Raw genomic sequence first — 135,135 nt, forward strand, 5'->3', positions numbered from 1 at the left:
GCTACAGGGACAGTTGTCACACAAAAGAAACTTTATTTGCAGCAAATAAAGAAACCACGGAGGATAACTGCCAAAGCTGTGACTCTCCAAGCAAGGGTGGATGTTGTTGTTTTTTTTAATTTAGGGTGAGGATGAATATTTAGAAAGGGGAGACTTGTCGTCGGATGTAGAGGCGGGCGGGCATAAGGTCACACATGTGCCTTAAGGAAACACGCCTACACATACACTGTATGTTCTGTCAATGAGGCTCGTGCTCCCCCGTGGCCGGAGATTTTAGTATCATAATCAGGTAAAGTTGACTTTTGGTCACTGCACGGGTTGCAGCATGGTCCATCTGTCGCAGGTGGGAGTCCAAACTGGCGTAAGCTCTCCCTCAGGGCGGCCTTTATTGCTTGGGGGGTAATTTCAGTTTCTAGCGGGGATGCTATGGCTGCAAGTCTCTTGCCTGCGTTAAAAGATAAGCCAGGAAGAGCTTTAAGAAAACCTGTAGGACAAAGGTTGGTGAGTGCAAGCAGCTGAGTAACAAAGGTCAGGTCGTGGGGTCTAGCTGGTGACATTGCCAGGTAACTGGGGGGAATGGAACGAGAATGTTAACCCGAGGCCAAATTCCAATGCAGAAGGGAGAAGGGTTCTTTTTTCTCACCTATTATCTCCCTCATTTTGCAGACACGGAAACTCATGCTTCAGTAAGTGGCAGAGCAAGGATTCGAACCTGGGTCCCAGGCCACACTGCTGCTTTAACTGTTAGCTTATCTAGCATAATTAGGGGAACATCTTTTTGTAGAAACAAAGTTAAATCATACATTATAAAGCAAAATGTATATTATCTTTACGTTGCCTTTTGCTTTGGCCTGTGTCAGCCATTGGGTTGTAATTGGCAGAGGTTGATGGAGGCTGTGACCTCCTGTCAGTGTCTGTGTTGGAAATTCATAAAGGAGCTGGGGACAAAACCAAAAAGGTTTGACACTCTCAGCCAGGGCTCTCCACATCTTCTCGGTCATGTGCTCTCTCCATAAAATATTTTTGCAGACGCATTCCCCAATACATGTATTTTAGTTATTTGGGGATTTATGCATTTCTGATTCCATGCATGTGAAATATCCAGAACAGGCAAATCCATAGAGAAAGAAAGTAGACGAGCTGTTGTTGGGAGGGAGGGGAGGGAGGGTGGATAGAGTGAGAAGTGACTGCTGATGGATGCAAGGTTTCTTTTTGGGGTGATGGAAATGTTCTGGAATTAGATAGTGGTGATTGCACAACCTTATGAATATACTAAAACCCACTGAATTATATATATTTTTTAAGGGGGTGAATATTTTGGCATATGAATTTTATCTCAATTAAAAAAAAATCATGTCCTGAAATAATATGTACAATACAAAGAATAGCCTAAAAAAATCATACGGTGAAATTTAAAAAGTCATAAATAAAAGTTCTGTTGTCTTCTGTCACCCCAACAAATTGTCTTATGCTCTCCGTATGGACTCACTGCTTTACAGTTTATGTATTTATATTGAGAGAGAGAGAGAGTTCACATGAGCAGGGGAAGGGCAGAGAGAGAGAATCCCAAGCAGGCTCTGTGCTGTCAGTACAAAGCCTGATTTAGGGCTCAATCTCACAAACCATGAGATCATGACCTTCGCCTAAATCAAGAGTTGGACGTTTAACCGACTGAGTCACCCAGTCACCTCTGGACTCACTGCTTTAAACCAACCCCCTCCCCCCACCCCCATAATTGAGACAGGCTGTGTCTCAATTATGTTAGAAATAAGCCCATCAACCCAATCAAAGGAGGGACGTAGAGACTCGGAGCACAGTGAAGCGAGGCTTTAATCAACCTTCTTGCAAGAACTGGTGTCTGAGGACAGGCATACTCCGGTTAGTTACAGTGGTTAGTTACGGCAATTTATCTCCTAGCGTGCATGCAAGTCCCTCCCCTGGTTCCTCATTGGCCGAGCACTACAGAGGTTACAGCCTTGCCTGGACATCGTTTATGCCCCTGTAAGACAAAAAGTAGTCTGGAACAATCAGACATTCCCTGAGGTGATGCAGAGACTTTCAGCCCCTCCTCCCTTTGTGCCCTGGCCCCTGCTCATTGCAAAGCCCGTGAAAATAAGCTGTGAAGAACAACAAGGAAAGGAAGGGTCTGAGGGTTTGGGACTCCACTGTGTGTGTGTTGGGGGGGGGGGGGGCGGGGAGAGTTCATACATATTTCCTATGAGTTGTAAACCTATTGTTAACTAGACAGCACAGCTCTTATTTGGTATTGCTGAAAATGAATCATCTCCCTTCTCACAAATTATAAGCCATTTATGGCCCCTAGTAAAAGACGTTTTTGCTTTCACAACTGTTTTGAATTTCAAAAACACTGCTAATCGATCAACAACAATAATCGTTAACAGGTATATATTGAATACTTGCTAGATGCAAAACACTATCCTAAGTGCTCTGTTTACATACGCATACCTCACGTTCCTATATATTAATGCAGCTATATTAATGTCTGTTAATGTCACCATTTTACAGCTGAGAAAACTGAGGGTCAGTTAGGTTAAGTAACTTTTCCAGAGTCAAAGCTATTACATGGCTGAGTGGGGCTTCAAACCAAACAGCCTGACCTCAATGCCGTGTCCCACACTGTGTGCTGAGCACTGAGGGACACACAAAGTGTGTGCACCCTGGGGGCTTATCCTGTAATGGGAGAGGCGGGTAATTATCGAGTAAATATAAGACAAGTACGGATATTTCCAGGCTCTTGGAAGAACATATTATAGCCAAGTTCTGTGTGCCTTCTGCCCCAGAAACATGCAGGGATGAAGGAATTAAGAGCTTTAAGTGTAACTTTGTTTATGTAAACAAATAACAAAGAAACCTGACACATTTTGTTTATGCCTCTGACCTGGGCCAGGGAGGGTTTGGGATGTCACGGGTACCAGTTGTCCCACCGAGACCAACTCGGGCACAATTCAACCGTGAGCCATCGGGATTCAGTGGCTGGAGGCCCAGTGTTACGCCAATGGTTAGAAGTCCGGACTCTTGGCTTCCCCTCTTAGAACTAAAAAGGCCCCAAATAGGGAACTTTTTGGATTTGCTGCAGCACGCTAATTGTTAGGCAAATCACATAATATTTCTAAGCTGTTCGGGGTATGGTAGAGACTTAATAAAATTGTTATGAATTTTGACTGAGGTTATCTGACACTGATTGAATTATTACTATATCATTCCTGAGTAAGCCTTTCTGAATATGAACTATAAGATCTCTACCCAGCGTAACCAATAAAAAAGTAATGCGGTCTTTATTAATTGACATGAAAAGGTTTCATAATATTTTCTTCCATGGAAAAAAGAAGATTTAAAAAGAGTATAAGAGCATGATTCCATTTTTATGTTGTTTCTGGCCTGCGGTTATCTGGGCCAAAATATAAGGAAGGATATGGGCCAGAATGTTAACCGAATTCATTTCTGGGGCACTTGGGTGGCTCTGTCAGTTAAGAGTCTGACTCTTGGTTTTGGCTCAGGTCATGATCTCATGGTTCATGGGATCGAGCCCAATGTTGGGCTCTGTGCTGACCGCACAGAGCCTGCTTGGGATTCTGTCCCTCTCTCTCTGCCCCTCCCCCGTTTGTGTGTGCATTCTCTCGCAACATAAACTTAAAAAATAAATGAATAAAAATAAATATTTTTATTTTTTTTTAATTTTTTTTTAAACTATTTTTTTTAAGATTTTTTTTTTCAATGTTTATTTATTTTTGGGACAGAGAGAGACAGAGCATGAACAGGGGAGGGGCAGAGAGAGAGGGAGACACAGAATCGGAAACAGGCTCCAGGCTCCGAGCCATCAGCCCAGAGCCCGACACGGGGCTCGAACTCCCAGACCGCGAGATCGTGACCTGGCTGAAGTCGGACGCTTAACCGACTGCGCCACCCAGGCGCCCCAAAAATAAATATTTTTAAAAAGAACTTATTTCTATAGGAGTGAAGGTGATTTTAATTTTTAAACTACTTGCCTGTATTTTGTGACTTTCTTGGTATGATGAGTGTGCATTGCTTTTATAATTAGAGAAGTGATTTTTTACCCAGAGCTATACCCTACCCTGTTTAAATTAGGGGAAAAGAATGACACTGTGGTGAATATTGCACTTCTGAAATTTGGGCTTTGGAGTTGCCTTGGCTAGTGTCCATTTCTATTGGATTTCCGCCCTAAAGCAAGACCCTACTTTCAGATCTCTTTGTTTTTTAATTTTTAATTTTTAAAATTTTTAAATCTTTATTCACTTTTGAGAGAGAGAAAGAGAGAGACAGAGAGAGACAGAGTGCAAGTGAGGGAGGAACAGAGAGAGAGGGAGACACAGAATCCGAAGCAGGCTCCAGGCTCCGAGCTGTCAGCACAGAGCCCGACGCGGGGTTGGAACTCACAACCGCAAGTTCATGACCTGAGCCGAAGTCGGACGCTCGACCGACTGAGCCACCCAAGAACCCCTCAGATCTCTTTGAGAGTAGACAAGGCTGTAGTTGGTGAGGAGACACCACCTCCAGACAGGGCTCCAGTGAATTTCTTCTAGAACAGTATCCTGACATTTTACTTCGGATTACGGATCCTTCTGGAAACAGGGGCCTGAACCTGCCCCCGGTCCTCAGTAGCGGCGTGTTTAGCCTCCCGGCTGGTGAGGAGAGGAATGAGACTGACGAACCCTTGACTCTTCCTCCTTTGGGTTTGCTTTTCTCCAGGCCTCCTAGCCCGGGCTGCTGAGAGCAGAAGAGAAGAAAGAACCAGAAGAGAAGGAAGAACCCGGGCATAGCAGGTGCCCACCATGGGGCAGAGCTGCCAGCAAGGATGCGTAAGCTCTCCCCTTGCTTTTCTCTAACTTCACGTGGCCACTTGCACCGCGCAGGCCGGCCCACCCTCCCGCAGGCTGTTAGGTCGGGGTCCACTTTATAGGATGGAAACCCAGACCAGGAGCACAGCAGAGACATGTTATGGGATGAGGCAGGAGGCCCTCAGATCCAGCCTCTGACTCTCTGTGCAGTTTAATTTTTACCTGGGCCAGATAGGTCCTGACCAAGGGGAGCCCAGGGGGTCATTCACGTAACCCCTCGGTTAATCACTTCTTAGATCATTACGCTGCAAAGTCATGAATGTGTGTCGAGAACAGGAGTGCGGCCTTTTCTAAGAGAAGCCTTCCATGGCCCTGTAAAAGCAGAAACCCATCCTTGCCTCTTACAGAGAGCCCAGCTCCTCCCCTGGATGTTGAAACAAACCTTGGAAAATGTTTATGGGACAAATGATGTTCTGAGTAGCTGGCTCATTTTCAGTTAACCTGTGCTGCAGAGGGTCCCTCTGGGGCAAGGACCACCGATGCTCCCCCTTTTACAGTCTGGGAAATCGAGGTACAGTGTGGTTTAAGCCCAGCGACAAACACACAGCTGGGCCTTAAGGAATGCCCCGGGGACAGAATTCCCCCAGAGCAGCATGTCGGTCACTGCTGAGAAGACTTCCCTGGTCAGTGCGTGGGTGACAAATTAGCTCCCAGATAGCAGGTGAGAGTGGGGAGGAGGGACCACAAACTCAAGCAGCTGCTGTTCCCCTCCATGTGAGGTGAGGGGGGGGGAGGCAACTTTCCCTCAGTCCTCCGGGCCCGGCTTGAAAAGGCCCCCTTCATCACCTCTGAGGAGGGCTTTGCAATGTCCAGCCCCACATCCTTCCTACCTCGCAGGGCTTTGAGAGAACTGAATTTGACCCCGCTTCTCACACCCAAGTGGAAACTCAGTGTCACCTTTGAACCCTGACCGGTTACAGTGAGCAGGGGCGGCCACTAAATACATAAACCTGAAAACTCCTTGGGTCCCCATCCCGCAATACCTGTTCCTTCTCTCCTTCTCTCCTCTCTACTCCACAATCAGGGTGAACAAAGCTTTGCCTGCTCTGGGAAAGGAGTACCTCCAGCCCAGGAGATTGTCTGGGATGTCATCGCCACCTCTCGTGGTCCCCACTGTCCCCTTCCTGTGCCCCCACCTGGCCTCGCAAGCCTCAGGCAGGATGCCACTGAGGGTTTAAAGGAGGCCAGGCCTGCTTAGGAGAGGTGGCACAAAGCAGCCGGTGTCACAGGCTCCACATGGCGGTCAGCAGGCTTGGGCACTGGCACTTGGAGTTCAGTGTCAATCTGTGGACTGTCCGGCGGGTCCTCTGTGGTCCTTGGGGGTCCAGAGAGGGGAGCGCAGGCTCGGGGATCTCAGACACGAGTAGAAACCCAGCAGTTGGAAATCGGTTTGAGTCTCAAGTGGCGCGTGTGAGTTGTAGTTACTGCCCCGTGTCTCTAGGAGTCTGTGGTCTTTACTGTAACTTTCTACGAGCAACGGCTCTGTGCCAGCCCCTTCTCACGGTCTCCTTAAATGTTGACAAAGTTCCAATGAAGTAGGCAGCATCCTCATCTCTCAGATGGGAACCCAGAGGCTTAGGAAAGGGAAATTCCTTGCCTAATTTTACACAGCTCATCAGTGACAGATCTAGAACTTCAACTCCGGTCCCTCTGGCTCCAAGTCCGTGCTCTTTCTGCCTCCACGACAAACTCAAGGCTGCAGGTGAGGTGTGTGATGCCAACCGTAACTGCCGAAGGACATTCCTATTTCCTATTTTGAGTTGGTCCAGGTTTAGAAGTGTTGTGCTCTGGATATTGAATTCCCACTCTTTTAAAAAAAAATTTTTTTTTTAACGTTTATTTATTTTTGAGACAGAGAGAGACAGAGCATGAGCGGGGGAGGGTCAGAGAGAGAGGGAGACACAGAATCTGAAACAGGTTCCAGGCTCTGAGCCGTCAGCACAGAGCCCGACGCGGGGCTCGAACTCACGGACCGCGAGATCATAACCTGAGCCGAAGTCGGACGCTTAACCGACTGAGCCACCCAGGCGCCCCTGAATTCCCACTCTTAATCTAAGGAAGGGCCAAAAATGATACGGTTCATTCAGTTCCTTTCTCCTTGACTCCTTGGTTGTTCCAAGCTACAGAGAGTATTTTGCGTTGTTTCCTTACGCTCAATTCTCACGACAGCCTGTACATATCTGCAAGGCTTCTTTCGAGCCCTTTCAGTAGCTAGTCTGCTCTCATGGGTATCAGTGTAAAGCCTAGACTGTTCGGTTTTCAGCCAAGTGGAAAACTTGCCTAGATTGTCCTGGTCACTTGGGTTGCCTCTGGGATGCCTTTTCTTGCTTCCCTAGGACCATGATTTCTACAGAGCTTCTCCGATGAGCAGCCTACTCAGAAGAGGGCACGTTTTTTTCAGTTCATGAACAATAATCACTTACCGAGCACCTGCTCTAGGTGAGGCAGGGCAGGAAGTGCTGAAAAGATGGTCTCTGCCCTTCAGGGAGGATCCATGGGTTACCCCCCCGCCTCTACGACCCAGATTCTTACGGGGACTGGCTGCATGTCTGTGGGCCGCTGCGCAACCTTCTAGAACCCCCAGGCCCCTTCCTTACAAAGTGGGGCTGCCTCTTGTGCTCTGTCACTTAGCATTCCTTGCCTTCTCACCACCCCACCCCCCAGAGTGGTGGTTGCAAGAGTCCCAAGAGCAGCAAGAGAGGGCCGGCCTGAGCACAAGCGTGGCTGAAGCTACTGCTTGTGTCGTGCTGTTACCGTCCTACTGGCTAAAGCCAGTCACACAGCCGAACCCAGAGTCGCCGTGGGAGGAGACTACAGAGAATAGTACGGGTACAGGGAGGAGAACCATTATGGCTGTTTTCCGCAAACAATTTCCTACATCTTCCTTATCCCTTCGGCCGCCATCATGAAGAAATCTACATGGGCCTCTCTCTTACTGGCAGCAGCTTCCAAAACCTGTGAGGCATGGGAAGTTGTAAGAGGGGTATGAAACGGCAGGATGCTAACTCATCCAGCTGGCTGCTACTTGATGGCCACATTCTCACCGTGTTCTTCTGGCAAGTATTGCATCCTGCAATCTTGGGGACACGGTGTGGCCAATGGTTCAGCAGGGACAGACCCCTGTGTTCCCATAGCTCCCCCACACACCTCTCCAGCAGCTCAGCACTGCGCCTTCACTGTTGATTGACTCATCCGTCTTCCCTGGTGGATTGTGGGCTCCCTGCAGGCGGAGCCACCATTGTTTTTCATCTTTGAACCCCCCCACTTCCTAGCACAGAACCTGCACATTTGTAAGCACCTAACCCATGCTGATGTGAATAAATTCACGAATAAGACATTTCTGAGCTCTGCTGTGCTTCATCCAGATTAGGGCTAATCATCTTAGAATTTACTCAGCGATTTCGGGGTTACTTACAGTTACCGTCACTTTCTGAGCACGACTGATAAGTTGTGAGCATCAATATGTTTTGAGTGCAAGTTGCTAAGATGCCTTTGTAACACGTTGTTTTGTCCTGTGTTTCTTTAAGAGTGAAGAAGCATCTGAAAAGCCCATCAAGCCCCCACTTACTGAAGTTAAGGTAAGAAGCTTAAATGTTCTTTCCATTTCCTGTAACATTTTCTGTAAAAGAGAGAGAGTCTGTGGCAATTCCCTTTGGGCATTGTGACCCCGGTTCCAGTGAGCCAAGCAGCCCTATAATGGATTCCCCCGGGGGCTGTGCTGGGGGTGGGGAGAGCATCTACCTCTAACCTGTTCCTCCCCGGGCCCAGCCCACCCCACAGGACAGGTGCTTTGTGAGGGGGGCTTTGCTACTAGGTTGTTCTCCTAGCCCTTTCTTGGGAGCAAAATACTGAGTGTCAGAGCTAAACACAGGACCTTCCTGCACTTGGAGCTACATGGCATACCGACTGTGGGAGAGGCTCCGGAGAGAGAGAATACAAGGGTCTCTCCCCTCTCTTGTCTTTTCCCAGTGTGTAGAATCAGGCACGCCAGGAACTTGGTACCCATCCCCTCTGCACTTGAACACGGACAAGTTTCAGTTCTTTCCTATTGACATAGCCCAGATGGTTCCAAGTCAGAGAATTTTCTGTGCTATTTGTGATGGCCTACCGCCTGCCCTCTCATTCCCCACGCGCGCACTTGGCTGTGCCTTTAGAGCTGCAGTAGAGTGAATCTGAGGGGCGTTGCTTCATGGGAAGGTGGGGAGGTGGAGTATTGAAAGAGTCAGTTTGCTGGGAGAAAAAGGCAGTAACTTTTGATTTCTCCTGCACCTGGGTCCTCCTGCATCTAGTCCAAGGTGAGGTCCGAGGCTGGGCCTGGAATCACAGTCCCCTCTGCCTGGCTTCTTATTCCACCATCAAGCAGCCATATTCTTGTTCTTTCAAAAATGAAGAAGAGACTCCAGCCTTTGAGGACTTATGGCTGAGAAGCGAAGGTCAACATGCAAGAAAGGAAAAAGTTGCAGTGTGTGTCTTAGGAGCAGATGAGGGAGGGATCTGCCCTGTCTTGGGGAGAGAAAGAAGGTTGGAGAGAGGAGGTGAGATTTACAGACAGTCTTGAAGCAGAAGAAGCAATCTGTGGGTCAGGAAGGACATTCCAGGGGCAAACAGCAGCAAGGGCAAACGCAGAGCCTGTGAAAGATGGAAAGAAGCCTGGAGGCTGCCTGGTGTGGTGCTGGTAGGGAAGGCAGGAAGGGAGGCTAATGACATTGGGTGGGGCTGGCACTGGATGTCCGGGTAAGGAGCTCTATGGAGGAGGCCCAAAAGATCTTTAGGCTGAGGAATCATGTGATTAAGTTGTGTTCTGTCTGGGGCGCCTGGGTGGCTCAGTCACTTAAGTGGCCGACTTCGGCTCAGGTCGTGATCTCGCGGTTCGTGGGTTCGAGCCCTGCATCGGGCTCTGTGCTGACGGCTCGGAGCCTGGAGCCTGCTTCGGATTCTGTGTCTCCCTCTCTCTCTGCCCCTTGCCTGCTCACACTCTGTCTCCCTGTCTCTCAAACATAAATAAACATAAAAAAAAATTGTGTTCTGTCTGGAAGCAGCAAGGAGCATGAGCCTTGAGCCTCCAGGAAACCAGACGGGGGGTTAGCGGGGCTGAGAGTAGAGACATCTCGAGAGGTGGTGTGTGTGCAAAATGGTGCACCTCAGAGTGGAAAGAACAAAGTACTACCAGTTCCATTGTTACCAATTTTTAAAGACCAATCAGCATGGTAGCCTTGCTTGGTGAACCTTCTAGATGTCTACTTGTATCATCTTGTACTCAGGGTCTCTCACAATGAGGAGAGCCTGATAGGGGTCCCTACCTTTGTTTCCAGGGCTATTTTTAGCGTATTATGAGGCATCACCGTCTTATAACCCCCTGGTTGAGGAAGTTTTATATATCATATTATCTGGATATATGATAGATATATGATATCTATAATACATATCATATTAACTAGGATGACCCTCACAAAATAAGCAAGTGGCTTAGAGAGGTTTCTGCACAGAAACTATGGATTAAAGCTAATGAACAATGGAGCTCCTGGTTGGATCAGTCGGAAGAGAGAGCGAGAGAACAACTCTTGATCTCAGGGTCATGAGTTTGAGCCTCATGCTGGGTATAGAGATTACTAAAAATAAATAAACTTAAAAACAAAACAATCTAATGAACAACGAGAACATAAGAGCACTGATTCATTTCCTATCCCTGGTACAAGCTCCTCATCAGCCACATCTTGGGGTTAAAAGAAATAAAAGATCTGATCAGATACAATAAGTAGTCAGAAAAAGAAAATGGGCCAGGCTATTTGAATTCTGGCTTTATTCTGTATATCACTAATGATAAACTAATCTCTATGTATACAAAGGGCTTGAGATAATTAGGTAATGATACTATTAGGCCACTACATTTTAAAATAGTTAATTTCATCCTTGTGTCTTTTTTTAAAATTGAAGTATAATTTGCTAGCAGTCAAATGCATAAAGCCTAAGTGTTGGCTCAAGAAGTTTGAACACATGTATATACCTATATAACTACTACCCAGTTCAAGATATAGAATATTTTCATCACCCCCCAAAATCTCATGTCCCTTTCCAGCCACTACTTTCCCATCCCCTGTCCTGAGGATATCATTGTTCTGACTTCTATCACCATAGGTTAGTTTTCCTGTTCTTGAACCTCATTTAAATGTAATCATACATGTGTGCTCTTTTGTACCTGGCTTTCTATATTTTTATTTGCTGCATGTATTGAATTCATTCCTACACGATCTTGTATATAGAAAATCCTAAGGTATACTCACACGCACACACACACACACACACACACACACATCCGTGCACACATGCACATGTAGAATAAACACATTCAGCAAGGTTGCTGAATACAAAATCGATATATGAAAATCAATTGTTCTTCCATACATTTGCAAGGAACAATCAAAAAATGAAACTAAGAAAACAGTTTCATTTATAATAGCATCAGAAAGAACACAATACTTAGGAATAAACTTAAAAGAAGTCCAAGACTTACACTCTGAAAACTACAAAACATTGTTGAAGAAAATTGAAGAAATCTAAATAAATGGAAAGACATTCGTGTTCTTGAATTGGAAGACTTAATATTAAGTTAGCAATACTCCCCAAATTGATCTACAGATTCAACACAATCCCTATCAAAAACACAGCTGGCGGGCACCTAGGTGGCTCAGTCAGTTAAGTGTCTGACTTTGTCTCAGGTCATGATCTCACAGTTCATGAGTTCGAGCCCCGCATCGGGCTCTGTGCTGATAGCTCAGAGCGTGGAACCTACTTCAGATTCTGTCTCTCCCTCTCTCTCTGCCCCTCCCCTGCTCTCACTCTCTCTCTCTCTCTCTCTGAAAAATGAATAAACACTAAAAAAAAATTAAAAAAAACTGGGTGGCTTCTTTGCAGAAATTGGTAAATTAATCCTAAAATCCATATGGAAATGGAAGGTACTCAAGTTAGCCAAAACATCTTGAATAAGAAGAAAGTCAAGGAATTCACGTTTCCTGTTTGCAAAACTTATAAAGCTACAGTAATCAAGACAGCATTGCACCAGCATAAGGATAGACCTATAGATCAATGGAATAGAATTGAGAGTCCAGAGATAAACCTTTACATTTACAGTCATTTGGTTTTCACAGGGGTATGAAAAAAATTCAATGGTGTAAGGGTAATCTCTTCAACAAATGGTGCTATGACAATTGGATACCCACATGCGAAAGAATGACGTTGAATCCCTACCTCATACCATATACAAAAATTAATTCACAATGGATCAAAGACCTAAATGCAATAGCTAAAATTATAAAACTCTTAGGAGAACACATCGATATGAATCTTTCTGACTTTGGATTTGGCAATGGTTTCTTAATATGATACCTGTTATGGGCTGGATTGTGTCCCTCCACTCCCTAGTTTCTATGTTGAAGTTTTAACTCTTAGGACTTCAGAATGTAGTCATATTTGGAGATATTTAAAGAGGTAATTTAAAAAGAGGTCTTTAGAATGGGCCCTATTCCAATCTGACTGGCATATTTTCAAGATGAGGAAATTTGGACACATGAAGAGACATCACAGATGTGTGCACATAGGGAGAAGACCATGTGAGGATGGGGGCTATCTGCAAGCTGAGGAAAGAGTCCTTAGAAGAAACCAAACCTGGGGCGCCTGGGTGGCTCAGTCGGTTAAGCGGCCGACTTCAGCTCAGGTCACAATCTCGCGGTCTGTGAGTTCGAGCCCCGCGTCGGGCTCTGGGCTGATGGCTCAGAGCCTGGAGCCTGTTTCCGATTCTGTGTGTCCCTCTCTCTCTGCCCCTCCCCTGTTCATGCTCTGTCTCTGTCTCAAAAATAAATAAAACGTTAAAAAAAAATTAGTTATTAGAAGAAACCAAACCTTCCCACATCTTGATCTTGGACTTCTAGTAGCCTCCAGAACTGTGAGAAGATACATTTCTGTTGTTTAAGGCACCTAGTCTGTGGTATTTTACGACAATGCTAGTAAATTAATGCAACACCAAAAGAACCCCAAAAGTGGAAACAACCAAAGACCCATCAATTGTTGAATGAATAAACAAATGGTGGTATATCCACACAATAGAATATTATTCAGAAATAAAAAGGACTGAAGTTCAGATATGTACTACAATGTGAATGAACTTTAAACACTTGCTGAATGAAAGAAGCCAGTCACCAAAGTCCACATACTGTGTGATTCCATGTCTATGAAATGTCCAGAATAGGCAAATCTGTAGAGATGGGAAGTAGATTGGTAGTTGCCTAGGGCCAGGGAGCATGGGAGCTTGGAGGATGACAGCTAATGGGTACAATGTTTCATTTTGGGATCATAAAAATGTTCTAAAAATGATTGTGGTGAGGATGTCACAACTCTGCAATTATGTTAAAAATCATTGAACTGTACACTTTAAATGGGTGAATTATATGGTATGTGAATTATATCTCAGTAAAACTGTTACCAAAGAGGGAGAAGGCGTTCCATTTTTTTACCTGAGAAGTATGAGTTATGTAGAGATCTAATATGATTTTTTTATCCTCTCACTTTCTCATAGACATTTGGGTTGTTTCTAGTTTGGGCTATTATTAATAAAGTGCTGTGAACATTTGTGTGCAAATCCTTCTATGGACATATGCTTTAATTTCTCTTGGGTAAATACCCAGGAATGGAATCTCCAGATCATGGGGTAGGTATATATTAAACTTTTTAAGGAAGAGCCAAGAGCACCTGGGTGGCTCAGTCAGTTAAGCATCTGACTTGGGCTGAGCTCATGATCTCATAGTTTGTGAGTTCTAGCCCCACATTGGGCTCTGTACTGATAGCTCAGAGCCTGGAGCCTGCTTTGGATTCTGTGTCTCCCTCTCCTTCTGCACTCTGTCTCTCTTTCTCTCTCACTCTCTCTCAAAAATAAGTAAACATTAAAAAAAAAATTAAGAACAACCAAACAGTTCCAAAGTAGTGTCATTTTACACTCTCATCTGTCCCATTTATTTTCATGTCTGTTGCAGGTATTTTTTTTTTTTTTTGAGAGAGAGAGAGAGAATGAGAGAGAGCACAAGAGGGGAGGGGCAGTGGGAGAGGGAGAGAGAGAATCTTAACCAGGCTCCACACCTAGTGCAGAGCCCTATGTGGGGCTCAATCTCACAACCCTGAGATCATGACCTGAACCGAAATCAAGAGTTGGATGCTTAACCGACTGAGCCACCTAGGCACCCCTAGGTATGTTTTATAACATAAATAATACATTAGTGCAGTCGTACGCATTGATAGTTGTAAATAAATATACAGGGGCGCCGGGGTGGCTCAGCCCTTTGAGCAACCAACTTTTGATTTTGGCTCAGGTCCTGATCTACAGTTCATGAGATCGAGCCCTATGTCAGGCTCTGTGCTGAGACTGTTTGGGATTCTCTCTCCCCCTCTGACCCTCCCCTGCTCATTCTCTCTCTCAAAATAAATAAATAAACATAAAAAAAAGTAAATATACAGATTGCTCAGATACATGATCAAAACATTTTTACTACAGAGGGTTCTGAGTAGACCAGTTCTGTGGCCTGGGACTAGGAGAGACTTGATATAGCTAAAGGTTTTGCATTAGTTTTATAAGAGTGCAATAGCAAATTGCCACAAACTGGTGGTTTAATTTTTTTTTTACTATTTTAATTTTTTTTATTTTTTATTTTTGAAAGAGAGAGAGACAGAGACAGAGCATGAGCAGGGGAGGGGCAGAGAGAGAGGGAGACACAGAATCTGAAGCAGGTTCCAGGCTCTGAGCCATCAGCACAGAGTCCGATGCGGGGCTCGAACTTACGGACCCTGAGACCATGACCTGAGCTGAAGTTGGACGCTCAACCGACTGAGCCACCCAGGCGCCCTTAATTTTTTTTAATGTTATTTTAATGTTTAATTTTTAATGTTATTTTAATTTTAATTAATTAAACAACTTTAATTTTTAATGAATAAAATTTTTAAATTTTAATTAATTGAAAATTTAAAAATTTTAATGTTATTTTATTTTTGAGCAAGAGAAAGCAAGAGAGAGGGAGAGAGAGAGAGAACGAGCAGGGGAGGGGCAGAGAGAGAGGGAGACACGGAATCCAAAGCGGGCTCCAGGCCCCCAGCTGTCAGCATAGAGCCCGACGGGAAGCTCAAACCCACGAACCCGTGAGTTCATGACCTGAGCTGAAGTCGAACGCTGAACCGACTGAGCCACGAGGTGCCTCGTTGGTGGTTTAAAATAACAGGAATTTATTATCTCACAGTTCTGTAGGCCAGAAGTCTGAAATCAGGGTGTCAGCAGGGCGGGGCTCCCTCCCCAGGCTCTAGGCGAGGATCCTTCCTGGCCTCTTTCACTTCTGGTGGCTCCAGGCGCTCCTTGGTTTGTGGCTGCAGAACCCCCTCTCTTCTCTGCCTCCGCCTTCACGTGGCATTCTCCCCCCCTGTCTTCTCTTCTGCCTCTTATCAGGAAGGTCATTGGATTTAGGGACCACCGGTCATCCAGGAAGATCTTGAGATCCTCAACTGAATTAGGTATGCAAAGACCCTTTTGGGCAAATACGGTCACGTGCACAGGTTATGGGGATTAGGGCATATCTTTTAGGGGGCACCATTCAGTCCTCTACAGCCCTGTTCTAGCAGAAGGAATGGGGAGGAGAGGGTGGATTCAGGAGAGTTCTTAGGTTGGACGTGTTTTGTTTTTGTTCTTGAGGCACGGACATAGGTAGACTCAATAGGGTTTAGTGGCAGATTAGAGGCAAGGCATTTGGGAGGGGAAAGCCTCAAGGGTAACGGTCAGGTTTCCAGCTGATGGGAAGATGGTTCCTACCTGGGACATTCTTTTCCCAAGAAGGAAGAGGAAGCTTAGGCGTGCATAAGCAGACCACAGCCTACGCTCCATTTTGTTCTGGTGTCTGCTCACGTGTCGTATCGTGAGAGAGGTCTCCCCAGTGGTTCTCTTACTCTCTGCTGTTCAACCTGGGCATCAGTTAGGGTTAGATTTGGCTGGTAGTAACGGAAAACCCTCCAACAGCAGTTGTGTTAACCCATTGGAATTTTCTTTCTCTCTCGGGTTCTAGAAATCTATGAGGCAGTCCGTAGGGGGCTGATGTGGGGCATCTTGGTGACAGGGATGCAAGCTTGGTTTTTGTTGTTGTTGCTTGGTTTTGTGGGACTGCCATTCCCAAGGTTCTCTCATAACCCAAAACATCCCGGTTCTCTAGCCAGTCTGTCTCTATTTCAGCCAGTAGGAAGGAAGAATGACCATAATCACTGTGTCTTAAGGAAGGCTCCAGGAAGCTAGAATGAGACGCCCTCATCTTCACCTCTTTGGCCAGAACTTGCTCCCATGGCCACATCTAGCTGCACGGTAGATGGAGTCTTTACTCGGGGGCGGGAGGTGAGGGCTGGAGTCAGCTGAAAATTGGAGCATTCATTAGTTAAGACAAAGGGGAAATGGAAATTGTAGGATGTGTCACCTACATTCTGCTTTGTTTTTCCTCCTAGCCCCTGAGCTGATGTATATTTAATTTGTGACTTGTTTACTGCCTGTTCCTCCCCACCGGAACGTGTGGGCAGGGACTCTGTCCTGCTCACCTGCATATTTCCAGTGACTAGGAAGGACAAGCAGACTAGGTGCTTCACAAATGTTTGTTGAGGGAATAAATGACAGGCTGGGGAAGTGAGAAGAGAGAGTAAGTTTAAGAAGAAGAAAGGACTGGGATGTGAGACATACCAACTTTCAGGCGCCCAGGGGGTCTCAGAGCTGACCTTCATGGGCAGTAGTTGGAAAATGAACTGGGGTTCAGGAGAGAAGTGGGGGCTGGACTCTTGACACATGTGATTCTTTGGGGGAGGTGTCTGGGTGGCTCAGTCGGTTGGGAGGCTGACTCTTGATTTCGGGTCAGGTCATGGTGTCAAGGTTCGTGAGATCGAGCCCCGCGTTGGGCTTTGTGCTGACAGCACAGAGACCTGATGGGGATTCTCTCCACACCCCCCTCTGTCTCTGCCCCTCCTTCCCCAAATAAATAAACATTAAAAAAAAAAAAGAAATTTACAAAAAAATACAAAGAGCAATTCTTTGGGTAGGGCACAGTGGGATGGACCCACAGGAGACAGCGAGGGAGGAGGGCATACTCAGCCAGCTCAGGCGAATCTACCAAGCCACACGCCCCCGTCCCCACCGCACTGGGAAGGGCAACTGCTTCCATACCTCCCTTACGGCCCCTCTGGTCGGGTCAGTCTGCCTCACCTTGTGGTCTGAGGATGCCCTTTATAAGAGAGGGCCCTGCAGAGCCAGGATCCACGTGCCCACCTTACAAATCTAACCAAGCATGACTCGGTACCCCAGGGGAGCAGCTCCCCAACACAGGTTTCTGGACCCCTCTGTGACTGAGGCATCGCTGGGCCTGAATAGAATAAGAGAGATATAGACAATATGATAAGACGAATATTTCACCGTTAGAGCAGTCTTGAGCCAGACTGTCTGGGCACACATTCCAGCTCTTTGCAGTAGCTGTGTGACCTTGGAGACAAGTCACTTAACCTCTCTGTGACTCAAGAGTCTCATCTATAAAGTGGGGGATGTAACTAGTATTTATCTCATTAGTTTGTTCTGAGGGTCAAAAAAATGAATCTAAGTAAAGAATTTAGAACGATAACCCGGTCCACAGTAAGTTCGACCTGAGAACTAGCTATTATTATAATGCCAGAGGTATTTCGTTTAAAAAGCAGCCCTTATTTTTCTTTCCCTGGCTTAAAACCTCTTTCCCTTTGGGAAATTATGGTGATGGGAGATGGGAATTGTAACTAAGAAATTGTCTTTTCTTAGCAAAATGAAAAGTCAGTACCTGGTTTTTATTTATGTGTGTGCTTAATTTGCTGGCCTGTGAAACCCCGCAGCCTAGGAACCCTGCCTAGACGCTGAGATGGCCTCTCCTACGTGAACATTTCCTTCTATCTTTTGGAGTTAATTCTAACAGGGCAGGATTGAAGACTTTTTGTTGGCCCTGTCATGCTGCTTGTGTGTGGGCGTTGGAGAGAACGATCCCAGGAAACTCAGACTAACCAGCAAGGCGACTTTTGAGATGGCTCTGTTCCAATAAGATAGGGGCTTCCTTTGGAAAAGGAGCTGGCTTGAAGGAAGGAGCAGGGCTGGAGACAGGCCGGCCTCAGCAGTCTGGGTAACCCTTCCTCCAGGCCACCATTCTTTATGCATAGCAGGCCTACTGGGCTCACAATGGTATATGAGGATGGGATGTCCAACAAGCCACAGGGCCAGACTGGGCTTTCCTCCCTCCCCTGAGGGACTATCATCCCCACAGGGAAGTAGAAACCTTCTTGGGACAGAAGTTGAGATGGGTATCTCTGGGCATCAGGTCCTTTCTGAGCCAGGTAAACAGCTCAGGGTTGAGCAAGGGGCAGCCAGACGGAGACCTTTATGATCCTGAAAGGGGTGGGACTTGGGTGAAGCAAGAGAGGTGCCTACGTGTGCAAGATTTAAATCTTGCATTCAAATCTTGCATCCAAGGTGCCTCTCTTGCCTCATCTTAACCCCAGCCCTAACACCTGAGGCCTTGTGCCTGTAAATTCCAGCTATCAAGGGCCAAAAACTTGAAGGCCTAAGTGGGGGCAGACATTAGCGTGTATCAGTGAAGGGGCAGACTGGGTGGGGCCTGGGGCCAGCTGCAGTACCCCTGCACTGTCTGAAGGGGGCAGTGGCTGCTCAGTTCTAGCTGAGCATTGCCACGTGATAACCTGGGCCCTGTGTGAGCAGACCTAAGATGCTGGGGAATCTGGATTGTATTGTATTGTATTATTTTATTTGTTTAAGTTTCTTTTGAGAGAGAGAGAGAGACGGACAGAACAGAGCACACAAGCGGGGGAGGGGCAGAGAGAGAGCGAAAGAGAGAATCCCAAGGAGGCTCCACACTGCCAGCGCAGAGCCTGATGTGGGGCTCCAACCCACAAACTGAGAGATCATGACCTGAGCCGAAGTCAAGAGCCAGATGCTTATCCGGCTGAGCTACCCAGGTGCCCCGGGAACGTGGGTTTTAAAGCAAATCTCCTGACTTTTAAGTGCTTCCTCATATTTATAAAATACTAGGCGGGCCAAATAACATACGCTGTAGGCCATGTTTTAGTCTGGCGGTTGCCAACTTATAACCTCTGTTATGATGCCGCCGGAAGGCAGAACTTCGGGCAAATGAAAGAGGCAGGGAGACAGGCCAGGAATGTGGCCTTCCGTCCCCAGCCACTCCAAGGGCTGAGCCCTGGTGCTTCTTCACCAGAATCCTTCTCACAAAGGAGCAAAGCTGTCTGCAGAGTTGATGAGAAAGTCACCGTGAACTTGCATCTCAGTGTGCTCCACGTCCGCAGGGCCACCAGGGCCCCGGAGGAACTGCGCTCGGCGTTGTCCGAGAGAGACTGCAAACGTTAGTGCCGGCAGGCTCATTTCAGAAATTTCCCCCAGATGTTCCCATGGCAAGTCAGCGCTTTTCATTCCAGAAGCTGGGGTTCGGACTCCGCTCCGGGTCAGTTCAGCCATCATCTGGGGCTGAGGCCTGGGCATCAACGTTTGTAAAAGCTCTCCAGGTGATCCTTTTGTGCAGCCAGGTTGAAAACCACAGATCTAACTGATAGAAATGTTGGGTCAGGATCCCTTCCAGGTGCTTCTCCTCAGAACGTGCTTTGTGTGACCACAGCCCCCCTCCCCGGAGCATCCAGGATGCCAACATGCTAGCCTTTTCTTTTTTCCCTTTCGCTGTCTTTCAGACCTTAAACGTGCTCTATAACCTCCATAACCCTCATTGACTGATTGAGTGGGGATAATGATATTTGTTTTGCCCTTCTAACCTCACCAGCGTGTTATCAGGAGAAATGAGGCAATAAATGAAAAAATAAATGCTCTGTAAACCATCAGTATTATGCAAACACTGCTGTTAGAAGTGTACTTCCAGGTGCTGGGGTATGGCTTTGGCCCACTGGAGAGAATTTCTGGAGCAACGTTCCTAGGGCCCTGGGTCAGATGTGAATTGTGACATCCTGACTTAGCTGTGGCCTGCCTTCTTTTACTGGCAGGTGCATTTTGTGGGCGGCAGCCTGGCGTGGCCTGACCACTCCCCTCCACCCCAACTCCTACAGGAGGGAGCATACTAAATGAATAGAGACACCCAGGGGACTTCGGCCAGAGGGTAAGGCCATCTGGAGGGTGAGGGGAGATGTGTGGAACTGGATTTCCAATGCTCAGCGTCCTGTCTGCTCTTCCTTGGAGTCCGGAGAGTAATCAGCAAGGGGCTTAGCTGGGTTCCAACAGCTATAGGACAGCAAAAAGAAGTGGGATAATAAAGAAGTACATGAGGTGACAACTGGCATGATAAAGAGAGGACACAGGCCCAGCTCTGAGCCCAGGAGCAGTCATAGCAGTGTAACATGGGCTCTGGTCTCAGAAAGCTGTCTGATTGGGGCAGATGAGACCGGCCCCCCAGAAGGCAGTCAAAAGTATCAGGCAGACTGTTATGAGTCAGTGTCACTTATCCGAGGCCCTGGCAGTGAGGTTGGGAGGGGGGCGGGGGGAAGGATGGACGGAGCACCGGCTGGGCATCAGAACTGGGTTTAAGTCCCAGCTCCGACCTCTAGCACAGCCTGACACTGGACAAGATGGCTTGCTCGTTGCGTTGCAGGTTCCTAGTCTGTAAAGAAGAGTCTCGGTCTAGATCTAGATGGATTCTGAACATAGTCCGAGTTTCTCCTGTGGAAGTGCTGAGGCCTGGGAGATTGGGGTGAGTAGCCATGCTCAGGAGAGGCTTTTATGGGGAGGGTGGGAGAGCTGGGCCTTCGGTGAGACTGACACTTGGTCAGGTCAGCGGAAGGTGAGCAGAGAAGGCAGGGCAAGCAAGGAAATATGCGCAGGGGCTTAAACGGAGCGGACTCAGGTGGGCCAAGGACAGTGGGAGGTGGCCTTGCTGCAGCCCAGGATGGAGAGTCAGATCACAGAAGGCCTCAGACACCAGGCAGAGAGATTTCAATTGGCTGGGTCAGGAAGGAGGAGGTCATCAAGGGATTTGGGGCAGGGCTATGACGTGATTAGGGTGCTTCTTAGCAGGAATAATGTGGCCTGGACTTCAGAAGGACTTGGATGGTAGGAAGCCAGGAACCAGGGAGGGCAGCTAGAAGACTCTTGTAATATTTCTGGCATGGGACAGTGAGGGCTAGGGGTTGAAGGAAGCAGTGGGGCAGGCCTAGAAATATTTCTCAGCATATACTGATAGACTTTGGGGCCTGAGTGCATTCAAGGGGTGGGGAACGCAGGAGTCACCTTGAGAAGCAGTTTCTCAAAGGCCAGGGAAGAGAACGCATTGGCAGCCTCCCTGCCTGCAAACAGAACATCTCAGGGTAGCCTGGAAAATTGGGAGGCTCCGCTTCTCCCTGGCTCCAGCTCAGACAAGAGATCATGGATGTAACGGGGCCATAGTGATGGCTGGGGCCTAGGTTGAGGCTCTTAACCCTCCTGATCACTGCACTGGGCTCATTCCACCTTCGAGTGCTAGGTGTGGGAGACAGAGCAATTACCCAAGCACAGTTCTTGATCCTCAAGGAGCTTCCAGCCTGTGAGTCTGGCAGCGTCATATTGGCAGGACTCAAACGGCAGCTGAGAACAACCAAATCATTCTCGTTCCCCCTATTTTACTTTATGGCTGTGTGGGCAGTGTAGGTATTTGATGAATGCCAGAAAATCTCTGTTCCTAGTTTATAACGCTACTGCCCTGAGGGCGGATCCAGGTTTTGTGGGGTTTGAAGATGAAATGATTTTGGGGAACCTCTTTGCAAAATGATTCGAAATTACAAATATAAAGTTGCTAGGCCCTCTCAGGGCCTTCCTGGGGATTCGAATGCAAGTGCGAAGCCCTCATCAGCTTCCCAATCGTGTAATAAGACCCACCACTTATTAAGTGTGTGTGATAAGCAGGTATTCCCCAACAAGGAAGGGACGGTGGGTGGGCGGGCTTTAGTATCTCCATGTTATGAATGAGGAAGCTCAGGAAGGTGACTCAGTGTCACAGCCAGAAAGTCAGGAGGTGGGGACTGAGCTCTGGACTGAGGGCTCTGGCTTCAGGGACCACATCTGAGGTCCTCTTCAATTGGGGACGGTAGCTGTCAGGCTCCTGACGTTGCTCATGAGGAACGTACTGGACCGGCCATCTCCCTTTGATACCGCTATACCGTAGACCTGGCCAGGGTTCCCCAGGATCCAGGTCTGTGATGGAGGTTCTGCGGCAGGACCGTGTCCATTTCAGGGCACCCCATGGTGCAGCTTTGGTCCCAGGAGCATGGCCTATTCAGGCAGGGAGGCTACATACAGACAATAGAAAGGACAGTAAATTGCAGGGGTGAACATTGGCTTTGAAAACGCACAGACCTAGTTCTGGGATCTACAACTTCCTGGTTGTATGACGTGTAGCAAGATACGTGGCGTCGCTGAGCCTCTACCTGATTACCTGTTGAATCAGGATAGTAACCACTTCGTTGTGTTTCGAGCTCATTACATGTCATCTGGTAAGGCAGTAAGGCTCCTGCATACAGCCGGCAATGAATCTAAGAACGCAGCTGCATAACCTCCTGATTCCGCATGTCCCCTCCCCCCGTTAAGGCTGAACGTTTTTTCTCAGGATTCCTCCCAGCCCGGCTAACTTCCTTTGGGGAAGTGAAAAAGGTGGCAGCTAGGAGGGGGCGCCTGATGGACCCGCCCGCGACGCCAGCGAGCCGGGGTGCGCGGGAGGAAGAGGACGCCCGGGGGATGCGGCCTGGCGGGGGCGTGGGGGGCCCAAGTCCCGCCCAGCGGGCGTGCGCCCTTCGTTCGGAGAGCCCAGGAGCCAGTGCCTCTGGGGCGGGCGTTGCGGGGAGTCGCTCTCGGTTTAGCAACACAAATCGGCCCAACGGAGATTAGGCCGGGCGGGCCGGGGTGGGGGTGATGCACTGCCGGGAGGACGCAGGTGGGACACGGCACTCGGCATCCCGGGCCCGCGAGAGCCGGCCGGAGCGGGGACCGGGTGCGAGGACCGCGAAGCCCGCGGGCTCTCGCTTACGCCGGCACAGGCCCGGCTCGCTTTGCACGCCCACCTCTGCACCCTCCTTCGGCCTCTCCCCATCCGCGGAGCTCCCGGGGCCGAGCCCTAATTTTCCCGGGAAGGGGGCCACCCTCGCCAGGCCGGCAGCGGACTCTCCGGGGCCGTTCGTCCCGCCCGGCTCGGGCGGTGCCTCTTCCCGCGCCCCGCGCCCCTCCGCCGGGCCGGGCGCCGCCACGCGCGACCATGCGCGCCCGAGAGAGCCTCCCGCCCCAGCGCCGGCTCCCTACGTGGGGGACGTGCCGAGAGAAGCCGGACCGTGGGGGATCTCGCAGCGTCGCCGCCCCCTTTCCGGCGCGCGAGGGAGCGGCCGCCGCGCCCCCCCGCCCGGGCCCGGACGCCGCCGCGCGGCGCTGCAGAGGCGGGCGGCAGCCAATGGGCGCCGAGGAGGTGGGCCGGCCGGTGGCTGTCACCCTGCCGGGGACGGGAGCGCGGAGCCGGGGAGCGCGCGAGCCACCGCCTCCCGGGCCTTGGGGGAGGAGTCGCGGCTGGAGGAGGAGGAGGAGCCGCCGAGCAGCCGCCCGAGGACCACTGCTCGCCCGGGCTGCGGAGCACCCACGCCGGCCCCACGCCTGCCGCCCCGCGTCCCCGATCGCCAGCATGATCGCCGCGCAGCTCCTGGCCTATTACTTCACCGAGCTGAAGGATGACCAAGTCAAAAAGGTGAGCCCCCGCCCGCGCCGCCGCCCGGCGCTCTGCCCGCGCGGCGCTGCATTCCGGCATCCGCTCGCCGCCGCCGCCACCGCCGCCGCCGCCTCGGTCCTCCAGCGCCCAGGCTCCCCCAGGCCGGCACTGCTTGGACTGCAGGGCGGGGAAGGCTTCGCCCCTCGATTCTCCCCGGGATTGTGTGTGTGTGTGTGTGTGTGTGTGTGTGTGTGTGTGTGTTGGGGGGAAGACCCCCGGGGCTGGACTGCTTGCTGCAGTGTCCTTGAGATGGGCTGTGGATGTCAGATGGGCCCCCGGGCCATGCGGGGAGGTGGCTGTGTGGGGACCGGTGGGTCGGTCCGTAGGGCCTGTTCGGAAGGTTCTGAGCGCCGTAGGCGGCGGAGTGATTACAGAGATGATAGGGAGGTGAGCGCGCGGCAGGCGGGGGTGCTGGCTGCAGGCCAGGCATCCCATATTTGGGGTGCCCCGGAGGAGCTCTCACCCCGGCTCTTCCAGCTGTTGCGGCTGCCCCTAAATCTGAGGACAGGGTGACCCGCCCGGCTTCCCGGAACGGGGAGGGGTTCGGAGGCCACCGGAAACTTTGCTCATAGGCCTCAGGTCCGGAGCGGCATGTCTGAATGGAATTTTTTATTCCCCTACGTGACCGCTCTCTTAAACTGTAATTTCCAGCCAGCCCAGGGAGTTTAAGTAAGAGACTGGTCTTTTGAGTCGGTTGGAGGCCTTGACGTGTATGCTCGTGACATGTGTGTACTTGCACAAGAACGCATCTCCCAACCCTGAGGGGTTGCTGCCTTTGACATCTGTCTAGCATAAAATACTGTCCACTGGCAGGTCTTAAAGCTGTATCTGTCCCCGATGCCAGCTTTGCCACCATGTTTTAAAGAAACAGCCTGGGCTGTAGGGAAAAGCGCCCATGTTATCAGTACTAGCTAGGCCTGGCACAGGCTCCTGACCCACCCACGCCCCGCAGGGGTGACATTATTGCTGGAGTAAGCTGGGATGGACAGGCAAAGTCAACCTGACTTTGGAGTTCAAACAAGGGAAGCGCCTACAGGTGACCGGCAGGAGTGTAAAGCCTGGATTTTCTGCCCTGCGAGCCACAGGATGTTCATTCGGTTCTCTTTCTATCTACCTAGGACAACCCCCTCCTCAGGCACAATAGGAAACAGGCCTGCTGAGGGCAGTGACCTCATCAAGGTCACCCGGTGAGTTAGAGGCAGAGCCAGGGCGGGTCCCTCCCTCCCTCCCTCCCTCCGCTGGGAACTTGACCGGGGCTCCTCCTAGAAGTCAGCTGAGGGGGAGGTGCTGAGACAAAGGCCCTGGGGATGCTGCTTGGATCCTGGGCCCTGTGCCCAGCGGGGACCAGAGTAGGGTAATTAGGAGACAGGCCCGGAAATCTGCTGCTGTCCCTCATAGCTCTAAGCAACAGTGACTCTAGACTTGTCAGACTGTAGGGCTCGAGCGTGCTGCTGTGCAGCCCCGTGGACCTTCCTTCTGGCCACCGAGCTCAGGGAGCTGTGCATGCCAACACGTGCATTTCACAAGTTTTCTGCAGTGGTGGTGCCGATCCTGATGTTCTTCCCGTTTCACAGTGGGGATGAGTTCACTGCCCTCCCCCTGCATGTGGGGTGCTCTGTAGCGCAAGACTGCAGACCGCCGGGGTGGGGACCCAGAGGACCCTTGTAAGCTTCCATCATGCATACCCACCACCACCTGCGTGGCCTCCGGGGACTATGCTGGGTTGAGGTTTGGGGTGTACTCAGTAAGGATTGTTTTATCAGGTACTCAGTGCTGAGTGTGGCTCCAGGGCCTTCCACTCGCTGTGGTGACCTGCCTCGAATTCTGTCCACCAGGCTCCTGGAGACGTCTGAGTGTGTGATTTCTGAATCAGTTGGTCCTCAGAAGTCCTTCCTGCTCTGAGATTGCCAAGCTGACATTCCCTGCCTCCCCTCTCTGGCCTCAGAACATTGCTGGAGGAGGGTGTTGAGGCCAGAAACTCCTTCAGATAATATTATTGGCCAAGGAGAGTCTTAAAAACAAGAAGGCTTTCTTGCACCCCACCTAAGACATCTTACACTGCTTTCTAGGGGTGTGTGTGTTTGTGTATATTCCTTTTTTTTTTTTTAAGTTTATTTGTTTTGAGAGAGAGAGAGAGAGGTGGAGAGAGAGGGAGAGAGAATCTCAAGCACATTCTGCACTGTCAGCCTAGAGCCCTATGTAGGGCTTGAACTCATGAACTGTGAGATCATGACCTAAACGGAAACCAAGAGTCAGACACTTAACTACTCTAGCCACCCAGGTGCCCACACCAGGGGTGTGTGTGTGTGTGTGTGTGTGTGTGTGTGTGTGTGTGTCTATTCTTGCCAGAAGATCACCTTGGCCTGCGTGATGGGCTGTGCAGCACAGCCATCCATGGGTGTGGTCCCCAGGAAGCTTCCTGGGCCTCCTGAGAGCCTAGCAGATGCCGGTTCCAGTGGCTTAGTCAGCTTTCCCCGCCCCCACCTGTGCAGATGCTGGGGGAGTGCATCTCCTTTCCCAGGACTCAAGACTCGTTAGAGAGCAGCCCTTCCTACCCACCGCTTACTGTGAAAAGGCTGGGTGGGGGTGCAGGACTTCAGGCCCTGTTCTTTTTGCCCAAACTGGGCCCTACCTGCAACCCCAGTGGGGACCCAGTGAATACAGACCCCCCCCACCCCCACCCCGGCCTAACCTGCCAGCGTGGGTTGCCAGGATGATTCAGCCCTTCAGCCCTAGGCAGCCCCTGGGGCTCTGGAGACAGCCCTGGCATCCCCCACTAACCTTCATTCATTTTCTTGCCTTCTGGCCTGGGGGTAAGAGGAGAGCAGATGAGGATGATGCCAGGGAAGGCTTTTCGGGATTGCTCAGGATACGGAAGTGGTCACGAAGGGGGGTATCGTTGGTCTCTTCGTTGCCTGTGAGACATGCCACTAATTCAGTCTCATAAATACATACTGGGTCGAAACAAGCCAAGTGCCTGGCCTCCCGGTGTGGAGCCCCCCTTGCCAGACTGTACCTGCATGATGTTGGTTAATGGGGTGCTGGGAAAAGTATGTCCTGGTGTTAGGCTGAAATAAGTACAAGACCTAGGTTTGCCTTTCACTCTTCTAGTGCCTTTAGGAGGCAAGGAGGCACGTGTGTGCTCGCGAAAGATTCCATTCATCAGAATCCCAGACATGTGCTGGTTCTTCAGCCAGAGGCTGGGTCCTGCCTGCGTCTTCCACTTGGCTTGGCCATTAGGAGCCTGGAGGAGAGTGAAGGTTTGCGTAGTGCTTTGTTTGGGAGAGGAAGGTGAGTCCAGCAAGGTGGGAACTTGGCCTTTTAAGAAGGACTAGCTTCCAGGGCACCTGGCTGGCTCAGTCGGCAGAGCATGCGAGTCTTGATCTTGGGGTTGTGAGTCTGAGCCCCACATTGCGTGTAAAGATTACTTAAAATCTTAAAAAAAACAAAGGAGTAGCTTCCTTTCCTCCCAGGTTGTCCGAAAGGTGAGCAAACACCAGTGGGTTTTCTCTGAGTGGGATCCCCGTGACCCTAAGTAGTCTCCCTTGAGGTGAATGAACAGGTGCGATTTGTCCAACAGCCGACCCCAGGAGTGCTTGGCCCAGGAAGGTGGGGGAGAGTATGCTTAGCAGTTAAAAGGCTACCCACGGTTTAGTTTCTCAGCTGCAAAAGCAAGCATTAAAAAACAAAACAAAACAAAACAAAACCGCCCTTTCCTTACTGCTCAGGGCTGAGAGAGAGGAGAGTTAGAAAAGTATGAATAATACCTGAGACACCTTTCGACCTGGTGTTATACAAATTTCCAGTAAGAGCCTCATCCTTGGTGCATCTGTATCTCATAATCCTTGTTCCCTCTACATGGAGTGTTCTCTGGAGTTCTCCCCCCCCCCCCCCCAAGAGAAGCCCCAACTCTTCATTTGGTTTGATAATTTGGGACTGTCGTGAGAGAATAAACTGGGAAAGCGGGTGGGTACAAGAACTTTCACATCTGGCCATGCCGTGCCGTCCTCCCACGCTCCTGCTGTTTTTTGGAGATGGCATGGGCAGCTCTCTCCTAAAAAGACCGATTTGGTACTGTCTCCATGTGTGTCTGCAGTCAGGGCTCCCTGCTTGATAGACTCAGCCACTGGAGTCCGCTCTGAGCATGCCCGAGGACCCCGCTGAGGGTCCAGGCAACAATACCCCTCAGAGTCCAGGAAGCAGTGGTGGCCAGACTGTTGGCATCTGCTAATTCATTTGAGGACCCTTAGAATCAAGTCCGATCGTGGGAACTCAGTGATTTCTTTGGAAAATGTTTGAGTCCTTTATTATGTGCAGAGGGCTGTGCTAGGCTAGGGTGACAGCCCTAAACTCGGTAAAATGCTCCCTCTTCTCCTGGAACATAAATAATGATTTGCTGTCTTAACGATAAGTGCAAAGCACAGAATGCTGTGAGAGCATATAGGGGCCGGTGATCAGATCATGGGTGGGAAATCGCCAGCTTAGGAATGGCTTGAAGCCAGGTTGTAGATGTGCAAATGGGAATATTATACTTAGAAACTTTGTGAGGGAGAGTCAAACGGTTCTCAAAACGTAGTTTTGCTTTCTCTCTTTGTAATGGTTTGTTATCTCTGAGCATTCTAGAATACTTTATGGCTGTCATATCAGATATCAGTTGTGTGTGTATGTGTGTGTGTGTGTGTGTATTTGTGTCTATCTGTCTATGTATCTGTCTATCTATCTATCTATCTATCTATCTAATAGTACTAAGGAAATCTGGAATGGAGTCCAGAAGGTTATTCTTTTTTTTTTTTTTTTTTATGAAATTTATTGACAAATTGGTTTCCATACAACACCCAGTGCTCATCCCAAAAGGTGCCCTCCTCAATACCCATCACCCACCCTCTCCTCCCTCCCACCCCCCATCAACCCTCAGTTTGTTCTCAGTTTTTAAGTCTCTTATGCTTTGGCTCTCTCCCATTCTAACCTCTTTTTTTTTTTTTTTTTCCTTCCCCTCCCCCAAAGAAGGTTATTCTTTATAAAATAATCATTCATTCATTCATTCATTCATTTCCAGAGGGCTATTTTTACTCCCTCTGCTTCTTTCTTTTAGGAGAAAAACCCATCTCTGTTGATTTTTTTCTCCCATCTTTGTTGATTTTAATGAATTAACTTGGAATCTATATTTTAATTCTCTCCACCACAAGTCAACATGTATGAGTCAGGTCTTATGAAATATTTGAGGTACATAAAAATGTTGAGAGTAACAACAACCACCTGCGTACCCGCCATTCAGCTTGAGAAGCAACCGACACAGGAAGGAGTACATTAGAGACGGAGCTAAAACCCTGAGCTGGAACCCCTATGTTTCCATCTTTAGTCCCATCTGTTTCTCCTTCCAGAGAGTGCCTGTGTCCTGATTTTGATGTTTATCATTTCCATCCCTGTTTTTATACTTTCATTATATATCTTGTATCTATAAGCAGTATATAGTGTTACTTTATGTGGTTTTAAGCTGTGGTAAATGATGCTATACTGCGTGTATCCTTCTGCAACTTGCCTTTTCTAGCTCAACATTCTATACTTGGGATTTTTCCTTGTTGCCCCATACACCTCTGTTTCATCGACTTAAACTGCTGCACACCCTTACGTTGTGTGTTGTACACACCACAATTTATCATTTAATCTCTTCTTTTGATGGGTGTTTGGGTTTCTAATGTTTCACGTTACAAGTGCCACGGTGAGTCTCCTCCTGCACGCTCCTTCAGTGCACATGCGCGTTTCTCTAGGTTCTAGGCTGGGTATCTGGGACGGAATTGCTGGGCAGAGGAGTGTGTGCGTCTTCCCACTTTCAAGATTTTGTCAAATCGCCATCCCCGGTGGTCCTGTGACTTTGTACTCCCGTCAGAAGTTCGCACGGTTTCCTGGTGTTGCACACCAACCCCCGTACCGTTAAACCTGTAACATTTTTTGGGAGAGTGTTTCATTTTTTAAAGAGTCGGTTTCTTCCCAGTCATTTATTTCCATTCACGTTGCAGCATTCAAGCTTAGTTTAAAATTAGCCGTCTCCCAGTTTACCTTATCATGCAGAGCCCTCGTCGTGGAGTGTCTCCGAGGGAAGCTGAGAGCTCTGGTTGTGAGCGGTGCCAGCCCCACTGACGGCTGCACGGCCCCGAGGAGGGGGGACTGGGTGCGGGGAAAGGCGGGGAGGGCTCTCTGTGGCCCCACGCGTTCCAGCGTGGGAATCCGGTGAACTTTTCCGGGAATTTAAAAGTGCACATGTGCTCCTGCCCGCACACCCTCTCTTCCTGAGGCGGGGCTGGCTTATCAGTCTCCTAAACGCGCTGGCTGCTGGCTCCGCTGGCTGTGCTGGAGAACGCTCGGGCCTGCAGCCTGTCTTGGACTGTCTTCCGTAAAAGGAGAGGGTGGCAGTGCCCCGCGGCAGGAAAACTGAAATGTGTGGTGTGCAGCCCAGCCCTTTGCAAACAGAAGTGCTGGTCCCTGCTCTGAGGCGGAAAATGTCGGATCACGTTGCTCATCTGATTCCGGGCCCGGTCACAGGCCACAGACGTTGAGACCTTGGGGGGACCTTCGAGGGAATTGAATGCCTACTAGGGGCCTGTCTTCCTAACACAGATCTAATTTAATCATCAGTAACAATACTAATGGAAGCCAACGTGGAGTGCCTGTCACGCTTCCTGCCGGGGAGGGTGCTAAAGGCATTACGTCCCCACAGTGCCCCAGTGAGGGGGGTGCTGTTCATGATCTCCACTTCTGGGTAAAGACCCTGAGGCTCAGACAGTGAACAGAAGAGCCAGCCTGCAGACCCATTCAGCCTGATGCCGGGGCCCCGTTATTTTTTAAGTTGAGCTAAATTCTCATCCTGTCGAACTCCCCGTTTTAAAGTGTACAGTGTGGGAGCGCCTGGGAGGCTCGGTCGGTTAAGCGTCCGACTTCGGCTCAGGTCATGATCTCACGGTCCGTGAGTTCGAGCCCCATGTTGGGCTCTGTGTTGTCAGTTCAGAGCCTAGAGCCTGCTTGGGATTCTGTGTCTCCCTTCTCTCTCTGCCCCTCCCCCACTCACGCTCTGTCTCTCTCTGCCTCTCAAAGAATGAATAAATGTTAAAAAAAATTTTTTTAAGTGTACAATGTGGTCTTGAGTATATTCGCAAGGTTGTACAACCATTACCACCATCTAATTCCAGAATATTCTCACCACCCCCCAAAGAAACCCCACACCCATTAAGCAGTCACTCCCCAGCCCTTTGCACCTACTAATCTACTTTCTTTTTTTAAAATGGATTTACCTCTTCTGGACATTTCACATAAATGAAAACATACAGTATGTGGCCTTTGTGTCTGGTTTCTTTCACTGAGCAGTATGTTTTCAAGGTTCATCCATGCGGTAGCATGTATCATTATTTCATGGCTGAATACTGATGTTTAGACATTAGGTATTTGTCAGTTGATGGACATTTGGGTTTCTTCCGCTTTGGAATAATGCTGCTGTGAACATTTGTGTACATGTTTTCCCTGTGTGGACGTAGGCTTTCATTTCTCCTGGGCATATGCATAGGAGCAGCATTGCTGGGAGAGCCCCTGACTTTGTCCACCTTGAGAAAGGCATTGTCTGCATTGAGAAATGAGGAAACCAAGGGGCGCCTGGGTCAGTTAAGCAGTTAAGCATTGGATTTCGGCTCAGGTCGTGATCTCACAGTTTGTGAGTTCAAGCCCTGCATCAGGTTCTCTGCTGTCAGCACAGAGCCTGCTTCAGATCCTGTGTCCCCCCTCTCTCTGTCCCTCCCCCACCTGTGTTTTTTTCCTCTCTCTCTCAAAAACAAACACAAGAAAAATTTGTTTAAAAAAAAAAGAAAGAAATGAGGAACACCAAGACCCCAAGGGGTGAAATGACTTGCTAAAAACCACACAGTTCATTAGTAATAGGGACAGGAACACTACCCGTTCTCCTGTCTCAGAAACCCATGTTCTTCCCACCATACCACACCCAACACTCAATCTTGTTGTTTAGGGAAGCGGATCCAAGGAGGTAGAGAGATGGGTCAGAGCTGTACAGGACCCCCAGGTTCCCCAGACTCCTGTCTCTCTTCCTTCTCCATCCTCTCCAACTGGCTTTGCTTGTCCTTCCCCTTCCCCCGCCTTCCCCAGCTGAGTGTTGACTGATTCCCTCCGCTGGGGAAGGAAATTGGCCCAATAAAGTCATTTTGCAGTGAAATGTTAGGGATTTCCCCTGTTTTCCAAATTTCTCCCTGTACCCTTTGTATTTATCTTCCTCCCCCATCCTTGTTTGCATGGATGTGTAACACAGATCTAATTTAATCATTTTAATTTAGTTAATGTAATTTAATTTATTTTTAAATATTGAATATTTAAATTTAAAAATTAAAATTAAAATTTTAAATTAAATATTTTAAATTTATTAAAATTTATTTAATTTTATTTAATCTGATTTAATTTAATCTAATTTAATCATTTAATCATTAGAGGACCCCCTAATGCTCCTGTAATGCGCACTCCTAAAGATTGTTCTCTCCTTGCCTCTGCCTGGCCCCACTGTGAGCAGCTGGCTTCCTTGACTGGGGTTTGCTTTCAGCCATGTTATTCAATCTGACCTCATTTCTCTGATGTCTCCTGGTGCCTTCTGGGTGGCGGGGTGGGATGAGCGGAGTAGGAGACCCAGGCCACTGCTGTGATAAAGGCACCGCCTCACCTTTGCAAAGTTCTGTTCTATTTACAACATGCTTTCACGTGCTTGATTTAGTTGAGTCCCTCCAGCCAGCTTGGGTGTAGGCATTTCTTCCTGCAATTGCATCCGGGGCAGGAGAACCTCAGGAAGTGGAGTTGACATGCTCTTGGTGGCCAGAAAGCAAGAGGACCAGGATAAGGACACAAGTCTGGCTGACACCGGTGGGCAGATGGTACCACGTACGCATGAACCAGGACTGAGGTCCAGGGCTGTGCGCTTCCAGAACAGTCCGCTGCGGCAGCCCCCTGTAGAAACCATCGGCCAAGGCTCCCGTAACAGGGCTGCTGGAGCTGTGTGGCCCAGAAGAGTAGTCACCAGCCGTGCATGGCTGCCGGGCACTTGACATATGGGGAGCCTGATTTGAGATGTGCGATGAAGTGTAAAATACAAGATTTCAGAGACTTCGTGTGACAAGAAGTTACATAAAATAGCTCACTAGTAATTTTAAAAACATTGTTTACCTTGGGAGTAATATTTTGGAGGTAGTGGGTTAAATAAGATGTTATTAAAATTAATTTCACCTGTTATTTTTTTAAAAATGTGGCCACTAGAAAGCTTAAAATGACGTATATGGATTGTATTTGTGTCGGACAGCGCTCTGCAAAACAGTGAAGTTTATGGCTAAAGTTCGGACAGAGGCACTCTGCATTTAAAGCAGTGGGTTCTCATAGGTCCTTGGGCCTCATCTGTAAGACTAGGAGGCTAGAATCCATTGCCTTTAACAGATTCTTCTAGCTTGAGCAGTGCCGTGGTAGCCATCAAGCTGTCTGGGCCTCAGTGTCCTTATTTGTCAGACGCGGTAAATGACTCCTGCCTTGCTCTCTGCCCGTTTCACCAATTCGAGGGTGGGTGTGGAAACACTCGGGAAGTGTGCAGAACTGTACAGATGCCAACTGTGATCCTCGTCGGTCACACCCCACCCACGTGTGGGCACCTTGGGAGGCATGGTGGGGGGTGGTGCTGCTTTCTGCATAATACAGGATGGGCAGCCGGATCCCTGAGCCGGGGCCAGGATCCTGGGTACCAGGCTGCGTTTGCCAGCAGGGGTTTCTGTGTTCTGAGTAATCCACGGTGCAGTGTGGCTCCTGTGCCTGCCAGGTAGGAGGGCAAGAGGGCAGTTTTCATTATTGCTGCTTTACCGATGGAAAAACACAGAGGTGGAAGTGACTTGCCCAAGGTGATAGAGGGGTCAGGGTAGCTGGAGGAGGCCTGAGGTCTGGCCATTTCTAGCCAGGTCTGCTCACACCACTGCAGTGCCTTGAACCCCACGGCATGAGGGTTTGGTCATCTCGTAGTGAAAGCAAAACTATCTGCACTTTGGATCCTCTCTTCTCTCTGGTCTGGAGGTACCTGGGATGTTGGGGACTGTGAGTCTGGAGGCTGGACCCAGCCCCGAGCCATCAACCAGGAGGCCGAGCGTTAAGCCTGTTGTTCTTGCCCTGCCACATTCCAGGGCTGTTCTGTTCCCCTTGAAGCCACCGGGTACCTCCTTTATTTTTAGCCAGTTCAGTGTGACAGCTTTCTTCTCATCCTGGGCCAGAGCTTGGTTTCTCTTAGCAGCCGGGAGGCGCCTATTACTGGGGATTAGTGGGTACCGAGGTCCCCGGGGAGACCTTGGACGTGACCTCACGGCCTTCCATGATTCTCCTAGCAAGAGGATTCTGGGGAATTCGGGGAGGAGCGTCAAGTTTGGAATCTTGAGCTGGAGCCCAGCTGGGTGCTGGGTGCTTGGGGCCTTTCACTTGACTTCGTGGCCCCCGAGTCCTCCTACGTAAGAGGAGATCCATGCACCCACCCTGCAGATGTGTAGGGTGTCTCGGGGCAGGTTGAAGTGCCCGGCCTGGGCCCTGTCCACGCTTAACATCTCAGCTTCTCGAACCTCAGTTTCCTCATCAAGAATGGGGATCCCATTCTCCTCCTGACTTGCTGTGACTAAACAGAAGTGGTGTGTGAATAATCTGTGGTGTCGGCCCACGGCAGTTGAAAGGGAACCAGCCGTTCAGATGGTAGATAAGGGCCCTGGGCTGCCTGAGGGCATGAACCTTGGAAAAGAGCCTGGGGAAAGTGTCTTCACATCCCGAAGGGGGCCTGTTTGCTTTGGGGTCCTGTTTGCTTTGGTGACGTTTGCACACACTTCTCTCACCCGCATCTCTCCCTGGGGAGCCTCGAAGGTGGAATTTATTTTCCCAGACACACTTCCTCTGGTGACCCTCAGGTATTCAGCGGTCTCTGGGAGGCTTGACTAGTGGAGTGAGAATGTCAATTGTCTGTAGGGCTCTGTGTCCTTCTGGGCCTCAGCCTGGAGAGACAGACGTTGTGGGGAGGGGGTTGAGAACCAGAGGATGCCTGGAACGCGGCATCCCTCATCCCTCGGGGAGAGGCTGTTGGCCCCACGGGGTCCCCATGAGTCTGAAGCGAGGGGCCGGTGCCGGGAGTTAGGGCTGGGCTATTCAGGGGAGAGGAGTCTCGGGCCTTATCTGAGCCAGCAAACCCTTCTGAGACCTCCCCGACTAGGCGTCACCGCAGGCCTTCCCGCCAGGCAGAGCGGGCACCCGGCCCAGCAGAGGAGACACCCGGAGGGCTGTGCAGAGGACGCAGAGGGCCTGGAAGCATGGCCCCCGGACCCCGGGCACCCACAGTCTAGCCAGAGACACAGCGTGCGCACCTGTTGTTGCCGCTCCTGGGGAAGCCTCTCCCACTGCGATGTGTCCGCCAGGGCAGAGGGATTCCTGCGTAGTGGACAGCACCGGCCGAGGGGATGTTGAGCACCTGGTGCAGCTGGTGTTGGGGGGGGCAGACCGTGGCATCCCCCTCGGAGGAGGTGAGTCTGGAGGTGGACTTGGGGAGAAAGAAGGAGCGAGGCACCGAGAGGCCCTTTACGGGCCGAACAAGCAGAGGGGACGGTGGAGGTGTGAGGGAAGGGCCTTTGGGCGAGAGAAGAGAGAAGGGACCACCGCCACCGGGGCCCCGGGCTGCCTGAGGGCAGGCAGGCCGGCGCTGGGACAGGTGGTTCCTGTGGGGAACGCGGAGGGTGAACGCATCTCCTCCTGCGGCCGTGAGGAGCTGAGCCGGAGCCGCCTCCCCAGCTGCCAGGAGCAGGACAGGCACGCGGGTCCCCTGGGCTGCCACCCGCAGCGGTGAGGTGGGGCTGGGCCCTGAGGGGCCGGGACCCTGCCGAGGGCAGGCGCAGGGCTTAGGCTGGCACACAGTGCCGCAGAGGATGACCTGAGGGCTCACCGCGGTTTAGAACTCCCTCCCCCCGATCTTGTGAAGGCGGACGAGAGCAGGTCACACGGCCAGTAGCTGGTGGAGACTGGACGACACGGGCCATGCTGTATGCAAGGCCAGCGAGCCACGCTCCTTCTGAGAGGACGGAGCTGTGGCGTTAATGGCACCCACATTCCCACGTCTCCCTACGGGAAGACCCCGGCTGGGGTTCTCTCTGGGCGGAGCACGAAAGCTTACCGAGGAAGAAGCACAGGACCAGGAACCAGGGAACTTGGTGTCCGCCCCAGTTCTCTTGCTGACCACTGGTCACCCTGGCCATTTGAGGAACCTCTCTGGCCTCTGATTTTTCCTCAGGGTGTTGGAAGTGATGGCACCTGTCCTGCTTCTCTGGACAGGATAGTTTGAGGACCAGTATGTGAAAGTGGGATGCAGAGTAGAGGGGTAGGCCTTGAAAGTTCAGGGCCACGTGAACATACCCACGTTACGGACGGAAAAACCGAGGTGCCTACAGGATATCAAAGCCAGAGGCAGACATGGGTGTCCACGCCGCCTTGGCCGTGCCTCATCACTGAACCAGGCAGGGTCCTGAGAAAATCTAAGTATGGCTGTTAGTACACGTCTTTTTTTTTAATTGCTAATTTTTAAATTTTTATTTGTTTATTTTTTAAAGTTTATTTTTATCGGGGCACCTGGGTGTGGCTCAGTCACTTAAGTTTCTGACTTCAGCTCAGGTCATGATCTCGTGGTTCGTGAGTTTGAGCCCTGCGTTGGGCTCTGTGCTGACAGCTCAGAGCCTGGAGCCTGCTTTACATTCTGTGTCCCTCTCTCTCTCTCTCTCTCTCTCTCTCTCTCTCTCTCTGCCCCTCCCCCACTCACACTGTCTCTCTCACGAAAATAAATATTAAAAAAATTTTTTTTAAAGTTTGTATTTATTTTAAGAGGGAGATAGAGAGCAAGTAGGGGAGGGGCAGAGAGAGAGGGAGACAGAATCCTAAGCAGGCTTTGTGCTGCCAGCACAGAGCCCAATGCAGGGCTCGAACTCATGAACCGTGAGATCATGATCTGAGCCAAAGTCAAGAGTTAGACACTTAACCAACTGAGCCATCCAGGCGCCCCCTTTTTAAAAATTTTTACTGTTTATTTATTTATTTTGAGAGAGAGAGAGAGAGAGAGAGAGCGAGCATGTGAGAAGGGGAGTGGCAGAGAGAGAATCCCTTGTAGGGTCCATCAGCACAGAGCCCAATGCAGGGCTCAAACCCATGAACCCATGAGATCATGACCTGAGCCTAAATCAAGAATTGAACACCAAACCAACTGAGCCACCCAGGTGCCCTGGTTAGTACAAGTCTGAAAGGCAGGTCCTGGAGGAAATAGGAAGGTGGGGTTAAGATTTCAGGGGAGGAAGTGTTTATGATTACATTCCCCACCCCCACTCCACCCCCCAGCTATGATTCCATTTTTGTAAAACGAAATAAAAAAGGCATGCGTTGTATATATGAGTGTCTCGGTAGAAAAACCATTTGGGTCTATAAAGCTCTTAGCAGGGATTTCTCTGGGAAGATTGGGGGAAGATTGATGTGTTTATGTGTTGTGTGAATATTTAAATAAGCGTATATTACTTATTGTTACTATGACTTACTGTTTAATACAACAGTGCGGTGTTTCAGAGGAGTTTTGCCAGAGTCTTTAATTTGTTGTGGTTTCGGGCGGATGGCCACTCTACCTTTATTAGTTCTCTCATCTATAGAGTGGGTCAATAATGTTTGGTAATCAGTGCATTTCTCTAGGTATTCAGGTAAAAGGAGTCAGGGACATGTGGTAATTCGTTAGGGCGTGGAGAGAGACGGCCCCCCTTTTGGTCGTTGGAACGGGAGGGTGGGAAATGTTATTTGATGTTTACCTTGTTCTTGGCACATTATTAAAATGCTCCTGGTAGCTCTCTCAGGTGAAAGCATTATTATCCCCCTTTAAAAGACCCAGCAAGGTTAAGTAACTTGTCCAAAGCCACACAGCTAACAAACGGCAGAGCCCAGGTTCAAATGCAGCTCTCTTCATCCACAGCACACATCCAAGAACACATCCACAGGTGTTCTTTATACCACACGAGAAATAATGGAAATGCATAAAGAGAAGCCCAAAACGAGGGGTGAGAAGACCTGGAATCTAGACCTGGCTGCCACTTACAAACCATGAGACTTTGTGTGAGTCATGGTCTCAGTTTCCTCTACTCTAAAGTGGAGATAATGCCGTCCTTCCTGCCCACTTCCCTGGGCCGTTGTGGCAGAAGGGGAGCTAGTAACATCAAGTGCCTGCCTCATGCCGGGCACCTGGCATCCGTGAGCTCATGTCATTTCTTTCTGGGACATCCAGATGGGATAATGTATGGGAAAGTCCTGTGTATAAAGACAGGGAAACGTCTGACTCCATCTCAGCTCAGGGGTTGATCTCAGGGTTATGAGTTCAAGCCCCGCGCTGGGCTCCATGCTGGGTGTGGATGCCTATGAAAAAAAAAAAAAAGTTCTGTGTATAAATTGCAAAATCCTCTGTGAATGTGAACCATTATCGAAATAACATTAATCACCCGGGCTGGTTCTCTCCTGAGTCAGCCTCCCTAAGAAAGAGAAGTGAATCTGGTGTTGAAATCTCGGCCCTGTCTTTTTTTTTTTTTTTTTTTTAATTTTTTAACGTTTATTTATTTTTGAGACAGAGAGAGACAGAGCATGAACGGGGGAGGGGCAGAGAGAGAGGGAGACACAGAATCGGAAACAGGCTCCAGGCTCTGAGCCATCAGCCCAGAGCCCGCCGCGGGGCTCGAACTCACGGACCGCGAGATCGTGACCTGAGCCGAAGTCGGACGCTCAACCGACTGAGCCACCCAGGCGCCCCTCGGCCCTGTCTTTAAGCAACAATTTTCTTAACCCTCCACCGCCAGCTCCTTTATTTTCTTTGCAAGTGGAGTGTCTCACTTGGAAAGTTTATTTTATTTTATTATTTTATTTTATTTTTTAAGTCTATGCATTTATTTTGAGAGAGAAAGAGAGAGAATGAGCAGGGGAGGAGCAGAGAGAGAGGGAGAAAGAGGGAGAGAGTCTCAAGCAGGCTCTGTACTGTCAGCACGGAACCCATTGTGGGGCTTGAACTCACGAGCCCGTGAGATCATGACCTGAGCTGAAACCAAGAGGTGGACGCTTAACCGACTGAGCCACTGAGGTGCCCTGGAAAGTTCATTTTACGGACCTCTGCTGGGCACCTTCAGTCACACTTGTTATTCTGCCTTGTGCTTGGTTCTTGTGGGAGAGTAGACGAGAGAAGGGGTGAAAAATTTCCATGGCCATACCACCTTCCACAGGGGGTCAGAATACCCGGGTCACCGGGGGTTACCGTGCCTCCTGCTATGAGGGCCTGTTCACTTGGGCATGTCTGGTCTTGAATTGTTTTTATGGGCATGTTCTTTTGGGAGCAGAGGTGGGGCTGAGGTCAGGCACAGAGATGTTTGAGTTTAGCCCAGTGAGGGGCCGCTGGGTTCTTTCCTTAGCCGGACAGCACCGGGCCGGAGGGGCTTGCTAAAGGCCGAATTCTCTCTTCTGGCCTCTGCTCCTGCCTCTGCCGCATTTCCAGCTTCTGGAGCTGCTGAGAGCTTCAGGCTTCTTGGTCTACATGAAGGATAATCCAGGACAAGTATTTGCACCCTATTAGGGCACCTTTCCTTCAGGAGATGGTGGAAGGTGCCTGCAGTCTGGACGGGGGTCCTTGTCAGTGTTGGCCTAACGTCTGCAGGACCCAGCCCACCGCGTGGAGTCTGGGATCCTGGCATTCCCACCCGCCCCCTCCCCCCCCCCCCCCCCCAGTTCCTTCCCAGTTTGACTGGAGTCCTGCATGCGCGCATCAGATACCACGTGTGAGAGTAGCCCCCAGGAGGCCCGAGGGTTCCTGTCACGGATTCCTGGGAGCCTCTGGCCTGTGACACACGTTCTGATGGCTGAGGCTTGCAGCTTGTGGCCTCCAGAAGAGGTTCTGTGCTGTGTCCTCCCGTCACCAAAATGTAGGGGAGGGGGTTGGAGGCACGGGAGGGATTCCTTGGGCCCCTGGATTTGGCCAGAGCAGCAAAGCAACACCACTTTGGAGGCGGCATCCTAAAGGAAGAGGGAGGCTTTGTGGAAGTGGAAGTGAGCAGGAGAGGGGCAAGGAGGAGAGGAAAGATCTGGAGAGGCTGTGTAGAGGGGATGGAAATAGAAAAGTTGAAAAGACCACAGACTCTGGCCAAACCCCCCAGGGCCAGAAGCTGCCCCTTTCCAAGTCCACACGTCTCTGCCCTCTTCTCCTCCTGGGCTTCTGGCCCCGCCTGAGAAAAGCAGCTCTCTTACTGGCTTTTGTGCAGAGCGCGGCCCCACCGAGCTCGTCCTGACACCCTCCCTCCTTCCTTCTCCCCACTACCCATTCTCGGCCTCTTCCCCAGGTGGGCAGGGGCAGCCCAGCCAGCCGCCAGGCAGGGCTGGTCTGAACGAGGGGAACAGGCCCCCTGTTCAGGGAGGTGCTGGGCAATCTGGGCCCCGGGGAGTATCCCGCAGGTGTCTGTTGACCTGAGCTTCCTGGGCTGTGTAAAGGGCCCCAGTCCACGTGGTGTGGCACTGCTGAGTCCTGCCCCCGTGTTCCCCGGCCGGGCCGTGTGGCCGGTGCCTGGCCAGCCTGCCCCCGGCCCCAGGATCTATGCTGGTTCAAAGGCCCCCCTTGAGCTCACGAGGACCAATGGGGACCAAGGGAAAGGGCTTCCCTTGGCATAGTGTCACTCACATGAGACCTGGGAGGCTGCGAGCTCAGTACCAGCTCCACCCTAAATAGTACCTTCTTTTTGACCCAGATTCCACATCTCTTTTGAGAGGGGTTGTCCCACATATGATTCATGAACTTGAACCAGAGGAGAAAAGCCCTCTCTCCTCTGATGCTTGGGAGCTGGCTTGTCTTCCGTGTCCCTAGCCTGCTTCCTCCTTTGAGCTTCTGGGCTCTTTCTGGGTTTGGCGGGACTGTCCTAAAACATCTGGATTCTCAGATCAGTGTCCCTGTGCTGAACTGCACTTGGAGTCCGGAGGCAGGATGGCTGTGGCGTTGCAGAGAGCCCTGCCATTTGTAGAAGCTTCTTCCTGTCCGGCTGGAAAACCTCAGCAACTTCGCTTGGGCTTGCCTTCCACAGACTAGGGGAACTGGTCTTTCCCAAGGGATGGGGGATGATTATAGGGAAGAGTGGTTGACTTGCAGTTAGTTATGAGACCTGACTCTTGGCTGTGTCTTCGAACCAGTCACTTTGCTTTTTGGAGCCTCAGTTTCTTCATCTGTGAAATAGGGCTTAAGAATGTCTCCCTCAAATGGATACAGAAGATGTGGTGGATACACACAATGGAATATTGTACTCAACCATCAAAAAGAATGAAGTCTTGCCATTTGCAACGACATGGATGGAGCTAGTGTATGATGTTAAGTGAAATAAGTCGGAGAAAGACAAATACCATGTGATTTCACTCATCTGAGGAATTTAAGAAACAGAATTTGATGGACATATGGGAGGGGGACAAAAGAGAGGGAAACAGACCATAAGAAACTCTTAATGATGGAGAACTGAGGGTTCATAGAGGGAGGTGGTGGGGGATGGGCTAGACGCGTGATGGGCGTTGAGGAGGGCGCTTGTTGGGATGAGCACTGGGCGTTGCATGTAAGTGATGAATCCCCGAAGTCTACCCCTGAAACCAATATTGTACCGTATGATAACTAAGTAGAATTTAAACTGAAATTTGGGGAAAAGAAAAAAAAAAGAATGTCTCCCTGATAGGGTTGCTTTGAAGGTTAAATGACATTCTTGGATATGAAAGTGCTTGTTATACCGTGGGCCATAATATAAGTCTAAAGCATTATTCTAGCATTTAGCATTCATTACATTCCTGTTTTGTGCCAGGCACCTGGGTGAGTTCCTTTCCCTAGGGAACTCACGTGTTTTATCAGAGGAGGTGGACACATCAGTAAACACCGTGTAGGGTGAGGAATGTGAGAGTTGAAGCGTGTCCCAAATGCTCGAGTAGCAATGTAACGATTCTTGATTATTGCACGGTCTTGCTCCCGCTCACCCATTCTCTCCCCGGCAGGCAGCCTGATCTCTCGGAGACACAAATCTCATTGCTGAATAGTCGTTGAAGTCATCCCAAGGCTCGCCGTGCTGTGGGATCAAGTCTAAGTTTGTTAACGTGCTTTGTAAGATCCTGCACAGTTCAGCTCCTGACAGTTTTTCTAGTTGCCTCACTTTTTACACTGTGCTCGATCCATACTGAATTTATTTCTGTGCCTTGCACGAACCCCCCCCACCTTGCCTTTAGCCTGCACACGTGTCCTTGATTGTGCCTGGGTGCACACTCCGACATCACGCCTCTGGGAAGCCTTCTCAGGAGCCTCCCTCAGTGCTCCTGTGGCCGCTCACACACACTTGTGTCGTGACTGCCTCTCCCCCTCCAGACTGTGGGTGCCGTGACAGCAAGGACTGCCGACCCGGTGCCAGCCTTGAGGCTAGAGCAGAGTGTGTCTCCTCCTAGGGCCGGGATTCTGGCAATTTCTACTTTAGCTCTCTGTGGTTTCTGATTGCTCCGACCTGCATTGCTGTATCACAAAGGGGAAAGGAAGAAAGTGGTTGCTGTAGAAGAGCTTGGGCGTGGGGGTGGGGGCAGGGTTGTCTCTGGCCGCAGAGGACACTGGGGGACTCCTGCCAATGTCCTGATTGTTCGTGAGGCAGGAGACAGGCAGGGCTTGGGGGAGCACAAGGCAGGGAGACCAGAGTGAGAAGAAGGCTGTCCAGGCCCAAAATATGCAGAAATGACCTAGGGCTGGGGACTCCATGTCCTTGAGTCAGGACGTTTCCAGCCACCCTGCAAAGTGAGCACGAGATGCCATTCTCAGAAACAAATAAGCATCAAGGTCTTTTCAGCCTCATTGGGTCATAAATCTTGTCTCTCCACCCACCGGAAGCCTTCTGTGTGCAAGGCTGCGTGCAAGGCACTGGGAGGTCAAGGTGAATGGAGCAGACGCTGTAAAGGTGACAGGTGCAGAAAGCTAGGGTCCAGGCTATGCTCTGCAGAGAGATCAGTGCCGAGGGAGGGGTTCTCGCCAGTCTGAGGAACCCCAACATCTGCAGGAGGAGCTGAGATTTGATCTGCACCTGGAAGGATAGGTGAGATTTAGATAGCTGGGAAGAGAAGAAAGGGCTTTGCAGTGGGAAAGCCCAGGGACCCACCAGGAATGGTGGAGGTGTTTAGGCCAGAGTTGAGAGAGCATGAAGCCACACCTGGAGAGTGTTGGGTGCCTTGGACGTGGGAGGACGTTGCAAAGCTTTGAGCAAGAGGATGAACCAACCAGGGTTGCATTTTAAGAAGGTGGATGTGGCAGTGGCATACAGGATGGGTTGGGAGGGAGGGAGACTGAGGATGGAAAACCATTACGGTGAGTGACTGAGGAATCAGGAATCAGGAATGAGTCCAGACACATGGCTGTCAGGGCTTCGTATTGCCAAAGAGTCACCGAAAGAATGAATGGTGGGATAAGGCGACTTAGAGCTGAGCACATCAGAGGTGCCCGATAAATACTTTTTGAGGGAATAAATGGGAAGATACTATGAAGGAAGAACAACCAGTGACTGACACTTCAAGGAGCGTGAGGTTAGGAGCTTTGTAACTTTGAGGAGAATGGGGAGCCCAGGAAGGGCAGCAGGTTGGGTCAGTACTTGGAAGGACTTGGACATATGGTCACATTGGCCCTGGCCCATGGGCATGGGAGTCTGCGGGTTGTCTCCATACCTTCTGGGGATGGTGGGGTTGAGGTCTCTCTGCTCTGGGCTGGCTGCCCCATGTCCTGAAGGATTCCAGCCCTGTGGCCTCTGTTTCCACCTACCTAGAAATCATGCCCAAGGAAACCCACCAGCACCACTGTGTCCCATAAACACCAACAGCTGATGTTTACTGGGCACCCTCTGTATTCTCAGAACACAGCACCTCCATTTCATCTGATCTTAAAACTCATGTCTGTGAGTGAGGCTCTATTTATCATCTCAGTTTTTCAGTTGAGGAAATGGAAATTCACACAGCCGTTCAGTGATGGTGCTGGGATTTGAACCCTGTGTGGCTGGCTCTGGCACCCTCGTTCTTAATCTCTGTGACACTACTATCCATTTGAGGACGAGCCAGCCACTTTTCACAGAGGGAAGGAGTCATGTGGAGGAAGACCTGGGGCTCAGTGCATTTGCAAGACTGCTCTGAGCAACATGGCTGATGGCGTTTGAATGACTTCCCATCATGTGGTCAGAGTTTGTGGGATCTGGATTGTCTTAGACAGGCGGGTACCTCAGCCTTGACCTCACTCTCCTTCCTTCTCATCCTCCCCCCAGATTGACAAGTATCTCTATGCCATGCGGCTCTCCGATGAAACTCTGATAGATATCATGACTCGGTTCAAGAAGGAGATGAAGAATGGCCTCTCCCGGGATTTTAATCCAACAGCCACAGTGAAGATGTTGCCAACGTTTGTCAGGTCTATTCCTGATGGTTCAGGTGAGTCTCTCACCCAGAGATTGGGCTGTGAGGGCTGAATTCTCTGTGAAGACATCCTTCCTACTTTTATTCATTTGTTCATTCATTTACTCCTTCACTTGGTCATTCATTAATGAATTCATTCGTTCATTCCTCCGTCTGTTCTCCCATCCATCCTCCATCCATCCATCCATCTGTCCATCCATCCATCTAACATATGCCTACCTACCATGTGCCAGGCACTGGGGATACCGTGGTTGGACAAGGCTGGCCTGCCCTCGTTGGACTGACAGTCTAGTGGCTTATGATAGGAAGGCATAGTGTATATGGATCTTACAGATGCTGTGTGGGTTGCTCTTATGTCTCTAGAACATGAAAGGCTCCAGAACAAATGAAGAGTTCGTTTTAGGAAAATCTCTTCCTCAGGGCACCAAGACCTCCCTTCAGAGAAGTAGCAATCCCAGTGGCCAGGTGGGGAGATTCAAGTCCCCATCTAAAAAATTTTTCTAGATGCTAAATCAAGGGAGCCCCTAAAGCAGAGAAGTGTCGAGGGGAGGTAGAATTGAAGGAAAAAATTCCCCTGTGAGTTTGCATCTGTGGGGTTCATGTCCCACAAGGGGGAGTTGGGAGCTCCCTGTGGATTGTCAGTACCCCTTCCCCGGAGCAGTGGCCTTAACTCCTGCGCTTGGCAGAGTGGAGGCTGGGAGGGCACAGCTTGGCATGCTCGGTGGAGGCTGTTCTGTCTGGCAGGGGCGGGTGCTGGGCCTGGCCCAGCTTGGCACACCCATGGGAATCCTGCTCTGAGTGGTGTTCCGTGCTCTAGCCTGGGGCTTACCTCCTGCGTACGAGAGAGGGAGAGGGATTGTGGGGAAGTCAAGTTTCTCTGGGGGTTGTGAGTACACACCCCGAGACCATGGCCCTCACACATGCCTGCTGTTGCTGCCCTGCTCTGGAGGCGAATTTTTTTTTTTAATGTTATTTTTTATTTTTGAAGGAGAGAGAGAGAGAGAGAGAGAGAGAGAGAGAGAGAGAGAGACTGTGAGTGGGGGAGGGGCAGAGAGAAAGGGAGACACAGAATCCGAAGCAGGCTCCAGGCTCCGAGCTGTCAGCACAGAGCCTGACGCGGGGCTCGAACTCACAGACCGCGAGACCATGACCTGAGCCGAAGTCGGACGCTTAACTGACTGAGCCACCCAGGCGCCCCTGGAGGCGAGTTGAAAGCGTCGATTTGGAGCCTCTAGTACGCAGCCTGCAACGTGGATGTCAGGAAGGCTGCTGTTGCTGTTCACAAAGGACGGGCAGGTGCGCAGCTTGTCGGAGCAGACTCGCCACAGTGGGAAAGGCCCCCTGTGCCTGCAGGGCTCTTTAGAAGTCCCGAATGAGATTTGGCTGCTGATGAAGGGCGGGTGCTCTGCTCTGTGGCCACAGGTGGGGCTTGCTTCCTGTACACATTGGCATTCGGATCTCTTGCGTTTCCTATTTGAATCCCATTCCACCTCCATCTTCTTGTTTTCCTTGAGGTATTGGTACCGGCAGTCTTGACCTTTATTTTTTTTTTTTTTTTTTTTTCAACGTTTTTTTTTTATTTATTTTGGGACAGAGAGAGACAGAGCATGAACGGGGGAGGGGCAGAGAGAGAGGGAGACACAGAATCGGAAACGGGCTCCAGGCTCTGAGCCATCAGCCCAGAGCCCGACGCGGGGCTCGAACTCACGGACCGCGAGATCGTGACCTGGCTGAAGTCGGACGCTTAACCGACTGCGCCACCCAGGCGCCCCCAGTCTTGACCTTTAAATAATGACTGAAGAAATTCTGGTCCTCAGTAATGGGACTGTGGTAGGCCCTGGGTTTTGTTCTGATAGCTCTGGCTTTGCGGTTCGCTCCTGCTTTCTCCCAGCTCCGGATGGCATCCACATCTGGGAGCATTGAGCCTTTCCAGGGTTAGTGGAGTTCTGTGGGAGAGGCATGGCTGTGCCTGCTTCCAGCTAAAAGAAGAGGGAGGGGAGGTAACGGGGGTGTGGGCAGTCCCCGAGGGCTGCTGCTCTGACTCTGCTTGGGAGAGCTCAGAAGGATACCTGATGCCCGCGGGGCACCTGATCCCATGTGACTGGCCCAGGGCTAACATATCCAAGGACCATATGTCATTCCAGGACCGAATGTCAGCAGGCAGTGCGCTCCCTCACCCTCTCAGAAACCATTTCCGGACTTGAGGGTCTTTAAAGGGTGATCCAGCTATGCTCGAGATCTAGCCATTTGCCCCCATCAGCGACTTTTCAAAATAAGGCCCAGAATTCAGACTCGGGTGGGAAAAACACTGTGCAGGCCTCTCTCAGACACTCCTAACGGTTGCCAAGACGCTTAAGGCCCTGAGCAGTCCTGCAGGAAAGCAATCTGTTTAACCTGGCTTACCTGCCTTTCCCCCTCACCTTTGATCTTCTCTTCCGTATTTCATCTATCTTGAGACACTTTTTAATTTGAATGTCTCCGAAACCAGCGGTGCGTTGTGCTGTTGTTGCAACTTAGAAAGCCTTATTGGCTGTGTTCGTTCTTTCTTCGTGCTGCGTAAAACAATGATGCGTCTGACGGCAGTGTCCTAAGCGCGATGACACGCGTGGTAGGTAGTACGCCACGCGGGGGGACGCCGTCCTGGGGTTTGTTCCACGGGAACCAGCAGCCTGGGCCCCATACCTCCCTTTGAGTCTCTCTCTTCTCCAGTGTGGACGGGGCCTCTGAGAAGTGCTAACCGAAGGACGAGGAGGTGAAACCAAAGTCCTGAGCGACGAGGCCCCCCTTCCTGTGCGGGGCCTGGGTCTGCCCATTTGCACTCAGCGCCTCTCCCTGCCTCACCCGTCCAGCCCTGCCCCCACCCCTTGTCTTCTGGCTTCTGCTGGTGGCGGGCGGTCCTTCGAGCAGACCTGCAAGTCCTGGGCTGGCAGCCGTGCCTCTCCGGTCCCTGCCTGTGGCACTGCATCATGGCATTTTCCTCTTACAGGGATCCCGGTCAGATTAGGCCCCACACCAAGGACCTCATCTTAACCTGATTACATCTGCAAAGACCTTGTTTCCAAATCAGGTCTCATTTCCGGGTCCCAAGGGTTAGGGCTTCGGTGTATCTTTTTGGAGGACACAGTGCAGCCCTAACACATCCTATAGCCTTTCTCCTTATAACTGTATCTTATATTCATGGTTGGGCTCAGTTCATATGCCCCGGGGCCCACACTGCATTTGGAACGGACCCCACAGCTCCACACAGGCGTTGACATTGATGCCAAGGCCTCGCGTACCTGACCCCAGTCCACTCCTTGCCCCTTTGTGACAGAAATGCTCCGCTGTCACCTCCCTTGCAGTCCTTTATCAACCAAGAACCAGGAGGTCCCCTGGAGTAGCCAGAAAGCGGGTCTCCTGGATAGTAAACCACGGCGCTGTTCCCTTTTTAAATGTTAATCACTGCTTCATCTGTATAATTAGCCAGCGACAGAATTAGCGGTAATCCCAAACCACTGAGGGATAAATTGGACTCAGCGAGGTGGAGAGACACCCCTGCCTGTTCAGGGTGATGTGACTTCCAAGTCAAAGGGAGAAACAAACCTTTCCTTTTCCTGCTGACCTTGACCCTGGGGACTGGACGCAGTGTCTCGAAACTCTGCTGATTTTTTGGAAATGTATCAGTACATTTTTATTATTTGTTTCTCCTTTGGACACTTTTTATGGGCAGTGGTTTTTCTTTAATTGCTCTTCAGTAATCTATACGTTAATTTTTTTTTTTTTTTTTAAACCCTAAAGTGGCTTTCAGCTGCCGCGTATCCTTTCTGGAATAGAAAAGGTATGAATAATAAATAAAAGAAGGAAGATCCTGGGGCGCCTGGGTGGCTCAGTCAGTTGAGCGTCTGACTTCGGCTCAGGTCACGATCTCGCAGTCTGTGAGTTCGAGCCCCGCGTCAGGCTCTGGGCTGATGGCTCAGAGCCTGGAGCCCACTTCCGATTCTGTGTCTCCCTCTCTCTCTGCCCCTCCCCCGTTCATGCTCTGTCTTTCTCTGTCTCAAAAATAAACATAAACATTAAAAAAAATTTTTTTTTTTAAAGAAGGAAGATATTGTTGGAGCCTTTTTACTTTGGTGACTTAGCTAAACAGAAGTCCCTTTTCAGAGCTGCCAGTCCCGGGGATAGCTGGCCCTCTGTGTCTAGCTTCCCTCAGAAGACCTGGCTCACTCTGTGTCTCGTTCATAAAACCTCCCCTTTTTCTCTTCGTATTTATTAGTAAGGATACTGGAAAAATACCAATTTGATTGCAAGGCTTTTGAGGGTAAATTGATTGAATATGTTTCCCTCTTTCTGCCTCCTGGTTCCAAGCAGGCTCTTTACCCAAAGGATAAGTTAGAAAATCTTTGATTTGTGGTGTGTTCACAGTTAATTTTTTGGACCCCCAGGTATACATAGGACTACTCTCTGGTCAAAGGAAAGAAAATACTCTTTCTGTTCCCATGGCCATTTGGGCCATTGCTTAGCTTTCTGTCTCTGTTCCCTTCTCTGGAAAGAGGATTGGATCATCTCAGAAACTCTCTCCCTCTGTGAAATCTGCATGTGTAGCATTCTGGTGGGTTTTTGATAAAGGTGTAGAACTCCCATCAAGTAGCTGGATTGCAGACCAGGAGGGAAAGCCCTTGTATCTCACGTACAGGCTCAATTTGTTCAGCAGGGCAAAGGTGGGCATTTCATGAAGATGGGGTTTCTGTTTGCCCTGTTCTCCATCCAGTGCAGGCCTGGGCTCGAGAGAGACATCTGTCCCCATGTTTGTTTCCCATGATGTGCGGGGAATAGTGGCAGTCATTATAAAGTGGAGAGTTGCCAGGGGACCCTTCAGATGCTTTGTTTAATGAGCCTTCTCTGGAAGAGTGGTTCTCCTGGGTTCAGTGGGAATGGGAAGTGTGGGAAGAAGTTGCAGGTAGGAGGCAGCAGGGGCAGGAAGTAAGGTTGAGGCCAAAGATTTGAAGAGGTAGTTGGAGTGAAGCCCGGTGCTATAAAAAGAAGCTGAACTGGAGCACCTGGGTGGCTCAGTCTGTTAAGCGTCCGACTTCGGCTCAGGTCATGATCTCGCAGTTCCTGGGTTCGAGTCCCGCGTCTGGCTCTGTGCTGACAGCTCAGAGCCTGGAGCCTGCTTCGGATTCTGTGTCTCCCTCTCTCTCGGCCCCTCTCTCACTCATGTGGGTGCGCGCACTCTCTCTCTCTCTCAAAAATAGAAAATAAACATTAAAAAAAAAAAAAGAAAAGAAGCTGAACTTGAAATTAAAGAGGGGGAAAAGTCCAGAGCACTGGATTAATCTCTGGCTCTGCTGCTCACTATCTGTCTGACCTTCGAGGAGTCAACTTCTTTAAGCCTCCTGCTTCCTCATCTGTAAAATGGGCACGATAAGCCTCCTTTCCCTGCCTCACAGGGCTGTGGAGGATCAAGTGGAAATGCTTTGGAAACTGCAAACCACCATGAGCCTTAACAGTGGGTCCTCGTCCTCCTTCACACGGTTGCCATCTCCTAAGTAACTTTGTAAGAGTTCTTTGGGATGGGGCGCCTGGGTGGCGCAGTCGGTTAAGCATCCGACTTCAGCCAGGTCACGATCTCGCGGTCCGTGAGTTCGAGCCCCGCGGCGGGCTCTGGGCTGATGGCTCAGAGCCTGGAGCCAGTTTCCGATTCTGTGTCTCCCTCTCTCTCTGCCCCTCCCCCATTCATGCTCTGTCTCTCTCTGTCCCAAAAATAAATAAACGTTGAAAAAAAAAAAGAGTTCTTTGGGAAGGCCCTTCCCAGCTGATGCCGTCTTTCCGGGGTGTCTTTTGTCTGGCAGAGAATAGGACCAAACAGACATGCATTTGACCCAGGCAGTTCTTTTGAACTAGCAGCAAACGCTGGTGGCCTGCTGTGTGCAAGACTTAGCACTGGGGGAAGGAAGTTAGCCTGTTCAGTATTGCCCTTGGCTTCAAGTTGCTGATCATCCAACTGAGAAAGATAAGACATATACACGTAAAAATAACGGGCGTCAAATATATTTGCAAGTGTATGAGCCGCTGAGGAAAGGGAGGGGCTCTGGCCTTGCCAGAGGGGTAACCGCGAGCAGGTCGTTCAGCTGGATGGGTTGGAGCTTCCTTCTCCATCCACCGAGAAGATGAGTTAATATTTGTCCCGTGTGGCCTGAGCTGCAAATATGATTTACAGAAGGAGGTGCCAGCTGCCATTTGTTTTAGCGATCATAAACACACCCTGGAACCGGGGTCATGCTCAGGGAAGGATCGGGAACTGCACTGGGCTTGACAATGACCCCTTGTAAACTGCCTTCAGAGAAAGCCCCCCCCCCCCCCCCCCCACCGAATCTGTCGACTCCCGCTTGCAGGTGTGCCAAGTGTCCAGTATTGAGTGTTGTCTTGACATCTCAAGGCCACCTTTTCTGGTTGCCGTCTCTGACCCTAACCTCCTGGGGCCCTGTTGACCTGTGCTTGTTAAAAAAAGGAGCCGTGGAGAGCTGGGGTGGACAGACCACCGTGGGAGGCTGGGATGGGGCAGAGCTGCAGAAGTGGGGCCCGGCCCTATGTGCCCTAAGACCAGATTCCTCCCGGATTATCTTATCGGCAGCGAGGTCATTTTCACTTATCCTGCTTGAAAAGCTTCAGGTCTGGGTCCTGCAGAGCTGCTGCCTGAAACCTGACCCCTTCCTGCATCAGGGGCTCAGAGCTCTTACTTGCTGTGTTGACACTGACACCAATAAACAGGAGCCCCCCCCCCACCCCCCCACAGGCACCTGGAACTTGAGCGCAAGAACCTGCTTTCACGTAGGCCTCTGAGTCAGCTGAAAACGAGACTTTTGACCAGGCCAGCGACCGAAAAATTGGTCATGCTATTTCTTTTTGTAAGTTACGATGTAAAAATCCGTGTAAGAACAAAGCAGAACAAAACCGAAAGCTGCAAGGAGTCATGGATGTTGAGGAACCCCAGCAAGAAAGGTAGCCATTCTTACCGTGCTAAAGCCTCACTCCACTGTCGTCAGCCGTGGGGATCCTCGTCCACGAGGTCTGTCCAGCAGGCGGTTTGAACCAATGGTTATGAACCTGAGCTTTGGATTCACGTCCTGGCTCTGCCGCTTACCGGCTGGGTGCTCGGGCTAATCGCCTAACCCCTCCCAGCCTTTACTTGCTTACCTGCAAAATGGGGATATCACAGCAGTACCCACCGCATAGGCTTGAGGGAGTTTAAAATGATGCGTATGAAGCACTTAAAACCTGGAGTGCGGAAAGGCTCGATGCATGTTAACTGAGGGTCAAATAAAGTACTTTCGATATTCTAGTGATTCATCCTCCAGGGAGGAGCTACCTCATGCTGGAGCCAGTTTTTTTTAACTGGGTAGCAGTGAGCACCATGGGGGTTAGGGTTCTGATGGGAGCTGCAAGACAACTCTAAACAGGGGCTCCTGGCTGGTTCAGTAGGTAGAGCGTATGACTCTTGATCTCGGGGTTGTAAGCTCGAGCCCCACGGTGGGTGTAGAAATTACTTAAAAATAAAACCTTAAAAAAAAAAAAAAAGAAGAAGCAAAGGAAATTGTAAACTGATTTGAACAACCCACAAAGTCAGGGTCAGAATTCCCTACAAATCTGTGACCCCCTACTTCCCACGTTCTCCCTTGGTCAGCTGCCTTTGGACCATAGAAGCAAATTAAGACCAGTGGCATCGTGTGGTATATTCACATTATGGACTATAATTCAGTCATAGAAAGGGATGAGGTGCTGATACCTGCTGCAACACAGTTGAGCCTTGAAAGCAAGTCATGTGTAGTAGGTGAAAGAAGCATCCACCAGAGACCACCTGTTGATATGAAATGTCCAGAGTAGGCACATCTGTAGAGGCAGACAGCAGATTCATGGTTGTTGGTGGATAAGACGGGTTGGCAGGAAGTGGAGAGTGACTGCTCGTGGGTACAGAGTTTGTTTTGGGGATGCTGAAAATGTTCTAAAATTAGATGGTGGTGATGGTTGCACAACCCTGTAAATATACTAAAAACCACTGAATTCTACACTTTAAAACGGGTGACTTGTAAAGAACTGGAATGAAAACAAAAACTTAAAAAAAAAAGAGAAAATGGATGAATTGTATGATATAGACGAATAATTCTCCGTAATTCTGTTATTTAAGAAACCAGCCAACCAGTGGCGCATCACTGCTTTGTGCTTAATGAGCAATAAGCAGGGTTCCTTGAGTGAATGAATGAATGAATGGATGGATGACTGGGCCACCAACCCCCATGATCAAGTAGCTACCAAGCATTTATTGAGCTCCCCTGGGTGCCATGGATAGACGCACAGAAGCCCAGGTTTTTCCCTCCAGGAACTTGGAAGGGTAAGAATGGTGAAAATTCAACCATTTGGTTCGTTCATTGACTCCTTTCCCACCCGCATTAGTCCAAGTATTTGTTGAGCTCTTACCGTGTGTCAGACACCGTTCTACGTTCCAGAAATAGAGCAGTGTGTCAGCTTACAGGTTGGTGGAATCAGATACAAACGTGCATCAAATACAAGCTTTCTTTTTTTTAACTATTACCTTAAAAAATAAAATAAAAAAACCCCAAGGGACCCAGAATAGCCAAAACGATCTTGAAAAAGAACCAAGTTGGAGGACTTTTACTTCCAGGTTTCAGATTTTACTACAAAGCCACGTTAATCACAACACCGTGGTACTGACACAGGATAATAGATCAGTGGATCAGAATCGAGAGTTCAGTATGTCATTTATGTCTCAAAATTGGGGAAAAAAAAAGAATTGAGAGTTCAGAAACCCTTTTTTGGTCTCTTGATCTTTGACAAAGGTGCCAAGACTCTTTAATGAAGGAAAGAACAATCTTTTCAGCAAATGGCACTGGGACAACTGGATATCCACATGTAAAAGAAGTAGCTTGGATCCCTACCTCACACTGTAGAGAAAAATCAACTCAAAATGGGTCAAATCCCTACATTTAAGAGCTGAAACTGTAAAACTCTTAGCAGAAAACCTAGTTGCGAATCTCTGTGACCCTGGATTTGGCAGTGGCTTCTCAGATATGACCACAAAAGCACAACCAACAAAAGAAAATAGATAACGTTGTACTTTGTTCAAAGGAACAACTTTTATGCTTCATAAGTCACCATCAAAAAAGTGAAAAGACAACCCACAGTATGAGAGAACATATTTACAAGTCATGTATCTGATAGGTGCTCACGTCTAGAACATGAAGAACTCTCACAACTCAACACTTAAAAGACAACCCAAGTTTTCAAACAAGCCAGGGGATCTGAATAGACATTTCTCCAAAGAAGGTGAAAAATGGCCAAGAAGCACCTGACAAAAGGTGCTCATTGTCATTAGCCAGAGACATGCAAGTCAAAATAAAATGATAATTAGTATTGAGGATGTAGAGAAATTGGAAACATCACGTATCACTGATGGGATGGAAGCTGGTGGACCTGCTTCAGAAACCAGTGATGGTTCCTCAGAAAGTTAAACATTTGACAGAGCAACCCTTCTTCTAGGTGTATACCCAAAGGAGATAAAGACAGGGCCACACAAGAACTCGTGCAGAAATATTCATGGCAGTGTTATTTGTGATAGCCAAAAGGTAGAAACAACCCCACCAACAGACAAATGGGTAAATGAAATGAGGTACATCCATACAGTGGATTATTATTTGGCCATGTGACAACATGATGAACCTTAGAAATGTTTTGCTAAGTGTAAGAGGCTGGCCACAAGAGGTCACCTACTATGGGGATTCCATTCACAGGAACTGTCCAGAAAAGACAAATCTGTGGAGATGGAGTATAGATTAATGGTTGTTAAGGACAATGGGGAGAGAGGGGTTTGCTTGAGAAGCAGTGAAGGATTTTCTTTTTGAGGCGATGAAAGCATTCTAAAACTGGTTTGTGGCAATGGTTGTATAACTGGATATACTAAAAAACATTGAAAGGGCGCCTGGGTGGCTCAGTCGGTTAAGTGTCCAACTTCAGCTCAGGTCATGATCTTGCATTTTGTGAGTTCAAGCCCTGCATCAGGCTTTGTGCTGACAGCTCAGAGCCTGGAGCCTACTTGAGATTCTGTGTCTCCCTCTCTGCTCCTCCCTTGCTCACTCTCTGTCTGTCTTAAAAATAAAGAAACATTAAAAAAAATAAAAACCATTGAATCGCATACTTTAAGTGGGTGAATTGTAAGGTGATTTATATCTCCATAGTGCTGTTACCTAAAAATGGAGTATTATGGATGCTTCCCTAGGAAAATGAGATCCCAAGCAGCCTTGTATTTATACTGCTATAGGACTGAGACTTTAGGGGACCAGTGGGGCTCAGGATGTCAGGGGTGGCTGTCCCCCCTGGTGTAATATACATTAGGACAGTGGGGATGAGTAATAAAATTAACAGATTTTAACCGATATTTTGGAAGCGTGTGTGAGAATTACTAATGAGAAACAGGGTAGAGAAAGTTAGATGGTGGCTTAATGGTTTGTGACCCTTCCCATGCCACCTCCCTTGCTGCTGTCTGGTGGCCTCAGTGCACAGTCTTATCATCTGTAAGACAGGCACACACCAGTTACTGCACACATCGGACCTGAGGGATGTAACTATATCAAGCCAGTTACTCTTAAGTGACGAAGAGGGACTTCTGCTAAAAACATTCCCTGGGTAGAAACAATACAAATGTCCACTGCCAGGTGAATGGATAAACAAACGTAGCTACATACAGTGGAATGTCAGCCTCAGAAAGGCAGGAAACTCTGACACCTGTTACAAAATGAACCTTTGAGACACTATGCAGAGCGAAATAAGCTGGACACAAAAGGACAAGTATTGTGTGATTCCACTTCTGTGAGATCTTTAGACGAGGCAAATCTGTAGTGACAGAAGGTAGAGAGGTGGTGACCAGGGGCTAGGGGATGGGGAGTGGGGAGTGACTGTTTAATGGTTCTAGAGCTTCAGGACCCTGTTAGGGGTGGTGAAAAGTTTTGGAGATGGATGGAGGTGATGGTTGCACAACGTTGTATTTAATGCTACTTAAGGATGGTTGCAGTGGTAAATTTTATGTTGTGTGTATTTTACCACAATTAAAAAAAAAAAAATCCCCCAGGGGAATAAGTGGAGGTGTGAACTCCATAACGTGGAAGGAACTCAAGGCATGGGGTAGACCTCAGATGTGGGGTTTTCTCTGAGTTGAAATGCTGTTTTTATTTTTTTTTTTTAATTAAAAAAATTTTTTTTAAGTTTATTTTGAGAGAGAGAGAGAGAGAGAGAATCCCAAGCCCCGTGCTGACAGTGTGGAGCCCAACGTGGGGCTCAAACTCATGAACCATGACATGAGCTGAAGTCGGATGCTTAACCGACTGAGCCACCCAGGCGCCCCCTGTTTTTATTTTTATTTTATAGGTAACAGTGCTGTCTGGGAGGAAGGATAGGGAATTAGAGAAGCTGGAGCGAGGCTTTGTACAGAGCTCAGCCCTTGCGTTCCTCTGCGTGGAGCTGGCCTGCTGCATGCCAGGCTGGGAGGGTTTCCCTGGCCCACTTTCCAGCCAGGGCAGTGGTTGGATGAGGTTTGCATGGGGGATGCAGACCCTGTCGAGAAGCTGGCAAAAGTGCGGGGTCTTCCTGTGACGTGAACCTGATGCGATACCTGTTGTCTCCCTAAACAGAAAAGGGAGATTTCATTGCCCTGGATCTTGGCGGGTCTTCCTTTCGAATTCTGAGGGTGCAAGTGAATCATGAGCAAAACCAGAATGTTCACATGGAGTCCGAGATTTATGACACCCCGGAGAACATCGTGCACGGCAGTGGAAGCCAGGTGGGTCCCCGCTCCCTTCCCATCAGCCCCAGTGCGCTCCCATGCAGGAGCCAGACCCCCAAGCATTGGTATCTGAGTTCCTGGAAGGAGTCCCTTGTAGATTCACATGGAGAGGGGCTCTTGGGTGGAAGGGTGTGACCACCTAAAGAGAGTCCACCATCTGGGTAAACTGGTGGCTGGGAGAGGGTCACTGGGACTTGCACAGTGTGGAAGGTGTGAGGAGGGAGCCCGGCAGCTCTGTGGGTAAATGTGTTCATTCTCTAAGGATCCTGGGGTTGGCTCCCCAGCGCAGGTTTAGCAGAGCCCGTGGGTGAAAACGCCCCTTCTTCCAAGGCATTGGCCTCCTGACCCAGCTCACCAGGGGCCCAGGCCTCCCCGGGTGTGGCTGTCACCTTGTGCGGCAGCAGGCATTTGAGTTCATGGCCCCAGGGCTAGTCAGGGGCTCCTGGCTACCGGATTTAATAGCCTCCTAAAGAGCCCTTGGTACAGAATGTCACCACCCCCTTCCCTCACATTTGATACCTGAGGCCCCTCCTTTTCATGGGGCCCCCCCGGGAAGGGCTGCCTTCCTTAGCTGGCAAAGGGGCTGTGGGCATGATCAGAAGGGCCCGTTCCCCTTGTCCCGTCTGTCTGGTTGTGGTGAGTGGTGGGGCCTAGCTCACCGAGGACCCCGTGGTCACGGTTTTCCGTCATTCGGTGTCCCGTTAGCCTGTTCCCGGGAGCCGCTCCTGCCGTGGGCCTGTAGATATACTGGCTCCTGCAGCCTGTTGCTTGCCTTCTGAGTCATGGCTGCTGCCCAGGATATGTATTCAGAGCTTGCCAAATATTTGCTTTAGGAAGGGTGTGTTCACGTCAAGGTTCATGACTAAGTTCTCCAGAAAACCCATTTGTTCTGAGCTGGACTTTGAGATGAGACCCAGGAGCCTTCTCCTCTTGACTCCTCTTGACCGTGTTGTTTCTGAATTAACGCGGGTGGGTCCTAGAGCAAGCTGCCTGCCGTTTTTTTGTTGTGTTTTATTTTTGGTCTGAGAGAAAAGGGCTAATCCCAGCCATTGACCTGCTCCTGGGGGTTTGGGGTCAGAGCTTGTCCGACCGTGTCAGGGAGAGCATTGAAGAAGACGCCAGAAGAGATGAACCGCTGCTCAGCCGGCCACTGAAATGAGTGTATCACTCACCGGATGGCCGTGCCTGGAGGTTCCCCTGCCCGTGCCTCCCCTACTAGGCCGCACAAACTGGCCCATTCGTCCGAGGTGGGCCTGAGGGCTGCCAGCTGCTGGGTCCCCGAACCCCGCCCGGTGGCTGCTCATTATTCCTTTGTGCAGGTGGCCCGCAGCCCCGCCCTGGGTCCTGTTCTTTGCGCTTGGCAGCACCGACCTCTTACTGTCTGTTCCCCACGTCCCGGGGTCGAGCCGCGTCTGCTTGGTGCCCTCACCATCAGGACTCTCTCCCTGGGCCAAGACATTCCTGGTGCTGTGTGACTTCACCTTTGAGGAGCAGGGCTTGTCAAGAGGGTGCCCACTGGCTATATTCACTTGCCCAGTGACTTCCTTCTTCCGGTGCCCGCAGGACCTCCTCTCTCTCAGCCTCTGTCTCTGTCTTCTCAGCTCCAGGATCACTTTGTTTCCTGCTGTCTGTCTCTTCCTCTTCCCCTTTCAAACGGTCTGCAAAGAAAAGGTGACGAGGATGGTGATAATGGTGGTAACGGTCGTGTGTTCTTACAGCAATACTTCCGTGATGCTCGTTAGGTCCACATCCCTGCTGTAAGCACTTTGCTTAGAGTGACTCCTTTAGCCATCGCAGTGACCCTCTGGGGCAGATGTCATCATTCTCCCCATTGTACAGATGAGAAAACTGAGGCTCAGATGTTAAGTGACCAGCCCCTTGGGTCACAAAGCTCATAAGTGATAGAGCTGAGGTCTGCACCCAGGCAGTCCGGCTCCAGATGTTTCTGTTTTAGCAACGTGGAACACCCTCAGGCTGGGTCTTGTCTTTATTGTCTTTATCGAGAGTTTTTGATGGTGAGGAAACGTGAGGGCTGTGGGCAAGGAGGAGGGCCCAGGGGATGAAGAAGAAGGTTGGCAGTTGAGAATAAGGATGAAACAGGAAACTCTCCTCCAGAAGTTTGGTTTGAAGTTAGAAATAAGTATTAGTGGCCCATTTTTCTGAGATCTCTGACCAGCCTGGAGGGTGGAGGCCAGGGGCCCCACTGTGCCCGGACTCACAGTCTGTGAACAGTTCTGAATTCGTGGGGCTGTGATCCCACGTTCTGTAATGTGCAGGAATTTAAATAGAGTTTTACACTTTTATCTAGAATAATAGTAAACTTATAGAAAAGTTTTAAGATAAGCACAAAGAGCTCCCCTATATGCCCTCACCCAGATTTGCTTTATCTTTTTCTCCCCCTCCTCTCCACGCGCACGCGCACACACACACACACACACACGCGGTATCCCAAAGGCTCAGTTCAGCTTTAAGCTTTAATAAGTCTGGAAGCATAAATGCAGCCTTTCTTAAAACATCACTTAGCTTTGGAAATTTTGAATGATAAATGTTTAAATTCTTGTTTTAGTCATTGTTTGCCATTTTCAACTGGAGAAACTGAATTTCTGTGTGGGGATTTTTAAAATCATGATCATGTTGTTAGGAGGGGGAAAATAGTGCTTTTTAGACCCTGAAATTTTGAGCCCAGCGAGGCCGGGTAACTTCCCCGCCTGGTTGGTCACAAGCATACTTAGTGTGGCGGTGGCTTCCTGTCTCTTTGAGCAGGCTTGTGGCTCCTGGAACTGTGGGCGTTTCACAACCGCGCGTTTCCTTCTCGACAGAGCCCTTGGGGGTGGCTGTGTTCCGTTTGGGTCTGGGAGCTGGTTACAGCGCCTCCCCCGTGCGAATCCGTTCCTGCAGCCTGCGTTCTCCCTGCTCCTTCCTGCCTGCAGCCTGGCCTTCCTCTCACCCAGCCCTCTCGGTTGAGGGCCACAGGGGGGCCTGGAGCTTGTGACAGCCGATGACGCGGGGCTTGCTGACGGACTTAGGAATGGGTTTATATTACTTGGAAATGTAGGTCGCAGGAAGCTTAGCCGGGCTTCTCCAGGGAAGGTGGTCATGTGTCTCTTTAGTCGGACTCACTGGCTGCAGCCATCGTCTGAGTAATAGTGACTCAGGGACAGAGGCTCCTAGATCAGAATCGGCAGGTTTTCCTTCACGCTGGCAGGAAAGTCAGAATTTAGAGCTAGGTCGGGAGCATCTGGGGGAAGTTGGGGAATAGGAATAATGACTTCTGGCCCCCTCTCAAGGATATCCCTGCAAGGAAAGCCTTTGGGAAGATAGCCTTGTCTGGGTACACGGGCTGGGGTTGCTTCCTGTGACCATGTGGTTAGCTCTGCCAACACTGCCTTCTTCTGGCCTTCTAGAAGCTCTGTAGCTGTGTCAATCCTGTACATGAGGGAGGTCTAGTGTAATAACAGCCATGTGAAAAAGACAGAGGGTGACCTAGACTGTGGCATGGTGCCCCAAAGAGCGTATGTATACTTTGATTACATTAATGAAGGTATAGAGCTAAGGAAAAGGGAGGTTGTTCATTCCACTAAGCTTTCCTGTGTTCAGAACACATATGAAACATATTCAATTCTGGATGCATTGTATTTTATTTATTTATTTTTTTAAAGTTTATTCATTTAGTGTGTGTGTGTGCGTGAGAGAGAGAGAGAGAGAGAACAGGGGAGGGGGGAGAGAGAGAGAGAGAGAGAGAGAGAGAGAGAGAGAGAACAGGGGAGGGGGGGAGAGAGAGAGAGAGAGAGAGAGAGAGAGAGAGAGAGAGAGAGAGAATTCCAAGCAGGCTCTACACTATCAGTGTGCCCGACATGGGTTTTGAACTCTTGAACCGTGAGATCATGACCTGAGCTGAAATCAAGAGTTGGATGCTTGGCCGACTGAGCCACCCAGCTACCCTGATTCTGGATACATTTGAGACAAGGGGAGGTATTTGATCCTAAAAGGTTGGCTTAGAGGTGGTGAGCCTTCCATCATGGACAGTATTCATACAGAGGCTAGGGAAACAGCGCTCTGTGTTCTTTCCAGTGGATTCTAAGATGCGTGTGTTTACCCCAGGCAATGTGTTGTGGAGCAGACAAACTAAAACTAAAATCCACTGGACAAATTGTGGTGTGTCCATACCACAGAATCCTATGCAGCAGTGAGAGCGAATGGTCTCTAAAGGCACACCTCAGCCCGGACGATTCTCTGACACATAATGTCCAGTGAAAGAACATGTCCTTGTTGCATTTATGTGTGACAGAAAAACAGCACAACAAATCCAGAGTGCTGGAAGTCAGAGTGGCTGCCGACTGCCCTTGTGGGGTTAGGTGGTGGCAGTGACCGCAGGGGACGTGAGGGAGGCGTCTGGGTGCTGGTGACACAGGCGGGTGAGCCTTTGAGAATCCGTGAACTCTGCGCCTAAAGGATGTGTGCGCTTTTCCACGTGTGCGTATCACGCTTCAGGAGTCTGAAGATTGCTGAATCGCTCAGGTGGGCTAGAGGCTGTGACCCTCCCGTAGCGTTGGGAATTTACACAGACGGCGGGAGATAGGGATACAGATACAGGGAAGGGGCCGGAAAATGCCCCACCTGGGAGGGGGCCATGGAGACCACTGCCTGTGCCTTCTGGAGGGTGAGGTGATTTCCTCTTATTTTAAAATTTCTTCAGCGCCCAGTTAGGCAGACCATGACCGCCCACGGGCCGGTCCCGATGAAAGGGTTTGGACCGCTTCCTGAGCTGTGCTGGCCCGCAGGGAGGTCTCCTTGTAAGGGACTCTTTCTCTAGCCTTCACAGCCAGTGCGGCTTTCCCAGAGGGGCGCTCTTTTCCCTCTTGCAGAGGGAATTGTTTACCTCTTTCCCCGAAATGCCCGGTCCCCTGTCCCCTGTCCCCTGTCCCCGTCCTGACTGCTCTTGCACTTTCTTTAGCTTTTCGATCACGTCGCCGAGTGCCTGGGAGACTTCATGGAGAAAAAGAAAATCAAGGACAAGAAATTACCTGTGGGATTCACGTTTTCCTTCCCTTGTCGGCAGTCCAAAATAGACGAGGTAAGGACACGCTGGGAGTGGCGGGCCCCACAGAAGCCCTAAAGAGGGAAAGCTGATGAGCCCTTCGGCCCGATTCTTTTTCCCTTTTGCTCACCGGATGGCCTGCATGTCTCGTATTTTTCTTAAATAGAAACATTTGTAGGAGTTAACGTGAGGTCACCATCTTGTGTTTATCCGTCAATTACTTAAGTGATGTACATACCTCTAGAGACGAATCATGGCGTTTGTGGCCATTAGGTAAGTAGAGACATTTGTGAAGCTCAAGCAAGCGAAGGAAGGGAAGGTAGGTTTGGTGACAGTGAGAGAGGCTGCCGAGCCTTCTGTCAGAGATGTACCGCGTGGTGTTTACCTGGAGGCCATCCTGGTTCCAGGGAATCTGGTCAGGATCCCACGCCTCGGGCCCAGGGCCGCCTCTCCACAGCTTCTGCCAGTGCCTGGCTCCAGCCCCAGAGACGCTGTTGGTTCCCCTTCTGACCTCCAGGTGGATCGTTGCACCCCTTGCTGTCCGTTCATTCATTCATTCATTCACCTGTTTAGTAAGGAAGGACTCCGGCATAACTCCGTGGCCCCATTGTACCTCAGCATACTGCCGGGATACAAAATAAGTAGATGCGACCTTGTGCCTTTTCTTCATGGAGAGACAAAACACACACACAGGCAACCTGTGAACAGACTCCTATAACAGGGACCCCGATGGTTGACATTCCGGAGGGGCCATCGGGTACCAGGCTCCCGTCCTGAGGCGCACGTCACAGTTAACACACGTGATCTTCAGACACCCCGTGAGTGAAGTGCTTACGGTTCCCGGTTTACAGATGGAGGAAACTGAGGCGTGGAGGGATTAGGAACCTGCCCAAGACCACCCGGCCAGGAGGAAGCAGAGCCCAGACCAGCTGTGGGCAGAGCTAGCTGTGGGGAGCCACTAGTGTGGCTCCAGAGCCTGTGCAGGATGGTAACATTGTGGTGCCCTCCGCACTCCTGGGCAGCTCCCCTGTGCCTCTTCGGGTCAGTGCCCTGTCCTGGGCACCGCGTCATGCTCCTGGAGCCCTTCCTTCTGTCTGATTTGTGTAATTATGTCACGTTAGAGCGAGAAGGGGCTTGAGAGCTCAGCAGGCCAAGCCCCTCCTTCCTCAGATGGGAAAGGAAGCCTCCCAAGGTCACAGGTCTTATTAATGGCAGATCTAGGACCAGAATCCCTGGGCACCACCTCACCTAGTCCCTGCTCCCCCGACCGCTCCCCCCAGTTAAAGACCTCGAAACACTGCTGTCCTCCTGTCTCCAAAAGGACCGCGGTGGCCACTCTAGACTCTGGTATCTGGCCCTGCGACACCTCCAAGGTGTTCATGTCACTTTCGCTTCTAGGGTGCCTTCGCAAACCTTTTCTCAAAGCCTGTTGTTGGTACTAAGTTTCCCTTTGCTTCTGAGAGTGGAGACATGACAGTCATGCCCCCTGGGCAGAGACAGTGTTGACATCCCTTCCCACCGTGAGAGGTGGGGGATGGCTTGAGAATGTAGCAACTCATTTGCTTGCTCCTTTGTTCACCGGTGGCTATTGACCAAGTGCTATCCCCATGCGGGGCTAGGCCCTGGGAGAGAACGGGGAGCAGATGGGGCCTGCCCCCCAGAAGGTGCAATCTTCCTGGGAAGAAGGCATGGCAGAATGGGGAGAGAATATCCTCAGAGCAGGAGAGCCCCCCAGAGCAGGGCAGATAGCCCGGTAGAGGGGCTTTGCAGGCAGAGGAGCTAGAGGCAGGGCCCCCACCCACAGGCCTTAACCCCCATCCGGGGAGGGCTTCCTAGGCCGGGCCATGCTGCCTGCCAAGAAGCCGGCGGACCGCAGACTAATTAGCCATCCAGGGGGCCTGTGCCCACTCCTCAGGGATGCCTGGAATCTTCAAGATTGTCCAGATCTAGACCAGCTGCCTTGTCCCACAGGTGAGCAAAGTGACTCTCAGAGGAATTTGGGGAGCTGCCCACGAGGAAACGGGCAGAAGTGTGAGAATAGGACTCGCCTGCTGATTTCCAGCCCCGCATTCCTTCCACAACATTCTTGGAGGCCTCTTGGGGGTTGGGATTGAGGGGAAGAAAGCAGTGTCCAGAGATTTTTGGAATGCCTGGCTTTGCAGCAGGCCGCTGCCGAGCAAAGAACCACAAACTCTCCCAAACACGCACCCTTCTGTGCGCCTTACAGGCCGCGTGGCTTTCGCCGTGAGCCGGGGCAGCCCGTGAATGGGCAACCTCCCATCCCAGCCCCCAGGGGCCCACGGGACCTGAGCAGTAACAAGTCTTCCCAGCCCTGCCGCGTGTATGGCAGCTTTCTCCTTTCAGAGAACAACACTCAAGTATAACAAGTATTCTTTTGTTCAGTATCTTGGATTAAAAAGAATACGAGAGCAATACGTAAAGCTATTGAAACAATATGAAGGTACAAAGTAAAGAGTAAAATTCTGACCCTTCCCCATTCCCAAGTGAATGACTGCTGGCTGTCTCTCCTTTTTGATGTCTGTCCATTAATCCACAAGCACAAATGGATCGTATTGTATTGCTGCTCCCAAACGGGGATTAAAGTCCCAAGTCAGGGACGAGGCATACATCGTATTTAGTCGCTATTCCCCTGCAATCTCTAGGACCTGGCTTTAGAAGTTCAGTAGCCAAGGATTATCTTGGCATTTGGTTTCCCTGCCCAACTTGGCTCTGCCTCTCTTTCCCTGGGGCTGTGGAAGCCGGGACCTGGCTTGCAGGTGGGGAGGGGTGATCAGGCAATGAAGGGATTTCTCTTGTTCTCTTTTTAAATGGAGTCTGGCTGAACCGCTTGTCCTCTTTGGGCCTCTGCTTTGTCACTTGTCTTGAGCAGCCTCCCCGGGGACCTGGGGGTTCTGGAGGCCTCCCGGCCCTCGTCCAACCCCCATCTGCTCTCCTTTGCAGGCCATCCTGATCACCTGGACAAAGAAATTTAAAGCGAGCGGAGTGGAGGGAATGGATGTGGTGAAGCTGCTTAACAAAGCCATCAAAAAGCGCGGGGTAACTTTTGGGGCCGCCTGGAGGTGGGGGAGTGTGGGGAGAAGTCTGTGATCTAAAACAGACCAGGCCCTTCCACGGGGCAGGAGCGCACGGCCTGAGGCATCACGTGGGTGTCTCGAAGACCCAGGCAGATGAACGGTGGGGGTCCACGGCCCCGAAGGTTGGGGTGGCTCAAAGCAGGGGTCTCCGAAGTGCCGCCCGAAGGAGCCAGGCCCTTGGGCGGGGGGAGCGCTGGGCCGTGCGGGGAGCTGACGCGGTCGGGTGCCGCCGGTGCGCACCGAACAAGGGCAGTCAGCGCACGGATGTGGTGCGGTGCTTTGTAGAGGGCTGTGGCTCTGTGCGCAAGATCCGCTCTGGAAAGACTCTTAAGCCAGGTAATTAAGATGACTGTGCAGTTTCCCTAATGTAATTACCGCGCTCTGATCCAGCCGACTCGAGTGCCGGCAGCGAGAGCAGCGCCACTCCCAGGAGCAGGGGTGGAAACGGGAGCTCTCTTGCCACGCTCTCTTGAAGGTTGGTGACCTCCGCTCCCATGCGAGAGTGGACGGTGACACCCCCTCATGTGTCCCCAGGACTACGATGCCAACATTGTGGCTGTGGTGAACGACACGGTGGGGACCATGATGACCTGTGGCTACGACGACCAGCAGTGCGAAGTCGGCCTCATCATTGGTAACGTCACCTCCTCCTCATCCGTCCCTTCGGCTGGTGTGTCCGGAGGGCACAGCCTCGTCTCCTGATTTTGTGGTGGTCACACCTTCTGATCGTGTCTCTCTCTCCCAGGCACTGGCACCAACGCGTGCTACATGGAGGAACTGAGGCACATTGACCTGGTGGAAGGCGACGAGGGCAGGATGTGCATCAACACGGAGTGGGGGGCCTTTGGGGACGACGGGTCCCTCGAAGACATCCGCACCGAGTTCGACCGGGAGATAGACCGTGGCTCTCTCAACCCTGGGAAGCAGCTGTGAGTCCCACCTTTTCTGACGATTCGTGCACATGACTTAGGGGACACTTAACGAAAGGCGTGGGTTGTGAGGTGATAGGGGCAGAAGGCAGGTAGTCACAAAGGGAGACGCCCAGCAAATTTGCGGGACCCGTCACTCCTGCTGTGGATAGATACGCAGCTGTGGCGACTGCCGCTTTAAAAGCACGTTTTGAATGATTGTCTCTTTGTCTGATTACGCTCTAATTGCGTCCTCATAAAAAATCTTGGAAATTAGAAATACAGAAGCACTCGCAGAAAGCTACGGTTCAGAAGCACTGTAGAAAACTAGCATTGCCACTCAGAGCGAGCGGGGCCATGAGGTAAGCAGGGCATCAGCTGAGCAGAGAGAGTGAGTGTCCACTCATTCGATGCTACTTCTTGAGAGCTCTGTGCTAGGCTCCGAGGACAGAGCAGGACCTTCCTGTCCAGTACTTAAGAGCTAGTTGGGGAGGTATGTCCCACGTGTAAATGTTGGTTATGCAGAGGAGTGAGTGCAAACCATTTGAGTCATATAGACCTTAGGGAGACGGGAGAAGGGAGAAACTTCTTCTGTGTCATGGATAGGCGGATGGGTCAGAGTTGATAAAGAGCATCAGACTTACTGGGTCAGTTATTTTTGGCCTTGGAGAGCTGCCGAGGTATGAGTGACATTCAGGACAGACATTAGTGTGGGCACTTCTGGATAGGAGCTACTTACTTCCTGAAGTGCATATGCCCCTGTTTTTCTGCGGTGCCCCTGTGCTAGCAGCACTCTGATCAACCCCTCAGCAGCCTTATCCTGGGATCGGATGCTATCAGTGCGCTGACAGGTGTTCAACCCTGTTGGCTTAGCGGTCCTTATCTTTTTTCTTTTAATAATTTTTAAAAAGTTTATTTATTTTGACAGAGAGAGAGCATGCGATCAAGGAAAAGGCAGAGAGAGAGGGAGAGAGAGAGAATCTCAAGCAGACACCATGCTGTCAGCACAGAGTCCGATGTGGGGCTTGAACTCGCAAACCATGAGATCATGACCTGAGCTGAAATCAAGGGTCGGACACTTAACTGACCGAGCCACCCAGGCACCCCTTAGCAGTCCTTAACTTGTGCCAGAGAGAAATGGGAGTTCTTTTGTCATTTTGAAACCCATCACCCAGGGGCGCCTGGGTGGCTCAGTCGGTTGAGCGCCCGACTTCAGCTCAGGTCACGATCTCACGGTTCGTGAGTTCAAGCCCTGCGTCAGGCTCTGGGCTGATGGCTCAGAGCCTGGAGCCTGCTTCCGATTCTGTGTCTCCCTCTCTCTCTGCCCCTCCCCCATTCATGCTCTGTCTCTCTCTGTCTCAAAAATAAACGTTAAAAAAAAATTAAAAAAAAAAAAAAGAAACCCATCACCCAAAAATCCCCATAGCCTAGGCTGGATGATTGGGCTTTCCACCCGAATTAATGGAATCCCATAAGTGGGCGGCCCCCCTCCACTGGTAATGGTGGTGGTGAATAACCTAGGTTTCTCAGAAAGAGAATGCCAGGTTCTTAGATCCAGAGTTGAACATCAACTCTGCATCCAGAGACTGGGGTACCAGCTTGGTGGTAAAGGAAGCCTGTTCCAGAGCTCTGGCAGCCAAAGGTTTTTTTTTCCCCCCAGTCCATTCACCTAACTTGCGGCACTAAAACCTGACCCCATGTGACATGAAGCTGTTTACTGTGCCTACTTTACAGTTCACTGGAGATCTGTGGATGTGCTTGATCACATCATTATCTCAGGTACCTCTGGGTATATTCTGTAATATGTGCCTGTGTATCACAGTGCATCTCTAAAATTCTCACGGTTCCACATTCCCAAGCATATGCGACCCCAGGGGTTTCAGATCGGAGATGATGTACCCGTCCGTACCTGTTGTTACTATCAATCGTTTAATCAGAAGTCGCCCTTCTCAGGGAGCAGGGCAGTTACCTGTGATAACTGAGCAGATGTGACCCAGGCCCATGTCTGGTCCGTATCCTCAGCCTCAGCACAGGGATCCCATGTAGCTTGGGTGGAAGCCTGGATTTCTCTGCCGTCTATTTTGAAGTATTTCTGAATTTTCTAAGGGACTGAACTGTATCCCCAGGCTGAACTGTGAACTGGGCTCACAGTTGCCTTGCGATAAACATTTTTGGACTGGTGGTTGGATAGATGCATAGATAGAGATGGATGGATGGATGGTGGATTAAGCAGGAGGAGTGAAGATGGAAAGGTGGATGGATGGATAGATGGATAGATGAATGGATGGATGGATGGGGTGAATGGGGAAATAGAGAATGGATGGAAGGATGGATGGGGGTGGATGGGGAAATGGAGAATGGGTAGATAGGGAAATGGAGAATGGATGGATGATGGATGGATGGATGGATGGATGGATGGTATATGGGGAGGTAGCTAGATGGGGAGGAGATGGGTGGTGAATAAACAGGTGGTTGGGTGGAATAGTGAAGGGGTGGGGTGAAGTCAGTCTTCTCCAGTGTGTTTCCCTGTTTATTGGTCACCATAGGTCGGGTCTTGTTAAGAACAATGCTAAAGAGTTACATTCTTGAGTTACATCACATATTCCTGGAAATAGGCTATTGGCCAGAGAGTTTTTTGCCAAAGCAAATTTTTGCTCTTTCCTAGGTACCTTGCCTAAGTTTTGGAGTCTTCCTTATTCTGTGCAAATGCCAGAATTTGGTTCTTGTCAGGGAGAGGTGTCTGCTCCATTTGACTGGTGGGGAAATTAAGGCAGTGTGATAGGACAAGCTGGCCCAAGACTCTCTTGAGGGTTGGTGTGGCTTAGGTTTAGGGTTTTCTGCCCTATTTGAAAGTTTGAGTTTTTAGAGTGACCTTCTAGAATATCTAAGACTCATCTCTTACCATTTATGGACCAACATCATCAGTGGTGGTCTGGAGGAGTGGTTTTTCATCGCTGATTGCTCATCGCCTTTACATAAAGGCCTTTTATTTATTATTATTATTATTATTATTATTATTATTATTATTTAAGCTTATTTATTTTGGGGGAGAGAGAGAGCATGCATGCACACAGGGAAGAAGCAGAGAGAGAGAGAGAGAGAGAGAGAATCCCAAGCTGGTTCCCTGCCACCAGCTCAGAGCCTTATACTGGACTTGAATTCATGAACCACGAGATCATGACCTGAGCCCAAGTCAGGAGTCAAGACGCTTAACTAGGCACCCCCATAAAGGCCTTTAAAAAACATATTGTAGCCCCGGCATCCCCTCACCCTACCCGCCTTCCTCCCAATTCTGACCCAGTTGGGCCCGGTCGGGTCCTGTCCTTAAGAGCCTAAGAGCTCTCCAGGTGATTCCATTTTTTAACCAGGGTTGAAAATGTAAGTGTGTGGGATTTGTGCAAAAGCCCTCGGTACCCAGACGGACTCCACACCACTACATACGCACTCATTCATTTTGACTGAAGTTTGCGTTTACTGAGTACCAACTGTATACATTTGGCCAGGAAGGGTATCGTCACGGTAGCTCTGTGGCTCCTGCCTGCACTGGTGATAACTACTTTCAGGATAGCAGGGGACAGCCCTGAGTATCCAGCAACCCTAGCCTTACCCCAGAGTTAGAAGGTCTCTCTCTAGAAGGGATCAGATATTCAGCTTCCTCCCTACCACCCTTCCACACTGGGCCTGTTCTGGTCACATGCCTGTCTCCTACTACAGATTTGGGTCCCACCCTCTGTGATTTTTAATTCTCCGTCTCGTCCCCTCCTGTCTTCTTGGACTCCTTAATCTTCTTTTTCCGTGTCGTGTCTGGAATTTTGAATCCCATTGCCCTATGTGATTCCTTATCACATCCTTCAACATGCAAGGAGCCACATGACCCCCAAGACAGCAGCAGCAGTGACCATGACAGCAGGATGGTTTGACCTGCAGAATTCTTTGACCTGAACGCTAGTGAAGTCAGTCCCCAAACACCTTTTCTTATGGTTGCTCTGCCTGCTCCACGGAACCTCTCCAGAGCTCTAATCCTGCTTAGCGTGGCCTCAGACCTCTCCCACTTCTCTGGTCCCGGGCGGCCCATTGGAGCGGACCCCGGCTGCCAGGGGAGCTCCCGATCGGCATGCGAGTCCTTGCTCCCCTTGTGTGAACATGACCCCCAGCCCGCCCTTGCCAGCCTGTCCCCAGGCCACGTGGGTGTCGGCCCTGCCTGTGCCCACCGGCCGGTGGGAAGGCTGCGGCTCCTTGGTGTTTGTGGGCCCTGAGTGCTAGGAGGTGAATCATGGCTTGCCTGGTTACTTGGCTTCACTTGAGCAGAGCATGTTGAGCATGTTGGTTGAGGAGCCCTGCTGTGTCCGTGAGCCTTTGGCTTGAGCTGAGCGAGGCTCATCAGAGGTGCTTTTTCCTGGTTTTGCTGCTCTGACAGGGGTTCTAGGAAAAGGGGATGATGGGGTCCATGTATGGAAGAGACGTCGTGTAGAAAAGGGAGATCGTTGTGAGTGTCTCCAGAGGGCGAAGTGAAAAGCAAGGGGCAGAAGGTGCCAGGAGGCTGATTTTGGCTCATCCTAAGGGCAGGAACCTTTTCTGTTGTCACGCTGTCCAGTGGGGGCAGGCTGCCTCAGGAAGGAGTGAGCTGATGAAGGCAGACAAAGAGATAGGGTTGGGGGTGGGGCTGGGGGGGGGGCTGCTAGCATGACAGTAATAGCTGACATTAAATGACATTGCCCATGAGAGAGGCAGAACAGCACAGCGGTTAGAGCATAGCCTCTGGTGTTTAACTGGGACGGTGACCATGGGCACGTTTTATAACCTCTCTATGCCTCAGCTTCCTCATCTGCAAAGTGGGGATAGTGATATTGTCTACCTCATAGGGTTTTAGTGAGGATCAAATAAGTTACTACATGGGAAGTGCTTAGTAAAGTGGGATGCGTAGCAAGGGCAGACATTCTAGCACTTTGCCCATATCAACTCCTATCCTCTGCCCAGCAGCCTTAGCGGTAGGCCCTGCCGTTATCCCCATATTCTGGGTGAGGGGATCAAGAAGTAAGTAGCACAGGAAGCCGCCGAGCCGGGATTGAGCCCCGGGCAGTCTGGCTCGTGCCTGCTTCGAGATTCCGGCTCGGGGCTGTGCAGAGGCCGTTCCCACAGGTACCTGGGGCGGCAGCTGGGCAGCCGGGCCTCAGAAAGGCCTGAGTCCTGCCAGGGATCCTCGACACAGCTGTGGCTGGGGCGGTCCTGTCTGGTCCTGTCAGGAGCAGGAACAATGGGAGCGGTGTTTCTCTGCGCCCGCGTCGGGGCGAGGGAGGGCCAGGCGCTCAGGTCCCAGCAACATCCCTGGCTCCCGGGCCTGGCTCTGAACAGAACAGATTGTTTTGCTGTGTCACAGCCAGCTCTGGGTGTGCCAGCTGGCCTCCCTCGGAGGAGAGGCAGGCCACCTGGATGTGGACCTGCCTCTCTGATCTGTCCGGCTCAGGGCTTCCTCCTGGGCCCTGCCCAGCCAGCATTCGGGGCCTGAGTCTGGCTCAGGTGTGGCGTGGAGCCCTGGTCCGTGGTAGCCTCTCCTCTGCAGCGTCGGGCTCAAGGTGGCCGCTGCAGTTACAGAGCCCACGCCTCGTGCCACCCCTCCCGGGGACACAAGAGAGGGGATTCGCTCTGTGACTGGCCCGTGGCTGTGCGCCACCCGAGCAGCGGGATGAGCTGATTGGCTTTAAGCTACTCAGAGCCCTCCCCTGGCATTTAGGGTGAGGTCAGTGGGAGAGGAATGGGCACCCCAAAGCAAATTTTTACTCCTTTTGGCTAGAGAAGGGGAACATGGATGCCAGGGAGGTGGCCGGTGACAGGAGTCCCATGGGAAATGGCTGTGTTTCAGCCCCATCGTCTACTCAGCCTTCCCTCAGAGAAGGCATTTACCTGTTCTGACTGAGCTGGGAAATGGAGAGAATGTTCCCCAGCCACCTCCTTCTCTCAGGGCTTGGAGCCTCCCTAGTGGAGTGATGGAGACGAAAACCCTTTAAAAAGCATAGCAAAGGGGCACCTGGGTGGCTCCGTCGGTTGAGCGTCCGACCTCGGCTCAGGTCATGATCTCACGGTTCATGAGTTTGAGCCCCGTGTCAGGCTCTGTGCTGACAGCTCAGAGCCTGGAGCCTGCGTTGGATTCTGTGTCTCCCTCTCTCTCGGCCCCTCCCCTGCTGACACTGTGTCTCTCTCTCTCTCTCTCTGTGTCAAAAATAAATAAACATTAGGGGCGCCTGGGTGGCGCAGTCGGTTAAGCGTCCGACTTCAGCCAGGTCACGATCTCGCGGTCCATGAGTTTGAGCCCCGCGTCAGGCTCTGGGCTGATGGCTCAGAGCCTGGAGCCTGTTTCCGATTCTGTGTCTCCCTCTCTCTCTGCCTCTCCCCCGTTCATGCTCTGTCTTTCTCTGTCCCAAAAATAAATAAACGTTGAAAAAAAAATTTTTTTTTTTAAATAAATAAACATTAAACAAATTTTTTAAATAAAAAATAAAAATAAAAAGTATAGCAAAGGGGTGCCTGGGTGGCTCCGTCAGTTAAACGTCTGACTCTTGATCTCAGCTCGGGTCTTGATCTCAGAGCCGTGGGTTTGAGCCCCATGTTGGGTTCTGTGCTGGGCGTGGAGCGTACGTTAAAGAAGAAAAACAAATAAATAAGAATAAAAAATAAAAAATAAAAGGCAGAGCATAGAGTTTTATAAGAAATGATCATATTCTCATTTCTGTCTGGGGGCCTCCTCGTCATCCCCAGTCTCACCTCCAGGCAGCCTTCCCCGCCTGTCCCTGCTTACCTCCTCTGTCCACCTAGGGATAGGTGTGGGGTCTAGAGGAGTCACCCCTCCCCCACTGCTGTCCCGTCACCATTTAGTCACGCGGTTGTGTGTGGTTTTGCCTGCCGGCGGGACCATGAGCTCAGAAGCCCGAGGCGGTGGCTCCCTCTCCCTCCCCTCTGTCTGTCCTATTCCTCACGAGCTGCCCCTGGGGTACCCACGTAGGAAGGACCTGACAGGTGCCATACACTTTTCTCCTGCAGGTTTGAGAAGATGGTGAGTGGCATGTACTTGGGGGAGCTGGTTCGACTGATCCTGGTCAAGATGGCCAAGGAGGGCCTCTTATTTGAAGGACGCATCACCCCGGAGCTGCTCACCAGGGGGAAGTTCAAGACCAGTGATGTGTCAGCCATTGAAAAGTAGGTGCCGCCCCTCAAGGCTTTCTCTTTTCCTTTGCTCCAGCCCCTCCCCATCCCCACCTGCACACACAGGGGAGATTAGAACCCAGGGAGTAGATGACTCCAGTGGTGAACGAGACGCTCACTGAGCCCGGGGCCTGGGCTTGGAAGCCTCCCTGCACATAGTAGGACCTTCTGTAGACTGTGTTCCAGGGAACCCTGGGGATCTCAAGATAAGGTATTCCGTGAAGAATCAGGAATTACTAAATCCTCCATTTAGAGATTTACAGTACTCATTAGCATGGTAAAGGGAGCCCAGTTCGCTTTGGCTAACTTATAATTTCCCAAACTTCTTTTATGCCTGAAATGCCCTCCCACTACTCCCCCCAATTCTCTCACCTGTTAACCGCCAGACATGTTCCCTGGCACAAGTTTGGGAAACATCGATTGACAGCTGAGACAGGGCAGATCGACATGGGAGGAAGGAGTCCAGCCAGAAACCTGACTGCTACCTTTCGGCCTCAACTTGAGAAACCCGGATTTCTCTGCCTTGACTGTTACTTGCGGGCCTTCACCCTGAGAGGGAAGAGGGTAAACTTGATCCCACAGCCGTTTGATGTGGTTGGGCACCTCCAAGTCTGAAGGACTCCTTTCTTGTGGCCGGCCTCCGTGTGCCACCAGGCTCTGTTCCTGGTTCGGAGACATGTAGCCAGGTGAGGCCACCTGCTGAAAGATAGGGCTAGCTTGGTGCTGGAGAAGTCCTTTCATCTCTGTACGAAGCTGTCATTGCCACCGCCCTGCGGTGGTCCTGGAGACTCCGATCGAACCAGTGGCTTCCTAGCTCTGGCTCCTGGGAGGCGATGCCCATGAGCTGTCTGCAGGTAGAGAAGGAGGCTGAGGAGTGGGACGGGGTTTATGTGGACGTATGTCTCTGCCACATCCATGTACGGGCATTTACCTGAGGATCGCTCTCCTTCGGGAACTACCAGGGGAGAGCTGGTGTCAGCGGGGCGCCATGATACTGAGTTCCCAGCCACTTCTCTCCTCCGGCCTTCGGGCTGGCTACTGAGAAGGGAGGGGGCAGGAGGCTCATGGCATGCCTTCAAAGTCATCGACAGAGTCAGGAAATGCCTACCTTCCTTTTGGCCTGCTTCTGGTGTTGGCCCACTGGTTACCACGAAACAAAAGCCCACTTGAGCTAGCTCAGGAAAGCGTGTGTATTGGAATAAAGGCTTTCTCAGCAAAACCTAAGCATCCTACCAGGGCAGACAGACGTTCAAAGCATTCTCTTTAAAATCGGGAGTAAGAGAGGATCCCCCATTTTTATTTAGCATTGTCTGGAGTCGTAGCCAGTGTTGAAAAAGAAAAAAAAAAAAAAAAGAAAGAAAAATTAAAGGCTTAAGAATAAAAAAAGAGGAAGTAAAAGTATTATTATTTGCAGGTGTTAATTGTGTGTATGGAACACCAACAATATCTAGAGGAGTGAATAGAATAATGAGAAGTAAGGGAATCATCTGGAGAGGAGATGCCAAAGTCAATTATATTTCTATGTATTGGCAATAATTAAAATGTTAAATAACCCTTTTATTTTAGAATAGTTTTAGACTTACAGAAATATTGCAGAGACGGTGCTGAGTGTTTGCCCATATCGCTGCCTGAGTTTCCCCCATATTAACATCTTACGTTACTATGTTACGTTAAAGTGAACAAAAGATATATACACGTGAATTTATGCCGTCTATACCATGTCGTCTGTAATAGTAAAAAAATTATAAAGTACCTCAGAACGAATCTAACAAAAGATAACAAAACGTGTACGTAGAAAATTAAAACTTGACTGGAAAACCTCAAGGGAGTGTAAGCCTCCCAGGGCAACTCGCAGACCCCAAGCGCCGGGGGTCTCCCTGGGTCTCCTAAGCACTGAGCTCCGGGGTGGGCAGCTATGTCTCGCCTCTCCACCTCTCTCCGTGTGCCCGGCGTGTCATAACCCGGCCTACTGCTATCTTTTCTCCTATTACCTGGTATTTCTTACAGAGTAGACTTTTCCTCCTGTTCTCAAGCATTTGATGTCTTAATTCCATACCATACAACTTTTTTTTTCTTTAAATTTTTTTTAATGCTTATTTTTGAGAGAGAGAGAGAGAGAGAGCGGGCACACGCACGAGGTGGGGGTGGGTACAGAGAGAGAGGGAGACACAGAATCTGAAGAGAGAGAGAGTGGGCACGAGTGGGGGAGGGGCAGAGAGAGAGAGGAAGACCCAGAATCCAAAGCAGGCTCCTGGCTCTGTGCTGACAGAGCGGGGCCCAGACTCACGAGCTGTGAGATCATGACCTGAGCCAACGTCAGACGCTTAACTGACTGAGCCCCCCAGGCGCCCCTCACCTTTCCAGCACTTTCGAACCTCAGTGCTTTGCACTGCCTGATGTGGTCCTTAACCCACGGTTAATTGGCCTCTGACCTCACAGGAATAAGGAAGGCCTCCACAATGCCAAAGAAATCCTGACCCGCCTGGGAGTGGAACCATCTGATGACGACTGTATTTCAGTCCAGCACGTGTGTACCATTGTCTCATTTCGCTCTGCCAACCTGGTGGCTGCAACGCTGGGCGCCATCTTGAACCGCCTTCGAGATAACAAGGGCACACCCAGGCTGCGGACCACGGTTGGTGTCGACGGGTCTCTTTACAAGACGCACCCACAGTGAGTCTGCCCTTTGCTATCATTGGTGCTCAGTGCCCATCTGGGCTAAGGACCTCCTCCAAAGGTCAGACTTTTGCACCCAGTGAAGGTTTTTGGCATACAAGAGTGTATCTAGTTCTGGGCAGAAAGGTCAGAATTGCCCACTTGAGAAGTATCTGGCCCTCAGCCCATTCTCCTGGTGTTGCTTCTGGACTGTCAAGTCTCATTTCATAAGTCTTTTTGGGGATTTCTGTAGCTGCCAGGAGCGCTGGGTGGAACATGTCTGTATCTTAAATCCTCTTGCTTACTCATATTTCGTCAACAACCTTCATCCTCACTGTAGCTTGGGTCAAGGGTGCAATGCCCACATTCTTGTTTTAGAGGTTCCTGTGAAAGGCTCCCCACCCCTCAGACGTGCCTTTTTTAAACGGGCAGCTTGTTGACATTTTGCATCTGAGAGCGGAGAGCCGGAGGGAGCTAGAAGTTGTAAATGGCCCCTGTTGACGATGAGGGGCAGTCACCGTGCTGCCTCCTGGTGTAGTGAACGCCTTAGCTGCAGAAGAACACGGCTTGCACATTTTTTAAAGGCTAAAGGTGAAATTCTGTGTCTATAATTACAGACTAGCTTTTAACAACAGCTCCTTTGACGTGAGTTTCGCACAGGACCTCAGGTACTTTGCCACCATATATACGAAGTGTACATAGAGTGGCCTTGTGACGCCCTCACTCCAGTTCTAGCGGGCGTTGAATAATAAACGTTGACTTAAATGGAAATCATTGTCACGAGGGGGCAGGGTTTGAGCTAGTCAGATGCTATTGTCCGTTAGGTTTGTAATTTTATTCCTTCATATTTTTAAAGTATTTGTAAAATTTTCGATAATGGAGCTAGCTATCATTTTGGGGGGGGGGTGGGTGGTTTCTCGGCAAATGTATGGATAAGAGAGCTTAGGGATTTGTAACATCACATTAAAAAAAATTTGTTTTTAATTGTGGGAAAATACACAATCTAGAATTTACTATCTTAACTGCTTTTGAGCGTACAGTTCAGAAGTGTTAAGTACATTCCCGCTATCGGACGACCAGCCCCACCAGCCACCCCCAGAACTCGTCACTGACAGGGTCACCTTTTAATTTTTTTTCTTTTAACGTTTATTTATTTTTTTGAGACAGAGAGAGACAGAGCATGAACGGGGGGAGGGTCAGAGAGAAAGAGGGAGACACAGAATCCAAAACAGGCTCCAGGCTCTGAGCGGTCAGCACAGAGCCCGACGCAGGGCTCGAACTCACGACCGTGAGATCATGACCTGAGCTGAAGTCAGACGCTTCACCGACTGAGCCACCCAGGCTCCCCCAGGGTCACCTTTTAAACGATAATGTTGACTAAATGCGTTTTGTTTTAGGAGTATCGTCTATTTGGTACACAGAAACATTAGATAGTTCACAAAATGACAAAGAGAGTAGAAGTTACGTTTAGTCCTGCCCCTTGGCATTGATCACTGCTAATATTTGGGGTTCTGGTTTCCCTGTTTCCCTTGGCAGGCAGCCTTCCATCCTGATGACCGACCATAAATTTTGCGGAGGCTCTGTGTCTCACTGAGTCCTGTCCTAAAGGCCTCCTCTAGCCAATAGAGAATGTCCAGACCCTTGGGGGCAGAGGGAAAGGGCAGGTGAAAATAAAAAAAAACCAGAGTGATTATGAGTGATTGTGGAGCCTGTCCCCAGCGCCAGTAACCAGTCTGAGCTGTTGACGAAGTCAGTCAGTGCCTACCCCACCACTGTCTGGAGATAGCGTCAGTCCTCCTGGACTCCAGGGTGAAGTCACAGGCCCAAGGTCACCTGAGGTGGAAGTTGGAGAGCTCACCCTTGTCTCCTGATGCACCTGATTCCCAAACACCGGGCTGATAATGAGAGTCCTTGTTTCTGCGTGTGACTATTTCATTTTTCCTCCTTACTCCTCTGCATTTGCCAGAGCTTTTCTACAGTGCGTGTGCATGACTTGGGGCATGAGCAAATCAGTTCTAGAAAACGGAATTAAGGGGTGGGAAAGGAAGGGGAAGCAGAGGTCCCTGACAGATGGCGCAGTCTAACTATTGTGGCACGCCCCCCTCCCCCCCTCCCCCCCCCCAGGTATTCACGACGTTTCCACAAGACTCTGAGGCGCTTGGTGCCCGACTCCGATGTGCGCTTCCTCCTCTCGGAGAGCGGCAGCGGCAAGGGGGCCGCCATGGTCACCGCGGTGGCCTACCGCCTGGCCGAGCAGCACCGGCAGATCGAGGAGACCCTGGCCCACTTCCGCCTCACCAAGGATATGCTGCTGGAGGTGAAGAAGAGAATGCGGGCCGAGATGGACATGGGCCTGAGGAAACAGACGCACGAAAAGGCCGTAGTCAAGATGCTGCCCTCCTTCGTCCGGAGCACTCCAGACGGGACCGGTGAGGGCCTCTTCTGGGGACCAGCATACCCCTCCTGCTTCTCTTACCAGCCACCGAGTGGGGCGGAGGGAGGTTGGCCTCTCCAGTGGTTGTGTTTATTTCGGCAAGAGCCGGAAAACTCACTCAGAACCTCTGTCTTCCATTTTTACCACCGACTTGCCCCGTGTGTGACTCAGGGCAGTTGACTCTCCCCGGCTCTGGCCTCCCAGGCAGGCACCATCTCGAAAACCACAGTCCGGCTCACAATTAGAAAGGGTTCCTTAAAGGACAAAACCGGGCCTCTCCCACAGCACCGAGGTTGCTGTGGGTTCTCTCGCACACAGGTTAAGCCGCGGAAGGAAAGGTACCCGGCGCACCCTTCCTAAGTCCTGGCACGGTGTGCTGGGGGCAGACAGAGGCCTGGGGCTTTGCACACCCAGGCAGGTTGGAGAACAGAATCTAACCCTTGACGCGACCTTGCCGGTCCTGAGTTGGGGCTGAGCCCTGTGGAGACTCTGAGGGGCTTCTCGGGTGCGTCCTGGAAATAATGAGTGTCTGTGATAGGAATTAGGTCCTACGTATAAGTTCCTTGTTATGGCATTATAGTATTGCTTTATAAACCACCCTCAAACCTAGAGGCTAAAATACCAACCACCGATTGTTGCTCCTCTGGGCCAGGCTCAGCTCGTCTCTGCTGGACTCATTCATGAGTCTGTAGTCACTGGTGGGTCAGCTCAGAGGCCTCCCTCCCGCGTCCGACCGTTGGCAGTCAGCTGGAGCGCAGCTGTACCTGGCCACGTGTCTCATCCTCCGGCAGGCCACCGGGCTTGTTCGAGCGGTAGCAGCAGGGGCTGTGAAAGAGAGGAGCGACTTCGAAGCCTCTTGGAGGCCGAGGCTGGGACTGGCTCAGTTTCGCCTCTGCCACACTCGGTCGGCCAAAGCCAGTCATGAGGCTGGGCCAGAGCCCAGGGGAGCAGAAATAGACTCCCATCTTTTGACGGGAAGGGCTGCAAAGTCACTTTGCAGAGGAAAAGCACAGGGAAGAGAATGACTGTGCACATTTTTGCAAACCCTCTACACACCGATGTAAATTGCTAGGTTTTGTACGAGCTTTCCTCAAATCGCGTCATCGTTGCCAAGCTTTTCAGTAACCCTGGAGAATTCTGTTTGTTTATTGTGACAGGTGGTTCATCCATGGGTCTCTCGTCCTTCTAGCGTGGCTCCAGGGTTGTGGTGGGCAGTGAGTTAGTGCCCGCCCCTCCCTGAGCCTGAGCGATGTGCCAGAGGGAGGATTTACAGCTTCTCCCCCGTATTTAATGTAGCCCTCCCCCCGCCCCGAAAGTCTCGAGTCTTTGGGTTACTGGCTGCCAAGAGGCACTTAGCTGTTTTTGATGTTCTTTATGTTCTTGGCCGCAATAGAGCACGGTGACTTCTTGGCCCTTGATCTTGGAGGAACGAATTTCCGTGTCTTACTGGTGAAAATCCGCAGTGGGAAAAAGAGAACGGTGGAAATGCACAACAAGATCTATGCCATTCCCATTGAAATCATGCAGGGCACTGGGGAAGAGGTGAGACGGTTTTGCTTTTCTACCACGGTGGCACCCGCGGGTCACCCGGCCAGCGGCATTGGCGGTCCCCAGAACCTGCCACGTGGCTCGTGCAGCTCTACAGTTGTGTCCTGGTAGCCTGGAAGCCTCAGGCACTTTCGGCAATGCTGGGCTTATGCTGTTCAGGGGACTGCGAAGTTCCCGGAGGGGTACTTGCCCTGCATGTGTCGGGAGGGTGTGTGTGTGCGTGCGTGTGTATGTGTGCAAACGTGCACTTGTACGTGTGCACTGAAAGCGTGAAACCAGAGAGCTGGGGTAATCCCTTCTTTTCTTCTAAAGCTGTTTGACCACATCGTCTCCTGCATCTCCGACTTCCTGGACTACATGGGGATCAAAGGCCCCAGAATGCCTCTCGGCTTCACGTTCTCATTCCCCTGCAAGCAGACGAGCTTGGATGCGGTAAGTCTCTTCCCTGTAGGAGCAGGGAGGCGCTGACCACCCTGTAGCCAGTGTGGGCTGGCTCTTGAGGCTTTCTCCAGGCTCACTGTCCCCTCGATGTTGGGAACGGCTCACATGTCACAGCGGGTTGGCCCAGGCTTTACGTCACGCCCTCTAGTTCATCTTGAGACTCTACTCATCTTTTATCGTGTGGAGCGAGCCCCCCCCCCTCCCCCCGTTGTGAAAGCCTCCTGGTCCTCCAGGCAAAAATGTCTCACCCTCCTCAGTGTTCCCTCTTCCTTTGAATGTTGCCTCGATGATAGTACTTTTCTCATAATTATTACTGATTGCGTCTTTCTTTTCTGCTGTGTCGGGTGCTCCTTAAGCAAGGACCCCCGTGCCCTGGCACAGAGTTCTGTCGGAGGAAATACTTAATAAATGTTTGTTTAATAAATGGGATGAAACAGGGTCCAGGGTCAGGGCTTGAGCACCTGCTGAGTACTAACTAAATGCTGGGTACAGAGCAGAAGGTGACAGTTCCCATCCTCAGGGGACCGACAGTCTAATGGAACCCCAGCCTTCCACCTGCCTCTTAGCACCGGGCTGGGTGGGGAGGGGGTACCTGGTGCAGAGGGAACTGAGTGTGCAGTCACAGAGGCAGGACCCAGCCAGTCATGCTGGAGGAGCCACGGGGGCCTCGTAGAGTCACAGGTGCGGGTATGGCCAGGGAGGAGGCCCTAGAGGGAGCATCCGATCACCCAGAGCCTGAGGCCAGGGTTTACGGCCTACGATTGGCGGTTGGCAACGCGAGGGAAGCCAGGGAAGGCCACCTGCCTCTGGAAGCCAGTTAATCAAGTCCCTGTGCTGACTTGGGGCTTTTTCCTCTTGAGCTCGTTTAGATCTCAGCAGTTAGATCCATATAAACTTGTGCTTTGCAGCTTTTAAAGGTCTGATGTTTTTTTAAGGAATTCACTTCCACCGTCACCCGTATCCATCGTACCGAGCACACACCCAGCAGAAGTATAGCTTCATTCAAACCTGAAGTTTACTTTAGGCAGTAACAGGGTCACTGAAAATTGGCATTTCTCCGTTTATGTTGTCGGCAAACTGTTCTTTAAGGGAACTAGTTGGTTCTACCAGAGGCTGCACCGTTATCCTTCTATGCCTCAGTTTCTCCATCTGTGAAATGAGGATTATAAACCAGAGCGCCGTGGGGATGGTTAGGAGAGGGCGGGCCTGTGGAGGACTGCCTGTGTTTTATTGCTTTGTGCCTCAGATGTCCTAGCATAGTGTCACTATACTCAGGAGATACTTAGTCGGGAGGGAGGGAGTGAAATTTTATATCCTACTCAGACGGGCTAATTACACAGGATTCTCCTGGTGCCTCTCCTGTTTCAGGGAATCTTGATCACCTGGACGAAGGGTTTTAAGGCAACCGACTGTGTGGGGCACGATGTAGCAACCTTACTAAGGGATGCGATCAAAAGGAGAGAGGTAACGATTAAAAGGATGTTTAAAAAAAAAAATCTTCACTGTTTTTTGGGGGTTATGAAAATTGTACTTGCTTGTCGTAAAGAATTCAAACAATGCAGAAGCGTGTGACCTGGGTTAGAAATTCCCCACACTGTCAGCAGTAAAGCGGAGGTGAACGGTTTTGTGTTGTTGAAGGGTAGTCCAAGAAAGGTGAAATCACGATCCTCCTACAGCTTGGAAAAGAGAAAAGCAGCTGGGCCCAGCCTGGTGCTGTCAGTCAGCCTTGGCGCCCTCCTGTTGGACACGAGGTTTCACTCCACGACTGTGAGGGAATTACACAAGAATAAGACAAGTCTATACCCATGTCAGAACTCGGCACACACCCAGAATCGCCTTGCTTCCAGACAGCATCCAATCCAGAGCCAGCCCCACTCTGAACCCTCCCGAAAGCCCCCAACCTGGGCTGGAGTCCTGTCCGCCGTGAATGCTTTCTAGCTCGTTCTGAGATGCTCCACCAGATGTGCCGCCCGTGTTGCAAGCAGTCGGCGTACCCAGCTTTGTTTGCCGGTAGGCGTGTCTCTGCTCTTTGGCTGGAGGACATTGGCAAAACAGAAAATGAAGAATTCTAGAGATGAACTCATTAACGAAGGGATTAGTCAAATAACTAACTTTAAATTTTTTTTTAATGTTTATTTTTGGAGAGAGACAGAAAGAGAGCACGAGTGGGGGAGGGGCAGAGAGAGAGGGAGACGCAGAATCCGAAAAGCGGGCTCCAGGCTCTGAGACATCAAGCACAGAGCCGGACTCGGGGCTCGAAGTCACAAACCGCGAGATCATGACCTGAGCTAAAGTCGGACGCTTAACCGACTGAGCCACACAGGCACCCCCTGGCTTGCTTACTTTAGTTCAAAAGAGCAGACAAATGACCAGGTGGTGGGGAAGGCTGGCATGAATGGCTTTTTGAAAGAGGGATTGGTCACACCTGGCAGAATATGCTAGCCAGCCTATATCCCTTTGGAGAGAAACCTGATGGCCTACTTGGGCCCATTTCACAGCCCCGGATGTTGGCATTCTTCCAGTTTACTTTCTGTGCGTATGTCACCACACACACATTTTGTAATGGGAATCCTGCTGTATATACAACCTGCGTATTTCCTCTGATAGGAAACAGGCATCTTTTCCTGTCACTACCTAGAGACCAAGCCCATTCTTTCCCTTGGCCGCACAGGATGCCGGTGTTTGCTAGAACCCGTGTTTTATGTCGCCCCTTTCGATTCTGTATTTAGATGGTTTCTCTTTTGGGCCCGTGTAAGTCATGCGGTACCTTTGGGTACCTGCATGGCTCTATCTGAAGGACAGATTCTGAGAAATGGATTTGGTATTTCTGTTTTGCCTTCTGAACGACTGTCACACTCTACACTCCTAGGACAGAGAGAGCTATTTGGCCACCGTCGCTTGGCTTTTCTCCACACGGCGGTTCCCTCCAGGCTGCCTCGCCAGTACTCAGCATCATCTGTGAAATGGGGAGAATACTTTCTTTAGATCTCAGATTTCAGATAACAGCACTAATAGTAGGTGTTTAGTCAACATTTAATTACCTTTTTAAAGGCTGGTAAGGAAACTATTCTGGAGGATGCATCAGGCAGCGCTGTCCCTCCCCTAAAGCTGTGTCCCTTTCTTTCCGAAGGAATTTGACCTGGACGTGGTGGCTGTGGTCAATGACACGGTGGGCACCATGATGACCTGTGCTTATGAAGAGCCTACCTGCGAGGTTGGACTCATCGTAGGTGGGTGTCCCAGAAGGTCTGTCTCTGGGGCAGGGATGGCTAAGTTTTCCTGTTCTGTGGGACCTTGAGCCAGCAGCTCAGTCCCTGCGTGGGACACTATCTGTCACTGTCGTCTCCGTGCCACCTTCAGAGTTTGGACCAATGTCACAGAGCTCTCCAGGGGACTTTCTGCTCCCCAACACTCACCCCAAGGCTATGACCAGACTCAGCTCAGAAACGGAGCTCTCCGGGAACGAGGCTCTGAATGGCTCACATGGCTTGGGTGGACAGGGTGGGAACACCGGGGCTGGCCTGGCCATCAGGGCAATGCCGGGCGTGTACAGAGGGCCAGCAGGTGGGTGCTGTGGGGTCGGGGCCCGCCATTGGGAAGACAGCAGAGCCCTCCTTCTCCCCTGACTGTGGGAAAGGGCCAGAGAGGAGCCTCGGGCACCATTTTGCTTTTGGCAGCCACTGTTTGTGAGCAATGCCAGCCACTTCAGTGGGCGGCAGAGAGGGTGCTGTTCCCTTATAGTCCAAACACGTCAGGGGCCTGGGCTTGAGAGCACATCGTTCCTGAAGCATGTTGATTTGCGCTGCGAGAGAGAAGACCAGTTGCCCACTTGAGCCTGCTCCTGGCGTCAGGATGCTGGAAGGCCCTGCTTCTTGGCCAACTGATGCGGGCCCCACCCGGACAAGGAGGGGTGGCAGGCAGCCCCGTGGTGCAGACTGGGTGCCAAGTGTCTGGGAGATTGGGATAAGGCCCCCACAGGCTGCCTTCCTGGTGCCCGAAGACCTTTTCATTTGTGAAGCCATTTTCGGCTCCAGAGGAAATTCAGAAAACCAGGGAGGAGCTGCAGGTGGAAGGTTGTGGGGGCCTGGCTCCGGAGCTCTGTTGCTTCTTCCTTTCTTTCGCAGACCTCTCTTTCCCCACGCAGCCCTGCTCTTCTGCTTACGAATGGGCTTAGGTGTGCCTTGTAAATCCAGAGTGACACAGCACATTCCCACTGTCCGGCCGGGCCTGGCCTTCCTGCCCAGTTCAGGGCCGCCGATTAGCCGTTTCTGGCACCAGAGCGAGCTGGTGGAGGTTCTCCACGGCTGCAGCTGCATTCATTCACACCTGCTTTTTTCTCTCTTCATCCATCGATGTCTTCCGACACCCACTGGCGAGAAGTATGATTTATGTGTGTTGGCTTTCTGTGCACCCCTTGCCATTTCTGGGGCTTCTCTTCTCTCAGTTTCCTACTTTGCAGTGAAGGGGCACAGAGAAAACAAAACCTAAGAATAATCCAGTTACCCAGGGAGAAGCATCTGCTAATTCTACTCGTTTCTTTAAAGGGGAATGAAAACAATCAAAGCCCTTTTGATCTAGCCAGTGGGAACGGCCTTGTGTCCCCCAAGGGTGTCGAAGGTCCGTCTGCATCCCACCTAGGATGGGTTGGTGGCACTCTGGTGGCACTTGTGACGGAAAGCGTGGACCTCGGGCCAGCAGCAGCAGCAGCAGCAGCAGCAGCAGCGCCGCCTGTGGGCGGGGCTTGTTAGAAATGCAGAGTCTCAGGCTCCACCTTCTGAATCAGAATCTGCATCTTAACAGGCTCCCCAGGTGATCAGAGGTGCACATGAAAGTGTCTGTGGGAAGTATTCCTTGGTTAGTTGGTTGGTTTTAAAATTTCTAGTGCGGGCCGGGTGGACCTGGGTGGCTCAGTGACTTTGGCTCAGGTCATGATGTCAGGGTTCGTGAGTTCGAGCCCTGCGTCGTGCTGTATGCTGACAGCTCAGAGCCTGGAACCTGCTTCGGATTCTGTGTTTCCCTCTCTCTGCCCTTCCCCCGCTCGCACTCTGCCTCTCTCTCTCTTTGAAAAATAAATAAAAACATTAAAAAATAAAGTAAATAAAATTTCTAGTCCGTTCACTGAGACAAGGCCAATGACCACAGGCTTGGGTGTCATGGCACTTGAAATTGCTGTGAAAATTTTAAGGAATTTTTAAAAAATGCTTAGTTTTGAGTGAGAGAGAGAGCGTGAGCAGGGGTGGGCAGAGAGAGAGAGACACAGAATCTGAAGCAGGTTCCAGGCACTGAGCTGTTAGCACAGAGCCCGATGTGGGGCTCGAACCCACAAACTGCGAGATCATGACCTGAGCTAAAGTCGGACGCTTAACTGACTGAGCCACCCGGGCACCCCCGCTGTGAAAATTTTAGAAGTCTTCCTCTCTGTTTCTACACTTAACTCCTCATGGGCGAGACCCGCAAACCCTTTGTGGTGTCACCCCGGTCTTTGCGGGGCCACAGCCTAGCCCTGTTGTGGGGAGTTCAGGGATGGAGAGCAGAGGCTCAGAGCCTCTGGAAACTGTATGTCAGTCAGATTGTGTGCATGCAGAATGTGTGCGTCTGGAGAAGTGTTCCTTTTCTCAGAAGAACCCTCTGATTTTCAAAGAGGGCCATGACACTGAAATGGTGTCACCTTTAGAAAGGTGCCACTGACATGCTGAGGACGCTGGCCTTCCCTGAACCAACTGTGGGCTTCATTCTGGTACGCACGGGAGGGTGGACTGGGCAGGCATAGCCCGTGACCATGGTTGATCAGTAAAGATAAGCAGACTTTCATGGATGATAGTAGACAACCTCCAGTGTAATATTTTACATACATGCATGTGTGTGCACAGTTGTGTGTGTGGAGAGGAGAGAGAAGGCAATGTCCCTCCAACTTGAATATTGCCTAAACTTTTGCCGTTGAAGACACAGGGCCCTGTTGGAACACCGTCTGCCATTAAGGTATATATGGCCCTGCCTGGGCAGGTAAACACACGAGGCTCTTGATGTTGACGTCTAATCGGATGCTCTCTGACTCTCCTTTTGTATTTTGAGGTTTCCCTGAAAAACCTGAGGAAAGCGAAGCTGTTGCTTTATTCGTCTCAAAAATGTATCCCGTACCTGGGGAGCCCCAGGCTCCGGAGCCTCCCTGCTCCCCGCCTCCCCGCCTCCCCGCCTCCCCGGGCACGGTGGCACAGCCATTCGTCCCCCTCTTTGTGTGTTGCAGGGACCGGCAGCAACGCCTGCTACATGGAAGAAATGAAGAATGTCGAGATGCTGGAGGGGGACGAGGGGCGAATGTGCATCAACATGGAGTGGGGTGCCTTTGGGGACAACGGGTGTCTCGATGACATCAGAACTCTCTATGACAGACTGGTGGATGAATATTCTCTAAACGCTGGAAAACAAAGGTAATGGTGCTTGGTAGAGGAGGAAGGGACGGTGAGGGCATGAGGCTGCATTCGGTCTGTTACAGTGGAAGAAGTTTCTAGTAGGAGAGGAGTCTGGGACAGAGGCGTGGAGACTAGTCCCTCAGATTCCCTCCTGACCTTTGCTTTTGGTTCAAGGAGAGCAGAGAACCAGGAGGACGGGCCGCCGCCTTGATATGAGTGGGCCCAGGTTGACGTCCTGGTGTCGTGCCGCCTCTGCCCGAGTACGCCCAGAGGACGAGGTGGCAGCGGCCACACCGCTTCCCTCAGCGATCATGTTCATCCTGGAACATTCTGGCCTTCCCGTTGCTCTGTGTTTCTTCCCCAGCAGACTAATAGAAACCTCTTGGTCAGCAGGGTTTTGTTTTATTTAATGGAAGTAAAACACACTTGACCTGCAGTTGTCAAAGGTCAAGGTAAATGAGGATGTGGCCAGTGGGGGTGAGGGGCTTCGGCTCTGTTCATCCTCCCCCAGCCTCCTGCACTGCCTCGTGGCTGTTTGGAGCTTGGGTCCCAGAGACTGTCCCTGAGATGGCAGTGTCTATCCTCCCTGCGTAGACACAGATGACTCCTTGTCTCAGGCTCCCAGGACTCAGGCCATCCTCTGCCGTCACCAGGATTGACTTGGTCCGAGCTGTGTCCCCAGGAGCAGACAGAAGGAATGGTGGGGGGGGGGGGGGGGGGCGGGGAGGGAGGGGGCAGCACCTCCCAAATAGGAGCTGTCCTCCAGCTACCCTCAAGATTCTTGCTTTTTCCAAATACCACCTGTGTTGTTATTTACTTAATGTTTTTCTTTAAGTCAGCTTATATTTTTAATGTAAGTTTAACCAGAGAAAGAAGGGAACACGAGCGTTACCATAGATGATAATCATAAAGTGAATCTAGGGAAGGTCAGCATCATTCGAGTCTAGCTCCCGTTTCCTACCAAAGAGTCTAAACGAAGACCCCCCCCCCCCCCTTTGGTAGCTGGGAAGTAGCAGGTGATGGAAGGGGTTAAAGCCTCGCCAGCCTGTTCTGAGATGGCATTCTGGATGGTGTGAGAAGTACTGGATGGAAATTGATCATGATAGTGCAATCATGTTTTTTCTGCGAACCACCTGAAATCTTTCGGAGGACCCAGTGGACTCTTCCCAGTCTGGGGACACTGGGACTGGGCATGTGCCATGGAAACATTTAAATCCCTTGTCATCTCGGGGCACGTGGGTGGCTCAGTTGGTGAAGCGTCTGACTCTTGATTTCAACTCAGGTCATGATCTCACGGTTCATGAGTTTGAGCCCCGCTTTGGGCGCTACATGTCAGCACGGAGCCTGCTTGGGATTCTCTCTCCCTCTCTCTCTGCCCACCCCAAAGTCAATAAATAAACATTAAATCCCTTGTCATTTCTGAGGCTCTTGAGCATGGCGAGAGCTGGAGTTAAAAGCCCCAGGAACAGGTTGCCCTCAGGAGTACGGTAGCTGTTTGAGCCTTCCAGCCCGTGTGTGGCTTCATCCCTGTGCTGGGGGCTTGACTGGTACTCTGGGCTTTTTCAAAACCTTCCAAAAATCTAGTAGGAATTTTCCCTTCATTGTCTTCTTGTCCCTTTAAGACTCAGACCAGTTGGTTGCTTATACTGCAGATATTTATTGAGCACTCGACTGAGAGCGTAGCACTGGGCTGTGCTAGGCCCTGGGCCTCAAAGTTGAGCAGGACACATGCTCCAGCCTCTCCAGGCTTTCGCTGCAGACCCTGAGTGCAGTGTGCCCGTGTACCTTGTGAAGAAGGGAGGGTGTACGGAAGTGGAAGCCTGAGAGAGGCAGATAGAACCCGGTGGGGGGAGGAGGACAGGCCTCCGGGAGGAGAGTTTTGAGCCGACAGCTGGAGCGGGTTCTGCCAGGCAAAGGTAGGAGGGCAGGCAATGAGGGAGACCGCCCAGCAGCTAGATGCGAATGCTGGTGGTTTCGTTTCTTTAAAAAAAAAATTTGCTTTTATGTTTATTTTTTTTTGAGACAGAGAGAAACAGCATGAGTGGGGGAGGGGCAGAGAGAGAGACAGAGACACACAGAATCCGAAGCAGGCTCCAGGCCCTGAGCTGTCAGCACAGAGCCCGACGTGGGGGCTCGAACCCACCAACTGTGAGATCATCACCTGAGCCGAAGTCAGACGCTCAACTGACTGAGCCACCCAGGCGCCCCTGCTGGTTTCGTGTCTGATCCTGGGGAGGGTTGAGGATCTCTCAGCGCTTCCTGGCCTCTCTCTGCCTCTGCTGAGGAGCACAGGGCCTGGTGCACAGGCTGGTGATGCCCCCGAAGGGCAGGAAAATGCCCCGGGGCTACTGGGAGACCAAAGGCTTCACAGGGACACCCGCCTCGGCTCCTGTTTCAGGTTTGAGAAGATGATCAGCGGTATGTACCTGGGTGAGATCGTCCGCAACATCTTGATCGACTTCACCAAGAAGGGGTTCCTCTTCCGAGGGCAGATCTCTGAGCCGCTGAAGACTCGCGGCATTTTTCAGACCAAATATCTCTCCCAGATTGAGAGGTGAGTGATGAGGGGCTTCCCCGCAGGCCTGCTAGAGGTCCGTGTGGCATGGAGGCACCTCAGGGGACATTTTGTCATTTGTGAGGGGGTCCTCCCCTCACCCCACTCCAGAGTAGTAGCCCCTGAGCAGCTACATATTGAAATCATAAAGTTTTATTATCCGTGATTTTCCTTTTAATTCATTCTTTATGTGGGAGCTTTATATATATTTGTCTGAGGTCATGTGTCTGAGGTTGTACAGACTCCATTTCAGGACAGTAAAGGTGCATTCTAGAGCCCGTGCTGAAGGGCACGGGGTCCAGTAGAGCCAGGAACCAGGGCTCTAGTCCCACCGCATTCATCTGAAAGGCAGCCTGGGATCGCACAGTTTGGTCCCCCAGTAGGCACGGCCCCCAGCAAGTTGCTCTGCCTTCCTCCCGTTTTCTCATGTGCAGTGATCGCTCTGTCCCTGCCTTTGCCCTCTCCCGTGGTGAGCCGTGAGACAGGGTGCAGGGTGCTCTGCAAAGGTGGCTATGCCAGAGCCACCTTATTTGTAGAATGGCCACAAAAGCGACATTAACGTTGGCTGCGCTGGAGCCTGCTCCTTGCTTTCCCCCGTGCCTGCATCTGTAACCTGCACTTCAAACTCACTGGCCACCAGAACCAAAGCGGTGAAGCGCTAGCAGCAGACGGAAGGCCCCGGAACCTGGACGCCGGCGGGCTGCAGCGCACCGATTGGTGGCGTTTCACAGCAGTGGGGGAGGGAGAGGCAGCAGCCGGTGCCGTGTGCTCATTACAGATGGGGAAACCGTTCTCACCTCTCTCATTCCGGGCGCAGCCAAGAGCTAAGTGGGGAAGATAGGAGTCTAGAAGAACCAGAACAATATCTCTGTGAATACTTTTGTTAACATTTTTTACTGTATTTTATTTTTTAAAAGATACTTATTTATTTTGAGAGAGAGAGAGAGCACGAGAGCACGGGGGAGGGGCAGAGAGACAGGGAAAGAGAGAGAATCCCAAGCAGGCTCCGCGCCCTCAGCGCCGAGCCCGATGGGCTGCATCTCCCCACCATGAGATCACAACCTGAGCCGAAATCAAGAGCCAGATGCTCAACCGACTGAGCCACCCAGGCGCCCCTTGTTACTATTTTTTAATTGTAAAATATACATGCAATTTACCATTGCAGCCATTTCGAAGCGCACAGTGCAGTGGCATTAAGTTCCTTTGCGGTGTTGTGCAACCACCCCTGTCCATCCCCAGAACCTTCTCATCACCCTGAACTGAAACTCCCTACCCATGAAACAGTAACTCCCCCTTCGTCCCGCCCCCAGCCCCCGGCGCTCACCCTTCGACTTTGTGTCTCTGAATCTGACTGCTCTAGGTCCCTCATGAAAGTGGAATCCTACAGTGTTTGTCTTCTTGGGACTGGCTTATTTTACTTAGCATAACGTCCTCAAGGTTCATTCATGTGGTAGCCCGTGTCAGAACTTCTTTCCTTTTTTAAGGATAAAAATACTCTATTGTACATTTAGACCACATTTTGTTTACCCGTTCATCTGTCCGCGGACGCTTGGACTTTTGGCTGTTGTGAGCAACATTTCATGTAATCATTTTATTTTTAACTCTTGAGGAACCGCCATACTGTTTTCCAGTTTCCAGTTGGCGAGCCATTTTACATTCCCACCCACCGTACACACAAGGGTTCCACTTTCTCCACGTCTTCGTCAACACGTGTTATTTTTTTCCGTTTTTTAAATTACAGCCATCCTAATGGGTAGGAGGTGGTGGGGAAGGTCTTTCGAAGAATAATATCAACATGAATGATACTAGAATTTTAAAAAGAACAATAGCAAAGAAAGAAATTGTAAAGAAAAAATTGCAGAATTTAGCTACATAGCTTCTGTAAGTTAAAAAAAAAAAATTGGGGGCACCTGGGTGGTTCAGTCGATTAAGCATCTGACTTCAGCCCAGGTCATGATCTCACAGTTTGTGAGCCCGAGTCCCGCTTCAGGCTCCGTGCTGACGGTGTGGAGCCTGCGTGGGATTCTCTCTCTCTCCCTCTCTCTCTGCTCTTTGCTCACTTGCACCACCCCCCTCTCCAAAAAAAGAGAAAAATGGCAACCAAACTTAAAAGGCAAAGAGCAAACCAAGGAACCCATTTGCACCATGAATGACAAGATACAGAGTGGGGGCATGGTGGGGGGAGCTTCGGCAGAACCGGTCTTGAGACCCGCTGTGTTGCACTGGCTATATGTGCTTTTAGTGAGTTACTCAGTTTGACCCAGCCTCAGTTGCCTCATCTTTAAATTTTTTTTTAATGTTTATTTTTGACAGAGAGAGAGAGAGAGAGAGAGAGAGAGAGACAAAGCATGAGTGGGGGAGGGGCAGAGAGAGAAGGAGACACAGAATCTGAAGCAGGCTCCAGGCTCTAGGCTGTCAGCACAGAGCCCGATGTGGGGCTTGAAGTCACAAACCACGAGATCATGACCTGAGCCAAAGTCGGACGCCCAGCCGACTGAGCCACCCAGGCGCCCCTCCTCATCTTTAAAATAGGAATAATGGGGCGCCTGGGTGGCGCAGTCGGTTAAGCGTCCGACTTCAGCCAGGTCACGATCTCGCGGTCCGTGAGTTCGAGCCCCGCGTCAGGCTCTGGGCTGATGGCTCAGAGCCTGGAGCCTGTTTCCGATTGTGTGTCTCCCTCTCTCTCTGCCCCTTCCCCGTTCATGCTCTGTCTCTCTCTGTCCCAAAAATAAAATAAAAACATTGAAAAAAAAAATTTTAAATAGGAATAATACTACATGTGTCAGTGGGTTGTTAAGAGAAAATGAGGTGATGTATGTAAAGCATTTGTCGTGTGCTACGTCCTCAAAAAAGGCTGGCTGCTCTTACCACCTTTGTCATCATTGTTGGTCACTGTCATCTCTTTCAATTTAATAATAACAAGACAAATATCCCAACTGTCCTTGACCTAACAGGTAGTTCATGTGACCAAGAAACACATTTTTAAAAAACGGTCATGGGGCACCTGGGTGGCTTGGTCGGTTAAGCATCCGACTTCGGCTCAGGTCATGATCTCACAGTCCGTGAGTTCGAGCCCCGCGTTGGGCTCTGTGCTGACAGCTCGGAGCCTGGAGCCTGTTTCAGATTCTGTGTCTCCTTCTCTTTCTGCCCCTCCCCTGTTCATGCTCTGTCTCTCTCTGTCTCAAAAATAAATAAACGTTAAAAAAAAATAAAAAAAAAAACAACCCCCCCCCCCCAAACGGTCATTCTTTCTAATAGAAGAGCTCAGATCAAACTACAGTATCATGCCATTACCACCTTTTTTAAAGCTTGTTTATTTATAGTAATCTCTACACCCACCATGGGGCTCAAATTCACAACCCAGAGATCAAGAGTCACGTGCTCTTCCGACTGAGCCAGCCAGGCGCCCCCATTACCATGTTTGTAAAAATGATCCCTTCCACTGGGGACAAGTACAGCCAAAACTCAGCTGGAGGGAGAGAAAAAAAAAGAAATTGATGCAACCTCCTGAAAGGCACTTGGCAATATGTGTCAAAATCCCTTTGACCCAAAAACGTGTCCTAAGGGAGAAATCAGAGTTGCACACAAAGATTTGTAAGTGGGAAACTTTGTCAGAGTGTTACTTCAGGATAGCAGAGAATTGCAAACAACGTCAAGTTTCTCTAACCTGACTAAGTAAATGAGGGTGCGTCCCCAGAGTGGAAGGCCACGGCACTGTTTCCAGTCCTGTTCTCAGATAAGGATGTGGGAAGTTGCTCACATGTGTGAAGTAGGAAAAAAAGTCGGCAAGAAAATCACATATAAAAGATGAGCCCATTTTGCATATTGTAAGAACAAAGATAGTGATATTTAGGAAAAGTAGATCGGGGGGCACCTGGGTGGCTCGGTTGGTTAAGCGTCTGACTTCGGCTCGGGTCATGATCTCCCGGTCTGTGAGTTCGAGCCCCGCGTCGGGCTCTGTGCTGACAGCTCGGAGCCTGGAGACTGCTTCCCATTCTGTGTCTCCCTCTCTCTCTGCGCCCCTGCCCCCCCCCGCCCGACTCGAACTCTGTCTCTGTTTCTCTCAAAAGTAAATAAACATTAAAAACAAAAAAGTAGATCGGAAAGAAGGAAATACGTTCAGATGTTAATAGAATTGCCCCTGGTGTGGTGGATAGTTTTAATTTTCCAAGTTTTATTTTTCTCTATTTGCCAAATATTCTACAGTTTCACGTGTGATACTTTTGTTATTTAAAAATAAACAAATAAAAGTTATTTTGGAGGAAGAAAGCCCCCACGACCCTATTCGTGGTAAGCACAGTGACTCGGGGCCGGTCCTCTGGAGTGGGCTCCCCGGCTGCCCTGGGGGGTCCCGCTTCATCCAGCCCCCCTGGCTTTTGTCCACCACAGTGACCGATTAGCACTGCTCCAGGTCCGGGCCATCCTCCAGCAGCTGGGCCTGAATAGCACCTGTGACGACAGTATCCTCGTCAAGACCGTGTGCGGGGTGGTGTCCAAACGGGCCGCGCAGCTGTGCGGTGCGGGCATGGCCGCCGTGGTGGACAAGATCCGCGAGAACAGAGGGCTGGACCATCTCAGTGTGACTGTGGGGGTGGATGGAACACTCTACAAGCTTCATCCGCAGTGAGTGGGGCTTCCTTCCGGTTGGGTGGGCAGAGGTTCCTGGGCTGGTGAGTGGTCCCGATGGTTGTGGGACACCGGGATGTGAGTGAGTCCCATCGGGAAAGTTCCTCGCCAGGACACGGCCGACCTGAGGGCTGTGCATCCAGGGACCCGGCTTTGTCTGGGGCCAGGTAACGAGCTGCTCTGAAGTTTAACTGAGATCCTTGGAGAGGAGTGGCTTCGCTCGGTCTGTCGCCAGCGGCATGGCATATCCCTCTCCCCGCTCCTCCTGGGCCCCTCCTCAGTCAGGCAGAGTGTGGGGTAAGGGTCGGGGTGGGCTCACCCCTCAGCCTGGGTAGCCGCCGCCTGGCCAGGAGGCCGTGTTTGGGAAGTGGGGAGAGGGTGTGAAGGACAGAGGGAGGAGGGCCCACTGTCACGGTCCCCTGCCCGATCGGCTTCTCGAGAGGCTTGGAAGGTGTTCGTGTCGGCCCTGGGCTTTGTAGGGAAGAGAGGGGTGCGGAGCGGCCTCGTTACGGTCACGGGTCTGAGACCCCGTGGTCAAGGAGGATGTTTGGCCCCACCTGCCCTTCGATCTACCTCACTTCCCAAAGCTTGGCTCTTACGAGCAGAGCGACCGTATTACTTATTGTCTAAACCGGGGTGCTTTCACCGGCGAAGAGGGTGCCGCTGATAATCACACTGGGACCGTCCCAGGTAAGCTGGGCCGCAGTGTCACTCTACTTAGAAGCAACCTCGCCCGAGTCAGGGCAGGCGTGAGCCGCTCACGTCGTGGCCGCGGCCTGGGACTTGCTCCATCTGCACCTGTGTCTGTCCACCTTCATCCCCTGGGGCAGCACACTGGTGTGCCTTAGAGCGGGGGTTTGGAGCCGCACACACCTGCATGTCATCCTGGCCCCGTCATCGGGAAGCTGTGCTTCAGTGCTTCGCTCTGCCAAGTCTCACCTTCCTCAGGGGGTGACAGCCATCGGCGGGACTGAAAATCACGAGGCTAAGGTGCCGGACGGGCCCTGGCGGTGTTCCAGAGAGGGCAGTGGGATCCCCTCTGGGCGCTCCGCTGCCCTGAGCTACTTCAGCCTGGCACTGTCTCGTTGTCAGCACGAAAACGTAGGAACCCACAGTCGCCTGTCATTTAGAGATCGTCTTTCATGGGGAGGGGGCGGCCTGCCGCTCTCGGCCTCAGATGCCAGTGTGGGGCCCCGGACGGTGTGGGCTGGGGACCTCAAGGGGCTGTTTCCATGTCGCCTCCTGACCCGGCGCCGGGCCACACCCAGGCCCAACAGCCTTCTTGGTGCCCGGTCCCCCAGACGCCTCAAGCTTTGGGGAGGGGCGTGTGTGAGTGTGCTATTCACGCCGTGGCCCTGGCGAGACGTACGGTCGCTTATTTTTGGACTCTCGGAAGTTCCTCCCGGCTGAACACTGCGGTGGTGGGATTGGCTGCAAATCCACGGTCGTCCCGACCGTTGTCAAGGAGCCGCAGCCGCTTCCGGGCAGCCCCGCCACCTCGCGTGTCCCCTTCTCGCTAGGGTCCCGTAGCGTCTCCGCGCGGGTCCGGCGTCCCTTCTCCTCTTCTCCACCTACCCTTCTCCTCTGTGTGTTGTCTCTTCCAGCTTCTCGAGAATCATGCACCAAACCGTGCAGGAACTGTCACCGAACTGCAACGTGTCCTTCCTCCTGTCCGAAGACGGCAGTGGCAAGGGGGCTGCCCTCATCACGGCCGTGGGCGTCCGGCTCCGGGAAGAATCGAGCAGCTAAGAGTACCGGCCCCCGGCCTGCTGTCCTTCCAGCGCTCCTCTCTTCAGGCGGCGACCCCCTGTCCCTCCCAGCGAGCTGTGCCAGGAGACCCCGGCGCCAGGGCCGGCCTCGCCGCAGCGGGGAGGGAGACCCAAGCCAACTAATGGCGCATAGCGTAGGGTACAAAATAGAGCGCGTGCTGTCGATAATCTCTCCCCACTCCGGCCCCTCCTCGTCTGCCCCCGCCACTCTGCATGATCCGATTTCTACCCGGTCGTACGCTCCCCGTGTGTGAAGTTTAGTGGCGTCCGTTTCCAGTTTCTGCATTCGTCCTACAGAGTTATTTATTGGCCCAAGGTGAAAAGTCGCACCATCTGGCAGGCCTCCTGGGCCTCCGCAGCCCGTCCTTGGGGACACATCCCCTGTGTGAAACGTATTATCACCAGCAGACACTGCCGGGACTCCCTCCCCGGGGGAACCTTAGCTGCTTCCTCCCGTCCCAGCGCCCACTGCTGTCTGGCGTCCCGAGGTTGCCCTCAAGACGTGTCAGTGCCACTGAATCGTGTGTCCGTGGAACTGGTCAGAGCCATGCCGTGACAGTCTTGCATTCTGTCTGTCTTGTTGCGGGGGGGGGGGGGGGGGGGAGGGAGGTGGGCAGTTCTGCGGGAAAATGTCTCGTCTCCATTTGGGCAAAAGGAACCAAACCGACAAACAGTGCCCCCATTGGAATTTCCCATTGCTTTTGTGAGCCATGTTGTATGACCTAGTAAACTTTGTACCAATTCAAAGACCCGAGTGATGCTTGATGGCTGGAGAGCGGGGAGGACACGGGGTGGGGGAGGCGGTGAACACCAAGCCCTGGGGATTCTGGGTCGGGGGAACAGTGACGTGAAGATATGTTCTTCAGCCCCCAGCCTTCTTCTGGGACAACCACCTCTACTCTCTGCAAGGGTGACAGAACTAGCCTCTCCCCTTGTTTTCCAGCACCTGCCTGGCCACCTCCTGCCCCAGCCCAGGGTCCCACCCCCGCCCGCACCTTTAAGAAGGTAGAGCGATGGAAAGCCCCTGTCCCCCAGGGCCTTCCAGAGGCTGCTTGGCTTTAACGAGAGGACAGTGCAACTCTGGTCTCCCTACTGCCATCCCCAGGGAGACCCCGCCCTTGGTCACCCTCTGCCAAGAGAACAGACGACGTAGGCCCCCTGTTCCAGCGCAGATGAAGTCTCGCCGCAGGCCCGGGCTAGCAGGTTGCCCGCGTTGTCCTCCTCTCCCACTTTTAACGAATCCCTTCTCCAGGAAGCTGATCCTCCTCTGACCCTTCCATCCCTACCCGACCTCAACCTTGAGGTTGCTGTTCTACCCCCACGGCTCATCAACGGATCCCACATCGGTCCGCACCTGGTGATCGAGGTGCCACGTGATTCTCCCAAGCCACGACTCCAGCCCTATGTGGCTTCCTCCAGGACTAACTGCATGTTCCCTTGGCATGTCAAGAGCAGAGTCCCTTTATTTGGTGCTGCCAGTCCCTATGGCACAGTGATCTTTATGGGCAACACAGCATTAAACTCTCTTGCGTTTACAGCGTTATGTGGTTCTTCCGGAGGGGCGGGGGGTGTGCAGGGTGAGTCGGCAAGCGGGGAGAAGGATGTCCTTGGGGTGGACTGGGCCGGGCCTGGAGCTCTCTGGGAGTCGAGACGGTCGGCGTTCTCTGCCCGTCACCTTCTTGTTGCTGGAGCGAGGGTGAAGGCTGGTGCCCACTTCCTGGAGGCATTCGTGTGAAATCGCCGGCTTGGTGTTGATAAAAATCACGGTGACTGTTTATGAAGCACTTAACATGTGTTTGGCATGCTAGTTCATGGTGACTGGTCTGAGGCAACGCAGCTGAGGCTCCTTTTGACTCAACCACCACCTCCACTGAGCTGGATCTGCGTTCAGATGCTGAAGCGGAGAAGCCCCCGGTCGGATCCACTCACAGCCTTTGCAAAATAAGCTTCCTCCCTGTGTCCGTAGCCTGATCATAAATCAGTGGGTGCTGCCCACGGGTGTTCAGTTTAGTTTAACCAATATTTATAAAAACGTGAGCCAAACTGTACATACAAGTCTGGAAGCCCCACAAGTTTGGATTTCTGGCGTGTCTCGAGAGATTTAGAAGGTCTGGCAACCGTGGGCCCCCATTACCACACGGCGACATTTGTCCGGAGCTGATCGGCAGCTGTCCCCTTGGCCCTCCAGCTGCCACGGTACCCGGAACTCCCTGTTACCCCAACGCTGGAAGTCGGTTGTCTTTTATCACGGTTGCCGTGTTTCTTTTATACCGGATCCAGTTCACTCATTAAGTTGTGTGCTCCAGGAAGACTTTGGGGCGTGCGGCACCTGGATCAGACCAGCGTTAGCTCACACGGTCTTCTTTGACTCTTCCTGGCTGCCGTGAAGCACGGTCAGGGGTGACTGGGCCCTCTCAAGAGTTAGCACCCACTGCAGAGTTCCTGGCCCCATCTTGTCTTTCCACGGATGTGCTGAAGGCTGGGGCGTGGGTCAGACTTTCAGATCTGGACCTCTCAACTGGCTACTTCTCAAAGGGTGCGAAGCCTGACCCAGCAGCCAGGCACAAGGCTTCAGGGTTCAGTAGGCAGCCCGTCTTGGGGGCCCCCGGCCGGCCCATTGGTAGCCTCGGAGGGGGCTGTGTCCCCAGCCATGAAAAAAGTCTCTTTAGTGTGACACCTGTTGACCTTCACAGAGAGGGATGGAGTGTGAGTCAGCTCAATCTTATCCTCCTCAGTCGCCGTGACCCATGGGCAGCAACGGAAAGCAAGCCGGAATCCGGAGCGAAACCTGAGAGACAGAGGGTCACGTGGAGCAGAGGGGTGAGGGGACAGTTACTGGAACTGCCCTGTGGCTGTCCCCCGCGGGAATTTTGTGCTCTCCTAATTGCCTATCATGGTTCACTATCTCTTGGGAGACACACTCCTCAGCGGATTTGATTTTTGGAAACATCCAGAAGTAATCTGGAGCTAAGTCTAGTGACCGAAGTGGGTGACGAAGCCAAATCAGACCATTTGTTATTACAGACAAAAAGAAACCAAATACGATTTAAAGAAACAACAGAGTTTTTTTTTGTTTGATTTGTTAATTGGCCCGTAAAGGAGTTTTCTAGAGGAGTCTTAAGAAATCTGGGCTTTGGCAGTGTTGGGTGCAGTAAAGACGCTCTCCCAAGGGGGCTGCTTTGAAAGAAAATCCCAGTTTGGGTATATTTGCTTAAAAAAGAATTCTCCCCATGACCACACTAAAATCTAAATTAGAAGGGGAAACAGACAGGGGCGCCTGGGTGCCTCAGTCTGTTAAGCGACTGACTTCAGCCCGGGTCATGATCTCACTAGTTCCCTAGTTCAAGCCCCGCATCAGCCTCTGTGCTGACAGCTCGGAGCCCGGAGCCTGCTTCAGATTCAGCCTCTCTCTCTGCCCCTCCCCGGCTCGTGCTCTGTCTCTATATCACTCAAAAATAATAAAAACATTAAAAAAAAGAAAAAGAAAAAGAAGGGGGAGCAGACAATGGAGGAAATGGGCTGGCAGAGAACACTGGCCTGTCAGAGAGGAGCAGAAATCAGTGAGACCCTGGGTGACAGCCCAGGAGACACGGGGTTCCATGTTCCAGGAGAGCAGGCCTGACTTCGGTTCCTCACCTGTAGCTCTAGAAGATTCCATGGGGCGGGGGGCCCAGTAAATGTCTCTACTGTGGGAGCTTCTCGGCCTCTGCCCCTTCCGCCCACACCCAGCATGTCCCACCCAGAGCTCCCCCTCCTCCCCTCCCACCCCTGCCCCCGTGGCCATCCTTCCGGCTGCTCATGCCCAGAACCCGGAGCCGTCCGTCCTTGCCTTCCCTCACATGCCGCCTCCCCTCCAGCATTCTGTTGGCTCTACCTTAGTAACATCCAGACTCTGACTACTTGTCACCCCGGTCTGAAACCCCCGTCTCTCACCTGGATCCCTGCAACAGCCTCCCCATCCCCTGCTGCTCTGCCCGCCCCGCAGTCGTCCCGTTCCAACGCGCTGCCAGGCCGATTCTTTTAAAAGGCAAGCCAGAGTACGCGTCTCTCCAACTCAGCTCCGCTGGGCTCCTCTCGGCAGAGTAGCGGCCCAAGTCCTTATCTCCACCGCAGCACCTTGCCTTGGCTGTTCCCTCCGTTCGGAGTCCTTCCCCAGACAGCTAGGCCTCAATAAGGCCTACTCTGACCATCCTGTAACGCGGCTCTCCCCCGGCACCTCCTGCCGTCCCTTCCCCAGCTCTGGTTTTCCCCTTTCCCCTAGAACTTCCCACCCGATACACTGTGTGACTCATGGACTCATTACGCTTGCTTATTGTCTGTCTCCCCACTAGCATGTCAGCGTCTCGAGGGAAGGAATCATCTGCTTTCGCTCACCGGTGTGTCCCAGGTGCCTGGAACAGTGCGGGCACACGTAGCCACTTGTGAGCGTACTGTGAATGAATGAAGGCTGCTGCCAGGAGCACTGGTCCTGCTCTGGGGCTAGCGTCGCCAACTACTGAAGATTCTGAGGTTACTTCAGAAATGCGTAGAGCCTGGGGAGTTGTTCAGACTCTCAGGGACCGTCACTGGGTAACAGGGGAGTGACCAATGCACAGACACGCGGTGCTGGGGGCCCCTCCCTGATGTGACAGTCCCTGTCTCCAAGCTCTTCTATAAGCTGCCTCAAGGGAAATGTGTGGTGTGGTGTTAAGGTTACAGGCCTTGGAGATACATGCGATCCTGGCTCTGTTGCTTTGTGTATACAGTTCAGGAGGCTTCCTTTCTGAGGCTCCATTTCCTCATCTGTAAACTGGGGATAACACCTCCCTTCCTCCTATTATCTACTTTTTACCTCTCCGTGGACAGTGGAGGGTTTTGTCACCCATTAAACACTAAAAAAAAAAAAAAAAACAAAACCCAGAATTTTCTCACTTCCTTCCGGCCCGCCCCAGGCACGTGGGATATCTGAGCAACAAAGACCCTGATGGTATCACGAGTGACCTGGACACATGGGCAGCAGGTGGCAAAAGGCATGAACACAGAGGCCCAACCTTGCCTGACGTCACTGTCTGGTTGAGACCAGGCCTCCCTGTCCACCTCTCATCTCCTCTTACCTGACCCTCCCTCAGGGTTTCCTGAGCCTGACGAGCCCACTCTCAGCAGGGCTCCTGGGTGCTGGGTTCCTACCTGGGCCACCGCCTTCCACCTCCCCTAGGGCCCCAGAGCAAACACCAGCCCCTCCGTGGGCCTCCAATTCCCCAGACGTACACGGCTGGGAGCACCAGGTGTGTCTGAGGGAGGAGTAAGAACTCGGTGCCTTCCTCCCCGGCTGACTGCCAAGGTCACTCCTCCTGCCCCTTGAGGGCAGGAAATGCACTGTAACCTTCCCAGGGAGCAGCCTGCTCTCTCCCCAGTCCTGGCCCTGGGGCCCCGACTGAGCTCTTCCTACTGTGGGGTTGGTGCTGCTCACCTGGCCCAAGGAAAGTCCTTGGTTCTTCGTCATTGCAGAAAGCTCTTAAAAATGTCAGGGCAGAATAAGTCCTCACCTCCTTTACCCGGCTCCTTCCTCCCTCTCTGCCTTTTGGCCTCTCTGACCCTACTCCTTCCATCTCTGTCCCTTCTCTCTTCTCCTCGTCCCAAATGTAGTCTCAGAAGAGAGAGCAGGAGCAGACCAACGGTAAGAACTAGGGCCTGGGCAATGGGGCGAGGCTTTAGCGAGGAGGTGGGGCTCAAGCCAGGCCCAGACCCGAGGGAGGATTGAGTGGTGGGCTCACTGCGGGGATGGCAACCTCCTGTGGGGGCGAGGGGTGCAGGCTCAAGCTGTGCGGGGATGCCCAGAGGCGACCAGGACAGGCTGTGGGTCCCTGAGGGCCGAGGAGAGGGCCAAGGGCTCACCTGTGGTTGAGGCAGCAGTAGATGATGGGATTGTACATGGTGGAGCTCATGGCCAGCCAGAAGAGCGCCAGGTAGACCTGCTGGATGAACTTGTGGTAGTAGATGTCCTCCTGGAAGCTGCCCAGGATGAAGTAGAAGTGATAGGGCAGCCAGCAGACGGCGAAGGTCACCACCACCAGCACCATGGTCTTCACAAACTGGGCCGGGAGAGGCTCAGGTCACTCCTCAGCCTGGAAGCCCCCTGCCCCCCCAACCCTCCAAGGGTGGTGGCAGGGCACCCCTCAGGCCAATCTGAGAAGCCCTCGAGTCCCCTGGAGCACACGCTGCCTTGACTCCCGGGCCCTGCACCTCGGGGCTCTTGTTCAGGCCCGCCCCTCTGCCCACACTGCTGTCCTCAAGTCCTTGAGGCCCAGCTCAGTGGCCACCTCCTCTAGCAGGTGTCCCGACCCGTTTACTCAGAGCAGCTCCCCTCCCTGGACAGTGGGTGAGCTCTAGCTCCTAACCCCATCCTTGGGGGCTCCCCTCTGCCAGCTAGGGGTTCCCAGGTGCCCCTCTCCCTGGGATCTGTGTCTGCCACAGCCCTTCTATCCATAGGTAGTGAGACTCTAGTCGGGGACCCCAGCCTCTGCCCGGGGGCCTGCTCCCTGACCTTTCTCCCTTCCCTGCCTGGTCTCTGCAGGCCCTCCTGAGTGTGGGCCAGTACCCCAGGGGGAATGGAGGGGAAGTGGAGGCCAGCTCTTCATGAGGAGGGACATTTAGATGGTGTCCCATATCCCATCACCTCCCTGAATTGCCCTGTGAAAAATGCCTAGTAGCAGACATGAAACCTCAAACACATGAGATTTTGACCTGATACATGATGGGATTAACCATTACCTCCCCCTGGATGCCTAACATGAAGGGGCCACAGCAAAGATCAGCTTTGACTGGGAGAGACGGGAGAAGGTCTGAATCACAGACTCCTTGGGGGCCCTGAATGGCAGGAGGAGGGGGCACGCCGGCACTTGGGTCGGAAATGGAATGCAGACTGGATACAGCTGGACTCCAACCCCGTCTCCAAGAGCTCGGAGGTCTCCAGTTCCAACATTTGAGAATTCTCCTGTGATTCTATACGGGAGCCTCCTGTGCTTTTGTGGGGCTTCTTAAATTCAACATTACGATTTCTCGAAACGTCTGAGATTTCTGAGAATCTATTATTCTAAGATTCTTGGGAGTATCTGAAATTCCGTGGGGTTTTAGGATTCTCCGATTCTCGTGACAGTCTGGGAAGTTCCTTTAACTTCGTATTTGGCCAAAGGCCAAAGGCAAGCTGTCCTCCCGGGAAGAACTAACTCAGGCTCTGTTCAGGGACTGGGGACCGGGCAAGTTAGGGTGGATCCTGTTCTCACCCGCACCCCCCCCTCCCCCCCAGGGGCGGGCTGCGAGCCCGGAAGGGTGAGGCCCCGAGGCGGGGCCCAGACAGGAGCTTTGAGACCTTCTGGGCGCCGGACATGGGGGGGGCGGGGGAGCGGAACAGAGTGAGGGCAGAGGCACCGCCCCCCGCCGAGCACCGCCCCCGGCGCCCACCTTCTTCTTGGCCTGCAGGTGGCGCAGGCTGGCGCCGTGCGTCTGGTGCCTGGGGACCTCGCGTCTCCAGAGCGTGAGGCCGATGACACTGTAGGCGAAGAGCATCACCACGAGAGGCAGCACGTAGATGAGGGCGATCACCACGAGGTGGTACCTGGAGGGAGAGCCAAAGGCCTGGGCACGGGACGGCCCGGGGGCGACTTCGGCATCCGTCAGCGCTCAGTCCCCCGGACCCCGCGAGCGTCCCTAAGCCAACTCCGGGCTAGCCACCCTGCACCACCTCCCAAGCCTTGATTTAACTTAAAAAAAATTTTAAAGGCAACACGGGCTAGAATTTATGCCCAAAGAGGGCTTCCCTTGCTGCAAAAGAGACACCAGCGTTTTCTCGCCTGCGTCCCTCCAGGTGACAGATGAATACTACCAAAAAAGGAAATAGCTAGGAATGAAAAAGTTAACCAAATAATACATTTGTTTAACACTTAAAATGCCATTAAGCACAAAGGAGGAAGTAAAATCACTCATTGCATCCTCACCACGGTAATAATTTGGGACAATTTTCTTCCAGAATCCTGTGTATATATGACATGTGTATGTGCACCTGTATTAGATAGATTATATATATAGTCTGTATCTGCATCTGTCTGTCTGGAGACGTAGATTTTCTGGAGTTGACATGCTTCCACCCTGCACCGGAATCCTTATCAGGGAACGGGGCAGCGACAACAGAGTCACTACACGACATTGGTCATCTCTCCCTGCCCATCAGCATTGGGTTGGGAGCATGGCTCATGCCAGCAGACCTTCTCCTGCACCACCTTCGAGCAAGTGGCCCCGAATGCCACTGACGTTTCCTCATCTAGCCCCCGTGGAGAGCAAGCCGGGCTGTGTTGAGCCGTGTCTCTTCCTTCTGGAAAGACGGTGTGAAGGAGATGTGTGCTGGCCACGCCAGTGTCTGAGTGACGCTGCAGGTCGTCTCCAACAGGGCCTGGGTGGGGGCACCTCGTGAAAGGGCCTGAGACCCGTGGCCTTGACACGTGACCTTTTTCTGCCAGGGCTGAAGTGTTCCCAAGGCCCCCACGCCCCGTGACCCGTGCGCCGGCCGGTTTCGAGAGGTGCTGCCACCGAGAGGGCGGGGAGCGGGTGGCTCCAGCAAATGTCTTCCCTAAAGCCTGTGTTTAGAATTCTGCTTGCTTGCTCTTGGGGACTGCTAGACCCCGGGCTCCTCAGCTAGTCCTGCTGTGGAGCAAGTAAGGGCAGGGAGGAGCAGTGAGGTCACAGAGTGTTTGAGCTAGATAGACCTTGGGGATCAGCAGGGCCACCTGCCTCGGTGTCTGGAGGGAAACGGAGCCCCAGAGAGGCGCAGAAAGTCTGTGACACGTGAAACAGCTCTACAGATTTAATCACTACCAAAAAACGATTTCCCTATCACTGAAGGTCAGCTCTGTGAAGCCAGAACTGAGTTCTTGGTCAGCCTCTAACTTCTAAGGGTGACCTCAGGCAAGTCTGCTCTCTCCCTTAGTCTCAGTTTCCCCATTTGTAATGCCTAAGGTCCTTCCCAAGTATGAGGGATATCACTCTGTTGCCTTTCCTTGGGACACGGTTCAGGATAGGAATTCACCCTGGGCTAGGTTCCTACACAGAGGGGAGCACCAAGGGGCTGTGGGGGTCATCTGGGGCCTGCCCCAGATCAGGAATCCGTCCTTTCATTGCCTGGATTTGTGTGTGTTTTGATTTTAGGGATCTATGCGCATTTTCCTGGAGGGGGCATCTGTAATTTCACCAGATTCCGATAGACCCGGGATGGGCGCCTGTGAGGGTGGAGCCCTCAAGTGTCCCCACCCAAGAACAAAGACTACATTCTCATACAGAAGACCAGGCTTTGCCCAAATCCTCACGGAATTCTAAGTAACACCGAAGTAGCCTTCCTGTTTTTTCTTGGCGTCTGAATCAGGGTCGGAACTCATCATCCCCAGAGAGCTGGTGCTGGGTGCCCTGAGTTATTATTCCTGGTCCCCTCTCCGGGCCCCCTCTTAGGCAGAAAGGCGTCTGTTAAGGCGGAGAAACACTGCCCCCCAGTGGTCAGTCACAAAATATTCTGCTCTCCACCCTTCCCTGAGCCTTCGGTACGGGGACCTTGCCCTTGGGGGCAGGGCAGGGGTCGGGGAGCGGAATAGAGTAAGGGCAGAGGCCGCCCTCAAAACTCGTCAGTCCCCGGGAACAGGCTTCTCAGGCTTCTTGCCTAGCACTGACGGCCACAGCGAGGCCCGCTTCTGGCTGGTGCTTGGGGCAGATGGAAACCGTGCAGGGGCGGGCGATGGGGGAGGGGTGTTAAAGGAGGCGGAGGGTGGGGGCTGTGTTGCCATGGTGACCTGGCAGCCCTCCGCCAAAGCCTCCGCATCCTCCTGCTTGGGGCAGCTGGGCCTCTGTTGGACTAAATCTGCCACCTCCACGTTTGTTTTCATGTGTCCCCTGCTTCAACTACTATATAGCGGGTGCCAGTTCCGTGCCACGTGCGGCGCTAACGGCGTCATATACATTTTCTCGCGCATGCTCACAGCAACTTTCCAACAAGTTCTCTTCCGAGTTACCGCCTATGGGAGGAGCCAAAGGGTCAGAAAGGTCAAGTGACTATGAGGGACAGGGCAGGACTCTGCCCCAACTACTGACTTGCAAAACCTCAGCAAATTCTCTATCCTCTGCTAAACCGCCAGGCCTCGCATGGGGGTGAGGGGGGGGGGGCGTCCACCGGTGAGAACTGGGCACACTGAGGCCCAGCAAGGGAAAGGACTTACCCAGGGTCACACAATGGCTGGCCCGTGCCTGCGTTCTTCTTCCTAGTCCCCCCCCACCCGTGGTGCCCACTCAGCGTGAGGCAGGCACCAGACATCCCCCGTAAAACAACCCCGGCTCGGTCACCTGCCCTTTCTTTCTGCCTCAGTACCCTGAGCATTCGCGGTGGCCTCCCCCGAACACACACCTGTGCGCGCACACACTTCCGCACACACACGCAGACGTCAGTGGGCGCCGCGTGCCCACACACCCGGTGTCCCACGCACATGTGCACAGGGGCGTGTCCTCATTTGAGGATACACGTGTCCTTGTCTAAGTAGCTGTGTGGGGAGGCAGTGGTGAGCTCTCAGGCAGGACTACCTGGGTTTAAACCCTCGCTTCACCACCTGCTGGCTGTGGGACCTTGGGCCTATTACTTAGTTTTTAGGGCTTCAGCGTCCTCATTTGAAACCTGGTCCCCGGTAGTGTTAGGGGAGTGAAGTGGCTTCATGTATGTCAAGCCCAACACGTGGTACGTGCTAAGTGAAACTCACTGAGTGAAACTCACGTAATCCCAAGCGCTCACAGACACCTGCACCCGCACGTGCACACACACACACACACACACTATGGTCCCCACGGCCCAGGCCTTACAAAAGGAGCATCTTGCCGCCATTGTCTTCGGGCCAGACCACCGCACACTTGGTGGCGCCCTGGTCCGTGGTGATGGTGGAGTAGAAGCACTGGGGGAAGGCGAGGGCCAGGGCCAGCAGCCAGATGCCTGCAATAACCGCTCTGGTGCCGCGGGCTGAGAGCCGCGGCTGGAAGGGGTGGACGATGGCCACGTACCTGTGAGCAGAGTGCTGTGTGAGTGGCGGGCACCCCTCCCCCCCGCCAGAGCCCCATTTCCCACGCCGTGCTGGGCCCCCGCAGAGAGCCACCTGGGCTGGTGACTCTCCCACAGCCACACAGCACGCCAGTGCCCTAAAACCCCAGGCCAGGCCTCACCTCATCGCCTCCCTGGGGGCGGACTTACTCTCGAATGGCCACCAGAGAGCGGTGTGGCCACACTGGAAGTCCACTCAAAACATTCGCCCAAAGCCGCCGGGCCCCTTGGCCCTCTGCTGTCCCTCTTCTGCTCAGAAACCTTAGCGGAACCCGACAGTCTCCCAGACACAGCCCAAACCAGCCCTGCCTGTCGGCTTTCTGCAGGGGTGGAAATGCTCTATGTATAAACTGTTCTGTTCAGTAGCCATAACCACACATGGCCATGAACACTGGAAGTGTGGCTAATATGACTGAGGAACAGAGTTTTAAGTTTTAACTAATTCAAATGTAAATAGGCACACGGTTAGGTTACCAGACACAGCAGGCCCAAACCTTTAAACTCGGCATTCAAGGCCCTCTGCACATGGCCAACGCACTTACTTTCTCACCTCCTGTGCCACTGCTTCCCGCACCTTCCCTGGCTCATTCTGGTCAAGAAACAGCCCTGCCTGTGTGACCCTCTGTAGGGGGCATTTCTTCCCCCTCAGCCTGAAATTTCTCCTTCCACTCTGGATTCACTAAAGTCCAAGTGAAAGGTCACCTCTTCCAAGAAGTCGGCCAGAAACAGGCTTGTCTCCTCAGCTCCTGCCTCTCTCTGGGGAACCTCTGAGGATTTGAGCTGCTGTTTGGCCTGAGTATCTCAGGCAGGGGTTGTTCTCTCCATTTTCTGCACCAGGAGACTGAGGCTTGCAGAAGGGGAAGAACCAGCTGGAAGAGGCAGCACTGGCCCTGAACCAAGTCGTGCAGTTCCCCTCTGCTCCCGGGACCTCAGAAGCCGCTGCGGGAACGTCCTGGAGCCTGGTGGGGCTGAGGCCTCATGGGTCACGGCCCTGACCAAGGAAGGGAGAGCTGGGGTAGCCGTCAGCTTCCAAGGTCAAAGGATCCAAAGAGCACCATCAAAGACACGGGACCCCACACTGCTTCTCTTATGCTGTGCCCTGTGACTGGAGGCTTTGGTTGCCGCCTCACAAGAGGGAGGGTGTGGGGCGAGATGGGGGGGCCCTCCTCGGAATACAGTTTTTATGTGAATAAATTACACAGGATTACAAAGACAATCAGTTATACTGGAATACAGTTAGCAAAATATAAAATAGATTTGGGGCACAACAATATGCACGCTTCTTTATCAACCCACTAAACAAGATCTAGCAGCAGGTCTGGAACCGATGATAAATTTGTTTTTAATATTTATTTATTTTTGAGAGCACGAGTAGGGGAGGGGCAGAGAGTGGTGGGGACAGAGGATCTGAAACCAGCTCTGAGCTGACAGCAGCAAGCCTTACACAGGACTAGAACTCATGAACTATGAGATCATGACCTGAGCCAAAGTCAGACGCTCGACTGACTGAGCCACCCAGGTGCACCACCCCCACCCCTGCTGTCGTGGTAACTATTTTTAAAATTTTTTAAAACATTTATTTATTACTGAGAGACAGAGAGAGACAGAGCATGAGTGGGGGAGGGACAGAGAGAGAGGGAGACACAGAATCCGAAGCAGGCTCCAGGCTCTGAGCTGTCAGCACGGAGCCCGACGCGGGGCTCGAACTCACAAACCGGGAGATCATGACCTGAGTTGAAGTAGGACGCTTAACTGACGGAGCCACCCAGGCGCCCCCGTGGTAATTTTTAAGTAGTGACGTCTGTAGTCGATGCTTGGAGATTTCTGCGCAACAGAGGTATCTGTGATTTCTATCGGTGACGTGGCCCCAGGCACTGCTGGAATCCCAGCAAAATGTGGTTTGTTGCCTCCATTTGGAACAGTGATTTTTCACCCCCACAGAAGCTGATGACCCCTGGGACTTCTGTGACGGTCTGTGGTCACAAGTTACGCACATCTGGATTGGATGATTGTCGACCCCTCCTTCCTCTGTCTGAGACACTGACCTTCTCCCTTTACTGTGGCCGGGCCCTGGGCCAGCTCTACCCCAAGATGGCCTGGATCTGGGCTGAGTGCCTCAGCAGGACAAGAGGAGTGGCATTTCCTCAGGGGCCTCCTCCCCGCAGATGAGGCAGGTGACCAGCGGGCCAACTGGGGGGCTGGGGTTCCCTTGCTGTTCTGGCAGGTGGGGTGGGAGAGAGGAGAGCTTTTTCTCTGTTAGTTGAGGGGCAGCTCTGGGGCTTTGATCTAAATGTGGATCCTGACTTCATCACCTTCCAGCCGTAGGGACTCAAACCACCCTCTTCTGTAAAGTGAGATGACAGTCATTTGAGCCCCTGTGGTTGTCTTGGGAAGGGAATGAGATGCTTGAGAAGTGCCTGCAGGCAGCAGGGGTTTAGGACTTGAAAGGGCCATTATTCCTATGTATTTGTGTCCTTTAAATGCACCAGAGGTGACTTTGGTCCTGGATGACCCCTGGGCCTTCCTCTCTGGGGTTAATCTGAACCTGGAGACAAGGTCTGGACCATAGGATGACCTTGCCCTAAGCAGGGAAGTTGACATCCGCGTGTTCTAGGCACCCGGGGAGCGTTGACTCCGTGCCCCCTGAGCTTTCTGCCCTGTCTCGGTGAGGACGGTCTTTCCTGGGGCCCCCTCACGCACACCAGGCACCACCCTGCCACGGGCCTTTGCTGCCGCTGTGCCCTCTCCCTGGATTGATCTTTCCCCAGCGCTCACAGGGCTCTCTCTCTCACCTCTTTCCATCCTGGCTCCAAACCCACCCCACAGTGGGGCCGACCGCACACCCGGTCTAGCGCTCCAGCCTGCCCCCACCCCGACACACAGCCCGGCACCTGGGGTCCCCTCGCCTCTCCCTGGTATTTTTCCACAGCCCTCATGACCTCAAAATACAACGTACAATTTATTCATGTGTGTATTATTTAAATTCTCACCAGGGCAGCCAGGTTTATCTGTTTTTTGCCCCAATGGCCACAACAGTATCTGTATGTAGTCGGCCTTGAACATATGAATCGATGAAGAAACGAATGGACGGGGCTTCGCTGTTAACACCCCGGCCTGAATTACCATCCTCTCTCACCTGGATTATTATTCACCAGCCTCTTGCCTGGTCTCCAGACTCCCCCCCTCCCCACCTTAAAATGCAAGTTCCATGAGGCCTGATTTCAAGGACTGTTTTTCCTTCTGGTGTATGTTCCCCAATGCCTGAAACAGAGGGAGCACTCGAGTATTTGTTGAGTGAAGGAGAAGAACATGTTAGTGGACTTGCAGAGACATCCAGGGGTACTGAGGTGCTTTTGGCGGGGGCAGGGGGTGTGGTCAGATGAGGAGGGACACGCCCCTTCCTGAGAGCTGAGCCGGCTGGGTTCTGGGCCGCTGGCCCTGACCCTGACTTGCTGGCGATCCTGCTTGTCTCTGGCCTCTGTTGGCCTGGGTACAAAATCAGAAGCGTGGCCTAGACGAATGGTTTTCGAACTTTTCTTTTCATTTTTAATTAGGAGAATACATTCCTCAAATGAAATCTTTAGGGAAACTCCATAGAAAAACAGCCCAGGGCAGACAAGAGCCAGCTGCTGTGTGTCACTGGGCAGACGCCTGGAGATGGAGACGGGGGGGAGGGGGGGGCAGTGGTGGGGGACAGCGGGGCTCATGCCCCTTCAAACCATCCTGACAAGGGATCTGTGTCTCTGAGGGTCCCAGGCCTGCCCCTCCTGGACATACACCTGCTGTCTTTCTGTGTCCCTTTTTGTTTGCTATCTGTCCCAACCATTCTTCCCCAGGGTCACACAGTCCCCTTCTGAGGCCAAACTGTGCCCTGCCTGCCCCAACCAGCTTCAGGAGGACTGCATTTGGCTCCACTGACCACTCCTCCACCCTCCCGGCCTTCAGCAGAAGGCCACAGCCTGCGGCCCCCTGAGAACAGGATTGGGAAAGTAATTGGACCCATTGTAATTGTATGGTAACTGCATGCAATATTAAATCCTCCCCAGTATAATCTATCTAGGAATAGGAAAACAGGAAAAGCCATGTCCTTGCAGTAAAAGAAAGACGCCAAAAGAGATCAACTCCAGAGAAGAATACTCTAGAAGTTCCCTAAACACGGCCCTTCTCTCCCGACAGCCTTGAACAACCATCCAGTGCCAAGTTCTTCCTTGGGTCTAACCTTAACTTTGCCTGCTTTGGTTCTGTGCTCTTTTGTCCCCCACATGCATACTTTTATTTATTTTATTTATTCATTTTTACTAAAAAAAAATTTTTTTTAAGGTTTATTCATCTTTTAGACCCAGAGAGAGACAGAGTGTGAGCAGGGGAGGGACAGAGAGAGAGACACACACACAGAATCCAAAGCAGGTTCCAGGCTCTGAGCTGTCAGCACAGAGCCCCGACTTGGGGCTCGAACCCATGAGCCACGAGATCGTGACCTGAGCCGAAGTCGGATGCTTAACTGACTGAGCCACCCAGGCTCCCCAGATGCACACTTTAAGATCGTGATTGAGTTGGGAGGCAATTCCTTGAGTTCTACTGCTAACTTGCTGTGTGACTATGGACAAGTCACCGGCCCTGTCTGAGCCCCGACAAAGTGAGACAGCTTCCCCCGGCCTCCCCACCAGCCCCCTCTTGCCTGTCAGCGGCTATGGCGGTCATGGAGTAGATGCTGACGAACATGGCCGTGATGGGGAAGAGGTTCTGGAAGTGGCAGAAGGCACGGCCGAAGTACCAGATGTTGTGGCTGGCGTAGACGAAATTGAAGACGGCATTGAAGGCGGCCATGCAGAGGTCAGCCAGGGCCAGGTTGACAATGAAATAATTGGTGACCGTGCGCATCCTCTGGTGGGCCAGGATGATCCAGATGACCGTGGCATTGCCCGTCACGGCCACCAACACCAGGGCCAGGTAGGCCGTGGCCCACAGCGCCAGCTGCCAGCCGGGCATGGAGAAGGCCGTGATCCCCGTGGCGTTGCTCTCAAGGCCGGGCGAGATGTTGGCGTCAGTCACAAAATCACAGGCCGCCATGGCGGCCTCTGGGTCTGGGATGAGGGGCCTGACTCCTCGCTCCTCCTGAGCCCTGATGCCCTGCCCAGATATGCTAGAGAAGAAGAGTGCTCTTGGGTGCATGCGTATGTGTGGGACAGAGGCGTAGGTGCCAAGCCAGGCACGTCAGGGGGGACAGGGGGTCACTCCCAAGCCTCGAGCGGAGATGAGGTTAGGCTGAGCAGAGAGCCGGGTCCACAGCCATTCGCATTTCAGACTCCCATGTCCTGGCCAGACTTCTCACATGTCCCATGCAAATCTAGAATCTAAGACACAGTTTCAGAGCAGGAAACATCCTTGTAAATCATCTGGGTCGGATGAGGTGAGCACAGAGCAGCGGCCTTGGCATTCCGCAGGTCAGCTGCCCAGCAGGCTTTGCTCCAGGCTGTGGGGTGCGGGCTGGGCTGGGGTCCGGGACATGCTCACCGTGCTGCCATCTGCCAGCCCCGGAGCCTCTGTCCTCCCTGCCGCTCCCCCAGGCAGGGCGGGCGAGGGCCTTGGCAGAGGTGCGGCTTGCTCACGAGGTGTGACTTTGGCTCCCGCCCCTCGTCCCACCCCCTGCTGGGATGGCCCAGCCTTGTCTCTTGAGAAAAGATTCAGGACCGGCTGCGGGGGACAGGGAGGGAACCAGGGGTGGCAGGGCTGGGGGCTGGCACGCAGGCGTGGTCCTGGGGCGGGGGGCTCGTTCACACTTAGCCCAGGCCAGGAGCTACACGCCTGGCAGGCTGGGCGGGGTTGGGGTCCGCCTGGGTTACTCCAGGCAAGTCTCTTAAGGTCACTGGACTTTGGCTTCCTCATCTGAAAAATATGGGAGAAATAAGGTGACGTCCGGTGGTGTGTTTGTGAGTTTTAAATGAGATGATGCACAGACGGTCCCCAGGGCACAGGGGCTGGCACGTCAAAAGCACGGCAGGGAGTTGTAGCCCCGCAGGAGGCCCCGAGGCAGGATTCGGAGCACTCCTGACAGGTTCTCAGGTGATGCTGCTGCTGCTGGTCCAGAGACCCCACTCCCTAAGGACGAGGATGGGGCTCACCGCCCCTTCTGTGAACCCCAGAGAGGCCCCCGTGGTGAGCGCTGGGGGGCTGCTCTGGGTCTGTCCAAGGAACCTGCTCTTGGTCATCCACCATGCATATGCGTGTCGCGCCCTGTGTGAAGCCGGGATGCCGTTTCCGAGCGACCGTGTGTGGGGCTGATGTGTGTAAGTGCACACACACTGGTGCATCTGTGGGCACCTGTAGGTGTGTGGCCCCTGAAGGTGGGCTAGGCTCAGCAGGGCAGGGCACGTCCCACATTAAAGCAGAGGAGGGCTCTCGATCGCCAGCCGTGGTGGCCCCCGCTGTGTGTGTGTGCGCGTGTGTGCGTGTGTGTATGGTCTCCAGACTATCCAGCCTTGCACTTGGGGACCCTCCCAGGCTCCGCTCCAGACCCAAGTGGCTCCAGCCATAGCCAGGCCATGGGGCAGAGGTCTGTTCCCTCTCTGGAGCGGGCCACCACCTCTGGACGTCTGTCCCTTGCTGACGGGCCTCTGCCTTTGATCCCTCTTAGCAGCAGCAGCAGCAGAACTCACTCAACTTTGGGGCTTAAATTTTTTTTGAATTTTAGGGAGAGAGAGAGAGAGAGAGACAGAGAGAGACAGAGAGAGAGAGACAGAGAGAGAGAGACAGAGAGAGAGAGAGAGAGAGAAAACACTCATGAGCCGGGGAGAGGGACAGAGGGAGGGAGATTTGCAATGTGTGCTTGCTGCTCAGAGCGGCCTGACCAACCCATCGCCAGACAAAGGTCTGGAAGGCTAGGCTTTGTTAAAAGAGGAAGAGAGACCCAAGGTTCTTTAGGTCCTGTGGACACAGGGAGACTCCAGTTTGCTCACGGACGTTTGTGTGCGGGAAGTTCTCTCCACCCAGAAGTGGAGGGGGAAAGGCTGCCCATTGGTTCTGGCCGATGGGCTGAGCTCATGGCACAGGCCGGGGACCCTGGTGACTGACTCCACTTCTGACTTTAGAGGGCAGGGTGTTTATCAAGAAGCTCTTTGGGGTCGATGCCTGGGGAACGGAGGGGAGGGGAGCAGGAGCGGGCGGAGGAGGAGCTGAGCTGAGATGTGTTAGATGACAGCCTAGGACAGCCCCGAAGGGCAGGTCGCTCTGAACTGGAGTGGCCCTTTGGCGTTGCCTTGTGTTGGGCAGAGGTGGCCATCCATCCATGGCTGCCTGTGGGCTGCCCCAAGAAGGGGCGTGACCTTGGACAAGGCAGCTCTCTGCAGCTGAGACAATGGCCGAAGTGGGTGACGGCTGATGAGAGCCTGCCAGGGGCTTGAAGGGGGTCTTGGAAGCACCGTGGCAGAAGAGCAGCCTCTCCCGTGACATGGGGGTGGGGGTGTGCTCACGGGTGCTCCTCAGGATTCGTTCTACCTGGCCCCAGGCTGGAGGCTTGAAGGCTAGAGGTGGGAAAGGAAATGCTTTCTAGACGATCTGGAGGAGAAGGAGGTGGGACAGCTTCGGGGGTGAGGGAAGTGGGAGGGAGAGAAAAGGGGGTTTCAGGAAGCGATGTGGGTTGGACACAGCGTCGACAGTGCTTGAGAGACGCCGTTAGACGTCTTCTGACCACAGGTCTGGAAACTGTGCTGGGCTTCGGCCATTTGGTCATGGCTTCAGCAGGTCACACGCAGCATCCCGGGACATTAGTGCCATGGGTCATCTAGGCAGTTCGCCTGGACAGGACAGGGTGAGACAGCGATGACAGCACGGTGAGCTTTTTATTCAACCAAGTGAATCTGGTGTGCAAGCCCAGCCTTCATTCCCAGACTAACCGTTCCTCTGTGGGGGCTAGCGTGTCTTTTCTTTTATGAAATGACGTGACGGCAGGTGGCCGTTGTGAGGCTGGCTTCCCTTTTTCTCTAAAATTCCTTACTCGGTGGGATAAAATGTTGGTGACCTCTATGGTTCCATCAGTCAGGTTTTTGATATTCTTCTTGGTCCATGAAACTCAAAGAGGATCCCCGATCTAGTTCCTCATTGGGCGACGAGGCTGGGGGCCCCAAGAGGGGCAGACTTGCCCCAGACCCCATTGCCCGTGAGGTGGGCCCCCATCCCTGATTGCCTCGGTCTGGCACAGCCTTTACTGACCCGCCTGCCTCCTTTCTCTCAAGGCCTATCGCGGCCACCTCCCTGGTCACCTCCCCGTCACATGGGTGGCGAGGTCCTCACGGCCTGGATTGTGCCTGATGCCGGTGTCTAGGAGAGTGGCCAGCACGTCACAGAGACCCTATGAATGTTAGTCGGATGAAAACGATGGGTAAGATTTAAAACATGACTCAGGAGTGAGGGATGAGGAATCATATCATCTATCTATCGATATCTAGCACATACAGACATAGGTATGAAAGCCTGAAACTAACGGGACGAAGGCCAATGTGGGATTGGAGGCAGCTTTGAGTGGAGGGGGCCGTATAACGCCTGGCAGTCAGTACCGAGTGGATGCTCAACAAATGTCGGGGGGATTGGTGAATGACTAATCCTGAAAAGAAGTTTAAAATACCACCGCGTCAGGCGGGAAGGGAGTAGCGTTCTTATTTTCACAGGATCTAAACTTTAAACGAAAACGACGTGTCCTCGTAGGTGAGGCAGGACTTTTGGAGGACATTGGGGTCTTCAAAGGCTTCAAGGATGTATTCCTCACAGAGAGCTGCCCTTTGTCCATGAGCCAGAGGGTCCGCTAAAGCCACCTCGCTTTAGGAGACGAGCTCTGCCACCCTGGCCGCTGCATCAGTGGCCCAGAATCTGGGACTTGAGCCGGGAGGGGGAGAGCTGGCCTCCGCCACGAGCCAGGGCTGGAGCTGACACTTCTTTTAAACCCCGTGAGTGTGCTGGGGTAGTGCCTCGTCCTGAAAGCCCGAAGTTTATGTAGCGGGGGAAGAGAGGCCGCCAGTGTTTACATCTGCTGTGCTCCTGGTATTCGCGGAGCTCAGAGGCTCCTAACACAGAATGGGGTCATTCGTCAAGAGCAGGCTCTAGCAAAATCTGCCCATCTATGGCGGGTGGAGTAGGACGTAGGTAGGCAAGGCTTGTCCTGGGAGGGGACACCACGACACCCACTTGCTGGTTGGGTAACAGGGTCCCCCCAGAGGCGGCCTGCGTATTACAGACAGAGGGGACTTGGTGTCCACACAGGGTGTCGGCAAATGTGACAGCCAAGTGCTCTAGCGTGGATGAGGCGAGGAAAGGCTGACAAAGGAAGGGTGCCTCCGCGGAAGGGTCCAAGCCCTGGGCCCGTGGGTCGCTCGACGGGGCAGGGGCTCCAACGATCAGCCCAGAGTTGGGAGAAAAGGTCCTGTCTCTTCATGGAGCTCCTGGCCCAGTTGGGGAGCCAAGTGCCAGCATAGCCAGAGAACTCACCATACCCATCTGTTAAATGGGTGACACCATGAGCTTCAAGCTTCCGAGGAGGGAGGGGGTGCCTTTGGGGGACAGGAAGTGATGCGGTGCCTCACCTGAGTGGCCCTTGGAAGTAATGGAGGAGGGGACACGAAATGAACCCCGATCCGGACAGAAAGGCCAGACCAGCCTGGCTGGACGTAAGGAACAGGAGATACAGCAAACGTAAATGTCAGTTCCCACACCCAGGGGTGCCAGAAATGTCCATTTCCTTATTCTCTCATTCTCTAAAACTTCTCTAAAAACCACCTTAATCTTTATTCTGAGTCCCCACCTTGTTGAGCTGGCAGGGATATCCAACCTTATTTCTTCTGGGTCCCCACTGTCCCGCCCCAGGCTGTCTATAGTACCAAAGGCATCTGGGGTGGGGCCCTTATTGTCATTAATGCATACACTGTTTCTGCAGGGTCCTTGAGGTCAGGGGGCTGTTACTTCTTTTTATTTTTATTTTTATTTTTATTTTTATTTTTATTTTCGAGAGGGCATGAGCAGGGTTTGGGGCAGAGAGAGGGACACAGAGGATCCAAAGTGGCTCTGTGCTGACAGCAGCTAGCCTGACGCGGAGCTCAGACTCACGAACCGGGAGATCATGACCTGAGCCGAAGTCAGACGCTCAACCGCTCAACCGACTGAGCCACCCAGGCGCCCCCTCCTCCCCACCCTCTTAAGGAAGTTCTGCTTCTGTAAACACAGCCTCTTCCAAACCTCACCACCCTTCTCGCTCGTTCACGGTACCTTTGGCAAGGCCCAGAGCACCAGCCACCAAAGAAACCTTTCTGCTTTCCCCAAGGGCAGGGACACCTGTAATCTTCAGATCTTCTTAGGAAGCGAGAAAAATATTGGCATTTCATCCTTCAAGGGTGACAAAGGTAAGAAAAACGAAAGCGAAGTTTCCATATTAAAATGATTGGAATATCCACATGCCCTGTTCCTGATGAAAGGAGGAATGGGGGCCAATGTGGGGAGCCCTGAACAATGTCCTTTCTGGAACACGTTGTCTGAAGTCACCCTGCCGGTCCCGTAAGGACCCCTCCAGTGCCACTTCTCGAGGATACATCACATCGAGCATGGGATCTTTGGGCCAAATGGCCTCTTAAAAAAATTAAACGTATTTCTTCACAGCATATTTGGTTCTGTGACATACAGGCTCGGACCGTGGTCACTTTGGCTGCAAATTGCAGTGTCTTCTGTGGACAGCTGCCCGCAGGCCTGCCTCTTTTTTTTTTTAATTTTTTTTTCAACGTTTTTTATTTATTTTTGGGACAGAGAGAGACAGAGCATGAACGGGGGAGGGGCAGAGAGAGAGGGAGACACAGAATCGGAAACAGGCTCCAGGTTCCGAGCCATCAGCCCAGAGCCTGACGCGGGGCTCGAACTCCCGGACCGCGAGATCGTGACCTGGCTGAAGTCGGACGCTTAACCGACTGTGCCACCCAGGCGCCCCAGGCCTGCCTCTTAAACTCCACCTGTGTGCACACCTCGGTGACGCCATCATGGCACCTGCTTTCAGGCGGCTGGTGGCGTGTAAGCCGACCCTTCTCTCCCAAAGGGGGACACACTGGAGTCCCACTCGGTGGCCTCTGTCTATAGCTCTGGGGACATGAGCCGCAGCTGCTGTAGAGCCTTCTGCTGGGCCCCAGGCATGGCCCTGATGGCATCCCTCGCCATCTCATGAAGTGCAGGACCACTTCTTCAGGAGCAGAGCTCCCCGCTCGCTCTCCCCAGAGGGAGGCTCCCATCTGGCTCGAGCCAAGAATCTCATAGGTGTAATACGTTCTTGGTGGGAATTAGCTCCTGGCTAGCTTTCTCCAGTCTTCTGATCCTCTTTTTCTCGTTTTAAAGTCTATTTATTTATTTAGAGAATGTGCATGAGCGGGGGAGGGACAGAGAGAAAAGGGGACAGAAGATCCAAAGCAGGCTTGTGCTGACAGCAGAGAGCCCTAGGTGGGGCGTGAACTCACGAACCGTGAGATCATGATCTGAGTCCAAGTCAGACGCTTAACCGACTGAGTCACCCAGGGGCCCCGTCCTATACTCTACTAGTGTTTCTATGCTTTCCTTTTTGTTAACATCCTGACCCATCACACTTGTTGAGAATGTGTTTTCCCCACCAGGCTAAGAAATCCACGAGGCCAGGAATTATGTCTGTCTTGATTATGGCCATAGTTCCCTACCCTCCATTGTAATTAGCACATAGCGTATGTGCAGTGGTATTCGCTGATTAAATAAATAAATGATTGCTCAGGTGAATGAACATATTGAAACAACTTGGATATAGTATTAGGAGTGCTTTTTGCTGTAAGTAATAGTGACTGAAACAAATCGGGACTTATTTTTCTCACATGACCACAAGTCTAGAGGTAGGTGTTTCCATACTAAACAGCTCAATGATTTCAAAGCTCTTTGGGAATTTTTATTTTTCTTGGCCTTTGCCTCATGCCTGCAAAGTGGCTGCAATAGCTCCAAGTATCACATCCCTACATAACAGCTTTCCCATCCCAGGAAGAAAGAGAACTCTTCTTCCATCTCTCTCTCTTTTTTTTTTTTTTTTTTTTTGTTCAGAAGGGAAATCTTTCCCAGGACCCTCTCAGCAGATACCCCTTATATTTATTGGCCAGAACAAGGTCACATCACACCCTTAGCTGTATGGGAAGTTGGGAGAGAGTACGTCTTCGTAATTCAGGGCCCAACTCGGTTTTGACACTGACACTTATTGTGTGGATGGTGGGATGAAGCTAGTTCTAAGAGCTCTTGCCCTTCCTTGCCCATATGGTCCCAGCTGGAAAGTGGGGTATCATGACGTGGCCACGAACAAATATCATGCGTTGTTCTTGATGCTTGCTGGAGAATGTCACTTTTCATCCCTTGAAATTCCCTCCTTGACACTGGCCCACCCTGGAGACTGCGTTCTGCCAACAAGCTCACCCGTTTCAGTTCAGTGCCTTGACTGTCCTCTCTGTGATTGCAGCAGAGATGTGCACCAACCATGTGCCCAGCGACCGAATCAGTTATACAACCTCTTCGTGCCTCATCTTCCTCATCTGTAAAATGGGGCTAATTGTACTACCTCATAGGATGATTGTGGGGATTAAATTAGTTAATACATGCAAATACGTAGAATAGTACTCGGCACATAGGACTAAATCAGCGTTCGCTGTGGTTATTTTATTATATCCCCATTCCACAGATGAGAATACATGCTCCTAAAGGTTAAATAACTTGTCCAAGGTCATGTAGTTAGGGGAGCCAACGGTGAAAGCCCGATCTGTCTGACTCCAGAGCCCACGCCCTTTCTTCTCTTACCACAGGGTTTCTCTGTGGTAAGTTTCTCCTGACTGTCCCAAGAGTGGGTGTCTTGCCATAGACGTTATCTATTAATTCCTTTCGGGTCTGGATGGAATGCCACCTCCTCCTTGAAGCCTCCCAGGGCACTTGCTCTCTGTTCCTCACTGGCACTTGGCAGTCCCCCTGTCTCTTCTCTGGAGGGCAGAGAGTGTCAGTCTTGCCCACGGTCGTGGTCATTAGTACAGACACAATCTGGACCCTCCGGAGACACCTACTCCTGATAGGGATGCTGATACCCAAACAGGGCATTCGCCTGAGGTCAGGCAGCCTCAGAGAGCGCTCCCTCAGAGCTCAGGCCTCCAGACGCCCTGCCCAGTGCCCTTTCCTCTTTTGGGGCTTCCTCCACGACGTGAGCGCTTTGAAAAGACAGCAGCTCATCCAAAGGAGACCCTTACTCAGAGTCGGGCTGAGAATGGGTCTCACTTGGGAAATCCTGGCCCGAGCAGTAAGAGCAGACCGCGTCTTACCCGTCTCTGACCTCCTACCTCTACCCTCTCCTCCTAGCGAGGTCCATGTCACTTTCCATCCCTTGAAATTCCCTCCTTGACACTGGCCCACCCTGGAGACCTGGAGCTGTCCCCCTGCAGGTGTGGGGACTGCTGCCCGAGAACTTGTAGTACACAGATGATGACACTAGAGGGCAACATCACTGCTCTAATCCTTGTGACAAGGGCTTTAGGCGTCTGAATCAGACGAAGATGATGGTGATGATGGTGATGGTGATCTTGATCACGGCCAGGGTTACTATTTATTGAGCCAAACTTCCCTGTAATAAGCACGCATCACCTCTAATCGGTAGGTCTTTCTGTGCATCGCCCTTTCTTCTTCTGTTCTGCATTATAGAAAATGGACCACATCTACCTCGTTACCCAAGTCTGACACCTGGGCATGACCGGCTTTTTTTTTTTTTTTAAGGCTATTTTATTTATTTTGAGAGAGAGAGAGAATGAGAGCATGCGCGTGCATGTGAGCAGGGGAGGGGCAGAGGGAGAGGGAGAGAGAGAGAATCCCGCGCCATCAGCTCAGAGCCTGATCAAGCGGGGCTTGATCCCACAAATCCTGAGACCATAACCTGAGCCAAAATCAAGAGTCGGCTGCTTAACCGGCGGAGCCCCAGGCGCCCCATGATCAGCTTTTCCACCCTCACTGTCTCCCCACTATGGCTGACTCCTCCTGTCCATTCTACACCCCAGATCTTAACCCATCTGCTCTTTCCATTTCCACTGTCTGGCTTCCTCCGCTTCCCCATTCAGTTTACCGAGAGCCACGGCCCTGGTGCAGGCCTCCGGCTCCCAGCCTTGCTGCACATTAGAATCCCCTGGGCAGCTTGGAACACTGACGCCTCGTTACAACGCAGCCCAATTAAGTCAGGATGTATGGGGTTGGGAGCCAGGCACCAGTGCTTGTGAAAGATCTCCAGGGGGCTCCAGTTTGCACCAAATTTAGGAACAACTCTTCCCTTGGCTGGAGAACTTCCTCCGCGTGCTTTCGCCGGGGCACCTTCCACTTCACCCGGCAGGCCTCATTTAACATCGCTGCCTCCTGGAAGCCTTCCCAGAACACACTCAGATCCCCACAACTGCTCCCCCCGCATCCAGACGCTTAACATCCTGTGTAGTTACTGCTTTTCCAAATGTCTGCCTCCCTCTGTTACCACCACCTCCTTCAGCACAGAGTGAAAGGTCGGTGCTCCGCGGTGTGTGTGGAACCAGGCATGGAATGAATCTCTGCAACAACACAAGAGGTACTTAAGCGCTATGATTCTTACGATTTTGAAGTTTGCCCCAGGTTTTAATTTTTGCAGTTAGTCTACGCAGGGTGTGTGATGTGTAAAGAGATACGTTTTCCGTTCAAAAGTGGATGTAAATTAAAGACATCTGTTCTTCATACCCTTAAAGCCAATTTTTACCTGTGTTCTGTTTGAAAATAGAAACTGTGGCCGATACCTGCCAGGGGCCTTGAGACTATGGAAAACATGCAAAATGCTGTGGAAGACTGAAACCAAAACAACAATTTTTACCGAGAAGTGAAACCAGGGACCTGATGGGCTGAGTTCATCTGCAAGGGTCTGCAGCCGGGGGGGTCCTTCCTGTGCCACGGAAGGGGCAGGGAGGGCACGCCTGGTCTCTCCCGGGGGGGCTGGGACCCACTCCTGTCCCCTCCTCTAGTGATGTACATGTCAGGGCCCATTTTACAAAGGCAGAAATCCTGGCGTAAAGACAAAATGCATTGCCAGGACCCTATTCCAGAGAAGCCGCAGAGGCAAGAATCAAACTCAGCCTTCTCTGACTCTCCATGTTCTTTCCACCGCGTCGGGATGGGCCAAGGTTCCCAAGCTCACTTTCCCTTCACGTTTGAAGTATTTTTTAAATTTCATTTTTATCCAAGTAATACATTTATATAGTTTAAGCAGTCAATGCCATAAAACTTAAGACAACGAAAAGTGGTTCCCTGTATTGCTTCCCTAACCTAACTCTGGTCCCCCAGAGGCAGCTGATTTCAATTCTTTGAGCTATTTTTCTGGAATTTATGTCCTTGTATTCATAACATAATAACACTATTTATTGATCTGTAAAAAGTTTAAGGTATTAAACTCTTCCTTTTTTTTTTTTTGGTCATCTCTACATCCAGTGTGGGGCTCGAACTCACAACCTTGAGATCAAGAGTCACGTATTTCACTGACTGAGCCAGCCAGGTGCCCCTATCCTCTTGGTTTTTGTTTTTTTGTTTTGTTTTGTTTTGTTTTGAGTGAGGGAATCTGATCTTTTCTTCTAAGTTTTAATTTGTTTTTATTTTTTTTTCTTTTCAAATTTTTATTTACATTCTATTTCAACGTTTTTTTTTTTTTTTTTTTTTTTTGGGACAGAGAGAGACAGAGCATGAACGGGGGAGGGGCAGAGAGAGAGGGAGACACAGAATCGGAAACAGGCTCCAGGCCCTGAGTCATCGGCCCAGAGCCCGACGCGGGGCTCGAACTCACGGACCGCGAGATCGTGACCTGGCTGAAGTCGGACGCTTAACCAACTGCGCCACCCAGGCGCCCCTACATTCTATTTAACATACAGTGCACTATTAGTTTCAGGAGTAGAATTCAACGATTCATCAGTTACTTATATACAACACCCGGTGCTCATCACAAGTGCCCTCCTTAATTTAATACCCATCACCCATCTAGCCCATCCCTTTCCCACCTCCCTCCATCAACCCTGTTTGCTCTCTATCTGTAAGAATCTCTTGTAATTTGTTTCCCTTTCTTTTTTCTTTTTTCTCTTTCCCCCTTCCCCTACGTTCATCTGTTTTGCTTCTTAAATTCTACCTATGAGTGAAATCATATGGTATTGTCTTTCTCTGACTGACCTTTCGCTTAGCATAACACACACTAGTTCCATCCACGTTGTTGCAAATGTCAAGATTTCATTCTTTTTGATGGCTGAGTAATATTCCATTATATATATAATTATATATACCATACCTTCTTTTTTTTACATTTTAAATGTTTATTTGTGTGTGTGCGTGTGTGTGTGTGTGTGTGTGAGAGAGAGAGAGAGAGAGAGAGAGAGAGAGAGAGAGGAAGGGCAGAGAGAGAGGGAGACACAGGATCCAAAGCAGGCTCTAGGCTCTGAGCTGTCAGCACAGAGATCAATGCAGGGCTCGAACCCACGAACCATGAGATCATGACCTGAGCTGAAGTCCGATGCTTAACTGACTGAGCCATCCAGGTGCCCCCTATACTACATCTTCTTTATCCATGCATTGGTCGATGGACATTTGGGCTCTTTCCATAATTTGGCTATTGTTGATAATGCTGTTATAAACATGGGGGTCCATGTGCCACTTGAAATCTGAATTTTTGTATCCTTTGGGTAAACCCCTAGTAGAGCAATTGCTGGATCGTTGGGGAGTCTATTTTTAACTTTTTGAGGAACCTCCGTATTGTTTCCTTTGCTGCAGAGAAGCTTGTTATCTTGATAATGTCCCAATAGTTCGTTTTTGCTTTTGTTTCCCTTGACTCTGGAGATGTCTAGTAAGAAGTTGCTGAGGCTAAGGTCAAAGAAGTTGCTGCCTGTGTTCTCCTCTAGGATTTTGATGATTTCCTGTCTCATATCTTTCATATCAAGGTCTTTCATGCATTTTGAATTTATTTTTGTGTGCGGTGTGAGAGAGTGGTCCAGTTTCGATCTTTCTGCATGTTGCTGTCCGGGTTTCCCAACATCGTTTGTTGAAAAGACTTTCTTCCATTGAATATTCTTTCCTGTTTTGTCGAAGATTAGTTGGTCATATAGTTGTGGATCCATTTCTGGGTTTTCTATCCTGTTCCATTGATCTATGTGTCTGTTTTTGTGCCAGTACCACACCAAGCTGTGCAATACAGCTTGAAGTCTGGAATTGTGATGCCTCGAACTTTTCTTTTCTTTTTCAGGATTGCTTTGGCTATTCAGGGTCTTTTGTGACTCCAAATGATTATTTGTTCTAGCTCTGCGAAAAATGTTGGTGGGCGTTTTGATAGGGATTACATTAAATGTGTGGATTGCTTTGGGTAGTGTAGACATTTTAACATGTTTATTCTTCCAACCCATGAGCATGGAGTGTTTTTCCATTTCTTTGTGTCCTGTTCAATTTCCTTCGTAAGTGTTCTATAGTTTTCAGAGTACAGATCTTTTACCTCTTTGTTAGGTTTCTTCTTACGTATGTTATGGTTTTGGGTTTTTGTTTTTTCTTTCTAATTTTTCGAATTGAAGGAAGTCATGCATTTTTAGTCTCCCATTTTATGTAAAAAAAGAACTTGAGGTCATAATGTTTTCCTTTGAGTACAGGTTTACTATACTGCATAGGTTTTCATTCTTTTCTAGAAAATCTGTTACTTGAGTTGCAACTTTCTGAATGTCTTAGAAGAATGTTTCACACTTTTCAGACAGTTGAGGGAATTTGGGGGTCAAGTTTTTCCTTGTTGATTTCTGGTTTCATTGGCCTATGATCAGCATACGTTGTTTGTGAAATCTTTGCCTTTTATGATTTATTAGTTTCCACTGTGGCTAAATATATGACTTATTTTGGTAAACTTTCCAGGGACATATGAAAAGGGTGTTATATTCTTTATTTCCGATGTTAAAAATCTGATGTTAAAAATTCTGGACACACCTATTAAACTGCGCGTGTTGATTGTATTACTTAATCCTCTGTATATGAGATAGTTATTTGCTTGCTCGATCCATCAAGTTGTTTAAAAGTGTATTAAGGGGCACATGGGTGGCGCAGTCAGTTAAGTGTCCGACTTCAGCCAGGTCACCATCTCGCGGTCCGTGGGTTCGAGCCCCGCGTCGGGCTCTGGGCTGATGGCTCAGAGCCTGGAGCCTGTTTCCGATTGTGTGTCTCCCTCTCTCTCTGCCCCTCCCCCGTTCATGCTCTGTCTCTCTCTGTCCCAAAAATAAATAAAAAACGTTGAAAACAAATTTTTTAAAAATAAAATAAAATAAATAAAAAAGTGTATTAATATGTCCAACTATAACTTTTTATGAAATTTGTCTGTAGGCCCAGAAATTTTTACCTTAATATTTGTATTTATATTCTGTACTGGATATACTCTGAATGTATATATTTTTTGGTACATCACTTGCAGCTTTTACACTGACTCCGACGTAACATAATAAAATACTTTGTCTTACTTCATGTTTTTGGTCCGGTATGTCCCATTGGTATTCTTGAGAGTGGAGGCCCCAAACTTGTCCTTGTCCTTGCCCTTGGAGATACAGGGGCTCTCCGTGGCCTCGGGTGCTCCTTCAAGTGCCCCCTCCAGGCTTCCTGGTTGTTCCCCAGAGAGTGAGTGAGCTGGCGGGGGCACTAAGGGATGCCAGTCAATGCTCAATCGAGGAAACTTCGGGATTCATTTGAGCCGGTTTATAAAAGTTTTGCTTTCGCTTAATGCCTGGGTACTTTCTGTACAGACAGATGTTGTACAGACCTGGTTTCTCTGCGGTCGTCATGAAATGCTCCGGGCAGGAGGGCTCAGGCAGAGAGCTCTGCGTGAGAGGGAAGCCTGAGGGGGTGAAGCAGGAGGCGGAAAGCAGCCGGGTTCTAGTCCCTGCGTGGGTCCCAAAGGGCTGTGACTGTGTGCGACTCTGGGCACGCTCTCTGAGGCTGTCTTCTCACGAGTCAAATAAGAAGAACCCTTCCAGTCTCGTGTCCCACACAAAGCTATTCTGACGACCCACGGGAGAGAAGAAAACAACAGCGCAGTCAACACACGTCTGTGACAGAGAGCAGTATTTTGCTAATGGAAGGCCTTTTGTTTCCTCTGAGCGGGACAGAGAGCGATGTGGGCAGGCAAGACAGACAGTAGGCGAGGCAGCTGAGTTGAATTGCTCCAAAAACAGGAAGAGGAAGTTGAAATGACCTGAGGGAAAATATAGGAAGTAGGAGAAAGGGGTCAGAAAGTCTGGGAGAGGGGCGCCTGGGTGGCTCAGTCAGTTCAGGGTCGGCCTCTTGTTATCCACTCAGGTCATGATCGCATGGTTCGTGCGATGGAGCCTTGAGTCAGGCTCTGCACTGACAGCAAGGAACCTGCTTGGGATTCTCTCTCCTCTCTCTCTGCCCTTCCCCACGCGTGCTCTCTCTCTCAAAATAAATAAACATTGAAAAAAAAAAGTCAGGGAGAAGAAGATTGACCCCTCCTGGTGACCCCACGGGTTTGTCATCAAATGCCTGAGTGATTGGATTTCTGGGGATGGACAGAACTCCGCAGTCTGAAGTGGGGCTATAAGCGGGGTCAGCCCACGTGGCCAAGGGGACAAGCTGCCTCGTGGCTTCCACGTTTGCACTACCTATGCCTGGCATTCTGCCAGGCACCCGGATGCCATGGTAAGATGGCCCCTGCCTCGGGGCGCCTGGGTGGCTCAGGTGGTTAAGCGTCTGACTTTGGCTTAGGTCATGATCTCATGGTTTGCGAGTTCCAGCCTTGCTTTCGGCTCTGCATTGTCAGCACAGAACCTGCTTCGGATCCTCTGTCCCCCCCTCTCTCTCCCCCTCCCCCACTCGCGTTTTCTCTCTTTCTCTCAAAAATAAACAAACATTAAAAAAAAAAAAAAAGACAGTCCTTGCTTCATGGTGCTGACAGTCCAGTGGGGAAGGAGGATAGCATCCAAGTAAGCGTGGGAGTGGTGAGTTCTCTCACATGTGGGTGGAAAGCACTCTGTAAACTATAAACTGTGAAGTCCACCCTCGAGGGCTGCTGGGGATCCCACAGCAGGCAGCACATGGCAGGACGTGCTGTGGTTTGTGCCCTTTCCCGGCCCACGCCAGCAGACGCACAGATGTTTTCGGAGTGTAAAAGCCTTCCGTCTCTTCTTCAATAGCTACACTATTAAGTCTAGACCCCACTCCTGTGTCCCCCAGACTCCATTCTTGGCATCCTGAGACCGGCCCGAGAGCCTGGTTCCTCTGGGGCTCCCCTCCCCCCGCAGCGGCCAGGCTTCTGGGAGCAGCTGCCCTGCCCCCGCCAAGTGACAGGTGGGGCTACTATGCGGCTGTGATGCCTGGGCACCCTGCCACTCCTCGTGAGTCATACAGGCCTGGCCCCACACCCCGCCAACCAGTGTTCCCAGGCTGCCTTCCCAGAATGCCTGGCTCAGCCCCAACAAGGCCAGCCCCTGCTGGCAGCCGGCTCGAAGACCCTTCCCCTTTCAAATTTCCTTGAGACCAGCCTGGAGTCTCTCTTCAGCTGGAGGGCCCTTACTGTGGGAAGAAGGGGGTGGGGATGGCATTTTCTTAGCCTGCCAGCCGTTGGCACCGCCCACTTCAAAGAAGCTATTGCTTAACTGGAAAATGTGCAAAGGGTAAGAACAGGAAATTTATAGAGCTACAAATGGCTAATCAACATATAAAAAGACACTCGGACCTTCCTAATTATCAGGGAAATGCAAATTAAAATAAGACAACATTTTTCTTTTTAAAAACGCTTTATTGTGCAAAGTAGGACCTACATAGGAAAGGGCACAAGGTGTAATTACACCACCGTGAGCAGGCTGCTAGCGTTCTGTCCGCCTAATTTCTGTCTGTTCACAAAAGGGTTGGACATAATGATGTCCAAATAGCCTCGCAGTTCCGGCACTCCCTGAACCACCCCTGTCAGTTCTGGTTTATTGAAAACTCCCCTAAGGGAATATATTTTCCTGGGGAAACTGTCCTAACCTCTCTTTCTCTCAGTCCTAATCAGGCATACACACGCTCACCCACCACCTCCCAGCACCAACTGGTGGCTCTAAAAAATTTCGACGGAGAAAGCCAGCCCGAGGAAGGTGGATGCAAAGCACAGGGCCGACGCCTGGGCTCTGACAAGGGAAGTGGCTCTTGTGGTCTCCACCGCCTTGCCCCCTCCATGCCCAGTGGCCCTCGGAGGCCCTCACTGGCTGGACTGGCAGAGGTGTGCCAGCTGCGGGAAGATTGGACGCACAGTTATTCAGTGCCTGCTTTGTCCTAGGCCCGGTGCTTGATAATTTCATTTGCTTGCCTTGAAAGGTCCCATTTCACAGATGGCAATGTCGTCCTAACATTCCCAGGTCTTCATTCAGAGTTGGCTTGCACGTGGCGGGGCTGGCATATGACCCACCCCATTTGATTCTGACTCTGAATCAAATGTTTTCTGCCACCCTGTGCCACTCCTGGCGCCCAGCTCACCACGTATCCTATAGGCCTCACGCCCACTCCAGGGGTCCCTTGAAGGGTCTCTCCCTCTCCCCCAGGGCAGTCTGGAGCGAGCTGAAGACACTGGTCCCAGCCTTGGGTCTTCCCTCCCACTCTTAGGACTTTTCCTCAGAGGGCTCAGGTCGAGGTCCTTCTCATTACTGGCTATTCCCCTCTGAACATGTACACGGTGGTGGAAAGGCTGGAAAGAAGTAAGGGACCGACATGGCCTCATTTGCACAGGGCTTTTCTGGTTTTAGCACCAAAGTCCTGTACCCCTGGAGGCCCCTCATCCCAGGCACACCGTTATGGTTTCTAGGGACTGTCCCAGTTTTCAGACTAAACGCACCACATGCCATGAACCGCTCTCAGGATGGCTGATGATCCTAGGAAGAAGGGAAACAGAAAGGAAACAGATCTTGCTGGGGCATCCATTTTCCCCCTGAGGGCTCCAGAGGGCGAGAGATCAGGAAAGAAGGAAGGCCACACACGCTCCGTGTCTGGGGTAGGACCACAGTGAAGATTCTCTCCCAGTTCCCCGGGGAGCCAAGTGCGAGGCCAGGGCCTGGCTGCGTCTGCATCTGGGGCTGAGGCTCACACTTGCCCCTGGTCAGGGCTGCTGGGAGAGCTGCAGGTGATGAGCTGGACAGGCCAAGCCTCACACCGTCCTCAGGAACGTGTAGCCTGTCACTTGCTGAGGAATGAAGGAGTCCCAAAGGCTGGGCAGACACGCTTGGGGCCCAGGCCGAGAAACCAAGTTCTATGGGACAGGACTGGACACCTGCTGGCCTCTCAATTCAGGTGAACCGCTCCCACCTTCTTCTTAAAACAGAGCCCCCTTTCGTGCAGGTGAGACCTCACACGCTGCACGCTGAGGGGCAGTACATTTGGGGGAAAAGCTATGATGATCTTGAACTTACCTTTGGGTATCTTGCTTCCTCTACCTGCCCCACCCCCACCTGCCCTTGCAAATCATGTCAGGAAATAGGCCTTCTGCCTCACACGGGCCCTACCCACTTGGAGCCCAGCACCCCGACACTGAGTGCCCCCTGCACTGCCCTTCCCTCGTTCATCCATCCATCGGCCAGAAGCAGTGTGCATTCAGAGCCTGTCCCCTCCTCCCAAAAGGCTCACGAGCCACGGTAGCCAGCCTGGATTGACCGTTCCCTGTAGGACCCACTCACCTGCCAGATCTGGACCCTCTAGCTTGGTTCTCTGGGTTCTGGCTGGGGCCCCTCTCCTCAGGACTCCCAAGATGCCCCTTTTGAAGGCCGACAACAGTTTCTCCACAGGCCCAAACTTCTTGTGATACCACTGCTCTGTTTCCCCACCCATCACCAGGAAGAGAGGCCCAGAAAGCTGTGCTGAGGAACCTGATCAGGCCCCTCTCCCACCCCCAAATAGACGGGACCTCAGAGCACGAAGAACGGTTCCCACATCACTTTCCAAGTCCGCGCAGGGGTCCGTGGCGTGGCTGTGCCATCATTCAGTAATAGTTCCTTGTGATCCACCAGTTAGGTTAACTTCTCTCTCCCCCAGCCCCGGACTAATCATACCCGCACGCACAGCTGCTCCCAAGGATGTCTGCTCTAGCTGGCCGGTCAGGAACAGCCTCCTTGAGGAGGGGACGAGAGGGGACAGCGGGAGGGAGGGCCTGGGCTGGCCTCTGTGGGAGGAAACATTTGCATAACTGGTCCAGGATTGTGTCTCCAGAAAGAGGGGTGGGGAGGGGCAGAGCACAGTGGGCCTCCAGGACCAGAGTGGGCCTCTAGGACCCGTGATTTGGTTCCATTTGTCCAGAAGGAGGTGAAAAGTCCGCTGAGGCTTTTGAAGGTCTTAGAAGCAGTCTGGGTGGGGCTGTAAGGAGGGGTGTCTGGCACCCAGGGGTAGGAGAGAGGCCATGGGATGCAAAGGAGCAGGGGGTCTGGGGCAGTCAGCCTTCGGGGGGACAGCTAGGGGGAGTGGGGAGAGGGGGCCCGAAGAAGGGAGCCTTAACAGGCGGCTCTTCAGGGGATTTACAAAATGGCAAACTGCTAACGTGACCCAGGCCCCTCTGAGCACGAGCATTTGGCTTTCCCTGGAGGCTCTTGTCTGGAATTCTCTTGGTCCCCAAGGTCCCCAAGTGTGTGTCCCTCACCCCGTGCAGGTCCCTAAGAGGGGTGATCACAAATGGATCTCGTGGTCTGACAATCATGGCAAAGGAAGTTGAAGAGAGAGCCTGGGGGAGACACAGAATCTGAAGCGGGCTCCAGGCTCCGTGCTGTCAGCACAGAGCCCGAGGCAGGGCTCGAACCCACAGACTGCGGGATCATGACCTGAGCCAAAGTCAGATGCTTAGCCAACTTGGCCACCCAGGTGCCCCGGAAGTTGTATTATTTTGCAAGGTCAAGCACAAAACAAAAATAATCTGTTTTTGATTTCCCTCTGAAATATAGAGCATATAACTTTGAGGAAGTCACTTCCAACTTTAAAAGAATTAGGAACCAGTCGCACGGGACAGCATTTCCCAAAGGACATTCTGAAGGATCCTGGTTCTTTGAGACATGATGGCTGGTGTCTGGGGAAACTCGACTTGTGCAGTCAGGTGCAGCCAAGTGAGGCTGCAAAACTGTCCTTCCTCCTAGAGACGCCAAGCTTCCATTCCCATGATAAAGGCTCTGAAGTCCTGCAGCATTCCCAGCCTTACTTGATAGATCCCTTTTTTTTTTTTTTAATGTTTATTTATTTTGAGAGAGAGAGAGAGAGAAAGAAATCCCAAGCAGGCTCTGCGCTGTCAGCACAGAACCCCACATGGGGCTCGATCCCAGGAACCATGAGATCTTGACCTGAGCCAAAATCAAGGATTGGACGTTTAACCAACTGAGCCACCCAGGAGCCCTGATAGATCCTTTTTCACAAAATGCTTAAAATCTCACGAAACTACCATTTTGCAGAAACCTATACTAACTGTATAATAAAGTTTAAACTCTAACCAGTATTGACCTCTCAGTATCTGAGCTGAGTGTTCATTCCAGCGTAGGTGGGGTCTAATTGCCTTAGAGTAGAAGGCACATTGCTTGTTGAGTCATGAAACACTTGAACTTCCTAATGGAGAAAAGTCAGTTTACTTCTCTGAACTTCTGTTTCCTCCTTTGTAAAGTGGGATGCATCACATCAAATCCCACGGATTTTGAGGACTTCAGTGGTAAGTATGCGAGAGTCCACAGCTCAGTGCCTGATGCTAAACAAACAACTCATTGAGAATAAATGGGAAACCTACATTTAAATGGGTTGAGAGGAGGAGAAGTGGTCTAAAGTCTGAGTCGGGGGTGGCACTGAAGGGTGTCAAGGAAAGCCCAAAGGACAACTGAAGTTCCCTCTTGAGAATAAAAATATAGACTCCGAAGTGCAATACTTTGGAATGAAAATGGAAGGAAGAGAGAGAAAGAAAGACATGGGTATTTGAGTTTGTGTTTTTAAAAATCTTCGGCTCTAAGGATGTATTGGTTAGCTTTTGCTGTATAACAAACTGGCCCAGAATTTAGTACCTTAAAACAACTGTCACATATCAGTTCACGATTCTCTACATTGGCACATTTGGGCTGGACTCATTCATGTAGTCAGCTGTTAGGGTGATGATCTGCATGGTCTAAGATGCTATCTCCCACGTGTCTGATAGCTGGGGGCTGTCAGCCGGAAGCCTGGGTTCTATCTCCTGTGGTCTCGCCAGCAGACTAGCTCAGCCTTGTTCTCATGCCAGTGGCATTGCAAGAGGGGCCCAGGCAGGAGGTGCAAGGCCTCTTGATTCCAAGACTTACTATTCAAGCAACCTTACTGCTGTCACATTCTATTGGTGAAAACAAGTCAGAAGGCTGGCGTAGATTCAGAGGTAGGGAAATAGATTCTACCTGTTGGCGGAGAAGGTGTAAAGAATTCGTGGCCATATATATTCTCCCACATAGAGGCCAACTCTTGTGTCCTTGGCCTAGGGGGAGGCCTAGGAGGCTGTGTAGTGCGCTGGGAAGAGTTCCAAGTATGCAGTCTTGGGCCAATGATTTCTTACACCTGCCTGGGAGTCTACACTTCTCGGTGTTGTCTGTACTGGCCTCCTCCATTTCTTCCCTTCTTCTCTTAGGCATTAGGTCCCATCGCTCCATTGAAAGAGCTCTTATCAAAGTCACCAATGACCCACATCTTGCAAAGCTGGTGGTCGGTTCTCTGTTCTGTCCCCACTTGACCTCTCAGGCATAGATGAATCCTCAGGGTATTAAGGAAAGTTCCCAGGACGCTAACTCCTGTTGTATACTTCTTCTAACCTCTTGAAGCTCTTTCTTCTCCAGGCATCACCGTCACCTTACTGGCCTCATTTTCTTTCTCAGTGGCTGTACCTTCTCTGTTTCCTTTGCCAGCCCCTCTTCCTCTCAATGTTGGAGGGCCCCAGGGTCTGTCTTTGTCTCTCTTCTCTTGCTATGTCTTCTCCCTCGATGACCTCACAGAGGCCCATGGTATTAATTGATCTGATGACTCTCAAATTTCTATTAATCAACCCAAACCTCCCCTCTGAGTTCCCTGGACAACCCCACCTGGATTTCAAAAAGATATCTCAAAACATTAAATGGCCAAACAAAGTAATGGATTTCCAACGCAACCTCCTCTTACCCCTACTCCCCCTGAGCTTCCTCGCCTTTGCAAAGGACAGCAGCATTTACCTAGCTGCTCAAGGCAAAAACCCTTGGGATCATCCTTGATTCCTCTTTTCTTCACATTCCACAGCCAAGTCCTGTTGGCTCTACGTCCAAGATGCATCCCCGATGCCAGCACTGGTCACCGTTTCCACTGCTGTGCCCCAGCCCAGCCGCAACCTTTTTGCTCCGAGATTGCGACAATGACTTCCTCACCAGCCTTCCTCCCTCCCAATGCCGACGCCCTCCTGTCCTCGCTCCGTGCAGCAGCCTTCTAAAGCATAAATCGCATGTATTTTGTACCACATCCCTGTTGAAAACCTCCCAGTGGTCCTCAGTGAAACTGGAAATAAGTCTAAACTCCTTACCAAAGCTGCAAGGTCCCTTCCTATATCTGACGTCACCCTGTCTAGCCTCCTGAGGTCCCTTGCTCAAGCCCCAGGGAGCTCTCCAAGCCAAGACCCTCTCTGACAGTCCTCACACTTGCTGTCTTTTCCATTAGGAAGCTCTTCTTCCAGATCTTTAGCACATACCAGTGCCAGAAATTTCCCTTTCGTGTGTTTGTTCATCTGTGCGATATGTCCCCACGACTCTCTCCCCAAGATAAGAGAACAGAGATTCTTATCTATCTTGTTTCCAGATGTATCCTCAGAGCCTGGGGCAGGACCTGACTCACGGGAGAGGCTCAGTTTACATTTGCTCGCCAATTTGACTCTGAGGACCATAGCGAAGGTTGTTAGAGCTAGAAGAGAAACCTATGATTTCACAGATGGGGAACCAGAGGCACAGACAATCATTTGGCCAGCGGCATGAACGTAACCTTGTGCAGGCCAGGTTGGTCATGCATATCCTTAGGTTCTTTTTCGTAAACGGTAGGAGCCACAAAAGGTGAGGGTTAGTTGTTTCCTCCTACGCTCTCCCTGCCAGGTTATCATGACAACAGATCTCAGAACAAATTGTGACATCCACACGAATATCAATAAAACAAACACTTATTACCAAGTAGCCACAAAATTGGTTCGTACGGTGCATTCTGTAAACTCAGTGAAGGCCCAGCTCTCTGTGCTCTATCACCTCGATGAAGGGTCCACTCAAGGAAGACAAAACATTCTAGGGACAGGATCACCTAGACTGATGGTCCCATCAGGCAACCAGATATCTTGGGACATGGGCTCCTCAAGGACTGAGCCCTGTGCATCATCCCTAAGTGAAATTCCTTCGCTCTGAACAAGAAACGGGTGGGGTCTCACTTTAGATAATCTACGCATCTTGCAGGCTGCTAATTTCACCCAAGGAGAGCTCATTTCTAATACCTGTCATGTTAACTGATGAGCCGTGAATTTCACGGATGCGTTCTGTCATTATGGGAGGGGTTCTCTGCGCTAACCGGTAAAGCTTCAGGAGTGCACCGAGGGGCGGACAGCTACAGAGGTGTTAGGAGCTATTTGTGTGATCGTGTCTCTTCTTAACAGCCCAGGTCCACGGGTGGAAGTATTTATGCTCTGGAAACCGGCACTAGGAGTCCTCCCATCCACCCCCCAGCAATAGACACTTATTAGACCTTTACCAGCACCTCCCTGGAAAGCCGAGTGACCTCTGGAGTGTGGCCTATCTGACGAAATGACCACCTCGCCCGCATGATTACCGCTAGGCCGGCAATTCTCCATCCCGGCTGCACTTTAGAAATCACTTGGGACTTTAAAGATCGTACCGATTCCCGGGTTGCTGTTGGTGGAGATTCTGACTTAACTGAACCAGGGTGAGGCCTGGATATAAGCATACATTTAAACCTCACCAGGGGGTTGTAAACTGCAGCCAGGGCCACACTCACACTTGTACGTTACACAATCTACGCCCCACATTCTAACAGTTTTGCAAAAAGTTCACGGCAAAACCAGGATGAGCCCTAGGCCTGCTGACCCCCCAGCCCAGAGCTCCTGGCAAAAGGATGGAAAAGTTAAAAAAAAGGGGTCACTTCTTCGGGGGTCGCAGTGTTCGCAAATGTGGCTGCGGGCAGCCCACAGTACTTGGGGCAGGTTAGGGGTGGGGAAGGACAACGAAAGAGCTTAGGAGCCCAGGAAAGGGTGTGTTAGTCCCAAAGAGCTCCAGGCTCCCTGGGTGGTGTTGTCATAGTCTCATCACTGAGGGCGCTACTTATAGGGGCTCAGGGAGAGCCCAGAGGGGCTGCAGACATGCATGTCCCAAAGGAAGACTTAAAATAGGAGATAAAGTGCAGCTAGCTAGATGCTAGAACAGAGGCCAGGGGCAACCGGAAAGAACACCCCAGTGGGGAGGCTAACCCTCTGGGAGAGAGAGACAGACAATCCCTCAGGGGGGTAGGGGATGAGACCAGGACCTGAAAGAGAGGGTATAAGGCGAGCTCTCCAGGGCTGGGTGGGGGAGGCTGGTTCCCCCAAAGAAGGGTAAAGAGTTAGTTTCCTCTTCCTTAAAGGACAACTTGTTAAAAGACGTCTTTGTAGCCCCTGGCTATTCCTTCCTGGTTCCACGTCCCTACCCATCACAAACACCCTTGACTGACTCTCTCCCATTGTACCAGGAAACTGAATTCCTTTTACTTCTCTGGGCAAAGCCATTGCCTTCCACCTGTAGGGGCCAAGGGCTGGCTGCCCCAAGATAGGCTACTTTGGCATGAAAATTATTTCGAATTAAAAAGCATTGCAGCCCAGCAGGTTCAGGAAAAGCTCTTTACCTCCCCCTCAACTGCCTAAAAAGAATGTGGATGGAGAATCGGCTCCAGGAAGACACAGGTAACTACACTATGACATAAACTAGGTATGACAGACAGGGAGGAACCTAGCAAGGCCTGTTTGATCCAAGTCCTCTTTGTCCCTGAGGCACCCTGAAAACATTTATCAAACATTTACTCTTTTTCATCTTCCTGTGAATTGCATTTCTTCTCTTTGAAGTCCCAGACCCCTGCCCCCTTCCCCTTAGTTCAGAACGACACCTATATCTCATATTGCCTGTCTTTGGAATTTTCATGTCTATGCGGGTTCTCTATACGATGTGATTTTCACCTGTTCATCTGTGTCATGTCAGTTTGATTCTTAGTCTGGCTAGCAGGACCTTGAAGGGGACAGGACCTTCCTGCTCCC

General features: G+C 51.5%; 2 protein-coding genes across 5 annotated transcripts; one reads left to right on the forward strand and one right to left on the reverse strand.

The window, feature by feature from the left end:
• Positions 1-4,728: 4,728 nt before the first annotated feature.
• HK1 (hexokinase 1) lies at positions 4,729-95,473 on the forward strand. 4 transcript variants are annotated; one of them, XM_047825022.1, is made up of 19 exons: positions 4,729-4,838; positions 8,405-8,455; positions 44,077-44,239; positions 55,900-56,048; positions 61,006-61,125; positions 64,051-64,146; positions 64,719-64,818; positions 64,930-65,113; positions 72,128-72,283; positions 74,729-74,962; positions 77,069-77,373; positions 78,772-78,920; positions 79,239-79,358; positions 80,736-80,831; positions 82,498-82,597; positions 85,612-85,795; positions 88,176-88,331; positions 92,721-92,954; positions 94,562-95,473. In XM_047825022.1, exons 1-19 carry the CDS (start codon positions 4,812-4,814, stop codon positions 94,704-94,706), a joined length of 2,769 nt encoding a protein of 922 aa, XP_047680978.1. In that variant the 5' UTR covers positions 4,729-4,811; the 3' UTR covers positions 94,707-95,473. The 4 variants fall into 4 exon arrangements, with proteins under 4 accessions (XP_047680978.1, XP_047680980.1, XP_047680977.1 ...); XM_047825024.1 differs by lacking the exon at positions 4,729-4,838 and adding an exon at positions 19,965-20,077; XM_047825021.1 differs by lacking the exons at positions 4,729-4,838; positions 8,405-8,455 and adding an exon at positions 23,445-23,671.
• Positions 95,474-96,113: 640 nt separating this feature from the next.
• Positions 96,114-111,364, reverse strand: TACR2 (tachykinin receptor 2). Its single transcript, XM_047825025.1, has 5 exons — positions 110,500-111,364; positions 105,590-105,784; positions 102,167-102,320; positions 100,601-100,797; positions 96,114-97,514 (listed from the first exon to the last, which is right to left on the reverse strand). The coding sequence occupies exons 1-5, from the start codon at positions 110,991-110,993 to the stop codon at positions 97,298-97,300; spliced, it is 1,257 nt and encodes a 418-aa protein (XP_047680981.1). The 5' UTR covers positions 110,994-111,364; the 3' UTR covers positions 96,114-97,297.
• Between the last annotated feature and the right edge of the window lie 23,771 nt (positions 111,365-135,135).

Source organism: Prionailurus viverrinus, chromosome D2, assembly GCF_022837055.1.
Source record: "Prionailurus viverrinus isolate Anna chromosome D2, UM_Priviv_1.0, whole genome shotgun sequence".
Taxonomy (NCBI): domain Eukaryota; kingdom Metazoa; phylum Chordata; class Mammalia; order Carnivora; family Felidae; genus Prionailurus; species Prionailurus viverrinus.

Bases quoted from the DNA above. Each gene is read 5' to 3' on its own strand.
- HK1 (XM_047825022.1), top strand. From the start codon at position 4,812: ATGGGGCAGAGCTGCCAGCAAGGATGC. The intron at 61,126-64,050 runs GTAAGGACACGC...TCTCCTTTGCAG, and splicing joins GGCAGTCCAAAATAGACGAG to GCCATCCTGATCACCTGGAC. The intron at 79,359-80,735 runs GTAAGTCTCTTC...CTCCTGTTTCAG, and splicing joins AGCAGACGAGCTTGGATGCG to GGAATCTTGATCACCTGGAC.
- TACR2 (XM_047825025.1), bottom strand. From the start codon at position 110,993: ATGCACCCAAGAGCACTCTTCTTCTCTAGCATATCTGGGCAGGGCATC. The intron at 105,785-110,499 runs GCAAGAGGGGGC...CTCTGCTCACAG, and splicing joins ACCGCCATAGCCGCTGACAG to GTACGTGGCCATCGTCCACC. The intron at 100,798-102,166 runs GTGGGCGCCGGG...CTCCCGGCCCAG, and splicing joins ACCTGCAGGCCAAGAAGAAG to TTTGTGAAGACCATGGTGCT.